This window comes from Dicentrarchus labrax, unplaced genomic scaffold, assembly GCF_905237075.1.
Source record: "Dicentrarchus labrax unplaced genomic scaffold, dlabrax2021, whole genome shotgun sequence".
Lineage (NCBI taxonomy): Eukaryota > Metazoa > Chordata > Actinopteri > Moronidae > Dicentrarchus > Dicentrarchus labrax.
The window spans coordinates 14,592,038-14,734,057 of record NW_026136703.1 but is presented as its reverse complement, the minus strand read 5'-3'; the positions used below and the strand labels follow the sequence as shown (position 1 = coordinate 14,734,057).

The 142,020-nt window shown below is 39.2% G+C and overlaps 9 protein-coding genes, 9 non-coding genes and 1 pseudogene across 24 annotated transcripts; 3 read left to right on the top strand and 16 right to left on the bottom strand.

Annotated features, from left to right (window-relative positions):
• Nucleotides 1-75,460: 75,460 nt before the first annotated feature.
• On the bottom strand, nt 75,461-77,140 carry LOC127357495 (60S ribosomal protein L13a). Its single transcript, XM_051389730.1, has 4 exons — nt 77,020-77,140; nt 76,360-76,445; nt 76,103-76,162; nt 75,461-75,718 (listed from the first exon to the last, which is right to left on the bottom strand). The coding sequence occupies exons 1-4, from the start codon at nt 77,090-77,092 to the stop codon at nt 75,509-75,511; spliced, it is 429 nt and encodes a 142-aa protein (XP_051245690.1). The 5' UTR covers nt 77,093-77,140; the 3' UTR covers nt 75,461-75,508.
• Nucleotides 75,904-75,979, bottom strand: LOC127361673 (small nucleolar RNA SNORD50). The gene has a single exon (XR_007884340.1). It is a non-coding gene; the product is annotated as a small nucleolar RNA SNORD50 (small nucleolar RNA).
• On the bottom strand, nt 76,553-76,623 carry LOC127361671 (small nucleolar RNA SNORD50). The gene has a single exon (XR_007884338.1). It is a non-coding gene; the product is annotated as a small nucleolar RNA SNORD50 (small nucleolar RNA).
• A 66-nt stretch (nt 77,141-77,206) lies between the features above and the next one.
• LOC127361667 (small nucleolar RNA Z195/SNORD33/SNORD32 family) lies at nt 77,207-77,287 on the bottom strand. The gene has a single exon (XR_007884334.1). It is a non-coding gene; the product is annotated as a small nucleolar RNA Z195/SNORD33/SNORD32 family (small nucleolar RNA).
• Nucleotides 77,288-77,472: 185 nt separating this feature from the next.
• LOC127361665 (small nucleolar RNA Z195/SNORD33/SNORD32 family) lies at nt 77,473-77,554 on the bottom strand. The gene has a single exon (XR_007884332.1). It is a non-coding gene; the product is annotated as a small nucleolar RNA Z195/SNORD33/SNORD32 family (small nucleolar RNA).
• Nucleotides 77,555-79,426: 1,872 nt separating this feature from the next.
• LOC127357517 (ATPase inhibitor B, mitochondrial-like) lies at nt 79,427-80,237 on the bottom strand (annotated as a pseudogene).
• On the bottom strand, nt 80,226-82,570 carry LOC127357486 (60S ribosomal protein L13a-like). The gene is made up of 6 exons (XM_051389720.1): nt 82,429-82,570; nt 82,094-82,159; nt 81,781-81,882; nt 81,116-81,201; nt 80,872-80,931; nt 80,226-80,479 (listed from the first exon to the last, which is right to left on the bottom strand). The coding sequence occupies exons 3-6, from the start codon at nt 81,851-81,853 to the stop codon at nt 80,270-80,272; spliced, it is 429 nt and encodes a 142-aa protein (XP_051245680.1). The 5' UTR covers nt 81,854-81,882; nt 82,094-82,159; nt 82,429-82,570; the 3' UTR covers nt 80,226-80,269.
• Nucleotides 80,673-80,748, bottom strand: LOC127361672 (small nucleolar RNA SNORD50). The gene has a single exon (XR_007884339.1). It is a non-coding gene; the product is annotated as a small nucleolar RNA SNORD50 (small nucleolar RNA).
• LOC127361668 (small nucleolar RNA SNORD34) lies at nt 80,995-81,070 on the bottom strand. The gene has a single exon (XR_007884335.1). It is a non-coding gene; the product is annotated as a small nucleolar RNA SNORD34 (small nucleolar RNA).
• On the bottom strand, nt 81,311-81,381 carry LOC127361669 (small nucleolar RNA SNORD50). Its single transcript, XR_007884336.1, has one exon. It is a non-coding gene; the product is annotated as a small nucleolar RNA SNORD50 (small nucleolar RNA).
• LOC127361666 (small nucleolar RNA Z195/SNORD33/SNORD32 family) lies at nt 81,968-82,049 on the bottom strand. The gene has a single exon (XR_007884333.1). It is a non-coding gene; the product is annotated as a small nucleolar RNA Z195/SNORD33/SNORD32 family (small nucleolar RNA).
• Nucleotides 82,235-82,316, bottom strand: LOC127361664 (small nucleolar RNA Z195/SNORD33/SNORD32 family). The gene has a single exon (XR_007884331.1). It is a non-coding gene; the product is annotated as a small nucleolar RNA Z195/SNORD33/SNORD32 family (small nucleolar RNA).
• Nucleotides 82,571-83,873: 1,303 nt separating the features above from the next.
• atp5if1b (ATP synthase inhibitory factor subunit 1b) lies at nt 83,874-85,477 on the bottom strand. The gene is made up of 3 exons (XM_051389739.1): nt 85,315-85,477; nt 84,536-84,648; nt 83,874-84,360 (listed from the first exon to the last, which is right to left on the bottom strand). Exons 1-3 carry the CDS (start codon nt 85,381-85,383, stop codon nt 84,219-84,221), a joined length of 324 nt encoding a protein of 107 aa, XP_051245699.1. The 5' UTR covers nt 85,384-85,477; the 3' UTR covers nt 83,874-84,218.
• Nucleotides 85,478-86,383: 906 nt separating this feature from the next.
• Nucleotides 86,384-91,417, bottom strand: zmpste24 (zinc metallopeptidase, STE24 homolog). Its single transcript, XM_051396319.1, has 9 exons — nt 90,944-91,417; nt 89,815-89,961; nt 89,511-89,714; nt 88,901-89,053; nt 88,621-88,762; nt 88,352-88,524; nt 87,870-87,974; nt 87,606-87,749; nt 86,384-87,528 (listed from the first exon to the last, which is right to left on the bottom strand). The coding sequence occupies exons 1-9, from the start codon at nt 91,049-91,051 to the stop codon at nt 87,304-87,306; spliced, it is 1,401 nt and encodes a 466-aa protein (XP_051252279.1). The 5' UTR covers nt 91,052-91,417; the 3' UTR covers nt 86,384-87,303.
• A 1,027-nt stretch (nt 91,418-92,444) lies between these two features.
• rlf (RLF zinc finger) lies at nt 92,445-108,397 on the bottom strand. The gene is made up of 8 exons (XM_051396314.1): nt 108,177-108,397; nt 105,818-105,972; nt 103,980-104,061; nt 102,776-102,911; nt 102,445-102,647; nt 99,595-99,731; nt 99,277-99,418; nt 92,445-98,068 (listed from the first exon to the last, which is right to left on the bottom strand). Exons 1-8 carry the CDS (start codon nt 108,354-108,356, stop codon nt 93,395-93,397), a joined length of 5,709 nt encoding a protein of 1,902 aa, XP_051252274.1. The 5' UTR covers nt 108,357-108,397; the 3' UTR covers nt 92,445-93,394.
• A 1,413-nt stretch (nt 108,398-109,810) lies between these two features.
• znf593 (zinc finger protein 593) lies at nt 109,811-111,345 on the top strand. 2 transcript variants are annotated; one of them, XM_051396320.1, is made up of 4 exons: nt 109,811-109,882; nt 110,234-110,449; nt 110,724-110,786; nt 110,945-111,345. In XM_051396320.1, the coding sequence occupies exons 2-4, from the start codon at nt 110,250-110,252 to the stop codon at nt 111,069-111,071; spliced, it is 390 nt and encodes a 129-aa protein (XP_051252280.1). In that variant the 5' UTR covers nt 109,811-109,882; nt 110,234-110,249; the 3' UTR covers nt 111,072-111,345. The 2 variants fall into 2 exon arrangements, with proteins under 2 accessions (XP_051252280.1, XP_051252281.1); XM_051396321.1 differs by lacking the exon at nt 109,811-109,882 and adding an exon at nt 109,912-110,076.
• Nucleotides 111,346-112,617: 1,272 nt separating this feature from the next.
• selenon (selenoprotein N) lies at nt 112,618-120,068 on the top strand. The gene is made up of 12 exons (XM_051396318.1): nt 112,618-113,286; nt 114,049-114,166; nt 114,299-114,429; nt 114,853-115,065; nt 115,153-115,277; nt 116,186-116,323; nt 116,408-116,489; nt 116,986-117,174; nt 117,257-117,362; nt 117,906-118,018; nt 118,138-118,239; nt 118,531-120,068. The coding sequence occupies exons 1-12, from the start codon at nt 113,098-113,100 to the stop codon at nt 118,696-118,698; spliced, it is 1,674 nt and encodes a 557-aa protein (XP_051252278.1). The 5' UTR covers nt 112,618-113,097; the 3' UTR covers nt 118,699-120,068.
• Nucleotides 120,069-120,134: 66 nt separating this feature from the next.
• si:ch211-15d5.11 (nuclear receptor coactivator 7) lies at nt 120,135-132,473 on the bottom strand. 3 transcript variants are annotated; one of them, XM_051396317.1, is made up of 16 exons: nt 132,350-132,473; nt 131,382-131,605; nt 129,579-129,775; nt 129,214-129,293; nt 127,425-127,574; nt 126,760-126,933; nt 125,970-126,101; nt 125,693-125,877; nt 125,236-125,606; nt 125,000-125,156; nt 123,444-123,651; nt 123,160-123,276; nt 121,872-122,024; nt 121,664-121,759; nt 121,359-121,432; nt 120,135-121,234 (listed from the first exon to the last, which is right to left on the bottom strand). In XM_051396317.1, exons 2-16 carry the CDS (start codon nt 131,480-131,482, stop codon nt 121,099-121,101), a joined length of 2,331 nt encoding a protein of 776 aa, XP_051252277.1. In that variant the 5' UTR covers nt 131,483-131,605; nt 132,350-132,473; the 3' UTR covers nt 120,135-121,098. The 3 variants fall into 3 exon arrangements, with proteins under 3 accessions (XP_051252277.1, XP_051252275.1, XP_051252276.1); XM_051396315.1 differs by having other exon boundaries at nt 121,363-121,432; XM_051396316.1 differs by having other exon boundaries at nt 121,363-121,432; nt 126,760-126,930.
• Nucleotides 132,474-133,386: 913 nt separating this feature from the next.
• Nucleotides 133,387-139,861, top strand: mtfr1l (mitochondrial fission regulator 1-like). Of its 4 annotated transcripts, XM_051392961.1 has the most exons (8): nt 133,387-133,517; nt 134,380-134,539; nt 134,716-134,823; nt 134,917-135,026; nt 135,425-135,636; nt 136,475-136,868; nt 137,480-137,641; nt 137,813-139,861. In XM_051392961.1, exons 2-7 carry the CDS (start codon nt 134,525-134,527, stop codon nt 137,595-137,597), a joined length of 957 nt encoding a protein of 318 aa, XP_051248921.1. In that variant the 5' UTR covers nt 133,387-133,517; nt 134,380-134,524; the 3' UTR covers nt 137,598-137,641; nt 137,813-139,861. The 4 variants fall into 4 exon arrangements, with proteins under 4 accessions (XP_051248921.1, XP_051248952.1, XP_051248941.1 ...); XM_051392992.1 differs by having other exon boundaries at nt 134,737-134,823; nt 137,480-139,861; XM_051392981.1 differs by having other exon boundaries at nt 133,400-133,517; nt 134,413-134,539; nt 137,480-139,861.
• The last annotated feature ends 2,159 nt before the right edge of the window (nt 139,862-142,020 follow it).

Sequence of the window (142,020 nt, the reverse complement as noted above, 5' to 3'; positions counted from 1 at the left end):
TAATAAATAAGAGTTTCCACTCCCCAGACTGTAGGCTATATTTTATTACTGTTTGTCATTTCAGTGTAAATGACCATACATGAGGATTCGGGACTGCCAAGAGCTAGCTGGCTTTTAACCTCATTATCTTCTAACGTCCTTTTCATTTAATTTAGAGTATTGGAGTATTTAAACAAAATACACCTTGTTATTAAATCCCAGCTTTCCTCATTACCACTTTGTTATTTTAGTGACAAGAAGATGAAGACGGAACTGGCCTGACATATATTGAGTAAGCTTGTATATGACAGTCTCTTCATAAATCATCCTCTGTATAGAGTCCAGTGTTTCACCACTTACTGTAGTTGGAAAAGCCTATAATCTCCCCTCGGGACGTTCTTGCCGCCAAAACGTCTGATTAACTCCGGAAAAAGTACTTATCCTTTACACACAAGATTATATAACAAGGCAAAAATCCTCAATGAGTGAAGAAAATCTGTTGGCTGCAATATAATGTGAAAGATAAAGTTTAATAATGTTGAGAGGCAATATATTTTTTTTTATGTTTGTGCCTTTCATGCTTGTGTTTTTAAGTGTAGCTTTAGTTCAGGTTGTGTTAACAGCCTGACAAAAATGTCCATATCAGCAAAACAAGATTATCCAAATTAAAAAAGTGCCCCCCTCCTGTTTCATTAGCCGACCAACCTCACAACCTCTGACTGAGTGTGAGCTCAACGAATTAATACAATTAATAGTGTTTCTTAATTTTCACTTCACTTCCCTGTGTGATAGAAATGCTTTAATGACTTTGCCGTATTTGTGTAATCCGTGAAAAACAACACCACGCTTTCCTGCTGAGATGTTGTAATTGTTCAGCAGTTGCCATAATATTCACTACAGACTGTTAAAGAGCAGCAGAGACTCTGATGAGGACGTAATTCATTCCCTAGCTCCTAATTCTAGACTTAACAATGTCTTCATTTCACTCCAGTGACCACATCACAAGTCTGTAACCAGTGCACATAGGTTGACCAGAGGTTAAATTTGCTGGCCTACAATATTACATAGGGGTAGTCGGACATGTCACTGAGAGCACTGGGAGAAATTGACCCAGGCCAGCCGCTCTGTGGGCCACTTGGGCCGCTTGAGCAGTCCCATTACACAAAAAGAGCGAGAGAGATATGTCGCTGGCCCACTTGATTATGCATCCTCCTCTTCGAAAAACCAAGTAGACAGTTGTTCTGAGTGTCAAAAAGGCAGGCATGAGTCAGGAAACCAAGCAGACAAACAAAGAAAGGCAAACATAAACAGGCAGGAGGAAGACAAAAAGGCAGAAGTCCGAGATACAGGCAGAAACAGACAGGCCCATGAGGCACACATAAGACAATATGATATAGAAAATGTGGCCAGTATATATATTGCATGGATAATGAGGACCCAGCACCCAGCTAATCCAAAAAATGGGCAAAGATGTGGAGTGTGAGTGGAGCTAAATCAAGCCTGGTTGCTGAAACTAGTCACCTGTGATGACACATACCTGTCTCCTAATTCTGCATAACTTTAAGCCTTCATATAATTTAAACAAGTAAGTTATATAAAGATTCAACCCCCGTGCATTTCATGAATGGGGAAATTGAGACCAAAATCGTTTTTTTTTAACTGGGTCGTAAACAAGTTTAGAGTGGGTATGCTGGGCACTTTAACATGGGGGTTTATAGGGATTGATTCGTTTTTGGAGCCAGTCCCAAGTGGCCATTCAAGGAAAACTATAAGATTTCACTTGCCTTAATACTAAAACCAAATATTGACCCAGAGCCTTTGGAAAAAGTGAAGTGAAGCAAAAATATCCTCACTTCTAAAACTCAAATTGGTTCTCATAAAGATAGATGTATAAGAGCACACACACACACACACACACACACACACACACACACACACACACACACACACACCGACATACATGCTTCACTGCCTGCGGCTTGTGGTATGTAACCTCCTGTCATAGCCAGTTTGGCTCAGAACCGTGGATCCAATTTGAAGAATGTGTCACATGACTTTCACCGTTTAATGTGATCACAAGCACTTTTACGATGATCAGTCGTTTTCTAGTTTTTCCATTAAATCTCATCAAGGAGAAATTACAGAGCCGTCTTAACGTTACTGGCCTGGAACACCTTTCTTTCTCTGATTTTCTCAGTGCTGTTACAGCCTGAGTTTATACTAAGAGCTGAACAGGACACACTGGGCAAATAAAATGAGTATTATTAGTATTATAAAAAAATAAAAGGAGAAGTAGTGCCGCCAATGAAAGGGTTTTTTCTGTACAGTATTGAAGCTGCATCCAGCAACATTGGTTGTTTCTCTTTGCAGCTCACAATTTATTATGATGTGAATTTTAAAGAAAATTATGGAGAGATAAAGGAAACACAACTGTAGTAAAACAACATGTTTTTTGATTTAGAAATCCCAGGAACAATCTCTTCTAGTTGTCAAGTCAATTTTCCAATATTTTAGCTGTGATCTCTTCTGCAGGGTTCAGTCTAAATCCTGTTGCTAATACAGACATGTCTGAGCTAACTACAACCTCTCGACTCTCCATGGACTTGTGGGAAATGGTGTTTGTTAATTTCTGCCAAAAAATGTTAACAACTAAATCAGATTCATTTTCAAAAAAATACCGTCCTAAACATATGAAGTGAGCTACACGACATACTGTCGACATACTGTTTAATTTTAGCTCTCTATACATCTGCAGGAATAACAAGCATGTATTACTTACTTAGTTTCATATACTGTATAGCATGACAGAGGTAAACATACACCGATCAGCCACAGCATTATGACCACCTGGGCTCCCTGGTGGTCAAATTTGTTATGCAGCCCCATAATAGTTACTGACCACAGCAGACAGGGAACATCCAACAAGAGCTGCAGTTTTGGAGACTGGAGATCAATTTGGCCCTTGTCAAAGTCGCTCAGATCCTTACACTGCCCATTTTTCCTGCTTTGAATACATCAACTTTGAGGACAAAATGTTCACTTGCTGCCTTATATATCCCACCAACTGACAGGTGCCATGATAATGTGATAATAAGTGTTATTCACTTCACCAGTCAGTGGTCATAATGTTGTGGCTGATCAGTGTATATTACAGTGTACAATGCCCTAAATGGCTTTGATTGCATTTTAGTGATGGTTGTAAAACCTTCCCCTGCACAGCAATGTTGATCTGAGCCGTGAATTAATTTGCTATAACAACACAGCTGAGATCACTCTCTGCGAATATGTTGTGATTTTCCAAGTCTGGCACAAACAAGTCACAGTTTTCCTCCCCAGTCAGCTGTGAGGACCAGTGACTACGGGAACACCACCAGCCCTGTGCTGCCTTTCTGCTTCTGCTTCCATCGTATTTTCTCTTCCATTTGATTTAGCTTCTTGTCTGCGTACTCTGGTTTGAATAAATACTGTCTGCTAACAAAGTGAAATAGCTTACGATGGTCTTTATATTACACTGGATAACCAGCCATTGGACTTCTTATTCTTATTAGTTCCTTTAAAGACTGTAAATTGACAGCCTCACTAAACAAATCTGTTTGCTTAGACAGCAACTCACTAGAAATAGCTTATTCATGGGGCTAATTTATGTGTATACTTGTGTTTGTATTCAGAGACAAACATTTCAAAGGGTTTATGTATAATGGAGGTTTATTTGTAAAGCTTTAAGAGCCTCAAGCTGCTTGCTTCGTCATACTGTACACTGTTTTGCCTGAGTCATGTTTATTTCTATAACAGAGGCGATGAGTGCAACATTAGCACAACGTACTCAACAGTCAGAATGGCAACAGTTAGGAGAGTAAGACCCAGGTTGAAAAATACCAGAATCTTTGTTGTTGTTGTCTAATCCTAATAAAATAGCATTTTTTAAGAATTTGTTATGAAGTTGGTATAACTCAAATGTTATGTGTGGACTAAGAATAAATATGTATTTATGATAGAGTTTCTATAAATCGATATAGGTTTGTATATATAAGACTGGGGTTTGAAAAATAGCTAAAGTCAATTTTTTGTGTGATCCATTTCCACCACCTCCAGGAAGGATAAATTAGGTTGGGGGAAGTGAAAGGCAGAAGTTGCCCTTCCCTTATTATCACCACTGAGATACCCTTAAGTCAGCACCAAGTGTGAATGTGATCAGGCCTGAAAAAGAGAGCATTGCTCGCTGTCAAACCACCCTGAATAAATAAAAGTTAATGGAGGGGGAAAAGCTGGAATACTTCAGGGATTCAGCGTCTCTCCCAACAGGAAGACCCCACAAGACCTCAGCTGCCATGTTGTGCAGCTTGTGTGCAGATACATGGCAGTTTGATACTTGGCTGTATGGACTTTAAGTTCAAGGGGAGACGTTGCAGCTCCAGAGATGATTGAAGACAGGTGTAATATGCACATTTAAAGGCAGCTGGAGTTTGATGAATGGCGTGAACACAAGACAGACTGTCACAGCAGAGCATTGACCCTCACTCAGACACTGTTCTTGTGTCCTGTTCAATATACGAGAGGCAGTAAAGTTCGCAGTAATTTGTTTTGGTTCAGGGCTAGGTTGTAAGTTTGCAGTTTTATAGTCTACGTTCATGGCTTTATAAATGCAATTAATCATGCTGATCATGAAAGAACCGAAAAAGTTTTTTTTTAACCTATACTATTAATATATACGCTCACAAGCCTGTGTTGCTCTCCTGATACTGGCCGTACATTTTTTGTTTCTGTGCAATGTTAACATAAGTTAGTCAAATTAACTGATTACCTTCTACAGAAGACTCATACTGACTTTTGTTTTCCCCTGACTTTTCCTCCAGTGCCACCAGGTCAAAAAACCTTAATTTATCCCGTGAAATATCTCAACATCTGGATGACATGACACAACATTTGATACAGTTATTCAGGATAAACCTTTCTGACCCTGACTTTTCCTCTAGTATGTTAACATTTAACTATGTTAACATACTAAACTAAGATTTTACTTACATAAGTATGTTAGCATGCTGATGTTAGCATTTAGCTCAAAGCACTACCTGCCTAAGTACAGCCTCAGAGACCAACTAGCACAGCTGTAGACTCTTGTAGAGAGTTGTATTGATCCAACACAGCTGTCAATAAGCTCTTTGTTGTAATTAATTAGCAGATTATGATATTCGATTGATGTCAGTGAGAACAGCATGTCCTGATTGATTCTGACGTGTCAAACTTCTGACAAAGTGTGTAATATTGAAAAGATCTGATTGGTTAAAATTCTGTCATGATGTCTGGTAGTCTGATTAAATTGCCAGACCATTTCATCACACCATGTGCAAGTCTGCCCCTGCAAGTTAGTTCATAAAGGCTTTAACCTCTGGTCAGCTGTGCTTTTCAATTATGTATTCTCTGTTCAGATAAAGACTGCTTGCAATGTTGAAACCATTATTACATATCATTTGTAAGTAAAAAGAAGTAGATTTGGATGTTCAGCTATCTTAGTAAGAAATCCATATCTAATCCGTCATAGATGTAAACTCACAAAGAGGATATTTTTTTAATTTTATGAATGTGAATGTATAATTACCGTATACTGTAATTCCCTGGTAATGTGCTGTTGGCACAGCATGCAGCTAACAGCAGGGGTGGGAGAATAAATCAGCATATGCTTCCCGAGTTTGTTCTATTTGATTTTACAATCACTAGAGAAAGAGAAAGAGAGAGCGAGAATGAATGCATAAAAAGATAAAATGCATGAGTAAGTGATAGATTGATGGATGGATGAGGAAATAGCCAACAGATGTTTTCATCCAGGAGCACTATAGACTTAGACTCAGCATAAAGCCAGATAAATTTTGATTAAACTTTACATAAAAAGAATATTTGGATTAAAAACACAGTGCGGTGCAATTTACCTACTTATTAATTTCACACACCTTTGTCCTGCTCCAAGTTGACAAAGTGAGCCATAAAACCTGGAATCTTACTCGGCACTTTAGAGCTCCTGTTTATACAGGATTAATTTGTGATTTCGGCTGCTCATAAAGTGGCAGACTGTTTACATAGGGAATAGTTTGATATTTTGGGAATATGCTTATTTATTTTCTTGCTGAGAGTTAGATGAGAAAATTGACATGACCTTTTCATCTGCATGGTGAATATGAAGCTACCACCATCTGGCTTAGCTTAGCACAAAGACTGGAAACAGAGGGACACAGCTAGCCTGGCTCTGTCTGAAAGTTTCTAAAATCTGCCCACTAGCACTTCTGCACATATCTCATTTGACCAAGACGTGTAAAAATAATTATGCTTGTGGTTTTGTGGAAAGCTATGTGCCAGACTATATCTTGGCTGGGCTCAGTGACTTCCTGGAGTCACTGCTGGTTACCTGGCAACCTCACGGTGCGACAGGAGTCGAGGAGTAACAACTCTGTAAACTTCACTGCAGTCTGTCTTTGTTATAAATTGTTGCTAGACTGGAAGTATGAAGCTTCTGAAGGTGGTAGAGCTGCTGCCTGTCACAATATACACTGTATAATGTATTCATTCAACAGTACCATCATCTTTTTTTATAGTTAGGTCAAGCAGAACAAAGTAATCTCTATGTACGTACTGATGTACGTCTTGAACAGGACTCGAGTCATCTGTTCATGTGCATGAAAAACAGAACAATAAAAAACTGCAGCGCTACATACAGGGCAGAGGTCTGTTTATATGGAGCTGTATAACTGCTTCTACAGTTATAATTATAAACTGTTCTTAATATATCCCAACACCTGCTGTTAGATTTCACTTATTGAGTTTATGCAAATTATGAATCAGTAAAAGGTGTTAAGCCTCAGCTAGCATCTGTTTAACAGTCTGTCCCTACATCCAAATATTGTTTGTGATTACATTTACGTACTTAACATTCACATTTACAGTTTCCATTCAGATGTTCCATCCTGTTCAACATCTGGGTGGTGTTAATTATTGTTATTAACTTTAAACTTCAATTTTAAATCTGTAAAAAGTGCTACTAACCACAATAGATCAAATAAAACTCTGAGTTGGTGCTTACCACACAGGCTAGCCAAAAGTTATAATGCAGAATTATATTTTTAGAATGCAGATTATATTAGTAACAGAGGCCAAGTTCTACAAAAAGTTTTTGGTGCTTGTCCCAGTCAGGCAAATTGTGTACTGGCATGATGCACTGCAAATTAAGTACTGGTCTCAGTCTGCATAATTTTTTAAGGAGTGTTTTCTCTACTAGTTTCAGTGGACCTAGGTCGATTCTGGTGGATTAAAGAGATCAGGAGTTCACCAAAGCTTGAGCACTGACAGTTGTTAGAGCTGTGGCTGGCATCAGGGTCTTGAACTGAGCCACCACAGTGAGCCACAGGCCAACCCTTCTCCAACCTTCCCCCAGAAGAAGATATGTCTCTGTCTTTATTTTATTTTCCTCAATAACATGATTGAAAGTAAAAAGATAATTTGGTAGAGTTTCTTGACAGTTTCTTGTTTCTAATTGGAAACTTTTGGATCAGATCACATTCAAAGTTCACAATACTGTTTCTCAAAGTGTTATGACTTTTCACTCACCCATGTCATAGTTGACATTTACAGACTGAGGAAAAGTGAAAAGGTCGCAGCTCTAGTTAATCAGGAAGCTTATTTATTCCATCTGTCACACTCATGCTTATAGGTTTTTTTTTTTAATATCTCCATCTTCTCTCTCCTTTTCTACACCCTCCATACATTTCTATGTAATTCACTCTTTTCTGTCTTTCTGCGTCTTTACCTCTCTACCTGCACTGAATTGAGGCTCAATGGATTGTGCTGAAGTTGTCACATCACATCAGTGAGTCAGTTCAGTCATGTGCCTCACGTCGGGGATCTCCATGTTTCTAAGTCTGCCATTACCCGGGCTGTCTTGAAGTTTATAGACTTAGTGCCACAAGAATCACAGCACAATGACAGCTAAATTAGTTCAATTTCACCGTCAAATTGTATCCTTTCGTTTGATTTGGGAAGGTAATAACACGTAATTTGGTGTCATACAACACAGATTACTGGTTTTAGCACACAAGTCTTCAGCCGTTCTAGCAGCTCTGTGAGACTGCACTTTGTGAACGCTTGCATGGCAAAATGCTCACAGTGGCAATGCTAATATCTTAGTTTGTGATAGCATGCTAACATGTCATAATCAGCATTAAGTACTGGTGATTGGTTGTGAATTTTGACATGATCATGGCACAAGGATCACCAAAGTTATTGCAATTCAGGGAGACAGTAATGTTTGTACCACATTTCATGGCAAGCCATCAAATAGTTCACAATAGTCACTTAAAACCAGAAGTATCAGCCTTGTGGTGGCACAAAAGGAAAAGTCATAGGATCACCAAAGTCAGTAGGTGTCACATTTAAAAAAAAAGAAATCAAACAGAACCCAGATGCATGACTCCAGAAGTGAAGTAACAGTTTAAGAATCTTTACTCGAAGATATAACAAGGATTTAAATAGTCCAGCCAGGCAAGCAGGTTCAAAAGGGCTAGACTGAGGCAGAATACACAAGCTTGGTCAAAAACAGGATCAGAAAACTGGCAACATACTGATGCTTAAAGGTGAGTGTGGTGAGCAGGTGAGGACTGGAGAGAGAGGCCGGGTCTGAAATTACAAGAGTTAGAACATGACCAAATGACAAACAAGAATAAATGAATAAATATAATATAATATACAATATACACAATATTAATTATATTTTCTGATAACTAGGGGTGGGTAAAAATATCGATTCATTAATGCATTGCAATATATTTTTTCCCAATTCAATATCGATTCATTAAATCCTCTGAAATTAATCAAGCCCCTGGCCAGTGAGGGCGTGGTGATTAACACCTTTGTGTTATTTGCATTGTACGGATGGAGGCCGCACTCGACCACACAACAACAACATGGCAACTGAAGCAGGTAGCAGCAGTGTTAAACCAGCGCCTTCAACTTTAAAAGCAGACGTTTGGAGTCATTTTGGATTCCAGTGTAAAACCTGGAACACAGGAAATAGACAAAAGTAAGGTAGTGTGTAAGCTGTGCCAGGCAGTACTAAAATACTGCAATAACAAAACAATTTTGCGCAACCACTTAAGCCGACACCATGCAGATGCTCTGCAGCAACCCGCGGCTAAACCTGTGGATTCAAAACAGACGCAACTCGACAGATCCTTCCTTTGCAAACTGCCGCCAAACTTTGAAGAAGATTACACTCAGAAGATCACGGAGTCTGTGGCCATCTTCATATGTAAGGACCTACGACCGTACAGTGTTTTGGAAAATGGGGTTTTAAGAAGATGGTATACACACTCGAACCACGATATGCCATACCAACACGCAAACACATGACGGAGGTCGCCGTCCCGAAGCTTTTAAAATTATCAACAGGTACAACAATTATTTGTGTAATTCTACTTATTACTGAATCGATATCGAAGCATTTAAATCAATATCGATTCGAATCGTGAGGTTCTTAACAATACCCAGCCCTACTGATAACCATGAATGTCTGTATAAAATTTTGTGTCAGTAAATATTGATATTGAAAATAAAAATTTTGACCTGCGTTTGGTACTGTAGAAAAAGTAAGGGGATCACCAAAGTCATTAGCATTCATCCACTGGGGACCATGAATGTAGGTAGAGGATTTCATGGCAATCCATACAGGAGTGAACTATCTGTCTGGACCAACTATCATACCATGGCTGAAAAGCAATGAAGAGATGAATTACTAATTCAAAAGTAGTCCTGATTTTATGCATTTATGCTGACTTATATTCATACCTCGGTCTATGTCACACTCTGCACCTCCCCCAACCTTCTGTTCTCACCCTCTTCCTCTATTCCTCGATGCATCCTGTTATCAGTGAGAGTGGTTGTGGGAGGCAGAGTCCTCCGCTACAGGTAAGAGTGCGCTCGCTCTGTGAGCCTGATCACTAATTCAGTGAGATCAAAGGTTATCCACTTGAGGCCCATTTATAACAATGACACCCTCTGCTTGTCGGCAGCAGTATGTCAGGTCAGCAGGCAGAGCCGGAGAGGACTTGATGCTCGTGCTTGTCTCAGAGTTTCAACCTTTCACCCAAATTCCTGCAACTGTCACTAATTATTGTTGTCATACGCATCAGCTTGTTAGCAGAACAAAGTTTACATAGAGCATGCCGACTTAATACACACCTCCTCTTCCTCTTGTTAGTCATAAATACCCACATTTATTCAAACTGCATATGATAGTTAGAGGCTGCAGTGTGCTTCACATTTTGAATCACCCAAGCTAAATACAGTAAACACTCACTATGACTGCAGGTGTGTTTGCTGGCATCCGTATCAGGTGGAGCAGCTTGTGAATCATGGTGGTGGCAAAGGTTCCTCAGAACACAAAGCAAACACAGAGTTATCCTTATCTGACTCAAACTAAAGCTAAATCACATCATAAAATCAGCAGTTGCCAGTTAATTAGGTACAAGAAGCTAAAATGAATGTAGTCTAATACAGCAGCTCTGCATTATAACCGTCAGAAAACGTGAAAGAAGGTGATGAACACTGCCACTGTCCATCTTCGCAGAATCTTGCAATAAATTTAAATAAAGAGATGTGATTTTAAAGATCATCACTAACAAGCTGGAGCAAACCAAAGGAGCATCAGTGCAACAGGAGAAGGCCTGAGGGAAAATTGAAAAACTCTAATTAGATATCTGCTGAATGTTTGTTTTCCTTTTCAGAAATCATTCATATGCCGCTCTAGATCTAATTTCTAAACCAAATATTAGGGCCTCGCATTACCGATTCGAATCATGACTGGAACATAGCGTATTTTCTCCCACATATTGCTTCCCAAAGGTAGAAGTAGTCAGAACTTGTTAGAGCCACAAAATTTTAAAAAGTTGGGATAGGGAGCCAACACAGGATTTGTTTTCCTTTCATTTTTCTTTTAATTCTATTAATTTATGGAAAGGTATAATCCTCCAGTTCTTTCTTCCTAGTTTCTTTTTCTAATGACTTGTCATTGTAAAATCCTCCTCCTCTCCCCTTCCCTTTGGTCCCCATTTTTCTCTCTCTCTTGAGTGCTTCTGTCCCCTCAGGACAGAGCTGGAGCAGGAGTACGACAGAGCTTCCAGTTGAAAAGTCAGTTTCCTTCAGCTCCAATATATTCAGAGGATGTTGGTGTTACTGCCTGGAAGGTTGCAGCAGAAGGGAGAAAGCTCCCACACTGTGCTCAACATCATCCCTAGAAGTTGACTGAGACCTGGAGCTGTGTTTGATGGCGGTGAAGACGGCTGCCTCCTTCAGTGACAGGAGATGTGACGGGGCTTGATATTACTGCAGGAGGAGGCAGAACAGCTCATAATTCATGTCCTCAGTATCATCACCAGAGTGTGACTGAAGCCCGGAGGTGAAGCTGACAACAGCAAAGAAGGTTATGATAATGAAATTAGATAGAACATTTTCAAAGGGTGATAGATATTTACAGACATTACAGTCTCCTCATCGCTCAACACTGATCTGATCTTTAAGTCTGCTGCCATTTTTCTTCTCTTCAGCCTGGGTTAAGGTCACATGCTTTTAGTATGTCATGATTTATTTTCTAAGCCTGTTTCCATTGCTCTCGCATTTTGCTTTTATTAATAACTTCTCGAATCCAATCGTTTTTTGCTCATTTTCTGTGTTTCGCACATGAAACCCCACTGATTGTTTCACTCTCAACCCACTTGTCCTTTATCTTTTCCATCCTATCTTTTCCTTTTTAATTGGCTTTTCAATTTTGAAAGTTGGAGCACCACTCGCTCCAAAATGCTACTTCATCCCTTCAGCTCATAAGGCAGGCGAACATTGGTTCTCAGCACATTGTTAAACATGCTTTTAATGTTGCAGTGAGAATAAAATATTCAACCGCTGTGGATTTTCTCTCAGTGTAAATGCAGATAAAAGTGAGGAGTGGCGAATATAAAGGGAAAGGGATGTGGTGATGAATCAACTTTTTCTGCTTTTTGTTTGTACAGTTTGTCTTTTTTTGTCTCTCCAGCAAACAAGCAGTGTCTTACTCTCCTGACCCAATCACATGATAGAAAACACACTTGTGTTGTTGTTGCTGACAGCTGTTCATTTTGACACGCTGCCTTGGGAGCGGCTCGTGTGTGAACAGCACAAGATCTAAATTCATGATACTAGTGTTAGTGATGTGAAGTTGTAGCGGTAAGCGCGGTATGCTTCACCACCCTTCTACAACTTATCATATGAGCTGTTTAATATACCCACTCGAATATCTTTGAAAATCAGAGTAATCCATGCTTTTTGTATAACAGGAATTACAGGAACAAACAAGGTTGCACCGACATGGCTGATGTCTAAAGACAAAATCACTCAAAGGTGGGGCACACAGCCTACTGTCATATCCGCCTAGCTGTCTCCTTCTGTTCAAGAATTATCTTCTTTTGCATATCTATGAAGTCTAGATGCAATAAATAATACAAATGGGAATAACAGCACACTTTGTGACAGTTTCTCCTCAAAGGCATTTGTTTTTTTTTGTACACAAGTGGCCTGGGGTTATTGGGTGAAGAGTGAACCAAAAAAAAGCATTTAATTAAGGTAGCTTTCACACCTACAGTTGGGTTCATTTGGTCCAGACAAAGGAGGATAATCGATTTTCCACTGACCTTTCACAAACAAAGCAAGAGGATTAAACATGAAGACATGGACTGACTGATTGATTGGATATTTCTGGCGACTGTCGTTGTCCATCATCATCCCCATGAACCCACATGGGGGAAAACCATTTCTGGTGACTGAAAAAATAATAATAATGCAGCAACTACTGAACCTGATTTGTTCTTTTGTCTTCCCTGTCTTCAGTTGTTTAGTCCGCAGCAGAGTTTGATTGACAGCTTTCAAACCAGCCAAACATCATAGTGTGTTTGAACTGCTCCCAACAGACTACATAAGAAAGCCTCCTGAGAGACAACTTGCTTTCCTACCGCCACACAACTGGCCAATTACTTGGAAAGTGAGTGTTGATTACTTGTGTCAGACAAAGCCCGTCACGCCCGATTTTGACATTAGAAAGTGTGTTTCTGCTGCTGTTAGACCAGGGTTAGGCAACCAGCCGCTCTGGAGCCACATGCAGCTCTTTAGCCCCTGTGGCTTTGTCAAAAAATATATAGAAATGAGTAACGGTTACACTTTCATTTATCATTGTTATAGGTCTAAAGGTTTTGTCAACTAAAATGTGCGAGCTACATAATGTTCAGACCTGGCGCCTTTTCCTCTGTACAATATTATATATTGATAATAGATTGGCTTCTAGTTCTGAGTTGTGGATTCCAAATCAGAAACAAAACAAAAGTCTCTAAGGAAAATAGAGAATTTAATTGTGCGTGGACAACTTTGCCAAAGCTGCTGGCTAATTCTTGATCTGTGTCAAGAAATTAGCATTATACGGCTCAAATATGTTTTTTGGCTCCAGCAGTTTGTTTTGGTTTTCTTTTTAGGTTGCTGACCTTTGTGTTGACGATCCAACAAACACTTTGTGGGAAGCATGCTATTCCCTTTAAGATTATTAATCACAAGTTCTCAAAACTAGACAGCAAAGTTGTTTGTCATTGCTTGTCACATCATGCTCCAAAAACAACTCATAAAATGTGAATGACTGAGTATGAGAGTTCATTCCTGACCTTGGAAACAAACAATCTCACTACACTGCTGTTCTGGAGCTTTTCATCCTCAGCAGATGGGAGTTTGCCCAGAAACTCCATTTAAAGCTTCAGAACATCTACTAAATGCACCTTGTGGTGACATTGTTTTGTCGGTTACTGTTTCCAAGATGAATAATGAACTTTACATCTTAACTTTTAAACCAGTGAGAACAAGAAGTCCTCAAAATACTCAGCAAAATGGAAATTTAAACATCTACAATTCAAGGACAACTTGGCAAACTGTGTGATCAGTGGTTTTCAAACTTTTTCCATCAGTGTATCTTTTCAGCATAGTACAACCTGACCAGCACAAAACATTTTTGTTAGAAAAAAATGCCTATAAAAAGAGGTACAATACAAATACAACACAATATTGTACTAGTACCCCCACTTTGAGAAACACTGTGCTAGATGGTCTGATACGACTGGACAAAGCAGGAAGAACTACTGCTACAAAGACCTTGTGGCATGACTGTTTTGTCATAATATGAGAGTTTTTCTGATCTAGGAAAGTTAAACTACTTGATCAAGATTGACTTTACAGGATGTAAAGTGCAGTCTTCTGTGTGTAAGATGATTTTCATATCAACAGAGAGAAATTTATCAGATAGACTAGTATTAGCAGGGTTTTTATGAAGCCACATTGGTCCTCAGCCTCATTTTGTTTTGGACAATTGCAGGAAATACCATTATCTTCATATTTATTCCTTACCAGCCTCCGACACACAGTAGATACATTATCTATTGTAGAAAACCTAGGCTCTCGCTCCTTTTAAGTCATCTTTCAGAAAATCTGCCAGCTTTCAACAGAATTCACACAAGTGTACAGTAACCCTCTGACCTTGCTCCAGCCTTTATCTGTCTTATGAAGAGGTCGATATGGTCTCTGCTGTCTCTGTCCCTGCTGGGAGCCACTGAGAAATGTCAATAGTAAGCCGTATTGGAGAGTCACTTCAGGATCAAAAGACTGACCCTGAACCATATACGAGCCTGTCCATCGGCTGTCAGGGACTTGAGCTGTGTGATTTAATGAATACAAAACATTTCGTCTTTCACTGTGTAGTTCTCGACTGAGGTCCACTCTTTATTGGGATGCAATGTACATTTAGTTGATTGGAAGTGTTCGTTGGCTCATGTGCATGTTCTTAGTTTTGCAAATTACTGATCGGTCTGTGGGGCTCTTTCAGCGATGATAGGGGAGAAACTGAGAAAATCTTAATCAGTAATTGAATGTTAACAGTTGACTGAGCAGCAATTACAGTAAGCTTCTAATAATGATCAAGGAGAGGTCTGGAAAAATATTGGAAGTGAGCTAAACAGTAGGTCTGCCAGAAGCTATTAGGTAACCTCTAATTAGATTTCACTGTAATTACAGGCACTTGATTTAGGGACCATCCTATAAATTATGTTTCTGGTAAAATTACCCTGTGTGCTGTTTCAGCCCACCCAAAAAACATTTATTTAATAATATTTTATTTCCTTTCATTTTATTAATCACACAAGCATCCAGCCTGTGCAGTGCAGTTTGTGCAGTGCAGCGGAGATAGTTTGCACATACAGTATGTTTGTTGTTCAGTTGTTCAAAATAAAAGTGCTGTTATCCCACTTACTTTTATACAAATCAAAATGATGATGCACAAAAACCATTGAAAATAGCTTTGTACAAGCAAATAGCCTCTTTCATCACCATGTTCAAGTGTAAATTACTGTAGGTGCTTCATCTGTGATGTAATCCAGTAAGGCTGGAAACCGCACCCCTGAAGAGTCCTTTTTAATTTCAGTGTCCTCTGATCTGATTCTAGATTACAGGAATCGAAAAACCATCTTCTTTGCTTGCTCGCCTCACTTGCAGGTAACAATACCTCCATTACAGTGATGACAGCAGCCTTTGTGGCACCTTTCAGAACGTACCACAGTCATTTGGGGGAAATTTCTTCAAGTATTTTTTATTTGGGTGCAGTCTTTACCTTTGAAACAAGGTTTTGTGAAAAAATAGAAAAATATAAGACTTATATGGCCTTTTAAAGTGCTTAGAGGGTTTTATTAATACACACTTCAGGACATGTAAGTGATATACAGCAATGAGGGGAAAGAAAGTAGATGAAAACTCACTCAGTTGGTTCTTCTGATGCTGCTCTGAAATATAAATAAATCACAACCTTGACCTTTGAAATCGCAGCTGACAAAGTCTCAACTCAAGTCCAATCAGGAGAAACTTTATTTTGAATGAACTATATTTAATTGGCATGTAAGAACAATAGAGATGAGTAATTTTTAACTCATTTGGGGCTGATCAGCCGTAACACCAGCTCACTAAACAACATGGCTTTGGCTATGTACTGGCACCTTCCATAGATCTGGATCTGCAACTACAATGCAGGTATAACCACAAAGCAACTCTCTCAAAGGGACATAAACGTGCTTCTAGTGAGTGTAAAGCCAGACACCTTGTCTTACCAGCAGAGCCTGACTTTTGCTGCTCATGGCTGGTGGTTCGCTCCCAAACACACCTCCTTCTCTGTTTGGATTTTTTAGATATGCTTGAAGGGACGGTTGTAGCAGAATTTCAGGGGGTACTTAACTCTTTAACAATTGAACTGGTGCTCACATACAAAGCACCACTGTCTCTGCACGGTCCAAAGGTGCTAAGTGTATTGCTGAGCTTTTTTTCACTAAGGAAACTGTTTGCTGAGAACAACGCGGTGGCAAGAGTAAACCGAACCATAAAGATGTAGTGCTTAAAAGCAAAACTAAGCTGAAAATCCCTGATGGGAGGGCTGATGGGAACTGCAGAACTATATGATAATGATCTCACTATGAACAGCTCATTTTACATTTGAAGTGGTAATTTGCCATTGTCAATATACAAATGTTGATTTATTTAATTATTTTTACCTTACTACGTCAGAGAACCAGGTCCCCATTGTCTGGATGCCTCCCATAAATCACAAGGAAATGAATCTGCAACCTCCAGTGTGTCTTTTTTCTCTTCCAGCAGAAAATGTCCATCATTATGTTTGTAGATTCACAGGTACTGTAGGACAATTTACGTTTGCTTTGGGGTATTTCTTCTCTGGGTACCTCAGACTGCTGACACTACACAATGGTCATAAATCAATACAGGAAGGTAAGGAGATTAATCCTCAAGAGCTCAGTACCCCAGACCCCTCAGTGTGCCTTGAATAGCACCATGACACTGCTTCAAAGTTGTTTCCAAGTTGTAAAAGATAAGGATGGCTACAAATGCATGTCTACAAACACTGTGTCCAGATCCAAACCAAGTGGCAAATAAATAATTAAACATGTCAATACTGTTTAATGATAGAACGACATATTTGCATCCCTTGAGAGAGAAAGATGCAATGTGACGTCTCAGAAACCTGTCACAGCTGTTACGACACTTAATCAGTTCTCCCTCTGTTGCAGCATCATTACAGGAATCTATCTATCTATCAGCATGAGAAATAATAACAACACATTTAGGAATTTATCAGAAATATTTTATTCTTTAGTTGTGGTTTAGTCTGTGTTGGTCAAACATCCAGTAGTCTTGTTAATGTAAAACACCAAGAAGACCTAACAGGAAAGATAACTGGAACAATGCCAGTACCCCTGATAATTATCAATTAATAAATAGAAGTTGAGTGTTAAAAGACTTAAAATTAACAAAAACAATAAAAACTTCAATGAAACACATAGTTCTTTGTGTAGTTCTGCATGTCCCGGAGCTTCTTAGTGGTCAGGGAGTGGGTATAACGCACTTATATAAATTAATTATTAATCTACGATCATTTCAGTGAGTTAGTTAAAAAAACTGCATTTTTGGGGAACCCCTTTTAAGCTTAGAAAGATTGCAAAGATTGTACATTCATCCTAGGACCTGGGACTGCTTTCTGCTTTAGATTCACATCATACATTTTACATCCTGTAGAAATAGATGTAGCATATAATTATTGTAGAAAGCCCACAAAGCCAGATCACTTTGCTATAGAGCAGAGAAACATCACAGCACCCCCTCTCTGATTCCTTTAACCAAATTATGTCCATGTGATGTAAATGGTGATTTACTGCCCTGAGCCAAATGAGGAGCACAGTTGATATAAATTCTTATATCATCTAATATCTCCTTTTAAATTGCACCCTTGCCAACAGCTGAAAATCCAACCCTCAACTCATTGTTTGGAGCCATCACCATATTAATTATCCTGCGCTGCAGTACATCACAGAGATGCTTTTCTTAGCCTTCTAATTAAATAGAAGTCAGATGTGAGGATGACCTTGTAGATGATTGTCCTATGTGTTGGAGACCAAGGTCATTCTTCAGTTTCTACGTTACACAATCTAGCCCTCCTTACAGATACGATCATAGTGTTATGCTTTATCTTGTGCCTAAATCTATTTAATGAACAACTGCTGTCACCCCAGCTGCTACTACAGTTAAGGTAGGTGTTAAGATAAGAGCTTTCACATTCTGCTACTCAACCCCATTTTTAGCAGTGCTAGGAGAAAAAAAGTGTCTCCTCCTGTCTGTTTATTTCATTTCTTCCACAGTTGGAGAATAAGATACAAAATTGGCTAGCCCATTCGGCATTTGCGGTTGTGGTGTTGTAATAACTACGTAAATCAAATTTAAACAAGAGTCTGCAGCTATACAATCAGCTCTGTGAGACTAGACTTGAGCTAAAAGTGAGAATGCTAATATGCTCACAATGGCAATACTAACATGCTGGAAATGTTGACCATCTTAGCTTAGGATAGGATGAGGATAATGAAAATATCATGATGGCACAAAGTGAAAAGTCAGATGATTACCAAAGTACATCCTGAGAGGGAAATATATGTGTGTACCAAATTTCATGACAACCTATCCAATAGTTGTCAAGACAATCCACTCAAATACACAAATGTCAACCACATCCATATTGCTAGAGGAAAGGTCAGGGAATCACTGAAGTCTGTAGGATTCATCCTCTGCATCACATTTCATGGCAAATCATCAAATAGCTGTTGAGATAATTCAGTCTGGACCAAGTGGACCAACTCACTGACAGACTCCACAGAGCTACACAGCTAGTGTGGCAAAAAAAGAGTCAAATTAATTAGAGATAATTTCTTTGGTTATGTGGGTTAACCATGTTGTACATACAGCATATTACACATTCCCAATCTCAACATATATTTAAATCTTATGACTTGACAGCTCCAAGGTGTAGGCAGGGTGGGAAAAGCGTATGTATAATTAAGATGTAAAGGCTGAGAGGGTACAGACACTACATGAATTATACAATATGTTATTTGAGTTGCAGTCTTCCCATGCTCTTGAATGGTGCTGCCTAAAGGCTAAACTTGCCCTGCCTAATTCTGCACACATCACTATAGTTCGATATAAAGCTCAAAACAAGAGCTTGAACTGAAGGATACAAGATTCTGCCAGTTGTGTTTATCTTAGAAATACTATTAAAGATCGGTGGCGGGTATGATTGTGAATATTCTTTATCCTTGTAGTCTTTTCACTTTTTTGAAGCCATAAGTACGTTTTTTACAAACGTGTTCAATCTTCAAACAGACCCTGCTGGCTTCTGAGTGCGGGCAGTCAATACTACTCTGACTATCGACTGCTGTTGGCTCTTTCAGAAATCTGCATCAGGTAGCTTTTAAATCTCTTCAAAGTTACCCACACTTAGATGTGGATTAAATGGTAACTACTTGATTTAAATAGGAATAGGAAGAAGCAAGACTGTGCTGAAAGCTAATCAATATATATATATATATATATATATATATATATGTAGTGGTTCTTTTGAAGCACAATCTCAGCAATAGTTACACTCATCTCAGTGAAAGAGCAAATGTGCCATCTTGACAGTAACCATTGCAATATGAAAACGTCCTACCAACCAGTGTTTTTCAAGCTCAGTAATGATCTCCTAAGTGGTGACCATCTTGCCTTAGTAAAAAACCTCTCACAAAGATTGCCTTATTAAGGACAACGCTTTCAACACTAAATTGAATGCAATATGCCATAACACCCAGATTTATAAGTCTTCTTCTGGCATTTCAAAGTGTAGTCAAAGTAGTTGAGTAGTGCATACAAATTCTGGATTTAGACATGAAACAGCTTCTTAATTCATCAGAATTACTATTTTTATTATATTGATATATTTATATTGTACCACTATTTCAGTGGTTTCATACATAGATTCTTTAAATTGTGGTTGAATGAATTGTGTAGTTTTGTAGGTATTTGGTCATAAATACATTTTGATTTCTGATGATGGTACTAGATGAAAATTCAGAGGATCAACAAAGTTATTAGGATTCATTCTTTGAGAGCATAATGGATGTTTGTACCAAATTATATGGCAATCCATCTAATGGTCGCAGTGCTGTAGTACTCAAGTCCAGTCAGAGACATTTTTTCTGTATTCTCGGGTGTGTCTTGTCTCTCAGACTTGGCCATATATTCTTGATAGAGTTCAGCAATATATGGGTTTTTTCTGCAGTAACTTCCTCCCTCAAAACAAAACCAATGATATCCAGAGAATGGGTATTGGTTTAATTCAATATCCATCTACAACAACCAATCAATGTCACTTGATATTGTATGACTGGCTACTAAAACACATCTCTCTATAAAAGCAAGAAATCTCTGGCTGTCTGTCTGTCTGTCTGTCTGTGTGTGTGCCTCAGATATCTCTGCAGATCAGGATCAGACTGACATGAGAGTTTCAACATGGCTGCTGTGTGGTTTAAGGGTGTGCAACGTCGGCTTTGTTTGGACTACAAAGATACCGATAATAAATTATTTCATAAATGATTTAAGAATTTCGCTAGCATTGTCAACCAGCCACCATAGCCACGTGTGCACCAGAGCCAATCACTGCAGAGCCCACCCCCACGACACACCTTAAGAAACACGCTGATCTATACCTGCAGCTGCGCGAGCAGCTTTATACCTGCAGCGGATTTTGCCGGCTGTTCGGTCCCGTTCTGTGCATCTTAACTGACTGTTGTGGATTACTGAGACTGAACGAGTCTGTTCCAGTCTGAGGAGATCCGGATACGCGAGGGCAACAAACTGGAATAGGAATCTGTGGATGTTCATCTGTAGCTAGCTGCTACACCTTCAAACACAACCTCATTTGGCCATCCATGAAAAAGCTACTGAACCTCCCACTTTTCTATAGCGATACATACTTCCTACGGGCACTGCACTCGTCTAACTAATAATGGCAAAAGCATTATTTTTTTCTGTCTTGGTCTTGACTCTGCCTCTCTCATTTGGACTCAGACTTCACTTGGACTCCAAACTCTTTGAACTTGATCTTGACTCGGTCTTGACTAGTCCTGATCTTGGACTCAACAAAGGTGGTCTTGACTATAGCACTAAATGGTTAAGATATTTCAGTCTGGCAGTCTCTGTGCTCATTACACATCTGAATTTGAGGGTTGGGACATCTTGTGTCCAGTAGGAAAACTTGATAAGGTGGAAGGAGTAGATGCCTTTTTAAGGATTCTAGTGTGGAAATTATAGTATAGACACACATTATTGTTCCAGACTACTTGTATATGTGTGTTAATACATGTCTGGAGGGGATCTTTAATTTCCACTCCAGAATGGCAGAGAATTAGATACAGCACATTACCCAGGACAATACAATCCATTTGGGCCAATCATGAAACACAGTGATATTATGCCAGAAAGCCATTAGCATGCATTCAGTGTAACAACTGTCATATGTTTTATTGATACTGGTGAATGTGTAGTAAGAGCTGCTGAGAAACAGGAGTCGTGGTGAACTTGGTGGCTGTCCCCGTCTCATTCTCCTGACAGGCCTGGGGCTTGGGGATAGGTGAAGATAGGAAGCTGCCTTCATTTCCACCCCCACAAATACCAGAACATGATGTCTGGAGATTTGGGAAAAGGGGGAACAAATGGCTTTATACAGCTGCACAGACTTCACATAATACAGCCTCATTCCAGTTTATGTACCTATATATGACAGCAAGTGTGGTGAGGAGACGAGTGGTGAGCTCAGAGCAAACTCCTCCACATATTCCTCATTTCCTTATGCATGCAGTATAATGAATCAGAAACTGCAGATATGAGGTGTATAGGTTCACCCACTATATGTCCACTCCTCCACATACAGCGCTCTGCATATTTCCGGAGAGGACAAAATGTATCTTTTTCTGTTCTTGTTTCATCTTTTGTCAGTGCAGGATATTAATATATTAATGATTAAAACCTTAATGCATTCTTATATATACGTGAAGAGAAGAGGTGTTCTTATTTCTGGTCTTTAGAAAATCCTCCTTCAGGTGAACCAGCAGAGGTTTTAACAGGCCTCAGCTTGTGTCCAGGTGGCTAACTGTTCTTCCGGCTGTGCTTCTCTTAACGCCTCAGTTGGTTTTTCTGTTCCACCCCCCCCCCCACAGTACTGAAGACTGCTCAAGGCTGCAGAGATAGAGTGGACTGCAAAGCCCCTACATCTAACCCCAAATGGTATGAATCCACGTCTGGAACTGCAACATCACTGAAAAGAAGCTCACACTGTGTGAACTTCTTCTCAAAAGCTTCCCTCAGATGCTCTGCCTCAGGGACTTTCTGTTCCAGCAGGACAATTTGCTTTAATACATCAGAACCATGTTGGGTGTAAGGATGTTGACTGACATGTCTTTGAGCCAATTCCTCTGGCTTATAAATACTTATCAGACTTGTGCAAAAGCCAAGATTTGGTTTGTGCATCTCAGCATTCACAGTGTGTTAACTTCATTCAGGGTGGCAAAGAGCTTCTTTTTTTTTTTATTTCATTTTCTATTTCATATAACAAAAAATAAAATCAAGATGCTAACAGAATCAGAAAAGGACTTTCATGTTCTGAGACCGGACAATGTTGTCTTTAATACACGAACCATGTTGGGTGTAAGAATTAATTGGCTTATTCCCCCCCGGCCCCCCTTCCCTCCTTTATATTCACCCCAAAATTTTATTTTTAATTTTAAATTTTTTTTTAATTTTTATTTAAAGGGGAAAAAAATTTTTTTTTTTTTTTTTTTTTTAAATTTTTTTTTTTTTAATATATTATTTTATTTTTATTTTTTTTTTTTTAATTTTTTTTCTTCCCCCCCATAAAAAAAAAAAAACTTTATATTAAGTATCTTTACTGCACCAGTGTGGAGAAATGCCGAAAAAAAAACCTCATATTTCCTCAGGGATTGCATATTTGCCGTATTTGAGGTACTGTAAAAACATATTGCTCAGTGTTTCCTGGCTATGGGTGAAGCATTTTCATTATACTTCAATAATGCTGCAGTAATCATGACAAAATTTCACACAAATGTTTAATAACATCTTGATAATATAAACACTAAACACAAAATCCTACACAATTCTAATTTGTTTACTTTTCGCACAAAATGCAATGCCAGTCCACATTCTTCTTATTTTGCAGCTCTGCTGTGTCCATTTGTAGGTAAAAGGAAAAATAATTAGTTTTAACTTCAAAACACCATTGTACCTACTGTCTCTTCCTCACATATTATTTTTTATATTATTCAGTGTGACAGCTGTTGCAGGTGGTTCCACATACAGTTTACATTTTTACAGTAGCTCAAATATAAGTAAATATGGAATCTGGAAGTATAAATATGGGACTTTTATTCTTCAATTTCTCCACATTGGTACAGTAAAAATGCTTGATATTAAGTATAGTTGTAGTCTTAGATGTGTAGAAGTCAAATATATCATCCATAGCCAGGAATTATTGAGCAAAGTGTTTTTACAGTAGCTCAAATATATGAAAATACCACTTGGAGGTACAAATATGGACTTTTATTGTTGAATTTCTCCAAATTGGTAAGTAAAAATGCTTGATATTAAGTATGTTTGTAGTCTCATATGTGTGTAAAAGTCAAATATACCATCAGTAGCCAGGAAACACTGAGCAATTTTTTTTTACAGTACCTCAAATATGGTCAAATGTGCAATCTCTGGAGGCATAAATATGAGACTTTTATTTTGGCATTTCTCCACACTGGTGCAGTAAAGATACTTGATATAAAGTGTTTTTTTATTCATCAGGGGCGCATGAAACACTTTAATGTAACATAGCCTATTTTAATTATAGCGTACTGTTCTAAATACCTTTATTTTGAAAACCGGAAGTAAATACGCTGTTTCTCCGCATTTACCATAATGCTGAGATTACTTGTACACTCTAAATTTAAGTGCGGCTGATTTGTCCACGGAGATCGGACTCACGGCTGGATTGACCGCAGTCTACTAGCCTACTGTTTCTTCTACACAGCACCGTCCTGTAAATGACAACATCCGGTCTCAGAATATGAAAAACAGGCCTTTTTCTGTTTCTGTTTTCTAGTGATTTTATTTTTTGTTATATGAAATAGAAAATGAAAATCGAATCATTTTTTTAATTTCGCTCATCCCTTTTTGACCATGAAAAAGAAAAACGCCTTGTATTTCAATTTTCATTTTTGTATTTTAAAACAAAAAAAAAAAACTCTTTTTTTTTTTTTATATTCTTTTTTTAAAAGAAAATTCAAAGAACAAAACATACACGGTCCCAAAGATCAACCAACTGACTCTTCAGTGCCATCCAGTAGGAAACCTATAGTTTGCTAACTTAATAATAATGGTATACTAACATCATCTCATTGCCTCTTGTCATCAGAGAATGTGGCATTGGACATGATCAAATATGGTCCAGTAAGGCTAGTTCGAGTAACAGATCCATGAGACTGAAGGCTTATTAGACACCAAAACACTACACAATAGTTTAAAATACTATGAGACAAGATTTCTTTGCTCTGTCATGATGATTGACAGTAAAGAGTAACATCACACCCTTCATGTTACAAAGTAATCTACCATGAATGTGCACTAACACATTGCCAGATGATTGCCAGATTGTATCGCAGCAAAGGTTAAACCAGGTTAAGCTTTTTTTAATTTTCAGGAATCCTCTGCCAGATCGGTAATGCTGATGTTTGTCAACATCTGCCTGTTGAATTGTTGAAGAAGTTCAAGGCACTCAAGAGGGTTGTGATTAATAAAAAAGTGTTTTTTTAAATCATATTGTGAACTTTGGTCAACTTGTACAGTACATTTGGAGGAAGTAAAACCTCAAACCAACCCAGTACAATACTTTTTCTGTTAGCAACCTGCCGCAGTCAGCACCTCACCAATGCTGATGTGTGTGTTCCCGTTTCACCATTTTTTTTTCTCTTAAAAACTTACAGTCTGACAGAAAGCCATTTCCTGATTGATTGCTATGTGTTTTGGATTGTATATCTGAAAGGGATCTACGTTTTTTTTTGTCTTTTCTCTCTTCTTTTCCACCTTTTATGCCTGTCAGGAAGCAGTTGATTGTGTTTCCCATGTCTTTCTTTAATCTCCCAGCGATAAGATGGAAGACATGGAAAGTGTATTTTCTTGCTTGCTGTCTAAGACTGGAGGATAAACTGTCAACTCAATCCCCTCCAACCTGTGTGTGTGTGTGTGTGCGCGCGTGTGTGTGTGTGTGTGTGTGTGTGTGTGTGTACACACATTTGTTCATGTGCGTGCTCCTCCTATTCACTACGCCTGTCACCATTCAAGTGTGTGAGGACACCCATGGTGGTCTCCATCTCTTTTCACGGCGCTGTGGGTTTCTCTGCCTATGAGGTGGCTTTTCTTCCTGCAACAATCAGTGGGGTACCACTGATAAAAACTGCTACATGAGGTTACAGCTAATATTAACTGTGGTTGACAGACCAGGGTTGGCACTGGGGAAGATCATTGCACAACTCTACAGAGACGGATGACATGGAAGCATCATTAATGGAATCCCAGCCAAGACTTAAAGTTAAAAAGAGGTTTAATAAAAAATATATGGTCTTGTCAAGATGTGTAGCCCCAAGTACATCGACTCCTGAAGTACTGAACCATGAAAGTGAGTGAAAAGCTTGTATTGAACGTGATATTGTTGATTCAGCAAATATTTCACCTTGAGGCAAAGAAAACTCCAGCGATGTGGTGTTAGCAGTAGACGGACCGACACATACAATAATGTCGAGTTTGGTTTTCAAAGCAAGTAGTGAAGACCATCATTATGTTGTTTCTTTTGTAGGTGGTGACATACTGCAAGACCATGATTAAAAATCATCATGCTGTATGGAAGAAGACTTGAAACTATAGGGATTGAGACCATAAACTAATTAGGAGACTGTTTACTGAGCTAATGAATCAAGTGAGAAGTAGGATCATATTTTCATAAGACCAAATACTATCAGGCTTTTTATTTGCAGCCCATGGAGCCTGTTGGCCATTAGAATGCAGGGCTAACATTAACACAATGTCAGACAAATGACAGTTTTAAAGTTGTCATTTAAGTTTTAAAAAACGGCAATTCGGTCTAATCAGGCTAGAGTGCCACAGGTTTATCAAAAATTTATTAAGAGCATTACTATTAATTATTTAGTTGTTGACATTTATCAAGGTCAGTTTGCAGCATTTTTCTTCAAATAGACAAAACAAGCAATAACAATTTAGACTTTGGGTAAATGTTTTCCACTATTTTGTGACATTTTATAGACTAAAACTTCAGTCAGATTACTCGAAAAGAATAATAAACAAAGATCAATAATCAAAATTATTTTGCCGTTGTATGCCAAAAAGGTTGAGGTACAGGAGGCACACATCAGAGAGAGCATTTTGGTGTTTTTTTAAAAGGTAACGTATGCATTGATAAAAACTAAGCAGAGTTAATTAAACATACAAATGCTTCACACCATAAGCAAAATAGTGATTAACACATCCCAGGGTATTTGCCTCATGTTAAACCAGTGATTGAGTCAATTAGGTGGAAATGCGGACGTTTTTAATCCCCACAGTAATCATCTTTATGTTATTGGTATATTTTTACGTCTGTTCTGTTGACATTTACTGACAGCGTGCTCAACAAATCAGCTACTATTATCTCCTGTGAATGTGCTGCTGCCAGGCAACCTGCCAATGTGATTCAGTTCTATTTATTTACGCGGTAATGCCTCATTACTGAGCAGTGCGTGTGGATTATTTGATATTTTTACCCCTTTGAGGATCTAAAATGATATATATATATACACATATATATCATAAATTGTCTCCTCTTTTAGTATTCACCATGAGGCCCTTCAATCCAATTATATAATCCCCCACCATGGTAAATAAACTCCCTGGTTGAGCAGCACTCAAATACAATTGAATTGTTCACATCAAGCAGTCATATGAAGGTTAGCTGCCCCCCTCCTGTTCACCTGTCACTCTCTCGGTTAAACGCTCGTTGAATGATGCAGAGCTTCTGTCGTGTATCTGCCCCCCCTTCTGATTCGAGTGTGTACGGTACGTCTTTTTTATTGCATAGCAGATTTAAGATGCAAAACCTCTTCTTTTTTTATTACAGCTGATTTAACAGAGTTAGTCATTTATCTTCCGCTCCAAACAGACTTATACATGACAGAGTTCCAGGAATCTGTTATCTCCTCTTCAGGAATTACTACCCTTTGTGCAAATCTCAGTGTGTTTGAGAGCTTTATAGATGTGAGGCTTGTAAAAGACTCTAGAGAAAGCTATAATTCTTCAAAGTATGACTGACAGCTCAAACACTGTGCTCTATGCCTGCATAATGACAAGCCAGATTGCATCAAAATCAATGCAAATAAACGTCCCCTTAACAATCAGTCTTAATACTTGACATGCTTGCTGTTGTCACTGTAAATAAACATGAATTTATTTTCTGTTTTACTTCCCTGGTTACAGCGCTTTTAAATTCACCTCAGTAGTTGTGCTTTAGGTTCAGGTGTCGAAAGGATCTGGGTCCATTTTACCTTAAATATCTTTTATAATTCGGAAAACCATATCTGTGCCATTATTGCAATCATGTTTGGAGATTTGGAGTTACTTTATTTAACATATTTAGCTGGCCCAACAATGCAGCTGCCAGGGCTAGAGGTTGTAATAAGAAAAGACTAAGAAAGGCTTAAATTTCAACATTTAATTTAATTCTAATACTACAAATTTTCTAGCATGTAGTCGCTTCATCATGTTTTCTCCACTGGAAGGGACTTTCAGCACTTTATCATGTTTTATCTACCACAGGGGCTGAACATGGGGGCACCAGAGGGGGATGAGCTCATTATTTCCCCAAATGAACATCATGACATGCATTGCTTTGGTGCTGGTGGAGCTGGTAGCCTGCTGTTACTCAGTGACTGTAGCTGATAGCAGAAACCATTTTTAAAATGACATTAAGGAAGAAAACATATGTAATGTGGATCTGTCACCCGGCCAATCCCAGATCCACTTAATAAAGTGGGACCAATATCGATCGGACAGATCAGATTGGTTTCCCTAGTTCTGTTCTGATCTTCTACAGAAAACTACAGAGTGAAACATATTCTTCAATGTGCTCTACGCTTTTAAGTGCCCCATGGCTTATTTTAAGATTACAGTTTTACATCTTCTAACATTAAATTGTTTCTGATTTATGTTCTTGATTTTTAGAAAAGATGCTGCACCATGTCATATAATGTATGTTATATAAGATGGTTTGTTTGCAGTTGAAAGAAAATTTATAGTCTGAACACACAACACACATCATTTCTGTCACTGTAGGTGCAGGTGGATTAGGGAGGGAGGACGAGGCAACATTGTAATCATACCCTGATCAATAACCCTAACATATAAATATCTGAGGTCATGACAGCTACAAATTGTATTGATCTTGAAGCTCTCAGTGAAGTGAATGACGTGTCTTAAACACATAAACATATGTACCTGACAGCTACCTACAGCTCCTGTTTGTAGGGCAGGAGTCATACTTTGTGTAATGTTTGGCAGAGGAGTGTGTGTGTGTGTGTGTGTGTGTGTGTGTGTGTGTGTGTGTGTGTGTGTGTGTGTGTGTGTGTGTGTGTGTGTGTGTGGAGCGCGTGTATTCAAGGATTACTGGGGTCAGACCTTATGCACATGTCAAGAGATTCTGCCTAAAGGGCTGTGACCTTTGACCGTGACCCCAAACATCTCTCCAGCCAACTCATTTTCACATCTCTCCAACTCACTTTCAGTAAACTTTGCCTGATGTTTAACTGCAGATTTCTGGAACAATACTTTTTTTTTTTTAAACAACTGACATACTTCCAATACTTAATTCTTGTATGGATCACCAAAGCTTGTAAACAAAAGTGTTATTAATATTAGTTCTTCTTTTTTGTCCCCTCCAAAAGCAAGAAGCAAAAAGTAATTGTATTCTGTTATCTATTGTTCATGAAGCAGAGGAAAAAAAAGGAATTATTTGCTTGCTAGCCAAGATACAAGAACAGTAACGAGAGAGACAGTTTGACCTCTCGGCTGATAGGTCAACGCAAAGCCAGCTAAGGGGATGGGAAGACAAGTAGCCTGTGGCGTGTGATTTAGGGCTCAAAGGATCCTTTGAGCTTCTGTGCAAAATAAGTTTTGTACAAGGAGAGCACACACAACTTGAAATGTCACGTCCTGTTACTGATATTTAACTTATTTTGCTCCAGAGAACAGTCTGTTTTCTTTTTGGTCTCTCCTTATGTATTTGAGGGCAGACAGCTACAATGTCATGAAACGGGAGCAAAAAAGAAAAGGTTAATCGCCCCTGACTTCTCATTTCACACCCTCTGTTACACATAAAGTAATGCTGCACGCCTGATATTCCTTCGGGTTTGTAACTCAGGCAACATCTTGTCTAACTTGACCTATTAACAATGCCACAAGTGAAAGAGCTGGAGGCCTTTCAGCTCAGTCTGAGGGTTACTCTGTCCACTGCTGCTGAACTCCTTGAATTCAGCTGGGTTTATCTCTCAGGAGGCTGAAGTTCAAGCAGCTTGTATTTGGTCTAAACTGAGTCACACATGATTTAGCACGGATATCTGTGTGTGTTTGTGTGGAACACCAGCATCCTTTTATTTACTTACAGTGAAAAGTCAGAGACAGCATTTAAGTCACAGCAGCCACAACAGTATCTGGTACAAATGCCTTTAGGCTCAACCGTCAGGTCCCGCTGGTCCAGTGGAAGTGTCTCAGAAGTGGAGCAGTCTGTTCTTCAGAAACCACATTGTTTAAAGTTGTTAAGCCGATTTTTTTTTGTTTTTTACAAGCATATTAATGCATGTTTGCTGTCATAACAGATACGGAACACAGCACGCTACTTTATCTTTATTTTGTATCTGTATTTTCTGAATAGTGTGTAGAAGTGAACATTCTCTCTCCTTCTGATTAGGAGAAGTGAGATAAGTGACACACAGTTTTGTTTTGCTGTTTGCAAAAAATATTTTTAATAACTGATGGAGGCTTCAAGAAATATGAATTCATGTCAGTTTTCACATTTAGGCATTTTTATACATTCAAAAGTGAATTTTTACACTCCAACAAGTTTATGTTCCTACTCAGGAACAATGCATCTTATTTCACTGTAAGCACTTTGAATTGACTCTGTGTTTGCTACTATACAAATAAACTTACCTTGCCTTGCTCAAGAATAGTGAATAAAATGTATCTGCCTCTCTGTTTGGTTTAAAGTTGAAAGTAGAGATTTATCCTGAAAGGCTGAATAAAAACAGTATCATCCTTTTAAAATGAAATATCTTTCTAGGGCTGAACATTTCTTCTCAAAAAATGATTTGCTGCAGATGAATGAAACTCCAAAAATGACTCATTTGGCTCATACAAAGACCTGTGGCATTTGTAAAAAATTAAATAAATCCCTGCACCCCAAGTAGATGAGTTTGAAATTTGTCTTACTTTATGAAAGAAAACCCAAACAATAATAAATCTGCATCAGCAGAAATATTCCCCTTTCACTTCTGTCTATCTTATAATCAGGGCAATTTCATGCATAACTAAACAGATACTGTACGTCACAGTCAACTAGCCCTGCGTTATTGAATACAGATTAAATAGACATCATTATCACCTCACTGGGCATGAGCCATGAGTTTGTTGTCAGTGTGTTGGCTCTCCAACCAACAATTGCTTCTGTCTGATTGATTAAACTAGCGTAGCTAAATGAAAGCAAATGAATCACACAAAGGAAAACCACTTTACTGGGATTCTCTGAAACTTAATGGTCCTGTAAACAACATGTAAATTACACTGATTTGGTTGCTCTCCTGTTAGAACCATCACTTCAAACCAAAAATACCCGCTAACAGTAATAATAGGTAATTAAGTGTATAAATAATATTTTGTGCATTACAGTGTATCATTCATCATCTAACAGATATAAAGGACCTCCCAGTTTATAATGAATCTACTCAAAGTGAGTAAGCCATGATAAAATCTTTTAATTAAGTTTAAAAACTCACCCATAAACCCAGATTTGCATGCTGATCATAGTGTGTTTACTGCATATTTTTCATTATTGTCATAAAGCTCATTAAGCCATCTGAAAATCAACACAGACAGACCTTAGAGAAACCTCTCTATCAATGAAGTTCGTCTAATTGTCCCCATTAAAATGACTGCCCCCCTTCTGATTCAAAGCTATTTTCTAGGTAAGTATCCACTGAGTGCATTTACATGCAAATTATACATTCAAGCATTCTGTTTATGATTTGGCACATAATAACAGTGTATTCTGTTTACTATAACCAGGATGAGCCATATGCCAAATATGACAATCAACAAACCAAAAAGCTAGCTTGGACATGCCAGTATCAGCAGTTACCAGTGTATTGTTGAGTTTACAATTGATTTATGGTTGGAGCCATTGCAGCCTGTGAACATCTAAATAATAAGACACTCAGTCTACAGCAATGCTAGCACATCTGTGAGGGCATTATTATGGATCTCACTGCTTTTAATGGCAAGACACACCCTGCTTAGCATTCAAGTGCTGGGATTGGTCAGGTGCTCATGCTCACGCAACACTGCTGCCAGAAAACATTTCTAACCTGTAGTTAACATTGTGAAAGTGTCTATTTTAACCCAAATCATGATATTTTCCTAAACTTAACAAAGTGTTTTTGGTGCCTAAGCCTAACAATACTGCGACAGAAAACTGAAGATAATTTAAAAAAAGATAATAATAGGTCAACTTAGTAAGTTTATAAGATTACCTCACAGGGGAGTCAAACCCCTGTTTTCCAGCTCTTGTACTTAACCCATTCATCCACCACTACTTTCATGATAGAATTGGACTTTGGTGCTATATATAAGTGCAAAGCTTTTTTAATAAGCTTTCTTGATGTCACCTGATGAGCATGTGAGCCTGGCCAATCCTAACCCTTGAATTGATGAACCAAGATTGATCATCCCGAGAGCCACAGAAAATTTGCATATATACACAAATAGGGATGTTCATGTAAATACGGTTTCACTAAAAACTGTCCAACCTGACATTAACATTGTGTCTGTAAAAGATCCACATTAGTAGCCAGACAACAAGGTCAAAGAGTGTCAAGTGTTTGAGTTTTTGTCCAAACATAATAATGATAGCAGAGAGTTTTCATCAGTGAGGATCTCATGTATATCATTAGATTATATAAAACTAACTCACATACATACTTAACATTTTAATACAGTGGGAAATTGAGGTTGTACATTTTGGCCACCTACTCAGCAAGTCTTCGCTCTCATGACGATCTGAGAAAATGTACAAATTAGGTGGCGAGAAGGAAAATGTACGTTTTACTAATTCCCATTTCAAATTACTCCATTTGATTGCTTTCACAAAGTGGAACAACATCTTGTAATACATCCAGAGCCCTACACTGCTTTTCTATCCATTTGCATGGATTACACGTCTATCTGTTGTCATTAATCTTGCCTCAAAAGAGTCCTGATCCTGCCGAGGTAATATTTCATCTCTCTGCCTCTGTTATTCTGAGATGGGTGGACACAAAGTTCACTTGGTGCTGAAGACCTAATAACTCTGTACTCTGCCTCATGCATCTATGTAGGTGGAGGCAGAAACAGCAAAGTGGGCCTAATGAGATAAACATAACCCCTCTGTCAGAGAAAGCGTTGTTCGGATTAGTAAATACAGGGAGGTTTAGGATAGAAAACACTTTTTTTACACTGTTTTAATGGCAGCAGCAGGCAGAGATCAGAGGACTTATGGACGCTGTGTTCTGGTGGTTTTCAAGAGTTCAGATAATAAATGTTTGGACTAATTAAAGATCAGAGCAGGACAGAGGCAGGCGGGCAATCTACAGCCAGCAACGGTGGCAAGAGATAATATATTGTACGGCTGATCAGTAGGATATACTCCTCTGGGAGACCTCACTCAACTCCTTGGCAACCAAGGATCCTGATATACAGAAATATGGAGGGTTGTAAATCTGCTGACTGGAATCTGAGAGAAGGAAGGAGTGCAGAAGAAGTTATTTGCCTAACTTCTGGTTTTCTCCTGCACTCCTGCAAATTATTTTCATACATATGCCCAGATTAGGATTGATCATTGCTTATGATGTGGCTCTACGGATGGTAACGTCAGGCATTCCAACACATTGGTTCAGATTGAAATATCTCCAGACAGAATTAATATTACAGAGGGAGGTAGGGAATTAAATATGCAGCTGTTCTTTTCTGTAATTTAACTTCTCGTTCCGCACGACATTTAACCATCCTGAAATTACAGCATATGGTCTGTAATAAACATTGCACAGGACAAATCCAAAAGAGAAGAGAGAGAGACAAAAGTCTCCCCAGTGGCCCGTAGGACAGCATTTAGGAGGATCTATCGGCAGAAAGGAATATCCTATTCATAGGTATGTTTTCATTAGTGTGTAATCACCTGAAAATAAGATTTAATGTGTTTTCGTTACCTTAGAATGAGCTGTATCTGTCTATAGAGGGAGTGGGTCTACGAAGATTGCCATCTTGAACCACCATGTTTCTACAGTAGCCTAGAACGGACAAACCAAACACTGGCTCTCTAGACGGGGTAATTTTTCACAACCACCATAGTTTCTCCTACACACTTGGAAGGCGAGCGGTATAGTATGTTACTTATCTATTTTTCTTTCCATTTTTTGTGGCCGCTTGGAAGCAAGCTTTACACACTGTATTATCAGTTATAACGTATCAGTTATGGCGAACATTCAAGCAAACAGCAGATTGTTTACTCACCCAGCAACACTGGCATTCATTCGGAATAGAAACACCAAAACAGTAAGTGAAAACATGGTAAAACCCTGTAGTGCTGAGGGGACGGCCAGGTTGAGTTCACCATATTGTAAGTACGTCACACACTGAAAACAAAACAAAACAGAAAAAAACATGTGCCTCAAAAACCTATGGTGGATTTAATAGCTTTTTTGCAGAGCTTTCAACCACATCTTGTAGTCTTCTTCAGTAAACGGAGTTTACTTAGTTGTCATGAGGATACCTCAGTTGTTATTGAATGTAATCCAGGCAGCAATTGTGTTTGCTCCAGGAAGGATTGTCCCATGTGTATAAGAAAGTTTGTATTGTGCATGCAGAGGCTGTGGGCATGTGAATATGGTAGTTGTATAAAAACATTGATCAGGAGGAGATTATTATTGAGTGAGTGACTCCTGAGAACCGTATTACCATGAGCAATTGATGCTGTGGATTAAATAATCACCGTGTCAGCGTCACCACGCTGGATAAATGGCATAGCAATGGCAGTGAATAAACTGGGGGCTTTCTCTGCAGCACAGGACATACTTCATCAAGGGCAACATTATGTCAACATTGTCCTTTACAATCATTACAATGAGAAAAGTCAGTCTGACCTTCTTCTCGTGTCTTGAATGAAAGACTCTTAAGAGCCACAAAGTGATTTTTCCATAGATTTTCAAGAAAGGTGCTTTCTAAAACAGCTGAGTTAACACTTTTGACACATCTCAGCAGTGGTCAAGGATTTATTATTTTAAAGTTGGTAGATTTGGGGTTAGCTAACCCGGTGGAGCCTGTGCATCTATCGTAACTACTATCGAGTCCTTACCGCAGCGGCCCCAGCCCTGTGCTGCATGTCAGCCATGTTTGGTTTAGCAATGCAATGTTTCTATGTGACTGCTGTCCTGTATATAAAGCAATGTAAAGCATGAAGACTATGTATTATAAGATTAGACAGAAACAAAATGACCACAAAGATGCAAACAACTACAGACAGATGCATTGCCACATTTGGTGTAATTTTGTATCTCTTTCAATCTGTGGCTCATGCTCATATGTAAGGTGGGGAGTCTGTTCCCCTGCAGCCCATTGTCTCATAAGTCCATACAGTAACATTACCCCAAATAACCGACTGCAGGGAACATTTAAACTGCTTTTCAAACTTTTCAAACTATTGCTCAACCTTTTCGTCTTTGGTCTGTGTCAAGACTTGAAATGCAAGCTGTGGGTTTGACAGGTGGAGCAGGAGGGAGTTTCCATTTGGCTTCCTAGATTTCCATATTCCCTTTGCAGTTTTGCACAAAGTCAGAATTTTAATGTCTCTGCAGGGTTGACCCCCTTTTGTTGGCGGGCTTGTCCCACTAATAGAGTTCTACTTCTGGGACAGCCCTGGGACCCTGCTTTTGTTCTGAATCAAGATCCTTCCTGTCACTCCCCCCAAAACACCTGCACATTACACAAAGGAGAGAGAAAGAGATGGAGAGGAGGAGGAGTGGCGGAGGGTTTGTGTTCCTGAATGACTTGTTGACGAAATAGAAAACACTTCTTGTGGCAGGTGCATTGAGTAAAAAACAGTGCAGCTTTTATTGAGTGACAGGGAGCCTTTAATTCGGCGAAAGGAGAGGAGCCGGGAAGAGAGAAAATCATTGTCAGGAACAAAGCAGCATCCCCAAAATAATGAAAAAGAATGGATGCAGAAGCAGATCTACTCAGGATGATGAATGCACTGAAAGGAGGTCGCTCAATCTCTCTCTTTACTCACAAACACAAACACTTTCTCCTTACCTTTCAGTTTTTCTGCTCCAGTAAGACCATAAGTAAATGACAAGTACAGTAAACATATGGTGTAGTGTCTTTCTCTGACAGCAGCGGGACATACTGAATGTGAATATTCATCTTGTGCCAATATTTTTCCTTCTCTAGAAATAGATGCACTTGATTCTGACAGTTTACCTATGTAGCACGTATGTCAGTCTGTCTGTCTGACAGTCTCCTTGCCTGCTTGTCTGTCTGTCTATCTCTTTGAGCCCATGTGCTTGTGAGCTTGTGCATGTGTGTCATCTTATAAATGCCAACAGGCACTTGCAGATTAAGGAAATTGTATTGGAACAATACTCCATAATAGACTTTAGCTGTATGCTGCCAGTGGGGTGACACCCCTATTATACAGACAAGTGGAGCAAGTCGTTGGGCTGCGTCAGCACGATAAAACCGCTTAGAGGTATAGACCTGCCACAAAAAACAGAAATAGAGGTGCCATGTGGAGAGATATGCCATGCAAATGTGTTTTCTCGGGTGCAGTGAGAGTCCAGAAGGCGTAAAAGAGGAAGATTTTCTTTCTGAGGAAGGTGAACAATTTAGTGGAAATGTATTTTCTCTTTTTTTTTTCGTCCAATGTCATCCATCAATCTTTTAAATGTAATTAGAAGCTATTATCATTTTTGTTGCACTAAATGAAAATAATTATCACTTAAATAATTTAAAGTGATGAGTGTTACCTCGGAGGTTGGAACATTTATCTTGTTATTTTAGATATTTTTACTTAGTTACAGCTTTAATTCCTTAATTACATCTTAATTATACCCCTGCTTTAATGAGAGAAGCCTCAGTCCTCCGTGACCTTGAACAATATTAACACTTCAGAAAATTAATGAAGAGATGGATGTTCTCACCTTCTTTCTCGCTAAACTCCTACCTCCACACACAAATCACGATATTCTCCCAAATCCATATTTTCATTCAACTTTATAGAAAAAAAGTTGTAGTGCTTTCGATAATAGCATAGCAGGTGTCATTGATTCTGATATCAATATGCATGCATTTCATAAATAATTTTCATGGAGAGAGAAAATGACAATACAATTTGGTGTAAACACTTGAGAAAACAATATCAAGCTCCACTGATTCCACCACAAAATTCAATGACATCATGCTGATGAAGATCGTTTGATATGACTGAAAGCTCCAGAACAGTTACTAAATGTGGTGAAATTGTTTTCTCAACGGCTGCTTTCAAGGTCTAGAATGAAAGCTGAATGTCATAAGGAGAGTCATCACAAGAGGACCCTTAAAGTCTGTTTTATGGTGTCAAACAAAGTAAGAGAAGGCAACAAAATTCGGATATTCTCGTCTTTATGTCATGATGTTGTGAGGCATCATTGTGCTGTGTTGGTTGTCTTAGACTATGACATACTACACAAGATCAAACAAGCAAATGTTGTGCCCGGCCTTATTCTGCTTCTGTAAGGTCAGGTCATTATTAGGATGACATCTGATCTGGGTGGAAAACCTGACATAATTTTATCTAAACAATGAGAGTCTGCTTGTGATGAATGGACATAAATAAAGATATTTGTTTTTATTTTGTATGAGGAGTGGCATCAAAGCTGAAGACTGAATTCCTATATTTTGCATTTCAGGCAACACTGACTCAAACCTTCAGTCTGTAGCATTAATTCATATTGGCGACGTTGACACTAGATGTTCCCCTTCAGACAAAGGAGAACTTATACAACACCAGACGTCCTCATGAAAGATGTAGGAAGAGAAGGAGCTTTATTGTGAAGGCAAACGCTCACCACTTTCAGTGCAGCTGAGCCAAGTTGGAAACGTGGAGGAGATTTAAGCCGATTCCTTTAAGAAAAAGGCTTTTACATCCCTCTGTTCCAGTAGGAATGTGTGAACTGTTTTCCAAGAGCAGCGGAGTCCAAATAAAATTTGTAGGAGGAAAATATCTGCATGAACGACAGGCCTGAAATAGATCAGTGCTCGATTCCTGCCAGGACAAATAATGGGAAGAGAAACAAAGGCTATAAGCTTCAGATTTATCACATACCAAAACCATGTTTGTCTACTGCATGTGTTGTAATAGGACGTGTGTGCCTGTGCATACATTCGCTCAGGCATGTAAGCGTGTATTTGTGAGTGTTTGTGTTTAGGCGTTTGTTGTTTGCTGGCCACCCAACACATTTATACTGTCCCTCACAGGCGTCTTGGCACCGCTTCACCTCAAATGCTATTAACTCCCTCTGAGCTCAGCTATTCATCATTTGTAGGATTTCCACAGGGTGTTTTCTTTTTACTTTTTAATCAAGGTTTGGATCCCATGCTGAGAGGCTTATTCAGCTGTGAAACAAGGCCCTGTCGTCCCCGGCTAACGACACGCATCCTTAACAGGGTCAGCTGCTCGCTGACAAATGAGCTCTGCTTGCACACCAACGGGACAGGCTACTGAAAAATGAACACAGGGACAGAAATGAGAAGGAGAAACAATGTTTGATAGTCAAATACCATCACAGTCTAAATGGACTAGCTTTACCATTTATCACACAGCATTTGTATATACTTTTCAGTGTTTGTTTGTGTAAGAAGTTGTGTTGCAGCAATGTAGTAGGTATGCACATTACTCTTTCCCTCTGCTCTATCCCAGTGGAGCATTGTAATTAGGGCTGCAACTAATGATTATTTTCATTATTGATTAAGCTCTCCATTATTTTTTTAAATAAATTGCTTAGTCTATGAAAAGTCAGAAACTAGAGGAAAATGCTGATTTAAAATGGATTTTCTTTAACATCCAACAGGCCCAAAGGAAACCAGAGAAAAACGAATGCTCAAATTTAGAGGCTGAAAATGTGGAATTTGTTGGCACAATAGCAACATGACGAATCTGTCGGTTGAACACTTTGGTCCAGACTGAAATATATCGACATATATCGGATGGATTGTCATGAGATCTGGTACAGAAATATTTGGTTCACTTAAAATGTATCCTGACCTTTCCTCTAGCGCCACCATCAGGTCATCTATTTCCATCAATCTCTACTGTGCTTTGTGTTTAGTCCTTCTTTGCACATTAGGCAATGTTAATATGGTGACATGCCTAAATACTGACAGAATACATGAACAATTAATTTCTCATGTAATAACTGGAATAATGACTGAGACTAATTTAAGAGTAGAAATATATGACCTGAATTATTTCTATTGTCAGCAGAAAAATGGGCCATTATTTGCAAATTATTTATGTGGCCCCTTTTTTTATTCTGACACACTCCCAATTATTACATTTATCACACAAAAATAAATTTTGGACCTTAATTTTTATCTATCTAACACTTCGGATTTCTTTAGAATGAGTGTAACAGCCTAAGACAACCTGTGTGGTTGTAGACTATTTTTGTTTCTTGATAAATTACTTAATGAATTGATTCATTAAAATTATGCTATTTTTACACTCATCAAAACATTACACAAATTTCTGTAGGACTTTAATATGGAGTGGATCAGCTACAGCACTCCATATCTATTGGCTGCCCTGAGGTTAATACAGAGGTGTGCAATTATTAGCTTTGAAATGAGAAATATTTTTCCATCATGTGTTGCATGTGAATACATTTATAGACTACAGTGTATTTTACATTCTCATTTCTGCAACATTTATTTATTTATTATGATATAAATAGTCAATAAGTAAATGGAGTCAACCAATAAAGTACAACAGTGATTATTAGTATAATAAGAAAATAGTTTCCTACTTTTGAAAAGGATATTTTTAGATTATCATCAGCTTGTATTTATGATTATTCAGTTGTTATGTGGAGTTATTTGTAATTATTAAGTCTAGAGATATTTAGCATATGCTTTTTATGTACATGATGTTCATAAAATGTTAGCAGTGTCTCATTTAACCCCCAATAAATTGAAGTTCAAAGGTTTAATCCTCTCATCAGCCAGTTTAATCCCTTTTAAAAATGTGCCCATTTTTTTAGAGTGTCAATAGGCATAGGATTGTTCTTGTGTCGCTTAATCCTGCGTTTCCCTGGTGACATTTGGAGATGTATAACTTTCGATCGAGCAGTACCAGATCCTATAAATCCTGAAATCTTTTGGCTTCAAAAGATATTACATCAGCTTCAAGTAATCATTAGAAAACCCAAGATGGTCAGACGAGCTATCTGAAGTTGAGTCTGAGGAATGAAGACAGAGTCCAGGCTTCCGGTGAGCATTGGGCATAAGTCATTTTCTCTCTGCAAGACAGAATATCTGAACGTCTTGTAAGACAGTGTGACTGACTGACTGAATGATTATGCCTCAATATATCAGGAGCCCAGCAGAGCAATCAGCAGTGGCTTGAAATTTATGACATTTGAGAGAAGAAGAGATGAAGGTCTCCACCATTCCTCACTGACTGACTGACTGAATGAATGTAAGTTATCTCTCTAACATTTTTCATGTTATTCAGTGACTCAAATCATGAGAAAAACATGACAATAAACTATGAATGAACTAAAAATAACACATCCGTCTATTATCCTTTAGCCTTCTATGAAGACTGCAAATAGAATTGGTGCTGACTATACAGTAATTGAGGACATTTTTGAGTTTGAGGATTCTGAGTACAGTTTTAAAGTATTTGTACTTTCCTAAACAAGTTTCTCTGGCACTGTTAGACAGACAAAGGACGTCCCGGAGAGCCTTCCAGCCGAGCTGCTGCGAACGTTCGTTCAGCTTTTTTCTCTTAAGATTCAGACCTCCTATAACTAAAATCCTCCATCCAGTTCAAATATAGAGTTAGAAACAATCAAAATCTAAAAAGTGTTTAGTGAAAATGTAGCTAAAAATTGGATAAAATGTCAGTTCAGTACTTCTATACTTTAACTTATGTTTAATGCAGGACTTGTGTAATCTCTATAATGTTTCCTGTTTATACATCCAGTAGACAAAGCAACATTATTATTCATTTGGAGATCACCCGATCAATATTCACTCAGCTCAGTTTTTGGTCTCCACCAACTCCAGAGAGAAATATCTGTCAATTTAGCTATGTCCACAAGCTATTCATTAACATGTGAGCAGGTAGTGTACAGTGGGTTTATTATTGCCTGCTGTGGCCTGCAGCGGTGAGTCTGAACCCAAACAGTAAAGTTGCTGCCAGAAAACCAAAACAATAATCTGAAAGCTGCTAAAATGATTCGTAGAGCTGAGGAGGACCGCAGAGTTTGTGATAGTTCTCTGTGGATTGATCAAACCCTTAAACACACCAGTCAAAGTCCTGTGATCCATTGTTAATAAAAATATACTGATTATAGCCGCTTTACATAAGTAAAGGATGTCAATACCTCTTCCACCAGTGGCTGATTAAAGCAGACAAAGCATCAATACTAGCATAGTGATATTAGACTACAAGCTTCTAGATATTCAGATTCTCTATTTTCTAAAAGCACCTCTGTAGACTAGAATAGTAAAACGAAAGGTGGTGTAATGGACAGGTCACCGCTGCAGTAAAGGCTGTGCTCCAGAGGTATTCTTTGTCTTTTCCTTTTTTCCACTTCACTTCATGAAATATTTATTAAGTTTGAAACAACAAGCAAACGCCACACTTGATAGAAGCCCATTCTAAATGGCAAAGTTAAGGAACGAGAATGAGTGCACTGTATATACTGTACCAGATGTCTGCATGCAACATTTAGTAAGCCTTGAAGAAAATGAAAAGTCATTATAGTAGCTGAAGTTATAGTTGGAACTGCACTTTGACAACACTGCACTATATCAAATACCTAAGGCCACAAATTCCACTGTAAGACCTAAATGCATGACAGCTGTATTAATGTAAAAACTCATTTATAGATGTAAATCATATTCATTGTCAGATCTCTACCCCATACAGTAATGGACAGAGACTTCACAGAGTAGGATCCAGTCAATAATAACATCTTTATTACTTTAAGCCAAGAATAAAACCTCACTGGTCCATTTCCTGTCTGAACTATATTTTATTTAACAACCGAACGCGTAAGGCCTCCTACGGTGATGAAAACATGCTTGCCCTCAGGCAACCGAAAACTACCTCTAGAATAAGGGTCAACTCGAAAGAAACATTTTATTAGTTTTAAAATCTTTGGTTTTGCAGAGGCATTCCTGGTCTGCAATATGTATGTCCATATGTTTGTATCCATGTGGACAGAATTATACCATATTATATGTATACAGTATATAGCAGTGGTTTCCAGCCTTTTTCATCTGGCATACCCCCACTGCCCAATGAGAGGAGCCCAAGAACCCCTTCATCATCGACATCACCTGTCATGTTCCAAATGTGTTCATTTAAATTGTAAATAGGATGCTATTCAACACTGTTAATTATTTATTATTATATACAACAATCGTTTCATTCAAAACATAGTGATCCTTGAAATGTTGATATTTCACTTGTAGTAGCAAAAGCTGGATTTTCCGACTATTTATGAATTATATAATAAATAAATGTTCACACACAGCAGGATGTTTGGTGTGGTTGGTGAAATATTGTGACAAATAGAAGCAGATTATGATTTGAATTAATGTTTCCACATGTTGGAATGGTAAAATGGTAAATGGACTGCTTCTAACACATCAGCTTTGAGGATAAAATGTTCACTTGCTGACTTGCTGACCCCCCACTGACAGGTGTCGTGATAAGCAGATAATCAGTGTTATTCACTTCTCCTGTCAGTGCTCATAATGTTATGGCTTACATACCGTGTATGTAAATTACAGTGTAAAAAATACACAACTAACTAAACTCGTAAAGAACTGGATCACAACAACCATGTTGCTAGATAATAGTACATTGCAGTTCCTTTCAGCACATTCAGGTTGTTAAAGCATGATGCAGGTAGGTGATATCAGGTATTTTTGTATTCTCTGTTCTTTGAGGGGACACTTTTTTTAAAACTCACAATTTTGCATTTGGACTTTGTCATTGTGTTGACACTGCTGACTCAGACTGAGTCTGTTGCTATGGATGAGAGATTCAGACAGATGCCTAAATATTTATGAGCTATAGGGATGACTATCAACAAGTTTACAGCCTTTCTCACATTGATTTACAAATATTAGCATAGCTGGCTGTCATACGGTACCCTACACTCACATTTTGACACCTCAAGTCAACACAGAAATTCTCCGCACAGTGTGTAAGAAAATCTAAACTACAGTGATACTGTGGCTATTGTGCACATGTTTCCATTATTCAAAAGAGGATATACTGTAACTATTTTCTGGAAATATCATTGGAAAGGGCGTCAAAGCTTCGAGGCTCTGTGGGAGTGTCAGTGATCTGACACTGAGACTGGCTGGAGTCTAGTAGAAGATGTGCATGGTGTGCTGCAAACTCAGCCATATCTCTGTATAGTCTATGAACGTTAATACAAGTTTTCCCCCTTTTTCAACAAGCTTTTATAGCTTAGCACTACTGCTAACTACCTTGGAATAATGTATGAACATAAGGGGTGTTTTTTCCTGTTCTTGCCTCTCTGCACACATTGTGTGGCTGTAGTATTAAGGTACAGTAGTTAGCCAGATGTGGTGATAGCAAATAGCAGGAATGTAGGGGGTAGTACTGTAGCCTCAGGCCTCCATATATTAAAACATAATTTGACACAGACTAATACTGGCAGAATATTTTAAGACCGAGCTGTATAATAATCTATAATATGTCATTTTGTAATGGAATTAAATGTTTGATCACTGCAACTGTATTGCTGGTGTCTTGTAAACGCATGAGGGTGGGGCATTTCGTGTGCATGACACAAAAATCGAATCAAAATCAAATCAATCATACATTTTTTATAAATATATGTTTTACTACATAAGTACACAATTCAAAAGAAACACCAAGGACATGATACAGATCTCTTAGCAAAAATACATTTTAATGTCAGTGCAGCATGAGACTGCTAGTGCACTGAGAGGAGATTTGGGTCAGGTTTTCAGGTGATATGCCTATATAACCTTCTCACACTTCTACCACAGATAGTTGGAGAAAGGATGTGCGTGATTAAACTGAAGGGACCCTGTGCTGAAGTCCATTTCTGGAGCTGTAAGTGAAGTCAGCTGTAAACCTAGAGGATGCAGAATGTGAGGTTGTCTGGGAATGGAAAGATGCAGTGAAAAATTGATGCAGGCATACATACTGTATTAGCAGGCATCTTCAATAATCCTTCAATATAACGGTTAAAAACAGCCTTTATGTATTTTAGTGGATATGCACCAGAATTCGGCTCTGCACATAAAAATTACATGACTAAAATCTCTACTTTGTAATCGCTGTGCTTTGATGTTGTCGCTGAAAGCCTTTTGCTGGACTCATTTCCAGTGTTTATGTTCCTGTGTGTGTGTGTGTGTGTGTGTGTGTGTGTGTGTGTGTGTGTGTGTGTGTGTGTGTGTGTGTGTGTGTGTGTGTATACAGGTGTGTACATGGATGTGTGTACATTAGTGTGAGCTCTGTTTACTCCACACCCAACAGGAAATTAACCGACTGCTGATCAGTGGACATCCAGGAAAGGCAGAGATGACTGTCTTATTAAAAATGTGTCAGATGCTGCAGGTGGTGGATTCAGAAACATGTCAGTCTGAACTGAACCGAGAGCACAGTTTATGTCTTTGCCATCATCACTTTTTGGTTTCGGCATTTGTAATAATAGACACATTTTTGATCCTTTCCTTTCTTGCATGTGAACGTGTTTGTGTATGAAACTGATGTGATCTCCTGTGATCTGATTACCTACCAGAGCAGGAATGATAATGCTATTCAGGGAGAAATGAGCTCTGCTGCCTCACTTAAATCCCCCTCTCTGTCAAATCGGACAGTTGGCTTCTGATGGCTTAAAATGGTAAACTTACTTTTGCTTTAACTCAGCAGCTCCTGAATTACTTTATACTTATGTTAATATTTTTGTTGCACACAGCAGCATTAAGAAATATCCTCTTGAAACGATACAGCCGAAGTTAATGCAACCTCTGATACTTTTTATTGTCAATGAAAGCAGCTTTGCAGCAAATACAGTTCTATCTATAATAACTATCTCACTAGACTCAAACACTCCTCCTGCACTTCATTTTTATCTAACTCTATTACAGAGAGTTGGTGCCTTGCACAGTACATGTTATAAATTAGCCCAGTGGGAGACAGTCCCAGATAGTTCCCATAGAAATGTTCAGTGAAGCAGTTTTGTGGTGGGGAAGTTCACCAGATGTACACTCGCAAAACCAACCACTTGAGTGTTCATCATTTAAGTCTTTTGTTTTGTAAAAGTAAAATATTCAGTTTGAATCTTCTTCGCCTCATTATGATCGCAATGAGCTCATTACTGCCTCCCGACGCTGGAACCGAAAACACCCACCGGTACTTGATGACTGGTGAGAACAGCAGTTGTTTTTGTTCTCTCAATGGCCACAAGGGGCAACAATGAGTCCGTTCCACACTCAAAAACTAAACTTCGTCCAGCGACACAAAAATGAGATTGATGAGAACTGCAGTATACATCCATGAGATAAGACATAAAGGATGAAGACTTAACTGGTTTATTTGGCGAATGTACGTCAAATGCATGTTTATATTTTATATAAATAGTTTCTGTAGACAGATATCCGCATATGAATGCAGAATGCTTCTGTTTCTGTTTGTAGTAGTAGTATTAGCTTCTTTTAAATGTATCTGCATTTATATGCCAATATCTGTCGGGATTTTGTTTTTCATGGAGGTCTTGGCCTGGATATCCATTATCCGTATATCCACTGGCTACACTGGAAGCCCCAAAACATTGTCCGTTGTCCACAGAGACTAAACTGTCATCAGACGATCGTCAATGGGTTCTGAGATTGGTAAATAATTCAAGGAAAGAAAACTAATTGACAAACAAGATACCAAATATTCCCTATATAACAGCACAGTAGATAACAATGCAACACAGCAGAAAGATTTTTATTTTTCAACAGGTTGGCAACTGATGCCACTACATCAGCAGTGAAGTTTGCGATGTACCACTCGGTCGTTGTGAGGCTGGGTGAAGAAGCAGTTCTAGATTTACCAGTTTCTGCTTCACCTACAGTGATGAAGTCTGAAATAATGCGATCATGAATTCAAGAGGCTTAAATGTGTTTTCTTCTCACGGAGCCACCCTTAGGAAGGAGATGAATCGAGATTCAAAGAAGCCTGGAGGTGGTTTGGGTACCTGATGCTTCCCTGTTGAGGTATTCCAAGCATGTGGGATGAATACCTAAGGGAAGACCTGGCACACACTGGAGGGATTACATATACCATCTGACTTGGGAATTCCACAGGATCCACCCCGGAGCAGCTGGAGGACGTGACTGGAGTGAAGGTCATTTGGTCTACCTTGCTTAGTATGCAGCCACTGCCACCTGGGTAAGTGGCAGAAAATGGAAAGATGTAGAAGTGACAGGAAAAAGATTGATAAGCATGGTGTGTTAAATATATTGATTACCATTATCTATTAGAAGGAATGTCTTCCTGCATTGGTCCCACTATTATTATTTACTTTGTTTTGTCTTTTAAGAAATCACAAAAACAAATATTAAGCAGTGATCTGACATACTTTCACACAAGACTATCCCATCAAAGCCAAAATGCAGTACCTACATTTTGTTACAATGTTTACCCATCACTCTCCTTTTCTGCTGCTGAAACGCTCATCCACACTTTCATCACATCCAGAATTGACTACTGCAACAGCATCTTCATCCAAAGTCCTTAATAAGCTACAATATATTTCCAGACCTCTGCTGCTCGCCTGCTCAGCCCTATCTTCCAGAGCCTCCACTGGCTCCCTGTCCCACAATGGATCCAATTTAAAGTCCTTTTCATCGCTCACAAAACCCTCCACCGGCACACTCCTTCCCAAAGCCTTCGCTCTTCTAATGCCAACCTCCCGTCTCCACCACTCAGGACCAAACATCGTACCTGGAGTGACAGAGCATTCTCCATAGCTGCCTGCTCCCTCTGTAACTCTCTCCCCTAACACATCCGAGACTGTACTGATCCATCAAGGTTCAAATCTCTAAACTAAACCAACTTCAGAACTGATTTGTGATTGTAAATGAATGTAATTGTTGTGTTTTATTGTTTATTTATACATATATATGTGTGTGTTTTAAGTACCATGAAAAGCACTGTATCTGACTATATTACATGTTTCATGACATAAACAAATATTATGCCATAGAAAACGTGTAAAAACAGATTTTGCAGGAAATACAACACTATAGTGACTAGACTTCACTATGCTGGTCTTCTGTTTCTTGTATTTGAAAAATCATCTTCAGCAGCTGAGTTTGTTATACCACATACATACTGTAGATGAATGATGATGTAGAAGGAAACACCTAAATCAGATCACTAGATCACTAGTCCTGCTAAACGCTAACTAGCCTAGTTGATACCTTTTAGATTTTTCAAACACAGAGCACAGTCTTTTAATTTTTTAATTGCCAGTTTCAACTGGCAATTATTTTTTTATTCTTTATTTCTTTCCTATAAAGGCATAAAATTAACATTTTGTTACACACTTTGAAATTGGCCTTTTAACTCTTCAACCCTTTTCTCAGCTCACTGATCGTGTGTTTTTAGAGATAAAGGTATATACTTTCTTGCAGAGAAAGACGTAGTGAATACGTCTAAGATTCAGTACACAGCTGTTATAGCAATAGAAGATTTATATTGTATGTCTGCACTTTTCCTCTTACCCCTTCCCAAACCTCAAAGCTGCCCCTGGCCTGAACCTCTGAGCATGTGCCTTTGATATGTGGATAATACTCAGTGTAGTTAACCTTGTGCACTACAGACAGTTCAACCCCCTCGACTGGTATGAAAAATAAATCTCATTGCCCGAACCGTTTGCCCTGAAAAAAATGGAATAAGTAAAAGTGGAGAATAACTCTGCACAATGCTGCTTCTCTTTTATCACTTCCAGTTGGCCTTTCACAGCAGAAAATTCTCCAAGGCACGTTGTTTATTTTGTTTTGTGAGGATGTGACGCCTCAAACAAGAGCAACAATGACAACTTCAGTCCCCAGTTTCTGCATTGCTCTAATTAATTGCTTAATAAACAAGCCAGAAGATTCTGAATAGATCGATGCCCGGAGGAGTTTTGGTGTGTCGACTATAAATTACAAAGTGAGTTCACTACGTGATCACTTATATCAAACACAAACACGCTGTTTAATAACATTTAATGGAACAGCCCACTTCATCCACCTGGTTACTGTTAAACCCAAAGTCCTGCCAATCAGTTCCTACTCTGGAATCAGCAAGACGTTTCAGTGGGTGCAAAAGACGGTTATGTAACAGCTGGTTATGGTCACCGCAAAGGTGAACGTAGGCTGTTTCTGCTTCCCACACTTCTCATCCACCTGATTATTCGGCCATCATGATGACTCAAAGCTTGTTGTATGGCGACTTGGCATGCTGTCACACCCACGCTGCTGTCAGATGAAAGCTTTGTCCTATTATCAAACTGTAAACTTCTAAGGGAATTCAGAAAAACTAAAACACAACCTTATTTCAGTCAGATCGCCTACAACAGTGATTAGCATTTTGAAGCCAGACCTCGACACTTTGAAGGCCAGCGCGAGAGTGATGCAATCTGTGAAACGCAAGTGTTCGCTACTCTGCTCCCTTCACACGTACAATCAAGATGCCTTATTACATTCACCTTAATAATGTGTTTGAAAAAGCAGGTTCCGCAACATGCGGCTGATACGGATGATGGCGGACTTATCCCTTAAGACTCGGAGCTTAAGAAAAAGATATGGCACCATAAACCTTTCACACTGATCAATTCATATAAATCAGGCAAAAGATTACCAGAAGATCAGATCTAGAAATGGCACTTTCCTTTCTTCGTCATTGAAGATCAGGAGGCATTTTGTTTCATGGCGTCTTTAGGTAAGACGGAGGAAAGACAGAAAAATCTAGATCTAGAAGTGCACTCTTTCTGCTATAGGTTTATGTAACTGTTTGTTTCTCAATATTTGTCTGTATCTGGTGCAGCAAGAGCAAAAATTACACCTGCTCCATTTACTTTTTTTTTATTTTATCAAGAGCAGAGTGAACAGTTGAAATTACTGGCACTAGTAGAGATGTAGGTGCCAATTTTGCTGTGCTTTGAAAGAACCTGCAGAGGCAGCTGTTGTGTAAAACAGTTTGAAACTGCAGAGCTTGTAATAAAGATTGACTATATTCTGGTAAACATGAGATGAGGCAATTACATCTTCTGATTTTGGGAAAACATAGATCCCCTGACCTCTGGGCCTTATTAACGTATAAGGTTCTGAACATTTTCTGTTTTGTGAATGAACATTTTTGTTCGGTGTGTGATTAGAAAAACATCACACCTGAAGAGGTGAGTCTCAGCTCACTCCCAAGCACATTTTGGTGGCGTTTGTTGAGCTTGTTTATTGATTCATGTTGTGATTATGAAAACAAAATAAAGCTTTTATGGTTAAAGCAGGAAGATAGTTATGCAATGGATAGGTTTTCTTGTCAACCAATGCATGGCTGTAGCTAGAATTTTAGAAATACTTAAGGCACATTTTTTTGCAAATTTCTTGCATCCAGAAAGTCTGAAAGAATAGTTTGTTGGATCAAAATTATTTAAAATATTATTTTCCAGATGGGGCGTCTGGGGACTAGGATGTCATGGATGAAGTGAGTGCAGGCTCCTTTGATTATTTCACAGAAATCTAATTCTCTTCATCCTACCTAAGGTTGACTGCATATGAATTCTCCACTGCCAGAAATATAATGCTGGTGGAGAAACGCCAAAACTATATTCCTGTAAGAGATTTCCTTTCATTTTATTTCAATTCAAGCAAAACTTTTCTTCTCTCTTTTAAAAATACTGACTTGAAAAATATAAGCTATTAAAAATCCAATTGAAATAGGTAGAATCGATAGAATTTGTACAATGTAAACTCTTCCACAGATTTCCAAATTCCTGAAAACAACCTTACTTGTTGTGTCTCATTGTAGTCTATGCCACATCGTCCCGTGGGAATCTCCAAATAGCTGCCATTTATAGGGTTTGATCCCAATAAATCTATAGTAGTTGGGGTCAACAGTCTTTTACATTTTTGTTAACTTGTCTTTCATGATTGAACTTTCCTTCACATCATGTTCCAATCATCCTCGGTTTCTTCCTTGCTTTTTTATTTATGATGGATGCCATCCATTTGAGTCGAGACTTATGCTCTTATCCTGGTATTTCTCCTTTAGCTCTTTGCTGGTCAGATGAATACATCAAGACATATCTTCCTAGCACAGATAAAAGTCTTATGAGTTGTTGTCAGTCAAACTTTGCTTTGATTGTCCCCCGTGGGTTTGTGCAGCACGAAACAACAGGTCACCAAATTAATGAGTTATCTCTCTGACTGTGTGACTTTAACAGCTCTTTGTTTGTTTGTAGATGGTCTGAATCGTAAACACGCTGACACTAAAATGTATTTGTTGTGCTACCTGTATTTGAGTTTGTTGCAATTTTTTACTTGTTTTAAGTGGAGATGTGTTCTGTATGTATTTTTGGATGTCTGTAGCTTAAAAAAACAAAAGAAAAAGGAAACAATAATCCTTTCTCCTGTGGTCTGAACCAAGGTGTTAACACAGCCCGCTATGTGTGAAAGAATTTGTCTGTATTTGTACGTTGTTTTGTGTGTAGTTCCAGTTTTCAAGGAAAACATTGCAGTGACAACAGCCATTTAGCATCATCCAAAGGGCTGCCAGACCTTGAGAATTTCTAGAAACAAAATAACAAAAGCAAACAAGAAAACAGTATGTACATCTTGGAGTCATCTGGTAATGTGCATCAAAGCACAGAAAGAGCAATACAGGTATAGATGCCCGTGGTACACCTGTGTGCTTCAGTGATGCCGCTCAAAATGTATTTAACACCCAAATAAAGACATCATTTAAAATTCAAAGGGCTGGAAAAAGCAACGTGCACAAGAGGTGCTGACATGAAAACAAACTAAATCCTAGATTGATTTGTCTCGCACAGACAAAAATGGGAATTACAAAATACACAGTGGAAAATCAATGAAACTGCGGTCATAATTAAAGAATAAAGGTTCCAAAAATGGTTCAAAATGGGTTTAAACATTCATAACACGGCTGGATAGACTGTTGGAGCCTTCGTGGAATTTGGTCTCTTATTGCTTGTACTGGCATTGGAAAATGTCCTGAGGGTGTTGGAAAGCTCCGTTAAACATTCTCAAGTGTATCAGGTATTTTGCATGTCAAACCAGGAGTTGGCTCTGTCTTTATACCCCCTGCTGTGTGGTCAAAAAAGTCACGCAGATGCAGTGCACAGCAATACCCCTATTCCTCCATAACACCAGGGTGGTCATAATGTACTTATGTATTATTTATATGTAGCCTATTGTATTGTATGCCAATCAGTGCCAATATGTGGATGCCTTTCGCTGATTATGTTAATGTTGTATCTTCTTCTTCTCTTCCTGTGTGTTCAGTATGTGAGATTCACTGAATCATGTATGAGCTTATAAAACATAGTCACTTTCACTCACGCTGCAGATCTGATTGGCATCGGTCCTCCTAATTGCTCTCACAATTACACAGCTCCAGCAAGACTGGCACTGCTGCTGTGAAAATACCTGAAGGCCGAGACAAGCTGGAAGACTGATTTAACCTATCACATGACAAACATGATACCAAGTGTCATTAAGGCCTCCATTCATTCATTTCCCATACACACTGATTATGAAATGTCTTCACTGGAATAATTGTCTGGCGGTCTGGGTGGAAAGCTGGGGAAAGACTGGCTGGTCACTGGTGAATGTAAAAACATCGCTATATTCCAACGTCAGTCTGCTGCCAATCGTGTCTCCTCTTTTGTGGTGCAGGAACACATTTTCCTTCCTTTCATGTGCGGAGAACATCATTTGCATTTTAAGACATGCTCATTTCATGATATTTCATGAACCTGCAGGCTGTCAGGAGCTCAGCAAAGAGGAAGACTCTGTAAGCTAATTGGGTAGAGAGGAAGTCATTTCTGAAAATTCCCATCAAGCTCATACATTTTCTCTTTTTTTAAAATGTCTCCCTTAAAGTTTAGTAAAGTTGCAACTGGTTGCCATGCTTACTAATGTGCTGGATAGATGGCGAGTCAGAATTTATTTTCTCTCTTATGTGTGTTATGTGTGAAGCAGGAATAGTGTGATCTTTACATTTTCAGTAACTCAGCAGTCCTGTTGGGTAATATAGCTTGGACATCTACTTTTCATATTGTTACATGCTTATCTTTTCACTATATATTATTAGATTTCTGAGTTCTGACTGGTTACATTTCAAGAAGAGAGGGAATGTATAGGGATGGGAGGTAGATGCGGGTGAAATTCAACCTCAGTGGCGATACTTAAAGCTGAAGCACTTTTTTAAATTCTTTTCAGTCCTCCCTCTTTTGCTGCATCCATTATTTGAATTGTCAGATATCATGTGAGAACACATTTCATGCAAATGTGCTCCTTGTAAGACAAGCTGCTGTGAAGGAGTTTAAATGTAAAAGTAAAGTGATTCACAGTGGGTGTCCATGTTTGTCAGGCATGCTCCAGTATAAACTACGAGCTGTCCTGTATATCATTTGTATTATAAAATAATGGTGGTACTTTCACAGTTTGTGCATCAGGTTTCTCCGTTACAGGTGCATTAAAGTTTGGTAATTCTTAACTTTTTGCTTATCGCTTTTGTAGTGACTCCAACTACATTTCCTCTAGAAAATTGTAATCATAATCATACATAGTAATCATATTTTGTGTCATGTCTACGGTATCTATGTGAATACTACAGGGAGTACACAGTCTTGTAAGTGTTCAGACTAGTTTTCCACAATATTTATTGTATGCTTGTAAACATGGGGAGATTTGACGAATTGAATGGCAACTTTTGTTAAGTTTACTTAAATTTTCTATTATTGTTTAAGTTAACAATTTTTTGTTAACCTACAGTAATTGCATCATCTTCTTAATAGCTGGTGGGTCTTCCCCATTGGTCTTGGAAAACTGACTGTATTTGTTGTATTCACATTTTTATTAGTGCATATTTAAACTCTGTAACTCCTTTAGTTGTCGCCTCAGAGGCTGTTTCACCACATTTGCAATAACCAAGCTGCCATGCAAGAGCCCTGAAGGACTTGTGCAGGACAATCATTGCTGAACCATGTTGCTGCCACTATTTGCGATCTGTGTGTAAGCAGCACTCTCAAATCCCTTCTGTGAAACGGGTCCCTTGCAGCCCATTAAACTGTCTGAGGCTTGTGATGAGAGGAGCTAATGTGATTTGTCATTATTCAAGGTCACTCACATGTTGATACTCGATTCCTCCAGCATATAATGCATTTAGCCTCTATTCCATTTTGCGCTGTCCTGCGTCCAAATTGCACTTGCGCCTCTGGTCACCGATTGCAGAATGTGTTTGGTCACGCGTACATGCATTCGCTGGCCCTGCGTGGCTGCACTGGCTTCTGTCTACTAATCCTCCCTCAGAGTCAATATTTTTCCATAAAAAAAAATGATGAGATTTGTTTCAATAAAATGAAATCATTTGCGCATTTTCTGTGTGCATTATGTGCTCTCAAGCCTTGATGTTACCCTTCTTTGTACATTACTGTGTTTAATCTCACAACCAGCCTTGTCTTGCTCCGGGGTATGCTGTGTGTGGTTCAAAACTACCAATGCTTTTCCTTGTTAACACCAACTGTAGTTTCAGTACTCGAGTGTCTATCATTGTGCGTCAATGTAAATGACATCCAAAGGCCTGCCAGGCGAGTGCAATTACTTTTTAACTACTGCATTATTGACAGTGATTTATTGCATTTTGGGGTAAGTAGTTTTTCTACTGGTAGAAACAGATAACCTAGCTCACTGTCACTGCTGCTTTCCAAAGTCAAGTCACATACAGAAGTAAGAGGGAAAGAGAAAGACAGTGAGAGACAGAGAGAGAAAGACGGACAGGAGAGAGAGTGATGCTAATGAGAATGTCAGAGACAGGAAAGCAATTTGAGAATTTGGCATTGCAGACCACAATCAGCTGTCATGATTAATAGTCTGAATTTGTTTTTTTTCCTCACCTCATCACGTCTCTCTTATGTCGTCTTTTTTACAGCTCAAATAAATACGTTTCATCACAAGAGCACTACAACATAATAGCTCGTCCACCCTGCCAACAAAGCAAAGAGGAAAAACTCGACAACTTGGCAAAACACAGAGAGACTCACTCAGATTATCTTTACAATATTAAATTAAAAAAATTCTATACAGTATATCGTCTGTGGCAAACCAGCATGCTGTCACCCACCTACCCACTCATGCCATAGTATACACATAATGTATATACAAATACACACAAAATGCATGCAGTAGCCTATGTGTGCCAAAGTCGATACCTTTCAAAACCAAGGGGTTTCCCATAAGCCGAGTTTCAAAATGGGGGTAAGATTATGCATTTCTACAAATACAGTTTTGATTTTCAGCATTCTTTTAAATAGATCAACAAACCTTTACAGTAACTAAAGCAGTGCAATTAAAAGTTGAGGGGTCCGTTCATCCAAAATATAAAAAAGATTTTTCCTCTCCGAGGTGTTATTGTTTTATTTGCTCAGGTTTAGCGATGTCTGAGCTTTCTGCCACCACCTACTGTAAATACAGTGTCAACATAATTCACAATTTTAAAAAAAGTGTTTCCGGTAAAAAGTTTCCATCATTCATTAAAAGAATATGGAAATTAAGGCACATCTCCATTCACTATTATTATGTGGATGTTAGGAGTTGGACGCATCTAGATAAGCATTAGGTGGTTTGTGATGATCTAATTAAAAGAGCGGCGGTCAAACGATGTGGAAAATTTGGTCTATGTTTGTTTCATGTATTAGTTTGAAGAAAGTTCCTCATCGCTGCACACAGATTGGTTTGTTTTGTCTGAGGTTGTTTTTGTCTCTTCTGTGGATGTTTAAGTCACATGCTTCATGCAAAGTACGTCTCCACTGCACTTTGTCACATTTTCATTTTATTGATACACCAACTTTTCCATCTCAGCCAAGCAAAATATTGCTGTTGCATTTTCTAAATGTCATCTTTTTTCTAATACTGTGAGCACAAATACATTTTTATCCACTTCAATTACACTGGAGTGGAGGCAGAATCTCAGAAACTCATAACATAGCCAAATAAAACCAAAACTATCTGCATGGCTAGAAAATAAATACTCCAATAAAAATAGTTGGTTGAATCACTCCTTTAAAGGATACTGCTCTGAAATATTGTAAATATATCTGTATTCTTCAACATGGGCGAAGTCTCCGAAACAAGCAAAACAATCGCTTTAATGTGAATGTTTTTCCTAACTTTGGTAGCTTGGATTTATGAAAGCCAGTAAAGACGCATTCCTGCGGCATAAACAAACTCCGAATTAATCTCTGCACTATACTAAAACTCTTTGAAGCAACCATAAATGTATCACCCTCAGCAACAGCCTAAAAACAATGAGATGTCTGAACCATCCAGTCTTTACTTCTACCTCACTTGTGTCTCTCCAGGCCAGGAGTGAAAGCAAATTCAACAAAGCCAGACTTCGAAACGCTACATCAGTTTTCTCCCTCTCTTCCCTCACTACAGTTTTTCAGACCATTGTTATTTTTCTCACCATGAGGGATTTTTCCACTTTTAAATTGACAATGGATTACAGCTTTAAATTGAGCTTGTCTTCTCCAAGTACTGTCAAGTTAGTTACAGCACCGAGGGAGAGGATACACTCAAGTACCAAACTGGATGCATAGTATATTTTAGGATCTGTTCAAAAGCAATTGATAGAGATGTCAGGAGGAATGTGCCTTAACAAGTCAGGGGGAGGCTGACCGCTCAGCGCTGTGTAGGAATAAACAAAATATGTCATTTTTTCTGCAGCAGAGGTTCACTTATCGGGCAATGTGTCAGGTTTGAAGCAGTCATCAGTGCTCTTGTGCATGCACAGTAAGTTGTTTTCAGAAGGCTGGTTTCAGAGGGAGAGAGGTAGAGGCAAAGAGTGAAAGAAAACCATAAAAGACAGCGTGATTACCTGCACCTGTCGTCATCTTCTTGTTTGTTTATGCCCAGACCCACCAGAGACGAACAATAGATCTATTCAAGGCCCTCAATGCATTCCTCACCGCACAGATGATTAAAGTCTCCTATGATGCCCAGAGCACCCTGCCTTCTCCCTTCACCTCTCCCCTCCTTCGCACACACATACACAATATCACCTAAAATTTCTTCTTTCACTTGAACATTTGATGTCTCCAGGGGCCTTTGACACAGAACTGAAGAAAAAGGAAAGATAAACATCAATAGTTCCTGTGGATGAAGCGAGGAAGGCGGCGACCTGAAGTTCAGTTTGAAGTTACAGTAACAGCAAAGGGGCCGATTCGATACTGTGCCTCTAAAACTCACCCTGACTCGCAGAGAGAGAGAGAGAGAGAGAAAAAAAAGTTTCAGGCTGCTGCTGCTGCTTCGTAGAAAGCTTTTTCAAGTTGAGTTGACTTGCAAGTAACTCTTATCACTGAACTCAAAAGGGTTGTGTCTAGTTCTCAGTGTGTATGTAGCTGGTGCTTGTCAGCATTTTCTGCCCTGCAGAGCAATTAAAGCTTAAGTGAGTGTAATTAGCAAAAATATAAAGCATAATAATAGCATAAAAAAACTCACTTCTCTGCCATATAACTGTGAGTTGCCCTCCGTGTCCCCCATCTCTGGAGAAGCCTTTAGTTATTGTTGTCAGTACAATGCAGTTTACACTGACAGTGGCAGATTTACCAGTAGAAATGCTTACAGTATTAACTTGTTTGGCTGCTTAGCTTGCCATAAAAAAAACATAGGCTACTTGGACAAGCAACAGGTATTTTTAGGTGTATTGTTCATATTGTTTGCGTTTACAAGAAGAAGAAAAAAGCTTTGAGGATAAGGACAAACCAATGTGTTTAGGAAACATAATGATATTTCAGTACCTTACTAGTTGCTAATCAATGATTTAGACAACTGCTGCACCTGATTTACATGTTGGGGAAAAAATCTGTGCGTTTAAGTTTGTTTGCTTGCATGTGCGTCCCATCTATGACATAATATTTGATGACTCAGACATGTCAACTTGTATGTATTGTGCTCCTGTTTGTCATTTTCAAGGCTACATAAACCGTGAACTGTGTTCTCTTTGTTTGTGACCCCAGGCGCTGTTGGCCTACAGGGAGCGTTAGGCTGGCATACTGTTCCTGCCTTTCGAGTCTCAGAGGTTATCCATATAGAAAAGACTGACAGCACAGAAGGAGAAACTCGCTGATATAGTGATATAATGCATGAGAAAGAAGTGAAGAAGGAGAAGTGGAATGGACATAAAATGCCGATCTAAATAGTAAGAGTTGGAAAAAATATATTTAATTGTGCTTTTCGATGAGTAAATAGGCTGCGTATGCCTGTGACAGTGAGAAAGACATCGAAGGGGTTTGTGAGCATGTATTTCCACCATATGTAATAAAAATGCATTCTTGTGGGCTCACAGATGCAAGCTCATCTTCCATATCTCACTCTCTCCTGGGCTTCCACTTTCTTGTGGGTGTTCCCAGGTTGTAAAGATCTATGTTTCATGTCATTAGACTCACATAGATTCTACTCACATACTACTCACACAGTGAGTGGCATTTAAAGGAAGGTCGGTACAGCGAGCAGAGCGGATTTGAGACATGGAAATGGAAAAGACACTAGGAATTTTAAGTATCAGACAAGTAACAAGTCACACATTGACACACATCTGATTATCTGCTGCTACCACTACCTTGAAAACCAGCGCTATCACTTCCTCTCTGTCTGTCTGTCTGTCACCTACAATCTGTGTTACATGACCACCAAACTCCTTGTCTGGTAATTGGATCCAACGTTGGCCAGGACACCCAAATGGCTTCTCAGAGACTTAATGATGCATTTCTGATACCTTATAATTGGCTATTGGAGCTATATACAGGACACCAATGGGTCGAGGAGAGTGGGCTTAGTCAGAGTCAACCAGACACCCTCTGAAAATATATGGCCCCAACCATGGCTCTGAAATATTAGTAGCCCTACTGTGTATTGATAAATCCATGGCACTGTCCGTGGTTTTTAAGTAGTAGATGGATTTGTAATTGTGCCTTTTTCTTGCAGTCCCACCCTTCTTTCAGTTTGGTCTTGGAGCTCTAAACTATATAGCTTATACATATCACTTGGGCACTCCCACTGGGCCATCAACCCTGTTAAAAATGAACAAATCACCTACTGCCTAATCCATTTTTCTCTACTTTATATTTTTACACCACAGTAAATTTTTTATTTTGTTACATTTATTTATCAGCTATAGTTACTTTACAAGTTAACATTTTACATATTGAATAGTTAGATAAGCTCCCTCTTGATGGACTGCAACAGTAAAATGCTGCAGTACTTACACATTAATAATGAATCAGAACTAATACTCCAATAATATAAGATATAATCGTCAGGGCCACAGCCTCAGTTTTCTTACTGAGAGTTAGATGAGAAGCTCAATACGGTGGTTATGGTTATCATAAAGACTGAAAACAGCAGGACTGGCTTTTAATACGTACAAACAACTAAGTGTAAAAACTACAGTTTGGCGGTGGAGCTGCAGCAAGGACTCTGCCTTGGTACATGGAGCGCCAAGAGACTCCAAGAAACAGTCTGGCATATGAACCCCTGTAAAACAGCAAATTGTAGGTGGACCTTGTTACCTTTGGAAAGAGCCAGTGTTATACATTAGCTAGGGTTAGCCGTACAAAGAGTGTTCTTCTCATCTACCTCTTGGCAAGAGAGCACATTCCCCAAAATGTTGAACTATATTTATAATTAAAGATTTCAATGCATGACATTTACTTGTAAAATAATATTTTTACAATGTGGTATTATTTGACTTGACTCATAGATGTGAATATTTTCTCTCTTTCAGTAATGACCGTCCCCTTACAATTACTATTATTACATCAGTAACTACTATCACTATTTGCTCTATTTTATCTTACCATAATGTTCTACATCTATGTCCCTAACTCAAAGAGAAGTTACCCAGTATATACCCGCTAATGCACCACCAAGCAATACTGTCTTGAGTGTGATAACTAATTCCTCCTCCAGGGCAATTACTTCTTTTTTTTCCTGCCCTTTTTCTCTCTCTCTCTCTCTCTTTCTCTGTGAGCTGCTACTGCTCTGAGGGAAAACTCCAGAGAAATGAAGTGGGGGGCAGGGGCCAGAGGTTTCTCAGAAAGAAGTGATTTATTCCCAAGCATTTCTAGGGGGACATCATGAATAAATTCAGAGTTAGGTAAGCATTCATACATGGCTCTCTGATTATTTCGTCTTGTCCCCGTGGAGAAAAGATAGGAGGTGTGGTACTTTTTACGATGTGTGCATGTTTTATTCTGGAAGCTTCTGAGGGAGATAATTCAGCTTGTATTTTGCAGTATATGTGCCACAAAAAGAAAGTTGATCATTACTGTCTTTTTTTTTTATTATTTTAATTGCTGAATTACATTGATACAGAGGGTTGGCAGCAATGTTCCAAATCTGTCCGACCTTATACTTTATGTAGCAGAGGGGTTCAATTCAATTTAATAAAGAAGTCAAGGGATCAAGGGACCACTATGTCAAGATACCTGCAAGGAAATTCTGAATATGACTTCTTTTGGGCAGCTGGATTTGCAGGATATAAACAGCTTTTCTGGCACTCATTTCATTTTCAGGTTTAGCCAAAATGAATGAATTGAAGATATGGGAACAAGAGAAAGTCATCTGCATACAGCGCTACCTTGTACAATGAATTCCCTCGAGTTACAGCTTCAAATGTACAGCTCTGTTGCAATGAAATAACAAGTGGCTCAATTACCAGACCAAAAGGGTAATGGGGAAAGAGGCTAGCCCTGTCTTGGCCCTCTCTAAAGAGGAGAATACCTGGACTGTACAGTATACCATTTGTGCAAATACATGCCAAGGGAGCTGTGTACAACAGTTTAACGCAAACAAATTAGGCCAAAGCCAAAACTTTAAAAGGGAGGAAGAATATTAAAATTTTTAGAGTATTGGGTTGAAAGTTTGTGTAAATGTGAAAAGACTGAAGAATTAAAGAATAAGTGCCATTTTTGCACTTTGCTTACAAATTGTATACTGGTTCTTGAATTGGTGTTGCATTGTTTCACCTTTAAAACAATTCAGGAAATGTGAAAATGTCAGGACCAGTGACCAGAACTCACGCAGACCAGAGTTGAAGTTGAAATAAAGGTGAATTTATTGAAATTGCACAAACAGAACGTGGTTTGAGTGGCTGGAGATTCAGATGAGTCAGAGAGTGGGAATGGGGTCCAGGCTCCAGTGCTCTAGGTCTTGCAGTGCTGGCAGGCAGAACAGGGCCCAGGCTCAGGGCGAGATGGTCTTAGGTGAAACAGGGAAAAAGCAAGTTAGCAACAGGTAATTCACAAGAGTGCAAGTTCAGGTTGGCTGGCGTGTTCTCATACAAGCTGATTCAACGATCCAGCGGGGACTGGAAGGTCGGCCTGGCTTATAAAGGTGAGTCGAGTTGGATGAGGAACAGGTGTGCTGAGTGGTGTGATGAGCCACAGGTGTGAAGGCAGGAGCTCCAGAGACCACGCCCACCAGTGGCTTCCAGAACATGTGGGAGAGAGCAAAACACAGAGACGGACGCCAAACCAAAACACACCAAGCACACAGCAGGCACACCAAAAGGGAGAAAAAGAACACAAAAACTACATTCACACACATACCATGAAGGAGGCCAGGGTCACGGCTGATGGGCTGTGACAGAAAATGAGAATGCATTTTAGGTGTGAAAACACAAACAGCATACATTTGTCCACTAAAAGGTTCAGCTCATTAACAGATAAATGGTCAAGAATTTAGCATTGTGATAATGGAACAGGAGAGTTTTGTTTTTCACTTCACAGTCACTTTACAAGATCCTGAGGACAAACCACACAGCAAAATAACGGCATGGTCCATTTTAATTGTGTTTCATAATACAGATGTTTCAAGCAAAAACATGGTCAGCAGATGCTTCTTTGACCATTATCATTACAACCTGCAAGCTGGATAGAGAAACCCTTTTCACTTTGTTTTTTGTTGAAATGAACTTCACTAACCTCAACTCAAATGAAATTCTTTAACTATTTTTGCCAAACAAGAAGACGACGAACCAATGCGCTCTCACCATTCACAGTGAAAGGGGTTACCTGAGGTCATAGCAATAACTCAAGGTTTTCCTAACAACTTTTAATTTCAACAATATTTCTTCTAAAGCCTCTAAAACTTTCAATAGAACACAAGCATTAATATTGTGGTTGCGTTAAAAGAGGAGATTCTTGTTGACATCGGAAGCTGACTTTCTTGAGAAATATTCTTTGTTTTATTAGTATTTGTTCAGTTCAGTTAAATTCAATCTGGAACTCTTTCAATAACTGTCAATATGGACATGATCTTCTTCTTCTTCTCTACTTCTATTCTGCAAAGATGGTGCAGCTTTTTTCAGTTTTGAGCTTCAGTGGTTTCACTGTTGCGCTAAACTTCCTTTGACCTTTCTGAGGTTCATGGAACCCTGAGAGTAAAAAAAACTACCACTTAACTAAAGTAAATGAAAACATCTTTGACAATTTAGCAACACATTTGAAGTATAATGAAACTCCCTACAAACAAAGACAACACAAACCAAATGCATAAACGTGCCAGAACATTACAAGTTACAGAAGTTTTCCTTCAGTGTTTTTTAAAAATGAGCTTATTTCAGTTTAATTGTCTGATTGCATGATTGGTGCAAATATTTGCTATATACCAGTATTCGCCTAATAATCAACTGTCCATTTAGCTGTTTCAGTTCTGTATTTGCAGCACATTTCTTCTATTTGTCTTCATGTTGCAAAAAATATGCGTTGTCAGCATTCTTATTATTGTTATTGACCTGGTTCTATCTATCCACATGTGTTGAGATCTCAGGGTATAGGTTCTGGATATGAACATGCGCTGGTTATTTAGAGCAGACTGAAAATGAAAACAAATGAATAGAGTATATAGTATGCCACAGGACGATTAGGAAAAATGCAGAGGTGACTTGTGTGTAAAATATTTACATTAAATGCACGTACATTGCACCATATTGTCTGGAAAAACCTGGATCAGCACAGACAGAGTCCAGAGAACATCCTATTTCTCACAAACTCCACTGAACATTTTCTCTTAATGATAAAAGTGAATTTCAGTGAATTTCCCTGTATTTCAACTCAGAGAAAAGGCAAATACCGTGAAACAGTTTCATATGGGGAGGTAATTGGCTTCCTTAATAATTCACTCAATTTTTCTCACTAAAGTAGACCCAATTACTTTAGGATGTGTTTGCCTCTTGCTCACACTCTGTATGTGTATCCTCATGGTAAGAGAAAGGACAATGTTGCTGCTCTGTAAATATAGAATACTAGGTTTTTAATGAGGTTAGAAGCAACCAGTAAAACAATCTACATCCCCATCAAAGAATAATGGAGAAAAGAAAATAATAAAATTTAAAAAAAACTCTGAATCAACACTTGGTCAAAGCAGCGTCTGCTGCACCACAGAGATGTGCCATGGCCTAATATAAAAACTTACAGAAAGTTTCAAAATTACCATATAAAGTTTAAAAGTCCAGTGTGACTTAGTGGCATCTTGTAGTGTAATGGAAGATCCATTGCTTCAACCCCCCTAAGGGGGGAAAAACCCCCCCCCAAAAGGTTTTTTTTTTTTTTTTTTTTTTTGGGTTTTTGTAAAAAAGGGGGTTTTATATGGGGGTCTCCCTGGAAGCCCCCCCCCTGTGTTTATAAAAAAAAATCCTTTTTCGAAGGTAACAAAACATAACAATTCTTATTTTCAGGTGATTATACATTAAAGAAAACAACCAATTAATAATTGCCAATAGTCCTCCAAATGTTACAGGAGCTAAGTTTAAAATGTATTTCGTCTCCAGATATCGCTTAGCTGCACTCACTGCCCGCACATGAGTACAGTGGTTTGGAATTTTGCTCCCTTTCTGCAGATGTAATCCTCACCAAAGTAGACCAATAAATTATTCATTTTTTCAAATAAAGCAACAAATGATCATTCAAAAACCGAAGCTTCCAATTTACATGGCAATCCATCCAAAACTGTAGAACTAGCCCAAAAAAAAAAAAAGGAAAAACCATCAGACAACACTGTCATCCCTAAGGCCACGCCAATGTTCTGTAACATCATCATCATCATCTTGCTACTGAATTTATAGCCTACCCCTTTGTAATAAGAAACTCTTTGTTGTAAGTTGTAACAATTATATAGTTATAGTATAATTTATAGTTAATTAATCAATACCTAATGTTTTATAGGTCAGTAATACAACATAATAAGCACTTTTGTGTTGAAAATTATACATTTTTTTTTTTTTATTTTTTTTACCACCACTAATTAACTTAATTGAGTATTAGAAAATGAAAAACTCATCTGTATTTATTGATAGATTACAAACAAGTATAACTGCATCATTACTAAATAGAGGATAAACTAAAAATAAATATAAATTAAAAATAAATTGGGAAACCCAAATGTTGTTTTCATTAATTTAAAGTATGATGAGAGAATAATTTATTAAAGGACAGCCTGCAGTGCTTTTTGTGTGAACCCACCTATAGTATAAACACACGGAAAGCATTTCAGTAGTGGATCTTCCTCAGTTCAATGTAAATGCCCACACTCTCCTTGCTCTAACTGTAAATGAAGTTGTACAGCGAACACAGAAATTACACCCCAGCGTCAAACGGTACAAGGCTATACCATATATATAACTTTTCTCTCAAGGTTTAATCACTAAAAAGAAGTAAAAGTGAGGAAAACAACATTATAAAAGAAGAATAAAACCAAAAGAGGATCAAAGCAACAACAAGAACTGAACTGAGGGAAAGTGTAGTAGGTCTTGAAGGCCGTTGAGAGATGATCCCTGTACTTATTGGAGAATTGATTAATGGAGCTACTATGGCGAGAACATAGAAGAAGCAGAGGGTCCCCTGTGACTGTACTGCAGTGTACACTGGCAATAGAGACACTTCTTATTTGCTCATACAATCATCAATTATTGTTAAGGAGAGGTTTAAATATGACCGAGGACAACTCCATACACCATGTTACAGGAGAGAAAATCAATACAGAATGTTACTCAGTGTGTTTCATTACTACTTATCATGATTTACGAATTTACGATTCTGGGAGCACACCCTCTTTCTGCCTTATCTGATATCATGTCCTTACTTGTTATAAATGAAAAATATACTGGAAAATGTACTTTCAAACTATTTTTTCCAGCTTGCTTGTGTGGGAGTACTTGCAAGGATACACCATTGCTCTCAAATACACCAGCTTGAAAGCCCCATTAGAGATGTTCATCACTGTGTGGGTTTCTGTGTGCAAACGTCACGTAAGATTCCCTGACAAGCTTTATCCACTGAACAGAAATAAAACCCAGCAGCTTGAAATCGGTTAAAATTTCCTTGTTAAACTGAAAAGGCCCAGCGAAAAGCTCTTGCTGCTTTATTTCCTTTGTTAATGAAATGTGCTTCTTCTCCTCCGGTGCATCAGCATGTAATCTAATTAAAACCCCATACAGGTTTGGAATACAGATACATTTCACTGTCATTTTTTAAAAACTTAAAGTCACAGGGCACATGGGCAAAACTACAGCTCACAGAAATAAAACTACAAACACAGGTATGGGTTAAGGTTTAAATGAATGAATTAAACCTCAATCACTTCATCATCCTTAGAAAGGTAAACAAAGCCTTTTACTTTGATATTGCTCTGCTAGCTACCCACACTAGCTAATGGTCAAGTGCAGTTTTATATTTGTATGATGGGCGGGCTTAGCTTTCACCCCAAGTCCCCTTTCATTGGATACATTTATGCATTGAAAAGTATTTTTATACCTGACAGGAAGATTAAATCATTTTTTACACATTTAGCATGCAAGAGATAAATGAACAATAGCTTGTATGTAATCATGTGATTCTGATGAGGGCAGGAAGTGAAAAGCAGAATGGAGAAGATGGAGGACAGTCCATGCTGTGTTAGTTTAAACGACATTATGAGAGAAAATCTGAAAATCACAACATCTGTAGATTGTTATGTTATGAAGAGGAGCAACTTTTCAACTGAATTGAAATACTTATGGTACCGTTTCAGAAGGGGGGCTGGAGTTGTTTTATGTCTCTTTTCAATGCCACAAGACTTCTTTGATAAAAACAGTAATTTTACCTTACAGAACATGAGAGATACTGGTCTACTGCTGCCCCGCTCCATCAGTTATTTGTATGTGTTATTGTGTGATTTGATGATCCAAAATAACATTTAATGGTTAAAACACCATAGTCAGTCTAATGGTTCTGAAGAAAGCATAGATGGATATAACTTCCCTGTTTGAAAGGGCTGTCTGACAGCAAGGGAACATGGTAAAGATATTCTAAATATAGTGTACAATTAAACTGATATAGATTTTTTTTTTAAACAGGCTTTGTCTACAGAAGTACTCAAGCCATTTTTTTCAATTTCCTGTATTTTTCACCAACAACAAACAACAACTTTTGGGACTTGATAAAAGCCTTGTGGTTTATGATAGTGCTTCCAGTGTAGAATATGACTTCCTGCCCTCCATCTGCAGTTCGTGTCGCAGGAACACAGTGATGTGACGACACATGCAGACAAGGTTATTAAAACAAGGACACAGGATTAACTTGGAAAATGCATTTTTTATTTCACACTTTCTTTAAATAATCCGTCTTCTTGTTACATTTCTGTCTGCAATGTTTAATCGTCTGGGTCCCAAAATATGCTATTCAAAATGTATAGTATACATACAGTGTATTCATCATCAATACCTGCACTGTTAGCAAATAACGTAGCAACAATCTGCTGCTAGAATCCATCGCACACTTGGGATGTTATGCAAATGACATGCTTCAAATGGTGTTAAGCTTTATAGGGACTGAGATTCTTTCAACTCCAGGTTTCAAAAGAAGTTTCACGTTTAATACACAGACGATATATAGACTGATCAACACAGAAACCTCTGAGGCTGCTCATCTCAACCAGTGGACACAGATATGAGCGGCTTGAACAGAAAACAGATGGCTGGAAGTTATGAAGAAGATCATTATATTTTCTGTGGCTTATTATGACCTCAGTGCATTGAAAGAGCTGGCGCAGGGATTGTCTACACTCCAGCATGCTCTAGCACTGGTGTATAACCAGCACACTCTGGGGGATTCTTGCATTGACAGATTTCTTTAGAGCGATTCCAAATCTTGCTCATATAGCATTTTATTCCCAGGTGTGTGCATGTATGTTGAGTAGCTGGGGAGTAGGAGGGGATCAATGCAGATTTTGCTCGTTGTTTATCCTGCAAATCTCTCAAGACTGTTCATATGTGGTCCACATACAGCACATATGGCCTGAAAGTACTGTATGCGCAGGAATTTTACTTGTGTTTCTGGCTTTCCTTTAACTTGTCCACACATGAGTTAATCTGAACAGTGGTGGTTTTTGAGTTAGTGAGGATATATAGGATTTAAATTTGTCCTGACAATCAACAGCCTTGCCTGAATATCACTTCACACACAAAACAGCCTCTGCGGCAACAGTAAAATAATTTATAATTTTACAGTTCACATTTCAGGGTTTAGATTGATTCATTAGAGTAATTTGTTCTGGATGAGCTCCATCAGTCAGAGTGGTTTGTGCGTGTATGTGTGTATGCTCTGACGTGGATGCCTGCATCTGAAGCCTTAATGGCTTACGTGCTGTGCTGCTGAGAGGTCTACTGTGCAGTAGGACAGACACATACCTAAGTACTTGTTCAAATGCCAGTTTTAAAGCCCCGTTCATGCTGATAGAGACTTAAAAAGGCAGCATGAAAGCCTTCCAGATGCCTCTGGCAAAAGCATTAACTCCATGTGAAATGCTTTTGTTTCACATTGCTTCGAAGTAAATGCATTCTCATTTGAAGACCAAACATTTAAGGTGCTGTTTTACAGCATATACTAGGATATTTATTTGAGGAAACCCAATGGATGTGTCAGTTCTATTAGATGTAATATTGCATGTATTGCCTCTGTGATTGTAGTTATAGTACCCAGCCAAGAATCAATATGCAGGAATTGTTCATTGTTCAATATGATACCAATACTGAAAATAGCTTCTGTCTATCAATTCTGATAATCCCGCACACTAACTGCTCTTTACCCTCCTGTGCAAAATCAGCTTGCATAATCAGTGAAGCTGCAGAGCAACTCGTAAGCACAAAAAGAAAAGAAAATAAATCAATGATGCCAAATGATGAGGGAAGAATGCAGAAACAATTTAGACCTCTTTCTCTTTTTTGCTTTTAACGGTACTGCTGAGCTGACAAAGGCATTCCTCTCGTTTATATTCCTCTCATTAATGATCCTGTCTTGCCTCTCCTCTCTTCTTCTGTCCTCGCCGCACTTCACCATCCAGAAATAGAGCTATATTGCTGAGAGTTTTGTCTTTGTTCTTGCCACTGTATGCGACTCGATATGGTCTGATATGATCACATGTTCGCTGAAGCTTTTGGTCACTCAGCAGCCTTTTCTGTTCTTCCTTCTAAAGCAGATTTATTTCCCCTTTCTTTGCCACATATTTAAATAATATTGATTTGCATTTATTTCTGTTGCAGCCATTTATTTGTAAAAATATTAAAGCTTCCCTTTGAGTCTGATATGTAGGTGATATATATTCTGTTCTGGGTTATAACACCCATTGACTATGAATATAAGGGCTAGATCTATTCAAGTATCCATTAGTCATCATGTTTCCCAAAGGTCAAATCTCTCAAAAAAGAGACCTCATAGTCATGTAATGACTTCATATATTCAGTTCTTATTATTTTAATTTTAACTTTAATTCAACTAAGTAAATTAAAAATTAAATATTTATCTGTTTTATTCCAGGATGTTTACAAAAATGAAAGTTAGCTGAAAGTAAAAACCTAACCCTAAAAAGCTGACATTTAGAAAATACCTCCACTTAACAGAGACAGTTAAAAATATTTGTGAAGTAATGTGTACAAAAGCTACAATCCACAAGACAGTTACACAATTTCAGTATCAGAAAGCCACATGTGTCAGCAGCAAAATATCTGTAATTTTTACAATAACAGGTAATAAAAATAATACATTTGTACAGCACAAGGTACAATTTAAGCTGCTAAATTGCCTTAAAAAGGGTTTATTTAATGGTGAAAAGAAGAGTGGGTTCAAGCTCACTGATAAACACAAATAATCAGTCACTAAATAAATAGCACTGAATTGAATTAATGTCTCAACAAAAACAATCACAAAGCTGCTATTTATTGGAGTGAGGTGCACAGTGGCACTACCTGGAGTAAGCGGCATAAACCCTAGAGCCCTGAGCAAAGGAAAAGGAAATATTGTGTAATAAGTTATATTTCCACATTTTCCACAGTCATGTGTTTACATTCAAAGGAAGTCAAAGGATGCTTTCAAGATGTTGGAGGAAGCAATCTCATGGGAAAAAATATATGAGGCTATTTTGCAGGACAAGTGCAGTCGGACTGTTATGTAAACACTGTTTCTATCATGATGTTCTGCCCAAGCTTATACACAACCGTGTGTGTGACTGTTTCAATGACTGAATGATAGCAGCATTCACTAAATATATGGTTAAATAGTTCAAGCAAATTGTAAGCAATATATGAAGACATATGGCCCCAACAGTGCCAGCTTGGACTGGTTGGTATTTGCACTCAGACTTGTCTTACCAAATATTCTAGTAACTCTCAACCGAGTCCAGCAAGATATCAATTTTTCCTTCAAAACAAAACCACAGATGAAGCATGCTTGTCCAGTATGTTTAAAGTATAGGTTAAATTCAAAATCCATCTAGAATGGCCTAAAATGGTTACTCAGCACCTTCTAGACCTTAAGTAGCTAAGGGCAAATACTCAAATCTAAGGTTGTTCCATTATAACATCCTAAAGAAATCCTTTTCCACAACTCATTTTATTTAAAGTCATCCTTAGATGAAAACTGAAGGGCAACCTTGTAGCCCAATGGATTTCATGCAACTGGGCACAGATATTGAATTCAGCATTTGTTACTGATCAGTTGTTACAAATGCTTACAACTGGTACACTGCCACAAGACTATGGCATTGGTAGAGGGAGATGCTAATTGTGTTGTCCTACACATAGTGTAATTAGGGATTTGTTTTCTTCAGCCTTTCCCATGAGACATTTGTGCATGTCTGTTTTAGTGGGTCAACCATCAGCTACTGACGGGTTTTATAGGACACTTTGGTATGTACGCACATTGGCTGTCACAGAGAAGAGGAATGCAACCTTTCACCAACTCATGACTTCTATGTTATGCGCTATATGTCTTGTGTGTGTGCTTGTGTTGCATCAGAGGTGCTTAATCACAATGAAGTCAATAAAGGTTTCTGTGATTGGTTGTTCTGTCTTCTCGGATCTCAATTTCTGAATCCAATTTCCGACTCTCCACGCCCAATAGCAATCTCCCACTGCCGCAGTCTCTGTTGTCTGAATTTTACAGCTGCTCTTGTCTGTAAATGGATATAATGACTTCAGCATGACTGAATGAATTGAGTTACACTACTGTCACTCTAAATCATTTCAATTACACACAGAGGTCAGTGAATATAAACAAGGCATACGTGTGTGCCCTCCTCCATCTCATGTTTATAAAAATGCATCACCATGCTGCCCACTCGGTGCATATATATGTAAAAAAGGTTTTTTGAAAGGTGCCTATGACCTGACATCAATGGCTTTGTGTGGGTTGAAAAATGTGTTTGTGCATATTGCACTGATAAGCAACCTAGGTCTTCACATACTTCTGTGTACATATATTCATATATTCATATATTCATTATACTCTCTGACTGTCCCTTCATTTACCTGTCGTTTCCTTTAAGTCTGTGGACCAACAATGGGGGGAAATTGGATTTAGAGCTGAAAATTCTACTTACAGCAATAAAAAGCAAGCAGACTGAGAAACCAAACTAAGTCACATGTTCTGTCTGTCTGTCTGTATGTCAATCTCCTCTGCTCCGTTTCACTATGGAGAGTGTCACACAGGTGGCTGGTGCCACCAGAATAGGTGAAAAGCGATTTACAAGTACTCCACAGCCGCCTCTCAGTGAGTGAGTACACTGGTTACTTGTCTATGGCATTTTGTAGTAGCCTACAGCACAAATATAGGTATGCACCCTGACTGTGCACCCTAATATCCACCTGGTGGGTGGTTTTTGACTGACTGTGGGAAGCTGATCTGGGCCAAAAACACCAGGGCTTCATTTTTTTGTCACAGCCCAGTCCTGGCGACATCACAACAAGGAAATATAATAGACACTTTAGTCATCTGCATGTCTTGTTTTTGCCTGTAAGATGATTCTTCATCAGTTTAGATAGAGGATTGTGGCTGAGTGACCCATTAGAACAATTCTGTCTCTTTCTGTGTGGGGAAGCAGAACCGGGTATTCACTGTACATCAATAGCAGGAATGCATTTTTATAGATTTTCAGAAAACAATTCTGAGGAGAGGAAGGAAAACTATAAATCTGAGTATAGCAAGCAGTCTATCTGTGGACAAATAATATGACTTACATTAAATTCTTGTAGCAGTTTTTGCCTGCACTTTGATTCTCTGTCAGGTCTTTTTTTTCAGATTTTTCTCTTTGGTATTATATGTTTGACCGAACTCCAACTCTATTGTTTTCTCTCGCTCTTTATCTTTTTTCTTTTACTTTCTCAGATCCAGCCTTTGAGACGTACAATAAATTTGTTTCCATTCAAGGATGACATCTGCAGAGACTGTCAAAACTTGAACTGTTCAAAGAGGGCGTCCACTCTTCTGTGATGTCTGTGTAGACCAACACACCAAAATTTAGGAACTTTTCATCAGGATTAAATTAGATATGTTATTCAAACTGTACACTCTGATCTGCTCCTCTTTGCTAATCAGATTTTAAAGCTATCTTTGGTTCATTAATGACTCAACAGCATAAGCTTGAGTCAGTAGAAATGAGACATTACTGAAACATCAAATAAAAGCTTAAAAACTAATCAGCTCATGCTGGCATATAGGAAAGCCTTTTTATCATTCTCATTACTCACACGCTGTGTGTAATGAATGCACGCTGTGGTAAGACATCGGATTGACTGTGGTATAATCTTTCAGGTGTGTCACTCGGTGCAAGACCAGTCTAATCAAGGTTAGTGTGGTTACTATAAAAAGAAGTTAGACATCACAGTCAAACTCGACCAGAGGGCTGGGAGAACTGGGAAAACTGCTAGCAGTCTAACATTTTTGGTGTTTGTTTTGTTGTGCACTTACTTGATCAAACTAGTGGTTACAAAAAAAGTCTGTCAGTATCAATGTCTGTGATGGTAGGCACTAAAAATGGTTCATAATATCACTTCAGGTCCAATGAACATACAGGCAGTTACCAACTTGGGGCAGACGTTGTTTGGTACCATCTGTGATCTGAGCACTCTTTGTTGTGATTCAAATGACTGAGTAATGAGGAGCTGTCGTTACAAAGGTACCCATTGGCCCCAACCAGGGTTAAATATTTGGGGTGAGGGGGCAAGAAATCCTAATGTTGTGAGGAGACCCTCTGTTTTAAAATCATTTCAAATTATTCACTCCACCAATGCAGCCAATACAACAGTTAGTTTAGGCAAAGCTCTCACCTGAGCACTACGGCCGTACAGGAGGAATTCACATAGAGACAGAACACTAGAATTTATTACACTATGGCAATTTTACCACCACATTTTTCCCTGCTTTGAATGATCATTTGAATAACACCCCAATCGTTTACTTTGCGGGGGTATAAACCCCGATGCGGCCCCTATAGATGGTGCCAGTGTTCTTACCTCTTATTGTAGGTGTTTTGGCAGCAAAACTGAACCCATCAAAGAAAGACCGCAAATGCTAGCTAAACACCTTTTTATGGGTAAAACACTGTGTGGGTGCTGCTAGTGACTCAGCAGGGGTTTAAATGAATGAAATCTGCTGGAATCAGTGCTAATCTTCAGAAGCTAGTCTATCTAGCTTCCACTCTCATGAATGAGTAAATCAAAGACTGCACAGTCTGTATAATATCTAATACTGAATGCTGTAAAAAGACAGATGTCTTAAATTTCTGACAGTACATGCTGTAATGGGAAAAGGAAAAAAAACGGTCAATGTTCGTAGGCAACACAGAGTTATGACATGCCCCAGACAGTCAGTGGGACACCACAGAAGTTGGCACGCCGGCTCTCAATGCCCATCCAGAGGCCTGAAGCGTAGATCTCGTTCCTATTATAATATCTTTTTTCCTTTTGAGAAATGGATGAAAATATGCACAGTAGCTGCACCATCATTATAGTTTCACAAAAAGTGAAGAGAATTTAAATTTCAGTTTGACTTTAAATCTCATCCATTTACAAGACTCTGCGTTATGGCTCCCACACAGATGAGCACTCCCATTCTGAAACCGAACATCAAACATCAGTCAGCCGCAGGAGGCAGAAGAGGAGGAGGAGGATGACTATAATTGTTGGTGCCCATAATAGGCTGGGCCTGCAGGAGCAGTTTCAGACAATCATGGTCTTTTCAATCGGTCTCAGATGGTATGATTAGAGAGCGATCTACTGCAGGCAGCATCATCCAAAAATCTCATTTTGAGAGCCGTCACAGTGATTTCTCCGTCTGTTTGCTGGAGACACAACGTCCCTCCTTAACGCAGGTAGACAGGCGTCAGATTGGCCTCCTGCCTGATCCTTGGTGGGCCTGCTTGTAGGGAGGGCATGTGTGTTTATAGCATATATATATATATATATATATATATATATATATAGGAGACACAGAGAGAAAGTGAAAGTATGCCAGCTTGCCAGCTTTTGGTAATACTGGAAATCCTCCATACACCACCACGTTTCGCCTCCATTGGAGTCACTCACATTAGAAAATGCCATATGACACAAACACAATGCCCGCATACACGCAACTAATCTCTTTAAGATATCGCAAGATGCTTGGAGGGAGCGCTGAGGCAGACTCGTGGAGATGTTTTTGTTGAATGTTACCCTTCAGCATTCGTCTCAGTATCAGAATCCAAGTTCAGCGAATAGACAGGAGCCACGTGGTCGGTCTGAAGCAGGCATTTTTTGGTATTTATATATTTAAAAAATCTTCTTCACTCATGTTCTATTATGCTTAAATGAGATTAAAAGGAAAGAGTGAAAAGGGGAAGAGAGGAGGAGAACTCAGAATACAGATTATCAAAGAATTCAGAGCTAATTGGGACAACATACTGTGAGAAGGGTTTGTAAGATTTAGCAGATATGCAGATTAAGTCAATAATCAAATGATTTTAAGTGGGATTTAACGAAAAGAAACAGATTAAGTTCTTTGAATTATATTTTGTTTAATAATTTAGCAGCACAAAGCAACAATAAACCCTTAAAATTAAGTAGTACTTGCGACCCTTTGCAATAGGTTGCACAACAGAGTTTCCTCTCTAAACTTCTCAAATTGTTTAATTTGAATAATTGTTAGAGATCAGAATTTCATGATAACATGCTCATAATGACAAAGGTAAAATGCTGATGTTTAGCACATATCATGTCCACCCTGTTCACCATCTTAGTTTAATGAGTTACCAGGCTAACATCTGCTAATTAGCAATAAAAAAAAGTACAGCTAAGGCGCTAACAGGTATTAAACACATTTGGCCTGATGATGGTAAAATTGGCGACCAAAATTGTGGACTGACCGATAAACCAATATTGCCATTGGCAGGTCTAAAACAACAAAAATGAGAAAAAGGTCACCACTTTTTCCCGCTTTTTTGCTTATATCTGGTGAAACACTGAATTATTTGACATCCTTCAAATAAAACAAGGTGAGAAAGAAGAATCTCTTCATATACTGACCGGTGTACTTAAATTATTTAAACATCTGTTTAGTGAATGCTGTCATGTACAGGGGAAATTGCAGGTGTTATTTAAGTGGATCCATACAGAACAACCAATGCTCGGTATCGTTCCTCAGAGGCTTTGACAAGAGCAGTTTATTTTGTCTCACCCACCAAATGACAAAAGTAAGACTCCTTTTCTAGGCTGAGTTTAAAAAGAGGGAATGACTTGGTCTGCAATAACCTCAGTCTGTCCTATTTTAAGCAGAGGAGGTACAGAAAACTGGACAAAAGGGCACTGAGGGGCCATCCACTCTTTCCCAGGAGAGACTCAACTGTCTCACACTAAAGTGCAGCTAAATTGCTGTGATTATTTTGAGTTGTGAATAAATTGTTCTTCGAAATAACGTGTACAGAGATTACTTACTAATTAAAATTAGCTCAAATCAACTGCATTTTCTGGAGGGTAATCCTTTTAAACCATATTATTGTACATGTAATCAGACACTTGAGAAACTTACACAGTTTACTTCAACAGGATTGGTTTGTATTATTTTACTGGTATTCCATTAACTTCAACTTGAATCTTTGAACATTAATTATGTGGGACTGTCCAGAATAATTCTCAGGACTTTTTCTTGTAAGTACACACTTTTTGATAAGGGTAAATCAGCAGAAAGGAAGTACTCCTCAGTGCTTCTTGTATTATTATTATATTTTCTTGTTTTCTTTAGTTATCAAACACTCAATACAGTTTTTTTTCCTACTATACTGAAGTATAACACTGCTCTCTGCTGGTAGAAAGGTTCAACTGCAGTAGGAACTATAATTTCAGGTCAACACTACACCTGATTTTACTAAAGTTACCCAGCAAATAATTAGATTCATGAATACCACAATGGTGTCATTATAATCTTATAACATGTCTCGTCATCTGTGATCAGTCAAATAAAACAAAAACTGCAGCAACTGTTAAATGACTACAGTAGGAGACAGTTACAAACATCTCCCATAATCCTTTTCTCATTTCTGTACAGCTGCCTGCAGCAGATGGTGAAACAGATGTGAAATATTAAGAGAAAAGGATGAAAAGAGCTTGTAGCCTTTAGAATTCAACATAATGTGTATAATAGTTTCATTTCTTATGAACATGTATTACATTAATTCATGTCTGAGACAATTATGTGCTTTATACTCATTTTCTCTGTCCCCACCTCACATGACGTAACGTTTCAGTCAGTCATTCTTCCATGGGAGAACTGCCTCTGGCTCATACAATATAAACCATTTTCAGTTTGCCAGGAGAGCAGAAATAAGATTCCACTCAGCAGTTTCACATTTGGACTACACCCACAGTTGTATGCAGTTTTTCCAATTACATGCAAGACAATATAGAAAAAGTAGTGACCAAAATGCTGCAGGGTTTTAAGAGAAAAGCCATGTCTGTGATATATGTGGTTGTCATAAATGTTGCACTAATACTGAATAACTCCATCAGGAGATGTGTTGTTTCTTAAATGTAAGTTCAGTCTGCAACCAAATTTTCAAAACCAGGCCAAGGTCGTGTATGAATTTCAGCTGCTTATATTGAAGTGCCTCTACTCCTTATGTTAGGATCCGATTCATAGATTCAACATAACTACCAGCATTACATACCAATGAAAATAATTCACTTTATTTAAAACATAAGTGCTGTTTTCAGTCATGAGGAATGAAAAAGTCGATACACTTTCTATAAACATTTATTTATCTTTATTAGCCAGAGGTAACCAGCTTAGACAAGGACTCCATATTGTTTCAGAACGTCTGTGTATTTTGCAATCTTGGCCTCAACGTTCTTTTCTGCCAGCTTGGTCAGCTTGTTCACTGTCTTTTTCTTGACGTAGCGGAGCTTGGCCTTCTCTTTTCTCTTCTCCTCCAGGGTGGCTGTGATTGCCTGGTACTTCCAGCCGACCTCATGTGCCAGACGCCCGAGGAGGGCGAACTGAGAGGGAGAGAAAAATCAAAGTCAGCATGTGTATCACTGGCATACTGAACCTAAAAATTAGGTCTAAAATTTAGAGCAGTTTTCACACAAAAGACCTTATTTTTAATGTCTAATATTGCCTTTAAAACATAAAAAAACTTGTGTTTAAAGCTTCAACTTGAGGCACAACTTGTCCCCGACTCAACTCAGCAATCAGATCCGAAAAGTTTGTCTCATCAATAAATGATCAGTTTCGGGATAAAGAGCTCATCACTGTCAAGTAAGAACGGTTGTGGCAGGTAAATTGAAGCATTTGTATTTGATGTCTGAACATTTTACAGCCAAGAAAGCTCTGCAATCAATATCACTGCGACCCTCAAATCTCAAATATTTAAGTCTCACCTTGCGAGTGGGCTTCAGACGCACAATCTTGAGAGCAGCTGGAACAACCATGCGCTTCCTCTGTGGAACAAAAGCCAAAATCAGACAAAGAAGAAAAGGGCACATCTAAACATTCATAGGATAGCATGTCTCAGATATTTTTTGTTTTCAAAGCAATTCAAACAAGGTAGGTACGATAAAAAGTGACATCACAGACAGCAGAGTTAAGCCACACGTAAGGGCCAAACAGAATATGGATGTTAGTTGAGATTCATCACCTTGTCATAAGGTGGGGGGATACCGTCGAACACCTTCAGCCTCTCCAGAGCAGCCTGGCCTCTCTTGGTTTTGTGGGGAAGCATGCCTGGATAGCAGAGAGAATACATGCAAGTTTAATACATTTCCAAATAACTAAAATTGGAGCTGCATCAAAGGCTTTTTTTGTCCAAGCACAAGTTGTACTCCTTACTCAACTCAGCAATCAGATCCGTTAAGTTTGTCTCATCAAAAGATCAGTTTCGGGATAGTGTTCATCACTGTCAAGCAAGGATAACTTGTGCCGGGTCAAACAAACTTTAAAATCACCTTCTAAACTTCAATAAAACCTGCTTGAGACTCACAGTACTCATTACAATCTGATATTTAATCTTTGCTAAATTCTTGATTCATAATTTAAGGACCCCTAACTTGATCAATATCACTGCCACATTTATGCAAACCACTTTGTTACTGAAGAAATAAACACTGCATGTCTCAGTGAAGTTCAATTCTGAAACACTTTGATTGCAATCTACCAATTTCTCAATCTCATTTGAATTAGATATCCATTTCTATCACAGTAAATGTGTCCATTGTCCTACAGATATTCTGGATACATTAAAAAAATTTCATGTTTTGATGAAGAAGTTTCCATTTCTGGTGTAGTGCCACATTCTCACCCCTGACAGTCCTCCAGAAGATCCTGCTAGGAGCTCTGAAGTGGTAAGGTCCACGAGAGGGGTTGGTGTTCATCCTCTTGCGCAGGAAAGCCAGGTACTTCACTGTAGAGGCACATTATAGACATTTGAACTGAGTTACAAATACTTAAACTAACCACAGGCAACCATTACTTCAGTATATAATGCTTATGTCTCAGATGGTAGTGCATGTAAGTGTTATCATGGTCATTGAAACTCGAACAATAAAAAGTAAAACATCATTGACAACAAGCATTTTAATCAAACAATTTAACAGACGTATACTTTACTTACGCTTGTTGCGATAGAAGTTGCCGGAGATGTTGATGCCTTCGCATCTCACCACCACCACTTTGTGTCCTACAAGAAAAACCAAATGGAGTTTAGTGTTTGAGCACCCAAATAAAATCCAGTTGTGTTAATGGTCATTTACATCCCGTCTCAGATGGTAGTGCATGTGAGTTATATCATGGTCGTTAAACTCAAACAAGGCAGATAGTTGATCATCATCGACAGACTGAAGCAACAATGGCTTCTCAATGGGCTGTTCAGTATGTGAATACATAGTTCATGTGACTGTAACACAAACAATATCTACATATTACTCCTCAAAATGTAAAATATAACTTACCCAGCAGAACCTGTTTAGCCACCAGGGCAGCAAGGCGGCCCAGTAGATGGCCCCTGCCATCAAGCAGCAGAACCTGCAGGTTGAGAAAGAAATTAATATTTCTATTTCAACTTTGAACTAAAAAAATAAAAGTGGCGTTAACGTTACTATGCAAGTTAATAGGAAAGCTAACTAAAATCAGACGGGCGTTTCACATTTCAGTCAATAACTGACTATTGCTAACCACGTTTCATATAGACTATAATCACTACAAACCTGAAATAGAAATGATTGCACATTTAAAAGCAATCACTACAACAGAGAAACACATTGACTGCTCCATGAGCCTTGTAGAAACTGGCACATGGACGCTGATAACTTGCCGATCAAGACACAGCGTTAGCTTAGCATTAACGTCAACGCATATTGACACATAACCTGTAATTTAGACTTCGATTAACGTCGTTCACCACAATAATATAATACTAGTGTAAAAAAGCACAATTATCTATTAAATTATACATCTGCGCTTTACCCAGTTTTACACAATCTTGACACAAGTCAAAGCTAGCAGGCTAACAGCATTGACTGTTAGGGAAGCTGCCATGATGAAGGCATGTCCACTCACTTACGGCTAGCGGTCTCAAACAAAAGCTCTAAAATTAAGCCTTTAAATGATCGCCTAATAAAACAACATTTACACCTAGTTGTCCTATAGTTTTCGCCCGCAGTTTAACTGCAAAACACGACATCTAACTACCACTAAAAAGCCAAAAGAAGAGATTATGAGTCCGCAGCAGTTACCCACCTTATTGAACCGGTCCGCCATGATGTGCGAAAAGAAAGACACACGGGGTTGCTCGTGGTAAAAGGCAGGGGCAGACGGAAGTGACGAGTTATATTTCTTTTTCGTGGGAAGTTTGTAGATTTGTAGAAATGTTACACCGCCGCCCTTGTTTGGAGGGAGAAGTGTCGTCCACTGATGATTGACGTTATAGGTTGTACCTGATTTCTGTTTAAGTTGATGCTCTTTTTGAATCGCAGTTGGAAATATATATTTACGACTCTACAGATTTAATCCTGGTCCTTTAATAAAAACACAGTCTCCTGCTTGTGCTGATCTCAAGAGTGTAACTTACATGTCAAACGCAATGCACCATCATGTGGTATAATGATTTTAATCACTTCTTTTAAGATTCTTATGGGGCTTATGGTGAACTGAACGTTTAATGTAATTCCCATGCTCATGTTGTTTTATGCATTAAGAGATAATGCACTTTGGAACTGTAATTTTCAGTCTGTGTGCTTCAATGTGAGATTACCAATCAGGGGAAGTGACTGTCTACCCCAGGGCTCCAGAGCCTCAGTGGCCTCATATTCATTGAATCTAATTTGCTTTATGGTCATTTGATTAACTGGAAATGTGTTTGGGGATGTGCATGACTAAAGCAGAATATTAACTGAAATGATGAGGGCCTTTAAGTCACGTTCACAAACTGCATTTAAACCCATGGCTGTGTGTCAAAATGTACATGGTGTGTATTCCTAAATATTCTCAATGTCAGTGATTATATTTGGGGTTTTGTTTTGTTTAGTTTACAATAATTCATGTCACTTTAATGAACAAGTACCTTCTCAGGTAATATTTTCATCTTTTCATATTAAAAATATAAGGGCTGCAAATAATGATTATTCACTTTATAAGTTAATATGTCAGTTGTTCTTATGATGTACCAATTGTTTATAAAATGAGAAAAATTACATAAGAGATGCTAACAATGCTATGAACAGCAAATTTATTTATACATCACACAAGAAAATGTTGATTTTGCCATATATTGAAGTTTTTCCACTTTGGCCTTTTGCCTGCAACATACAGCACACTGATCTACTACAAAAAAGGGGAAAGGGTTGAAAAAGTTGCACAACTTGTGTCACAGCATGCCAGGGAAACAGTCATTTTATGGACGGGTTTTAATAACTTTCAAGCATTTACAGAACAATCACCCACACATTCATGACTGACCCGTTGATACAGTGCATGCAGAAATCTAAGTTATGAGTAAAGCTGTCTGGTTGGGTCTGTGAGAAAATTAGAACTTTTTCTTTTTACGAAGGTTTGACTCAGTCGTCGTGCTTTAGCTTTCTGATCTTTCCCTTGTGGCGGTCAATCTCGCGCTGCATACGCTCAATCTCCTTTTTGTGGTGGTCAATTTCCTCCTGATGGTGCTGCCTCAGAGCAGCGAGCTGCTCCTGCTCCTTACGCCTTATGTGCAGGTAGACAGATAAGGTGGTGGGTGATAGCAGAGGAGAGAATGGATGAACAGGGAGAAAAGACAGGGGAGGGACAAGGAGAAACAAACAGAAACAGATTAGAGAAGATCATAATTAAAGAAAAATATGGTGACTTATAAGTTCCATGATTAATAAAGAGACACGTACTTTAAGTACATCGCCTCCTCGGCGGCCTGCTTCTTCCCCATGGATCCACCTGCCTCTCTGACCCTCCGCCGCCATCACCACCTCTTCCCAGCTCACCCAGCTGAGGCAGGGCGGGTGAGCAGGTAAAATTGAAATGTTTAGTAAACATTTATTTATCTTTATTAGCCAGAGGTAACCAGCTTAGACAAGGACTCCATATTGTTTCAGAACGTCTGTGTATTTTGCAATCTTGGCCTCAAAGTTCTTTTCTGCCAGCTTGGTCAGCTTGTTCACTGTCTTTTTCTTGGCGTAGCGGAGCTTGGCCTTCTCTTTTCTCTTCTCCTCCAGGGTGGCTGTGATTGCCTGGTACTTCCAGCCGACCTCATGTGCCAGACGCCCGAGGAGGGCGAACTGAGAGGGAAAGAAAAATCAAAGTCAGCATGTGTATCACTGGCAAACTGAACCAGCAGCTAAAAATTAGGTCTAAAATTTAGAGCAGTTTTCACACAAAAGACCTTATTTTTAATGTCTAATATTGCCTTTAAAACATAAAAAAACTTTGATGTTTAAAGCTTCAACTTGAGACACAACTTGTCCCCGACTCAACTCAGCAATCAGATCCGAAAAGTTTGTCTCATCAATAAATGATCAGTTTCGGGATAAAGAGCTCATCACTGTCAAGTAAGAACGGTTGTGGCAGGTAAATTGAAGCATTTGTATTTGATGTCTGAACATTTTACAGCCAAGAAAGCTTTGCAATCAATATCACTGCGACCCTCAAATCTCAAATATTTAAGTCTCACCTTGCGAGTGGGCTTCAGACGCACAATCTTGAGAGCAGCTGGAACAACCATGCGCTTCCTCTGTGGAACAAAAGCCAAAATCAGACAAAGAAGAAAAGGGCACATCTAAACATTCATAGGATAGCATGTCTCAGATATTTTTTGTTTTCAAAGCAATTCAAACAAGGTAGGTACGATAATAAGTGACATCACAGACAGCAGAGTTAAGCCACACAGAATATGGATGTTAGTTGAGATTCATCACCTTGTCATAAGGTGGGGGGATACCGTCGAACACCTTCAGCCTCTCCAGAGCAGCCTGGCCTCTCTTGGTTTTGTGGGGAAGCATGCCTGGATAGCAGAGAGAATACACGCAAGTTTAATACATTTCCAAATAACTAAAATTGCAGCTGTATCAAAGGCTTTTTTTTGGTCCAAGCACAAGTCGTACTCCTTACTCAACTCAGCAATCAGATCCGTTAAGTTTGTCTCATCAAAAGATCAGTTTCGGGATAGTGTTCATCACTGTCAAGCAAGGATAACTTGTGCCGGGTCAAACAAACTTTAAAATCACCTTCTAAACTTCAATAAAACCTGCTTGAGACTCACAGTACTCATTATTACAATCTGATATTTAATCTTTGCTAAATTCTTGATTCATAATTTAAGGACCCCTAACTTGATCAATATCACTGCCACATTTATGCAAACCACTTTGTTACTGAAGAAATAAACACTGCATGTCTCAGTTAAGTTCAATTCTGAAACACTTTGATTGCAATCTACCAATTTCTCAATCTCATTTGAATTATATATCCATTTCTATCACAGTAAATGTGTCCATTGTCCTACAGATATTCTGGATGCATTAAAGAAATTTCATGTTTTGATGAAGAAGTTTCCATTTCTGGTGTAGTGCCACATTCTCACCCCTGACAGTCCTCCAGAAGATCCTGCTAGGAGCTCTGAAGTGGTAAGGTCCACGAGAGGGGTTGGTGTTCATCCTCTTGCGCAGGAAAGCCAGGTACTTCACTGTAGAGGCACATTGTAGACATTTGAACTGAGTTACAAATACTTAAACTAACCACAGGCAACCATTACTTCAGTATATAATGCTTATGTCTCAGATGGTAGTGCATGTAAGTGTTATCATGGTCATTGAAACTCGAACAATAAAAAGGTAAATCATCATTGACAACAAGCATTTTAATCAAACAATTTAACAGACGTATACTTTACTTACGCTTGTTGCGATAGAAGTTGCCGGAGATGTTGATGCCTTCGCATCTCACCACCACCACTTTGTGTCCTACAAGAAAAACCAAATGGAGTTTAGTGTTTGAGCACCCAAATAAAATCCAGTTGTGTTAATGGTCATTTACATCCCGTCTCAGATGGTAGTGCATGTGAGTTATATCATGGTCGTTAAACTCAAACAAGGCAGATAGTTGATCATCATCGACAGACTGAAGCAACAATGGCTTCTCAATGGGCTGTTCAGTATGTGAATACATAGTTCATGTGACTAACACAAATAATATCTACAGATTACTCCTCAAAATGTAAAATATAACTTACCCAGCAGAACCTGTTTAGCCACCAGGGCAGCAAGGCGGCCCAGTAGATGGCCCCTGCCATCAAGCAGCAGAACCTGCAGGTTGAGAAAGAAATTAATATTTCCATTTCAACTTTGAACCAAAAAAATAAAAGTGGCGTTAGCTTTCCTATTAACTTACATAGTAACGGTAACTAAAATCAGACGTGCGTTTCACATTTCAGTCAATAACTGACTATTGCTAACCACGTTTCATATAGACTATAATCACTACAAACCTGAAATAGAAATGATTGCACATTTAAAAGCAATCACTACAACAGAGAAACACATTGACTGCTCCATGATCCCGGTAATAACAGGCACATGGACGCTCGGCTCGTGGTTAAAGGCAGGGGCAGACGGAAGTGACGACTTTATATTTCTTTCTCGGGGGAAGTTTGTAGATTTGTAGAAATGTTACATCGCCGCCCTTGTGTGGAGGGAGAAGTGTCGTCCACTGATGATTCACGTTACAGGCTCGCTATGGGGAAAGCCTGATCCCTGCAGCCATTGCTGCCTTAAACAAAGGCGCCCTGTGTGTGTAAGCTGTCATGTATTATTTATTTGATTGTTTGTTTTTTTTTGTTCTGTATATTTGTTAATTGTGGATAGCGTGTTTCTTTGTTGAGTGTATGGTGTTGCCTGCAGGTGCAGTGATGTGAACATCAATTTCCCCCTTGGAGGACAATAAATTGAATTGATAGATTGATTGATTGATTGACTCTACAGATTTAAACCTGGCCCTTTAATAAAAACACAGTCTCCTGCTTGTGTACATGTCAAACTCGATGCAGCAGCCTGCATACTGATTTTAATCACTTTTCATTTTAAAGTGATTTTAACTAAGATTCTTATGGGGCTTATGGTGAATTGAACGTTTAATGTAATTCCCATGCTTATGTTGTTTTATGCATTAAGAGATAATGCACTTTGGAACTGTAATTTTCAGTCTGTGTGCTTCAATGTGAGATTACCAATCAGGGAAAGTGACTGTCTACCCCAGGGCTCCAGAGCCTCAGTGGCCTCATATTCATTGAATCTAATTTGCTTTATGGTCATTTGATTAACTGGAAATGTGTTTGGGGATGTGCATGACTAAAGCAGAATATTAACTGAAATGATGAGGGCCTTTAAGTCACGTTCACAAACTGCATTTAAACCCATGGCTGTGTGTCAAAATGTACATGGTGCGTATTCCTAAATATTCTCAATGTCAGTGATTATATTTGGGGTTTTGTTTTGTTTACAATAATTCATGTCATTTTAATGAACAAGTACCTTCTCAGGTAATATTTTCATCTTTTCATATTAAAAATATAAGGGCTGCAAGTAATGATTATTCACTTTATAAGTTAATATGTCAGTTGTTCTTATGATGTACCAATTGTTTATAAAATGAGAAAAATTACATAAGAGATGCTAACAATGCTATGAACAGCAAATTTATTTATACATCACACAAGAAAATGTTGATTTTGCCATATATTGAAGTTTTTCCACTTTGGCCTTTTGCCTGCAACATACAGCACACTGATCTACTACAAAAAAGGGGAAAGGGTTGAAAAAGTTGCACAACTTGTGTCACAGCATGCCACGGAAACAGTCATTTTATGGACGGGTTTTAATAACTTTCAAGCATTTACAGAACAATCACCCACACATTCATGACTGACCCGTTGATACAGTGCATGCAGAAATCTAAGTTATGAGTAAAGCTGTCTGGTTGGGTCTGTGAGAAAACTAGAACTTTTTCTTTTTAGGAAGGTTTGACTCAGTCGTCGTGCTTTAGCTTTCTGATCTTTCCCTTGTGGCGGTCAATCTCGCGCTGCATACGCTCAATCTCCTTTTTGTGGTGGTCAATTTCCTCCTGATGGTGCTGCCTCAGAGCAGCGAGCTGCTCCTGCTCCTTACGCCTTATGTGCAGGTAGACAGATAAGGTGGTGGGTGACAGCAGAGGAGAGAATGGATGAACAGTGAGAAAAGACAGGGAAGGGACAAGGAGAAACAAACAGAACCAGATTAGAGAAGATCGTAATAAAAAGAATATGGTGACTTATAAGTTCCATGATTAATAAAAGAGACACATACTTGAAGTACATCTCCTCCTCTGCGGCCTGCTTCTTCCCCATGGATCCACCTGCCTCTCTGATTGACCCTCCACCGCCACCACCTTTTCCTGCTCCTTTACCCAGCTCACCCAGCTGAGGCAGGGCGGGGGAGCAGGCAAAAGGGAAATGTTTAGTACCATATATACATTTAGACAAATTAGTGTTGCAGACATTTCCTAAAGAGACAGAGGCTTAAAACGACTCAAAGTTAATTTCCTTCTCTGGTTTTTTAAATAGAGTTGTCAATGTGATATTAAAGGTTAGACCCTTTGAAAATAACACTGTTCTGAAGGTCAAGATTCAGCTTATTTAACAAAAGTTGGGCAAAGGGCCTCTTTGTTTGCCAGGTGATAATGGAGCTATTTAGAACAGACTAGAAACTGTTTTTGTGACAACAACGCAACAAAAACTGCAAACAGGACAAACTAATTCATAGAACTGAATTATTTTCTAAACAACCTGGTTTGACAGGCAACTACTAATTCAGACAAAACGTGCTATGATTAAAATGAACCCCTTGCTAATTCATCCTCGACATTGTTGTAAAATGGTTCCCACTAATCAATGCCCTAAAACAGTTAAGTTAGTACAAAATGAGTTTGACCTATAAACATGTCACAAACAGTTGTCCTGTCACGAAGGCTTCCAGTTGTTAAAATCATGAAGCTAATTCATTTATCATTATTCACACACAACGATATAACGGTTACAAAAAAGCAGTGTTTTAACCAAGTAATGTGTTTTCAGGACATATGTTACCTGGTCGGACGACATTCTCAGCTGTGAGGTGACAAAACTCCTGATGTTTGGCCTTAGAAACCTCGCCATGTTTGTTTCTCACATGTGAAAACAACACTGACAGGGGGAACTTGCCCTTGTCCTCAAAAAATACGCCACAGGACGGCGCCATTATTATTCGTCCGGGGGTGACGACACAAAAATCACGTTGGTCTAATGAGAAACCGAGTTGAATAATAATTAATATATTGATATATCATTACGGTGAGTCACCAACTTTGTTTTTTTATATAAGTAACAAGGAATTAAATATAGTGTATGGAAAAATACCGTGTTCGTTTTTCCTAATGGTTTGGTCTAAAAAACGGACAGCATGACATCACACGTTTTTTTTCCGTCGCTGCTGTTCACACGTTGATATCGGACCGTTTATTTAATTTTTATTTATTAATAGAAAGACATTTTGCCTTGTAATACAGTATGCATTGATGCACATTTTCTTTTTCTTAAAGGATTTAAAAATATAATGTATATTAAAACTTTTAAATCTAATGTTAAAAAAATAGGATGTAACCATTCACAGTATGGATGTAACACATATAATTAGTTTTTTTTTTTTATGTCAACAATGCACTTGTTGCTTCTTTTTGTCTTAATTACTGTTTAAATAACTGTCATAGACTATTTAGTTTTTTACTATTTCTTTCTATTTTTTCTCCAAGTCAATGAATTTACCAATAAGTTCCAAGTTTTGGAAAGAAGAGAGAAAACCCTTGTTTTTTGGGGTTTTTTAAAAAATATTTTAAACAATAAAAGTTGCAATAAAAGTTTCATATCAAAAAGCTAAAAATGTATAAATTAAAGTTATTAAAGTTAATCTGTGGTTGTAAATGAATCCTAAAGAAACCCCTACAACATGCACGCACACACACACACAAAACGTATGAGTTATCTGTCAAATAAAAAATATCCAATATTACAGATTAATGCTGGAAATAAAGACTAATCTATTACTGAAAATTGTGACAGCAAAATGTAAGGATGTAGCCATAATCTGTCAATTCTTAAAAACCATACATACCACAAGGAATGCTTTTAAGGATTTTATTCAGTGCTGCAAATAAAGTACACAGTTCCCTTATTGAACAAACCAAGCACTGGCTTATATAGTGAAAGGAACCTCGCAGACTCCCTGCCCCAAGACCCCTATAAATACGCTGCTTGCCAGGCAACTCTGGGCTCACTATGGCCCAGAAACTAAGAAACACAGTATCAACTTAAAATTTCAAACCACATTAAACATTTTTCACATGATACACCAATACTATAGATACTAATACTACCAATATTATAGGCATTACAGTTACATATGTACAGGTATGGTTGGAACCTTGTTGGCAAGCAAGTGCTTTAGAAAAAAGTAAAACAAGATCCTGCCAATGCATGTAAAAAATGAAAATCACAAGTCTAACCTAAATTCTAATGACATTTTCCCCCATGCTCTGTTCATAATGCGTCCATTCGCAGAACATTCACAGAGATAATTAAGAGGCCCTCACTTTTTTATCGCTGTGACAAAGCATTTACATAGTTCCTTTTGCAAAACCGATTTTGAGTTGATGGCTACATACATTTTTACTCTTGAGTTTGCCTGGAGATATTTCTAGAGAAGCAACTGTTGCACTTGAGGGACAAATCAAATTCTAGCCTGAGTATCTGCAAAAAGTACTGTAATGGGTACATATGAAGTGTCTGTCTGTCTTTTGTTGTTTTATAAATCCACAATAAAAAAAAAAACCTCAGTATACTGTAGGGTTAACCACTTTATAAGCTTAAAGAAATGGAACAAAATAAGAAAAGGAATGGCAAATGGACAAATGAGTAAAACAAGTTAAAACAAGATGTGGCGGTGGGAGGGGGTGCGGAGGGGGTCTTGCGTCACACTGGTAGAAGTGGTTTGCGGAGGCCCTTTGGAGGAGGCAGCGACCACTGCTCCCCCTTCCATTCCCGTCAGTCCTGCTTGATGTTGCCCAGTGCTCTGAGGCGCTCCAGCAGAGGAGGGTGGGAATAGTGCCACATGGAGAACAACCAGTCAGCCACGGGGAAGCCCAGGTTGTCCTTGTTAAGCCTGATGAGGGCAGAGTAGAGCTCGGAGGCTTTGCCCATGGCGCGTGCAAAGGCGTCTGCCTGGAACTCAAACCTGCGACTCAGGACTGTCAGACAGAAGGACAGGAGCTGCAAAGACAAAATATAAAACTCGTCTGAACAGCTCAAAAACCGACTGAAACAACATTTATCAATCCCACACTCACCTCATTGTATGGGGAGAAGATGAACTGGAAGATAATCATCAAGCCTATTAAAGTGGGTTGGCTGTCATCGAAGCCAAAAGCTACAAACAGCTCTTTACGCCCAATCAGAACAGCAAACAAGGAGAAGCACAGGAAGGAGTTCATCTGCAGAAAAAACAAACAGTGTAACATGTTGCTTTTGTCTTTGTGCAGACATTGAAGAGGAAAAAGAATTAGCTCAAGAGTCAGAAAAATAATTCTTAATGACATGAGACAACTCATCACCTGACTGATGACAATATTCTTGACAGTGTGGCCAAGTTTCCAGTGGCCAAGTTCATGACCGAGGACTGCAAGGATCTCTGGGTTAGTGCATCCTTGTTTCTTGTGCTGTAAAATTATCAAGTCAACAACATTGTTGGGATTAAACAGAAACACAACACAATAGCAATCATAAACAGCCAGGTCACAGGTAAGCATACAACAGCCAGACTGAACATTAACAGTTACGTGTGCTGTTAAAAGGAAGAAACTGCAGCCTTCTTCGCTCTCTTGATTCAAAGAGATAATGCATGTTTATGAATATGGGTGCTGTTTTACGAAATTATCAAGTGCTGTTGAGGAAAACTATAGTTCCTAAAAGTCAAAGTGTTTATTTTTTATGGCCACAAACATTGAAACCTCTTAAAACGGACTGTAAAACAAAAACCTGGTTTGTGTGTTTCAGTGCAATAATAACTTCTGAATAAAGTTTATGAGCATGGAACCTTGGCCTTGACTTTTGATTCGCTGCCATCGTCGCTCTCTGGAATATCTGTTTGTGGATCTGTAGACTTGTTGAGAGGCGAGTACTCTTCCAGCAGAGTGTCAAACAGCACAATGCGTTTGTTCTTGAAGAACCCATAGAAATATGCGTTGCTGTGTGACGAACGCTTGGAACCTGAAAATATTGAACACATTTAACAAACAATTAAAGAGCAGCGCATCAACAAACAACCTGTAGTGATGCACCCTGGATTTAGTAGTATTACTTTACCTTCAACTACATAAATCTTAGTCAGGGGGAAGCTTATACTCTTGGCCATATCCTCAATATCTGTCTTCAGCTCTCCTTCTGGCAAAGGAGTGAACTTGTCAAACAGGGGAGCAATGTAGTCAGCATAGATTGTCACAAGTACCTGAGGACACAAGAGAAGAGGAGAACAATCAGACAAGTGTAACAACAGAGTGACCTTTGATTTACTTTCTTCTTTTATTACACAGATGCCTTTTCTACAAGTTCACTCATTGTTTAACAAGGTGAACGCAGCACTAACCAGAGAAACAGCCAGGGTAAACAGCCAGGCATAGATGAAAAAGTAGTCTCCACCGATCTTGATGATGTACAGGAGCAGTGAGGTGACCGGCAGCAAGATACACTGGGTCACAACAAACTTCTTTATAGCATCCCTGATGAAGAACGCAATGGTCTGAGAGGAAGACAAGACATTAATATTAAAAAAACAACAGCAAAACAAGTAGTGGTCTGTCAGAGTGTGTGTGTGCATGTGTGACTAAACTGGTGATCTTTTATCAAGTAATCTTGGTAGACTTCTGTGGCGGTAACAGATTTGAATGCTGACAAGCTTTCACAGTGAAAAATATTATTGATAGTATCTGAAATAATCTTAGCTGTCCATCGTGCTTATGTTTAAAGTAGTCATGTTTTGCTAAAAACATAGCTAAACACACCACATCCACTGAAGACTGTAAAAAGGATGATTGTGTGATAATTGAATTCATGTTGCATCCATGTTGGCTGCAATCCATAACAACCATTATAACACAAGATAATCACAGCTGTTGTTCTTCCTGAGGAAGGAAACTACAAACATTTAGTGGTAACATTGCAGGCCCCCGGAGGCAACTGCTGTTCTGTCGGCGTACCTGCTGATTGAAGCCGTGCTTCTCCTCAATGACAAATGTGCTGTACAAACTCCATGGAAGTCCAGTCAAAGCACTGAAGAGCGTGGCGAGCGTCAGAAACACGAGTGACTGGGTGATCTCGTACTCTGAACCATATCCAAAGCGAGCTGTCGCAGCACCAGCGACGCTCCACAAAAATGGGATTCCACCCAGGACCAGGATCAACTAAAACATTTGGAGCATGACACGAGCCTTTTTTTTAATCATACATATCAAATTAAAAACATGTGGCAAAAAACATAAATACATATTCTGGTTGTCTTACCGTCCCTTCAGTCTCAGAATAGAGTCCAGACCAAAAGCTAAAGTTGCTTTTATCCAGCTGATAACGACGTGACTTCTCAAAGGTTTCAGGATCCATGATCTTACCTAGCTCCTGTGGCACATGTGTTGTTAATCTGTATACCCTCCTCTGTGGAGGGGAAAGAGATCAGCACCAGCGTTATATCTCAGTTCCTTCATACTGTTAGCCCTTGCTATAATTAGTTTGTTCAAACAGTGTCAAATATCAAACAACATGAGAGAGACAATTGTTACAGTATTACATTAGAAATATAGTTAACTTATATTCTTCCGTGGTTTATTTTGTCCAGATTTCCACAAACCACATATTTAATCCATTTGTCTAGCTTTTTTCCCCAAGATCTTGCTCCTAATCCTAACTTTGAAAAACAATCACATTTCGAGTTTCCTAGTTTCTATGATTGTTTCATTTGTTCTGGGGTTCATTTCTCTCTAACTCATTAAGAAAGTAGCAACTTTGGAAATCCAAAGAACTAAAAAAGGATTTTATGTAATAAATCTACAGTGTTATCACATTTCTTTGCATTTTTAATTCAGCCCACATTATGTTCTGCCACAATATCCTGTTTCTGGAGGAAGTAAACCACACTCAGCACACCATTTTCACATTTCATTTTAGGAAACGTGCAAAGAAAAGACGCCATTTAGACAATTCAGACAGTATAGGGCTTTTATATTTGTTTCAACATTCATGCAAGAAGACATACACTGTCTGCCAACATGTATCCAGTGCAGCCCAACGCAATACACACTGAGGGGGAGAAGAACTAAACATATTTGTCAAGAACTTATCGTTTTACCAAGTGAGAAGTCACAATATATAACTTACATACATATTGTGCAACATAACAACGGTTATATAGAAAGAGTTATATAGAAATGTGTATTTGCATTATGCTGTGAAACATTAAATGAACTTCCCTTTGTAAGAAACGTAAATTACTTCAAATTCAACATTTTTAAAATTTATTTCTAAGCTTCTTTAATGAATGAATAGGATTTCGGCTCTTTTAATTTCACCCTCTGAACACATGAAGCTACAAGGCAGAAACGTCGGTCTGACTCTGACAAATGATTGAACTTCACGTTACCTGTCTGGAAGAAATGTAAGCCTCCCAGAGATACACCGTCCACGAAAATGCCAACACAGCATAAAATATCTGCTTCTCCACCGGGAGGTCAAACAGAGAGTCAACCATCTTTGCTCCGTTTTCCAGTCTATGCTATCGGAGGAAGAATTACCAGCTACCTATATACCGTCAACGCTAGCTAGCAGGCTAACGGCGACGTTAACGTTACCCAGCTTGACTGTGTCGATTCAGGCTAGCAGCTAGCAGCTAACTAACTTAGCTTGAGCTGCAGACAGGCAGACAGACAGACAGGCGGACGGACAGACAGCGAGGTTGTGTCTCGCGTTCAGCCCACAGACACAGACTCAAAATGGTCAACTCGGGAAATGTTAGCATCCAGTTTCCATTCCTGAGTCGAGGCCTTTTTACACCTGATACATTTCCATTCATACGAGATGTGACCCTGTCGCTGAGGTGTGGCGACAATTTCTATCCCATCGGAAACCGGTTACTGTAACTTTAGTTCCGCGCTTTTATTTAATTTAACGTTAGTTGCGAGGAACAAAAGGCTGTGAAATGTATATATATGCTAAATATATAGAAAGTGGTGTTTATTTTTTTTAAAGTAATGTCTTTAAAATATGTAGGATCCTCAATTATTATTTTTCATGATCAGTGAATTAAGGGAACTTTGGTTCCTAGTAGCATTTTGTATCTTAACAATACAAGACAATAAGTGTTTGCCATTATTATGTTTCATTTATAGCCCCCTTGGTCTGTAAATTGGTATTTAATCAGCAGAAACACTACAGATGATGTGACATCAGTAATATAGAGCCGCTATGGCCACAGACATAAGCTGCTCCTGTTGCCTCCCTGCGCAGACAGTCTGCGCAGTGTGCACAGTATTCATATTCTGCAGTATTGCATGGCTCCAGGTTACATGTGGTACTTTAATTGAAACATTTGTTAAATAATGTGCGCCACGTAGTCATAATATACCTATATTTTTCAAACAGCGATCCCACTGAAGGCCGTTATCAGTCAGCCACTGTTATTCTTTTGGTTGTTCATTTTCCTAAACAACGTTATGATTTAGATGCATAACAAACTAATAGCCAAACACTTTATGGGTCATGGATCCCGAGGGAGTTACCAGCTATGCCCGGTTGGTAATCCAGCCCAGTCTATAAAATTAAGACTTCAATCTGAGACAATAAAATAAAACACTAAATTAATCATATTAATGATCAGCTGAAAAGATGTTACGTCACACAGAAACAAATTAACTTTTTTTGACACTTTGCAAATTCCAATTTTTTGAGAAAAGCACCTCATTGTGTACCAAATGAGCATAAATACCATATTCCAGTTTAATTACATAAACTCAACACATTTTTGGTACAATTAGCTTGGGGCCACTACTTGTATTATCATCTCATAGGAAGGCAACTTCATTGTTCAAATACTACAAGACGATTCCCATTAGTCACATCATACTTAACAAAAGAAATGCAAACAGCAGTGTCTATACATTTTAATATCATCTCAGCCAAACCACAAATAAAGCCCCCAAACAAACCAGCTCTCTTCTTATCAACCATTTGCACATATTTGCATCTTTGACATGATTTTTAAAAATAGAATTGTTTTTTAATTTTATTTTAATTGTACATGAAGGGGTAGTTTAACTTAATATGAAACAACAACAATAAAATATATACATGTAATAAACTTTAAGGCTGGACAGAGGGGGGTGGAGGGCTGGAAATGGCCCCCAGGCCAGCACTTTAAGATTCCTGACACAGATGATTCTAAGATATTGAGTTAGGTGTATTTTTAATTTAGCAAACAGCTCCTACTTCACTGTGACTTAGCAAACATGGTATAGATAAATAAGTCACTTACACAGCTGTGAAAGTAAAAGGGCTTTATATTCGTTTCCACATTTATTTTATTAGAAAGTGTTACATACAAGTCTGCCATCATCTGTCCACTGCATCCCAACACTGTTTTAATATAAAGTGAGGTGAAAAATAACCAAACATATTCCTCAAGAACTTCTTAGTAAGGAAATGTTTTTCAGTCACATTTTCACACAAATGAAAAGGCCTTGTCATACGCTACTGACCATTTCTAACAATCTGAAAATCTGTACATTTATCTTTGAGAACTACAGTATATACACTTCATGACTTAACATAACAGGTGTTATATGAATGATTTCATAACAGATGTCTAAAAAAAAAAAAAAACAGCCCACTGTTGTAGCTCATGTGCACTGTTTAAGCTTGTTTTTTTTTTTATCTTAATGCTAATTTCTTTAACTCCTTAGTTTGGCAACTTACAAAACAAACCCCAAAAAAACAAACATAATATGATCACTTGGGGAGAAAGAAAAAATACTGGTACACATCTTGTGAAAATACAAAGTCATCTGTCATAGCTATGTTAAAAAGGTGCTCAGTTAAACTAACTTCCAAGAAGCAGTTTGCTGTTGTTGGTGTCTGATGGGAAGAGGTCAGGCGGGGTGGTGGCGCACACAGGTCTCCCCAGGACCACCACAGGTCTGAGGTACTGAAGCTGCTTAATGGCCAGGTCCCCACACCCAGCCAGGGCTTTGTCCAAGATGGACTTCAAGTTTTGGACTGATGTGAAGTCTCCAGTCATAGCGTGGGGCTTCAGCAGTGGGGAATGAGTACGTCTGCTGCGGGTATGAGAGATGCCCAGCTGGTTGTTCTCCTTCACGGAACAACTGCGTCTGAAAGAGTCTCGCCGTTTCACCGGCACCGTGTTTTTGTCATTTGGGGTTGTCTCTTGTATGAACCTCAGGAATGAGGACTCAAAGCCAATGGGCTTGTAGGCGGTGATGTCAAACGCGCGCGGAGAAGGGGTACAAGGCTGAGTGTCTTTCAAGTTTTGCGGCTGTTCGGACAGTTCATTTTTCCGTTTTAGTGGCTGGCGAACAGGAGGAATAGGCAATGCAGCTGACCCGTTCAACATTTTACCACCATCCTTGGTGCTCGACATGTCTTGGAAGCCCTCCTCACTAGTAAAGCGAAGTGAGCATGGTGGCGAGAGGTCAACAGTGACTGGACGAAGAAGCGGTTTGATTTTATCCAAGCTTAATCTCTCCTCCTGTTTCTGACTGTTCTGTGTTGCTGCAGCAGAGTCTTCAGTGTGCCCACCGGGGCTTGGTTCACCGTAAAGCACCTCGTCTGCACCAACAAGGACGCCATTTCTCTCAACAGGTGGTGGCTCCTCCTCTTCTTCCTCTGGGAATCCTAGTGAATCATGATTATCCTTATCCTGTGTGTCTGCCTTGATTGAGTGTAAGCTCATGGGGGCAGGCTGCCCCCCTGTGTTTTCTGCCTCTGCCTGATACTCCATTATGCGAACCCCATTAGGGGCACACGCTCCTGTAACTGTTGGCCTGGCCGACTTCCTCTGAATCAGTTCTTCAAGCTGCTCAGCAGTATAAACAAGCTTATCTTCGTTCTTAACGAGATCTTCTCGACGCATGCGATGAACCTGAAGGTAGTGGCGCTGCAAACTTCCCGTATATGTGACGACAGAATCACAGTCCTGAACCATGCATGGATAGGCCACCCGCAAACAGCGGTCTTGGCACATCTGTAGTGCTTCTTCATGAGACCTGAAGACAAAGCAGCTGTAAGAATTTTTTTTTGATTTTTTTCCTGACGGTTTCTTCTCCACAACACCCTCCTTATCCATTTCCTCTGACTGGGCGGTCACTTCAGGCCCTGGACTCGATCTCTCGGCCTGTGTGGTGGTTGAACCAGGTTCTTCCTTCTCAGGACTCGGTGGTGCAACAATAAGCTTCTTTTGGCATCCAGTAATTGACTTTTTGTGAGTGCTCTGTAGACGTACCACCAGTGAATCGTAGTACTCAAAGTGACTATATAGCGTATGTTTTTTAAGTGCATCATCATGGCTAAACACCCTTGTACAGCCTTCATATTTGCACCTTATTAGCTCTGGTGGTTGTGAGTGGTAATCACGAGTGTGACGCACTAGGCTGCTTTTAAGGTGGTAGGAAGCATTACAGTTGGCAAAGTGGCATTTGTATTGGGGCTGAGGTTCATCTGAGTTTGGGAGAGGCCTTTTCTTGGCAGGCTCTTTTCTGACTTCTGGAGTGTGATGGGCATCAAACTCTTTCTCCAACAAGAGCTGAGAGCGATTGTAATGATGTACCAACTGTAGGTGACGCACAAGGCCTCCCTGGGTGGAAAAGGCTGCAACACAGTTTTTTGCAACACAATGAAAGGGTTTACTGAATTTATCCAATATATAGCAGAGATTACCTTTGGCTACCAAACGTCTTGTCGTTCTGACCTGTTGTGTGGTCCTATCCTCACTTTCTACCTTCTGCTCACCGTCTTCCTCTCTACTCTCTGGTTCATCCTCTACTTCCTCTTCAGATGCAGACTGATTGTCAAAGTTTTGTGCATTTTCGGGACTCATGGTGGAGTTTTTTTTCTTATCTTGGTGTTGCAACATAGGGATTTCTTTCTTCCTCACGTTCAGTCCCTGGTTCGCCAAGTGCTGAGACGTATGCATTATAGTGTCTTTGCTTCCCTCATACCGTCTAGATGCACAGCTTACTTTGCCCACCAGAGTCTCACTCAGGTTATGTGCGTGAAGATAGTGAGCCCTCAACACGTGTTTTTCTCTGTGACTCTTGGAACAAAGATGGCACACGTAAGGCTTAAAAGATGTAGTTTTCAAAGAAGTCAGCCTTTTGGCTTGTTCAACAGTACGACCATGTCTGGTGTTATAGTGTCGCAGTAAGCTGTAACTCTGAGCAGTCCTAAAGTCACAACCTTCCATCTCACAAATGTATGGCTTAGCAGTGGCTAATGATTCAACTCCGCCTTCGTCGTCAGTCGCTGATGCTTCTTCCGTTTTGACTTTAACCCTCTCCTCAGGCAGATTTGGGGGTCTCTTCTGAAGCAATACAACAGGAGGCGTGGCCATGATAGCCTGATGAAGAGATACCTGTGATGCATTGGACTCTGCGTCGGACTGTGGGGGTTCACTTGGCACACTGTGAGGCGAGGAAGAATTCAGGTCCAGTTTACTGAGCCCAATAAGAATTTCCTTCAGAGCATCGTTTTTTGTTTGCAGTCTTGAAGAGTTTGTTTCATTGTTTTTGGGCTGAGTGGATGCTTTTCTTTCTTTGCCAGACTCAACGGGTTGTTGCTGTTGCTGTTGTTGCTGTTGTTGTTGTTGTTGTTGTTGTGGAGGAGTTGAGAGCTCATTTTTTCCCTTTTCCTCATTGTCTGGCTCAGTCTTTATCCCTCTGGACTTTGAGCCGCGTTCTTTGTCATGCTTGTGTTCTTTGTTCTCCAGTTTAAGGTGTTCTGGGTGGGCACATTTCAGATGTCTCTGGACATCTCTGGCTCTGGAGAAAGTCATGCCACACTTCTCAAAACCACAGGTGAACTTACTTCCATCAAAACACACAGCCACCAGGGTCATTGTTGCTTTGGGCTCCTTGCTCTCGGATGCTTGCAAAGAGGAGGCACAACTTACTGAGGAAGAGTTCAGCACATCTTCATTTACAATCTCCTCTGTCTGCACTGTCGGATGGGCTGTTGTTTCAGTAACAGTCTTCAGAAGTTTCCGCTTTGCCTTCCTCTGAGCCTCAAAGTCATCTTCAGAGAAAGTGATTTTGTGTGTGGATAAATGCTTTATGAATTCCTTTTTGGATAAATAGTATTTTCTACATTCAGCGCTAGAGCAGGTAAATGCTGCATCTCTGAAATGCTGTGCTTCGTGGTGATAGATTTGTCCCAAGTCTGAGTAGGTGACATAACAGCCTTTGAGCTCACACTGGTAGTTGAGCTGATAGCCATGGGTCTGTTTGTGTGTGACAAGTTCGTTGGAAGTACTAAACTTAGCGCCACAGCCTATAACCACACACGCATAAGGCCGATCACCATAGTGAATTCTTCTATGTTTGCGGTGATGGTAAGCGGAGACAAAATGGCGTCTACAAAAAACACACTTCTCCCGCTTGTCTCTCATCTGATGAAAATGTTTCACATTCTCATCCCCTCTGTGCTCCGACTTTAAATGGACATACAAGTACTTGGAATGTTTAAAAATCCGAGTACACCCGGTTCCTGGACACTGATACTCATCTCGGTTCTGCAGCTTGAAGTGTTGGTCAATGTATTCGAATGTTACATGCTCGTCATCGTCTACGTGCTTGTCTTTCACAGTTTTGGCTTGTTGTACAATGTGGTGCAGCACGTCTGGATCGTGTGTGGAATTGTAATACAGCATTAAGGAAGGGTCAATGGTGATCTCCCCTGGTTCAATATCGTCTTCCTCGTCCACCTGTTTCTGTGTGTCTTCTTTCTTTATGTTTTTATTAAGATTTGTTTCATTCTGAATGTGTTGTTTCATGTGAGGAACAAGTTCCTTTCTGCTCTTAAACTTTTCCAAGCACACCGGGCAGGGGTTGCGGTTGTCCTCTGCATGTCTTTTTGAGTGGTGAACGATTTGGGTGTCGGTGACCAACCTCTTACAAATCTGACAGCAGAACTTGTGTTTCTTTGTCTCGGAATCTCCTTGGCTTTCTTGTAAGTTAGAAGACTGCGTTTTATTCTGCTGCTCATGACCATCAAGGTTTCCATTTATCCTCTTCTGATGTTCAGATTCTACTTTCACTGTGATTCCTTGTGGCTCAGGTTGTTTACCCTTCTCTTGTTTGTCGACTGCCTCCTCCTCTTCCCCTTCTGACTCCGGCATCAACCCTAGAAGGGAGATGCAGTGATACTTGAGAGTTTTCCAGTCCCAGAATTCGGGGTCAAAAGGCCAGTATGCTTTCAGTGCTAGTAGCAATTCGCAGCGTAGCGAGTTGGGAATAACCTCGTTTTCCTGGTCATATTTTTGGTCTGGACGTAAGTAAAGCTCCTCAAGGCACCCAAAGACCTCCTGGCAGGGGCCAAGCAGGAACTCTGTGAGTAGGCAGGCACGCAATACTTCAAGGTCGTCTGGAAGAAGGCAAGACACTGTCTTACAGACAGAGATCCTTGTTTCAGAGTCATCCTGCTTTGGAAGCTGAAGGGCTTTGACACACAGTTCTACTGAAGCAGGTATGCCAATTTCCTCCGCCTGAAAAGAGAGTGATAAATTATTAGCATTAACAATCACTTTTCTTTTAAATCACACACTGTTTTATATTCAGCCTATTCTGAAACGATGAAGATATAATGTCAACACAATTCAATATGCTAAATTAATTAAGCAGGGATAATTATATTTTTTCAACTTGGAATCAAATTTGCCCCATTAAAGAGTAACTCCGTAACGATTTTGGAAGGAGAAAAAGTAGCTTTACTATAGCACATTTGGGTCAAAAGGTACAGTAAAAGTCTTCACACATACCAAACACCTTAGCTCTGTGTGGGTGGTCAGGTGTGGTCTTTTGACAGCTGTGATGTAGCGTCGTACTTGGGTGTCAAGCTACATCAGAGCTGTCAACAGACCACACCTGACCACATAGAGCTAAGGTGTTTGGTATGTGTGAGGTCATGGAAAAAGCATCTTGTCACCCTAGATGACATGAGGGCATGGCAAATTAACAGACTGCACGCAGTTACTCTTTGAATCCCAGCATAAAAAGAAATCACATATAGCTTTATTTTGAGCAGAAAATGCCCTGTAACAAACAAGAAAGGGCTCCCACTTGGAATTAAAGGACCTTTGAAAGACTTTGAAGATCTGGGTCACTCGAATGCGTGTGTAAGACATGACATTGGTCATTTCAGCTCTCTCATGAAACAACTAGACTGCATGCTGGTGGTTGTCTGACAATTTGTGGGCATGTCAGCAATTTTGCAGTTTGAGTAATTACATTTATTATAAACTTGTTTTAATATAACTGGAGTAGCATTTTACATAATACTGTAGTCTGCTGTGATATAAAGCTGAACTTCACTGCCATCTGCTGCTACATATTAATATCTTTGTCTTCTTACTTTCCATTCACAGTAGAACCAAGTAATGCTACCTTCTTCTTCTATTCTGCCAATACTTTTAATATATATATATAAATATATAACTTTATTGGAATTGTGAATAGACAAAACTGCCAACAGGTTCGCTGTTTTACATTCAGTGTGTGCAGTTATCTGACTTTGACTAATTTTCATGGCTCTTCAGATGTTGAGGAAGTGCCAACAGGAAGCCCTTGCGAAGAAGGTTTTTAGTTCCTGGGGCTCCTTAGTACCTGGAACTGACTGGTTTATGAGTAGTCTCATATAATCAATGCACCAACTCAAATCCAGTATAAAAGCGAACAGTAGGACGGCTGGGCTCACCTCTGTCTGAATAACACGGACCAGGTAAAGCAAATGGTAGACGGTTTTGGCAATGGCTCCTAGCTGAAGGCATCGTTCCAGAAGAGACATCAACGAGGGGTCGATCCTCCTCTGGAGCTTACTCCACAACAGAGTCAACTCCCTTTGGATAAAAAAAAAAAAAAGAAGAATTAAGAAATATTCTAATTTTGACTGACTCTCTGATCATCACGTCAATACCAAAGAAAACCAACTTGTTTGATAATTTAAATATCCAGACTCATTTTCAATATACATTTGACTGTTGTCATACATTATATATGTACAATGGCTACTCACCAGGAGCAGTAAAGGCTCTGCTGCTGAAGCTGCTGTGTCAGGAAAGTTGTACACAAGATGAAGGCTGTGTTCTCCTCTCCCTCTGTCTCTAAGTTGCATGTGATCTCCAGTACATCCTTACAGTCAAGTCTGGATATCTGTTCAAGGAGTAAATATAATGTTTTAGCAATTATGTTAACATGTCAGTTAGGGATGAGCCAATATGATATCCTGGATAGTTATTGGTCCTGATACTGACATTATTTGGATCAGGTATATATTGTGATGTGAACGATCCTCATTAAACGTAGTTACATTCGTTCAGAGCTACCTACTTAAGTGTTTAGTGCCACAGCAATCCCTCATCAAACCTCACATTAACATGATTCTAATTAGTTCTGCACAGTGCGGTGCGCAGATTTTAAATTTGGAAAAGAGAGAGCACCGGTATCGGATCAGAATTGGGAGAGACAAAGGTGTATCAGTCCACCGCTACAATCAATCCATTGAATGTAGGGATGGAAGCTGTTTCGAGTTGCTCCAAAAAAAAAATTAGGGATATATAAAAAAAGGCCCAAAACAAACCAACACACATATGACAAAATCCACTATCATGTCTCAAGTTTGATTACAGTCAGAAAGCTCTTATCACATTTCACACTCCTAGTCTCTTGTGACTGTAAAGTGGGCAGAACTGCCAGAAAAAATAATTTAAACAACCAAAAGACCCAAAGATTTTGATATAAATTGTGTGAACAGATAAAACATAAAACCAAAAAGTCACATTTTGCTTATCTAGAAGCAAGGGTTAGTCATACACCACTGCCAGGATAATGTGGCAAAACACAGTGCAGATTATTCAGGGCAGCATTCAGACAAGAACCACCCATCAGTTGTGTGCTCTACTAGCCGAGCTCAGCAAAGTAAGTCAACAAAAAAAAAAACAACAATAATGTAGTAATACATGTTAAATTAAAACACAGTGACGCAACACAAATTAGAAATTTAACATAGATTATTTAACTCTTTGGAATTAAATATAATAGTCCATTATATAGATCACATACAGAATCAATTTCACTACTCGCACGTGAAAGCAAAAGGCTTTAAATGTTCAATTTGAACCTGCATGTATGCCTGAGACGTCAGCCCCCTTTATCTGCATTCATCACTTTGACCTCTTGAACTGGGGGTGGGCTGTACAATCAGCACACACCAGTTGTCAGCAATTATTTGGCCATAACAAACATCAGTGCAATAACTGCATTCAAACTAATGTGAATTTATTCTGTTAAAAAAACAACTTGATTTCAGCTAGATAAGGCCATGTTCAGATGAAATCAGGCAATGCAGCGATTAGCCGCAAGGTCATGCAGCTGTGTGTGTGTGTGTGTGTGTGTGTTTGTGTGGGATGGCTGGGGGTCTGGGTGTAGTTGTGCTTAGGACTTAACTGCTGTGAAACAATCAGTAAACGTTTTATTTCTCTGTTTGACCGGTTTTCTCACCACCGGCACTCTCTCTCAGTCATTCACTGTCTATGTAGCTCAACCACAGCTTAGACTGGGTACACAAAATAAACACAACTGGGAGAGTAGAATAGGCGCTATCCAGATGGAATCCATGTTCCAAACTATTGTTCAGTGATATTTCAGGCTGACTGTGGAGCAGTTTGACTGGTCTTATTGCATTTGGTCACTGTGGCATGACATCAGGTTGCTGCAGCAGCTGATTTAATCTGAATCTGTCTTAACAATTTATTTCACAAAATTTACATACGTTTGGAGAAAGTATGGAAAGAGGTTAGAAAATGGTGTTACCAGTATAGACCTATAAAAGGGGTGTGTTATCTTTCAACAGCTCTGAAAGTGTGATCATTTCAAACTGGATGTACAAGGTTTTCAACTAAACAGCATACCAATAAAAGGTTGGGGAAAGGAGACAAACATCAATACATAGGCAGGACTTAATGAGGTAAGAAGAGAAATAAGATGCACATATCATTGCCGGAGTCACTGAGAACTCCCTGTCCATCAGAATAAACAGTTGGAACGTTACAGATATGCTACTCTGGGCCTCAACCGAAAGAAATGGCACCTTCTCAAATGGTTGAAAAAGAGATAATTCGCAGTATGTTTTACTGAATCCCCGAAGATTTAAGGTCTTCTGAGTCTCAATTTGGATGTGAATTTGGGGCTCTATTTTTGGAGACGTGCAGAGAAACTTTATAAATAGACACCTTTTCATATTCATTCTAAAAACGGTTTGACTTGCAAATATGTCCACATTTTTATTTTTCACTATGATATTAATTTTATATGAGGGAAAGAATTATGTGTGTAATGCTGATAATAGCTGCTGTGACCCTTCAGCACATCCTGCCACAACCATATGTCTCTTAATATAGCGGGTTGAGCAGAAGCTCGACGTTTCGACCACGTACATTTGATTACTTTTAGAGAACAATTCACCTTAAGCAATACTTTTTTAGCTAAACTACTCTACAACCTACAAGTTCACTACATTGGAAATCACTGATATGTATATACACTTTTTGTAGAAGAATCCCTAAACATCATGACTGTCTCAGTGACTGAGATACACAGACTTTAGCGCTTTGCACTTTACTATTAAAATATACTACAGGTTGGTTTGGTAATTTGTTACTTATACTTTAACACATTGTTGTTGATGCTAAGTTATAAATAGTGCCAACAGAAATACCTTTATTATTATTATTATTATTATATTACAGTTCCAGCTGACAAAAGCAGGCACAAATGTATGACTGGACTAAAAGACTATTATGCCAACAACCAAAAGTCTACTGCAAGCGTTCCTACCCCTCTTCAGAAAAACAAAGTGTTGTAATACCTCCATGATGGCTTCTTCATTGGGAAGCAGATGACAAAGCAGGGAGACATAAGTCTGACGAAAGGTAGCTTGGTTGGAGATGAAGCTGCATTCAGTGCAAGCTTTGGCCAGCACCACCGCCTTTGCCACTTCGCCCATCTTCTCCAGGTGCTTCACCCGCATTTCCATGAAGCCCTCGCCCTCCAAGCTGATGTATGCGTCAACTAGCAACAGAATGCAAAGAAAATCAGGTAAGCATACTGCAGAAACAATGTGACAAAAAGCACTAAAAGAAAAGGTCTGTGCTGTCAGGTCCAAATGAAATAACTTGATAGGTTGACTAGAGTCCAACCTTCTTCTGTGTTGGTGGGCTGGCCGGTGAGGAGAGAAGTAAGGACGGGGTTGCTCCATGCGCCTCCCTCTCCTGTGATCTGGAGTAATGCTTGAAGGTCTGTGCTGCCATACTGTAACAAGGTATCATGGGCAATCTGCAATAAACACATAAAAAATGTTAAAACTAAATACAATAAAAAAATGTTTGGGCACTTTGTTGAAAACTAGATTAAAAATAAAATAAATTAAGCCATATTTTTTCCTACACAGAAGCTGCAGTGGCGCTCTTCCACTGCTGTCATGTGATAATGGGATTATGAGTTTCACAGATGAAAGGCCATTTGTTCACATTACTACATCACTGACTTTTATTTATTGGCTCAATTTAATACTATAAACAAAGTAAAAATAATAGTTTTTTTGAACACCACGGTTCATATCTGGATATAAGCTTTAAGAATTCCTCTTTTGTTGTCAAAGCATCTCTGCTGACAAAAATATATTATTACTATATACTATTCTTTTTTTAAATTAAATTCAACTGTGTAATTCATTTGAAGAATACAAGCAATTATAACACACTGTGCTTTATTTTGTACAGTGACTTAGCAGGGAACAATCTGACAGCAAAGAGAATTATAGTGCATTTTTAAACCTATATTAGAGTGTATGTCAGTGTGGTAATGAGTTCCCAAGACTCTTCATGGTAAATCAGTTTGTTCAGCTTGGACATATTGAACCTGGGTTACACAGTGTAGTGAAAACCCTAGAGACTTGAAGTACAATAGCTGAAAACAAAATTGTTGGATGGATGAATAGAATTTAAAGACCACTTTGCAAATCCTGGATCCTTAAATCCTTTGAGATAAACACTATTAGAAGCATATATTCACATATTTGTGTCATTGTGAGGCACACAACTGACAACCAGTGATGAATAAGAAGTTATTAACAACGGTGGTTGTACACTCAACAAGGGGCAAACACAAATTAAACAGTGCCACCTACACCAGCTTGGGGCATTTGTTCTCATGCTGTACTATGCTCCTATCAGAGGGCTTTTGATAAGACCCACTGAGGCACAAATAATTAAGCTCCTAAATTCTTTCTCACACACATGCAACAGAATGGCATTTTTTTACTGAAGTAAATGTTGACTTGAGTGATCCCCATTTTTCTCTGCAAGCCATTAGCAAATAATGTTGAGAAACAAGATTTTCTACCTGAACTGAGTGGTGGAATTGAACCCAGGCTTCATACGGGATTTCATTCTCAGGCACTGACAGCAACAGTTCAAAACAGCTCCTGCAACAACGAAAAACAAGATTACAATGATTTCTGTAAATTATGATAATTCTTGACAGTTCTATTCTTGACAAAAAAAAAAAAAAAGGGAAAAACTACAAAACACAAGCACTGCAAGTATGGCATCTGGACACATTAATCTCAACCACACACAATATTTTTACAGTCTGTGAAACTACCTACATTTCTGACGGCAGAACAAAGTATTCTGTAGCTCTGTACTAATGTTTAAGAAGAGTCCGCTTTACATATTCATACATTAAACATATCAAAAAGGCTCAGTTGAAAATACAATGAACAATGGTGACATGTTTTTGAGGCTGTACTTTTCACATCTGCCAGAAGTTAAATTTAACTATTACAAGGTAACTATTAAAAGATCCTTTTTATTCAGCTAAAAAATGCTGAAACAAACCCCGTCCTTCATGTAAGAACATCTGCCGATGGAAGGAATGGGATTTGAGCCTTGGTGTGTGGGCTTGGCAATTAATCACAAGACATTATGAATCTCTAACCGACCTAATTTAAGTCGTGTCAGTAAACGTTCACTTAATTCCTTGAGACAGGCTGTCATTTTCAGCATGAACCCTTTAATGCATCCTAAAGTACAACAAGAATCACATCTAATCCAAAGTAACAGCCAATCACTGTCAGTCAGTGTGTGCTTGTGTCCTTTGTGTGGGTTCATTCATAACATAGTTAGTTGGGCTGGATTTGTTACTGCAGATAAAAAACATTTAAGGATTTTTTTCCCATGACCTGTAAAATATCAATGTCATATATGACATGGGTGTATGCACAAGGGAAAAAGAGGACAGAAAATCAAACACTTGTCTTGATGAAACCAGCATTTGCATTTAGGTTTTACTTGCTGGGTCACTACATACCCCAAAGTTAAGCCACAGTTGTGTTATTATCTATTTATAATATGACTAATTTATAATATGACTTATTTTGCAAGAGAAATGAAACAGAGACTATTTTACTTGGACTTTCTATTTTAGCAAACAAATGCCTTAAAGTGTTCTTGACTATTAATTAATTAAAGAAGTCGTAATCCAAGATTTTCTATTTATCGTTAAAAGTAGTTTTATGTTGAATGGAGTTTTTAAACTGGTTATTATGAAACAGTCAACCTACATAAACAAACAAGACCATCAGCAAGAAGTGGTCTAAATGGTCATTCCTAATGCCTGCCACCAGGTCTGTCAGACACAGAAAAAAAACTTTTAATGTGAAATGCAATACGATACCTTTGTGGGATTAACGTCCACACTGAAGCAAGTGAACAAATCTGATACTTGTTGACCAAAGTACCAGCAAATTACAGGTGGGGGTTTATAGGACAATGTCGCTCATCATCTGTTGACTCTCAAAACCATTTCCACCACAATAAACACAAGGAATGATTTTACAAAGTGTAATTTCCCCTAAAATTTATTTAGAATTGAACTGAATTTGGTGGAGAGTTAAACCTTTGACATTTCAAACCGGAAATTTGAATATTGGTGTCTGAGTGAAGAACAGAACGGTCTCTCATCTACAGTGCAGTAAGTAAGTAGAAGTAAATGTTCTAAGCAAACTACATTAAGCAAACTAGAAATTGTAGGCTTGTGTTGTCAGGCAATTAAGGACTTCATAAATAATTAAAGAGGCTGACCTTTTCACCTTAAATCCATATAGTGACCAACAAATGGACTCCACAAACCAAACTGCCAAGTGTGCGCAGCACAACAAGTCCGAACTTAGTACTTACAAAGCTAGTCTCTTCAAAACAAGGGCCACTCTGTCGGAGTCTGCAGTGAGGTGGGATCGGGCCGCAGCAAAACAGCTTATGGACAGACAGTAGACCTCCAAAAGGGGCAGACCATGCTCCATGGAGTTCCTGCTCCCAGCATAGTGCATCAGTGCCTAGAAACACACAAAACATAGCAAGAGGTAAACAATAAAAGAAAACAGTGATGGAAGGAGATTGTTGATACTTAAAACAGTGGTCAGAAGGGGGGGAGGGGGCATCAGAGGAGAGACATTCACCTGGGTGAACAGGGGTTTTCCACCTGAGGGAGATACCAGTCTATACCTGATTGATCCCAGCTGACACTCTGTCAGGTGTGAGATGCTCCTGATTGGGTCTGAAGGGACTTGACTGTACAGCATATGACAACCCTGAACCTTCAAAAGTGAGCCAACAGGCACTTAAAAAAACATCAGTCAAAAATCAGTCTTTTCACTTTTCCCTACTTCTACTTTTCTACTAAGATGACGCGTTCACAGAAATGGGATTTTTAAATGAATGCAAGCTTAATTCCCTTTCTTCATTCAACGAAATGTCAAACATAAAATAGAATGTATCTGAATTATACCAACATGAAATTGAAAAAAAAATGCTACTGATGACAGGAGAAAAAAAAATCAGTCCTGTCACTTATCCATTCTATATCAGTGTTGTTTGTGGTAAATATTATCTTTTCTGTCAACTGTCCCCAGGCACAGAGGAGTCAAGACGAATGTGTATATGCCAGTGTGACGCCTGCATGTAGCCTCACACATTAAATCATGATCACTATCAACATCCCAGGAGTCCCATTTGCCAGACATGCATGAACCGTGCTGGTTGGTACTCGTGTCCACAGAGGCACCGAATTAATTCCCCTCAGTCTAAATATACGGTACCCTCTCAAAGGAAGACAAGAATAAGGTCTCAACCCTGGAGACTCATATCAGTGCACTAATTACATCCAGACTACTTCCGAATTGAACAGAAAATAAATACAACACAAAACTTTCTTTTAATATCAATCCAAAAGCAAACAAAAAAAATTAAATAAACTATTATTTTTTTAAGTCAGGAAATTACAAGCCACAAAAGACTAATTTTGGATTAGTGTGGAAAGGGGAACAATTACAGACATCAATAACGCTCTAAACTCTAAACGTACAAGTGGGCATGTGAGTATTACGTGAAGACAAAGTTTTAAAAAACAACGTATCCTTTAACAGCAGCCGCCATCCAAACACAGAGTGAGCTGGCTAATGAATTACTCTTCTCTACTATAAACTTTGGCTGCTAATCAAGTTTGGAGATTTATCTCTCTCTCTCTTTTTTTATTATAATATTTTTATTGATTTTAGCCTCAAGATATAAAAGATATCAGTAATCATTAGACATGGCAGTGTAATAGCATAATATTATACACCTGGACTCCATAATATCATACACCTGGACTCCATAATATTATACACCTGGACTCCTATCTGTACTAAGCATTGAAAATGAAAGTGACAACTGGTTATAAATCTGATACTACAGAAGGTGGAGATCATGGTAGTTCCCCAAATTTGCTTCTCTAGTACAAGTTCTCATATTTATTTTTAAATTGTGCTCCAGACTATATGATATTGGGAATTAGGGTAATCCAGTAAGAGTGCATCTCCATTGTTGATGATAAGTACAACATGGCAGATGTACATAACATTGCCGGTCCATTTGAACATACGACCTAAAGTGCTTGGCTGCACGGGTTTCTACAACAAAAGATTTAAAATATATATATATATATATACAACATAGGCGAAACTTCTTTAAAAAGGACCATTTTACAGTCGCTATACGCCCCAAATAGAAAATAAATTTGGATAAACATACCGCGATCCCGCCCCGCCCCACACACATGCAATTATGCATGATGTGCAAACTATGGCAATGTCATGTGCATGCAAACATTTGCTAGGTTTCCTGTTTTGCCATTATGACTCAAAATAAGACGCAGCAAGCGCAAACGACTTTTATCAATGACAGTAAAGGCGAGCTTACAGTGACAACTTCAACACATCTGCCAATGTACATTTACAATTAGCCTAAATGGTAGTAACTTGCAGTGTTTTGGCATGAGATTATGTGCATATGTGAATGTGAGCAACAACAAAAAATAAATAAAAAATACACGCTGTGCAAACGCTCCCCTGAATACACACCGACCCTAAACTTGAACCAGGTAGCTAGCGGGCCAACCAAGCCGTCGCAGATTAGCTAGCTTGCGGGGCTGCGAGAAAAACAATCCCGGGTGAGCTAACGGTAGGCTAACGGTAGCTTCGATGTTGCATGTACACATTACCTGACAGAAGTTGTCGCAGTACTCCGTGGAGGATGATATGGATATCTCTTGTTGCCTGAGCACGTCTTCAAAGGCTCTCAGTGTGGCCAGCAGGGTTTCCATTGCCACCAGAGTGTCCTCGGCCGTGTCCAGGGCCCGGTCGCTCCATTCGTGCTCTGGTTCGACATTATTCTCCGCCATCTTCGCTCTCCGCCACGGCGCGTATGCAGTGCAGTCTGACGCCGCCTTCAAGTGCTGTCGGAATATTTAAATGTGTCAGATACAGAACAGGAAAGGGGCTGGAACTGGGAAACAAATAGGGGTATGTATTTTTTCCCAGAATGTTCCCCCCCTCCCCACAAGAAAGTAAAGGAGTACAAACTATACAGCACAGTCCAGGAGTTATCAGTTGTACTATTTGACCATGAGTATTTCCCCAATCCAAAATTAATTTACCGTATTAGGAAAGAGAGTGGTCAGCCTGGGATTTTTTTAACATTGGGAATTTGGCTAAAGAATATTTGGTTTAATGTATTATAGCTATCTAAATATATTTACACACGGGTCTAAACACGCAATTAATGATCATGTAGGTGTGGAAATTGAGTTCATTAGTATGCAGAGCAACCATCAATCTGCAGTGGGTGGAGGAGGTCAAAGCAAAGTATTCATATGTAATGTCTTAAGTATTCAGTCAGGGATTATCTGCTATTAGAAATATATATGATTTTATTAAACCTTCTGCAGCTCTGTATAGATGTTCAGTTCTGTTGGATACATGTTGAAATAGAAGGACATGAGGATGCAGACAAACTGGCTACAACAGTAATAATATATATTGATATTTTATAAATATGTTTTGGAAAGTCAGAGGCAAAATCATTAATTCATCAGGTAATAGTGATAACTTGGTAGGAAATATGGAATAATGACATCAAGGGTAGAGACTATTATAAAATCCAAAAGTCTGACAGTTTGAATTAGAAAAAGTAAAAGTAGGAAAGAAATTATAATTATATCAAGGTTGAGATTAGTATAAACAGGATTAAACGCCACATTATGAAAAAAGAAACAACAAATGTGAAGTGTGTAATTATAAAGAGACTGATGGTTTGTAGAAGGTTTAGTGTGGAAAGTAAAAGACTGCAGGACAGGGTGGTGGATGTGGGGAGGTAATAGAGAGGAGAGGGGGTCTGTTGGAGATGAGAGATTAACTAAACCAGGTTCCTGTAATGATGTTACACACAGTAGGTGGCTGCATGTAATATTGGTCTGAAAGTAGAAGTGAGGCGAAAAAAAAGAACAAGAAGAAAAAGAAGAAGGAAAGAGGCTGGCTTGTAGAAATGTGAGGTTAAGTTTGTTGGTGTATTTGTAGATAATTAATAAATTATCATTAATTGTCATGATAATTAATACATTTAGCCTCCAGTATTTTATTGTCACATGCTTTTCTTTCTTTTGTTACATGTACTTATTAAATATATAAATTAGTGTTTGGCTCAGCAGAGAAGCATAAAAACTGTATGCTTAGGCAAACGTTACTTGTTGTGTTTTGCGTTTATTTTCATTATCAATGCCGTTTACTAGTCATATTACCATTGTTATAGCGTGACATTATTGAGTGGTAAATAGTGATATTTTGGCGCCCCCTGTAGGTGAGCAGCTGTAACTGTAACGTTTGTTGACCCGGACGTAAAAGTCATCCCTTTTGGCCACACGTGTAAAAGGTAAGCAAAGCTAAAACTGGTATTGACGAGTTTCTAAAACATATCTGCTGTGTGCTACTGTTTGTCTTGAGCTGGTTATTTAATTTGGGCACAAGTGTTATTCCACCAAAACTGATTTAGAAAAAAAATATCAAACCGGTTTAAAAACGTCTACTTTGGCTGGATTGTCTGTTTCTACTTAACTCGACAGTCAAGTAAGAAAGTATTCAGCAGCTTTTACCGATGCGTGTCGCCAGATTGTTGTATACTGATTAACCCGTAGCTTTAGTTTTCTCCTAATATTCCTCTACCGACGACTTCACCAACTATCTGTGTCGATCCTAGCAGTCTAACCGGTCTCTTTGCATCCAGTCCCGCAGGATCCACCATGGGGAAGTCCAAACAAGTAGGGAACCACAAGAGTGACAAGAAGAAGCACATTGCAAAGACATGGAAGACAAAGCGCAGGACCAAAGACCTGGACCAGATCCACTCAGACATGAAGCCTGAAACCGCTTCCAAGCTGCTCCATCAGGAGGTGGACTACGATGTGACAGGATGCGCACAACACTACTGCTTACACTGCGCGTACGTTTACCCCTGTTTAATGTCAATGGACCGCATTAACAAATATGGCTGCTTCCTAACCGAAAATTAAGCTTTCCATTGGATATTTGCAAATCCAACAATTGCATTAACTAATAATGATTTTGTGTGACTGGGTGTGTTTTGTCTTATCTCTGTTCTTGTGTGTTATACTGAAATCACCTGGTTAAATAATAATAATAATAATAATAATAATAATAATAATGATAATAAAATGCTATATTGCAGTTAGAGTGTAACACTTACTGTCTTGCAGAAGATATTTCGTGGACATGAGATCACTGAAAGAGCACTTCAAAACTAAAGTGCACAAAAGACGGTAAGGCAGCATATTCAGTTCACATATTGAATCACATAAACGTGCATTTCTTGGCTGGAAATGAACATTCAGATGAGCTATTTGTCCTCTATAACGCATCTTCCTGCTAGTTTCACTCAGCTCTTCTCCTTCTTCTTCCTTCTTCTTCCTCCATCCAGGTTGAAACAGCTCAGAGAGGAGCCCTACACCCAGGCAGAGGCGGAGAGAGCAGCAGGTATGGGCTCCTACATCCCTCCAAAAATAGTTGAAGTGAAGACGCAGCCTGTGGAAGAGGACATGAACTGAGAGCGGCCCACTTTTAAACCCATGGACTGATGAACTCAATATCAGAAGCGTTAACAACACGGATGATGCTTCTATTATCTCTTGCGGTCACAGATGTTGAGTGCGTTGTTAAAATGCTTTTTTTTGTGACACGCTTCCAGCCTGACTTTTAGACGTCTGGCTATCACCGGATTCAGGAAAGCCTTACCTTGTACGGGGTAATGTAATGCAACATGTACTTAATATTGAGTATGTGTGGAACTGTGCGAATAAACTATAACATGGAGTGGATTAAGCCAGATTGCATTCATATGGGACTACAGAGCGTGGTTAAAGGATTACATTCTATTTATTTAGTGGACCTTTTTAATCCAGAGTGACTTAAAATAAGTACATTCAGCCATGAAGATACAACCTTAAAATGTCTTAAACAGTGTTTCCCAACTTGAGGATTAGGACCCCATAAAGAGTCCCAAGATAAACTTTGGGACCAGATGTTTAAAGTAATGAAAAATTCTGTTACATGCTTTTTCCCCCTCATTCTTCCTCAGTGTTGTGAAATACTGTATACTGATGATTAGACTTAATTGTCGTTTCCTTTTCACTTCATTATTTATTTAAACTGAGGTAATGACGTCAGCGACGGTGATTGCCAGATTTGTAAACGGGACTAATATTTTACATCTGGCCTCTAAAAAAAATCTTTGAAGAAACACATTTAACTGCACACAACTCCTGTCCATAAACTATGGTCATAACCTGAAAGGAGATTTGGCTTGGATTTAAGGAGTTAAATAATAAATCAAAGAGTTAGAGAGAGACTGTGCTTTAGTTGGAGGCCTTGGGTCCATGTCCCGGTGTAGGCAACATCAAATTTATGGAGACTGAGTGATTTCTCTGGCACAATAATGACCTGACACACATACCAGACTGTGTCCCGGTCTGAATCAGCCCCTTTGTTTCTGTCCATATTCGCTCTACATGCAGAATAAAAAAAAAAACCTTTTAAAAACTATTCATAACGTGAAGTTATTATTATAATATATTATAACACAGGCATGTTAAAATCCCAAAGTGTTGTCCAAACCCTTCACTACTACTGGCAGACATGAAGTTACAAAAACAATGTAATGACACACTTCCCTGGCAGAGAAAGCATATAATTGAAGCTTGTTGGTTACATTCCTGGGATGAACAAGGCAACTCTGCTCCTTTAAATGTGGCTGCTGTGCCAACAGCCAGCTAACGCCAAGGTAGAGAGAATGTAAACACACTTCCGGTCACCGCTTTCAAAATAAAGCTCACAAGGTCGCACTAGCTAGTAAAAAGCATTCCCTGAGTAAAAGGGAACTATCTTGTGGGTTGTGTCTTAAAAGGTATTTTCGCGACCCCCACACGTGTCTGTTATAACTCTGGGAAGATAAAGAGTGTACCCGGCTCTATTATTATTATTATTATTAGTATTTTCATAAAGCTGAGCGGAGGGGCACAGTGTGTGGAAAATGGGAATTTAACCGTTGGTTTCACATCCGGACAAACAATTGTATCACTCCGCGAAGAAAGTAGACACCTGTAACGGCATAAAAATAACATTTACAGATGCAACCAAGGTAAGAAACAACGTCGACGTTTCCCCTTGACATTTCTGCAGATACAACTATTACAGGGAGTAACGTTAGTTCACAAATGGAGCTAGCGAACGATAGACGTCGACATACTGGTGCTTTTATTTTGAGTCCACAAACGCCTTACATCCGTGTTACTCCTGGCTGTCGCTCGCTCGCCTGACGCATCTGAACCGCATCCATATGGATCTAGATTAGATGTGGGAAATAAGAAATCTGTGCGGCTAGCTAACGTCTCACAGCGGCTGCCAGCGAGTGCAACGGCCGGAAAAGACGCGCGGTCCCCGGCTTACGAGACAACCGAACTGTCGGAAGAATCCAGACACTTTAAGGAAGAAAGTTTTACACTGCTCGTAGCCCCCTTTTTGGACGTTACCCGACGACAATGTCCTCGCCGGAATAGCTGTCGTGAAGGGTCGAGGATGGCTGCAGACGTGGATAAAACAACCCCCGAGGATGGGAGCAAAATTTCGCCGCAGAACGCGCATCGGGGTCCCGTCTCTGGATCCTGGATCTCCAAAGGGCTGTGGACTCTGCTTCTAGTCGGTGCCGTCCCTCTTCTCGCCTTTGGGATCAAGTATTACCAAGATGCCCAGTTCCTCAAACGTCATGTGAGACCCACATCTTTAATAATGTTATATATGTCTCATAAATTAGCAGTGATCTTAACTTATTGTGTTTTTTTTTTTTTTTTTTTTTAATCTTAAATACAATTTAAGGGAATAAACATGTATTGGGCTCATATCATACTAAAATGCCATTTTACTGTAAGGTGTGTAAAATAAAGTTTGCATTGACCTTCTGGTAGCTGTTATGACCTGTAATTACTGCAGGGACATTTTCTTGTTATATTTCAATGCTGCTCTCCCACAAAGGTGCGTTGAGCATATGCCAGTAGCCTCAAAACACCACATCTGCAGTTTTTTTTCCCACCCCATGGTGTTTTATTAGAGGGTGGATCTGTGCCACAGCTGGTAAAACTCCCCCCTCTTGTTTTAATCCATGCTTGTTTGGCTAAAGAGGGTCTCCAAGTTGTTCTTGGTGCCTCCCTCCCCCTCTCCCTCCATTGTACAGGCGCTACTAGGCACGCATCTGTCTGACTGAAACACATGCTAGGAATCTGTGGCCTCTGGGTTGATTTTTATCCAGACAGGACTGCTGAAGTTGAATGAATGCTCTGACACAAAGGGGCAAACCACTAAAGCAGCTTGAATTTACATCAGATTGTGTGTCTACAACAGTGTTTTTAGCACCCCAGTTTGATTATGTTGTGTTTGATGTGATGAGATGCCTTCGCTGTCCTAGTTTTGATGCTGCATTGAAAATCCTTGAAGCGTGTGAGAATGACACTAACGCTGTTGCCCCTCCAATAGGAAGAGAGCGTTCGAACTCTGGGTGCAGAGGGGCTTTTTCTCTTCTCCTCCTTGGACACCGACCATGACCTTTATCTCAGTCCGGAGGAGTTTAAACCCATCGCAGAGAAACTCACAGGTACATCACCCCAGGTCTTTCTTGCTGAGTGTCCCATTCAATCAATACCGCCTCCTCTCTCACTAACAAAACCTCAGTCTGAGTCTCAGATATAACCTCACACTGACTGTGATCCCTGCGGCCTCCTCACAGGAATTACACCCCCGGTGGATTTTGAGGAGGAAGTGACCCATGACCCCAATGGAGAGACTTTAACCCTGGAGGCTAAAATGCAGCCTCTGCTGCTTGACTCCATGACAAAAAGCAAGGACGGTTTCCTCGGGGTAAGACAAAAGCAATCTATAGTAGGCTTATTGTTCTCTTTCTGTCAAGTACTGTTTAAGCTCTGTAGAGCACTGCTTTAAAGATCCTGCATCAAGGGTTTTTAATATAGTCTCACATTCAGTGGGATTTCTGAGAGGTTGCACTAACCTTTTTTAAAATAGCTATCACAGCAACATATTTAAAATTATTGAAATTAATGCAATTAGTATTAAGTCAGCTCTCTTTCAACATTTGCAAAGCGAACCCTAACCAAGAACTGAGTCAACAATGAACTACCAGAGAATTAACTTGTAATCATCTTTGACTGGTTAAATTGTAAAAAATGTTTTGAAGAATTTCCTCTTATTTTCTTTTGAAGGAGCACAACTTCTAGTTTTTCAAGACCTGACTTACAATAAGTGGATTTGATCCGGCTCTTGCAGGTGTCTCACAGCTCTCTGAGCGGGCTACGCTCATGGAAGAGCCCAGCAGTGCCTTCTTCTTCCTTCTCCGCCAGCCAGTTCAGGGCGTTCTTGCCCCCGAAGAACAAGGTCGAGGTGGGAGACACGTGGTGGGTGATACCCAGCGAGCTCAACATCTTCACCGGTTACCTGCCCAACAACCGCTACCACCCTCCCTCACCAAAGGGCAAAGAGGTATCTTAAATCTCATTTAGTGTTAGATTGGGTTGAGACTTGCGATGATCGTACTGTATATTAATAGCTGTTCTTCTCCCGCTGCAGGTTCTCATCCACTCCTTGTTGAGTATGTTCCACCCTCGTCCCTTCATCAAATCACGTTTCGCTCCTCAGGGCACAGTCGCCTGCATCCGTGCCAGCAACGACTTTTATTATGACATCGTCTTCAGGTGAGGATCAGTTCAGGAGGAGACATAAATAACCGTAGTGGTGCTTTTTCTTCTATTAGCTCATTAACTACGTAATTCTGTATACTTTTACATTAGTGCTGACTAATATCCAGAACATACTCTGAATTTGAATGGTAATGTCCTCGCTGGCAGGAAGCCATTTGTTTCAGTTTACAATCAGCATGCAGAGAGAGACTGATCCAGTGAATCCACTTTACTGTTTTCTTACATTATCATGGTGAAAAGCAACATTCAAACACATTCTTGGCATTTCATATTTTTTTCCTTTCACACATTTCACATGATTTAGAGGCTGTCACACAGTAAATTGATGTGTAGTTTATTTCTGCCTTCCTGCTGCACGTGGGGAATGATTGATTGCAGACTTACAGTCAATCCCTATTTATGATGGCTTCTCATTGTCAGAAACCATTTTCCTGATGAAGGTTTAGCACGAAAACATTGCAAAGAAATGTATCATCGCTAGTTAGAGGGTGTGCGGGAGTTTATTTGCAACTTCAGCCATCTTGTTCTGATATCTTGCAGTACTTTCTAGCAGCAGTCTTCATACAGTCTTCACTCACAAGTGCATTGCCATGTGACACTAATGTAACTTAACTTAAAGTATAAAGCTATTTATTTATAAAACTGTGATGAAAAGCTCAAAGCTCAAAGCTTTAAGTCTCCCGTAGTGAAATAAAGCCTCTGGCTGTCTGGGAGGTTTGGAATCCATCAGTGGTCAGCAGTAATGTTAAGTATACACAATTCGTGTTACAGAGGCTAGAAACGCACTTTAAAAAAAAAAAAAAAAAAGGGCTACAACAAGCCTTTCGTGTCACATAATGACAGTAAGATACATTTTGGACACATCTTGCAGTACAAACTATTCATTCTGTTCACCTCTTCAGGATTCATGCAGAATTCCAGCTCAACGATGTTCCAGACTTTCCCTTCTGGTTCACCCCGGGACAGTTCGCTGGCAACATTATTCTGTCTAAAGATGCATCTCATGTCCGCCACTTTCACCTCTACGTCCCCAATGACCGGTAAATCCTTTATACACACTCCCCACTCAGTGTGATGTTGTCTGCTACTGCAGTTCTAGTGTGAAACATCCTGTTGTGTCTCAGGTCTCTGAATGTGGACATGGAGTGGCTGTACGGCGCCAGTGAGAGCAGCAACATGGAGGTAGACATCGGATACCTGCCACAGGTAAAGCTGCAGTGACAGTATCTCTATTACTTTAGTTCTGGGATGTTCCAGCATATTTATTTCTAAGTAGTTAAAGCAGTTTAAGCCATATAAATCTCATTTAGTACAATTAGTCTCCAACTGTGTGTTTTGTTTCAGGATTTTAGTCTTTTTAAATGTTTCCTTTTACTGTTCTTATCACAGTGTGTCCTAATGTATTTATTTATTTTCTTTTTTTGTTTTAAGTTCTATGTTAAGTTAAATCTTAAGGACAATAAGCTTTGGTCCCATTCCCTTTTAACTGGGTATTTTTGTGTGTGCTTCAATTAGTCTATTATATATTTAAAAGTATTTTGAGCCACATTGAGTCATTTTCACTCTAAGCTTTTTTCGATGTTCAAAGCCTAAAACAGATTTAATTTCCCTAGAAGTATGTTAAAGATCACAAAACATTTGTTCACAGGTCACAGCTTAAAATATATCATGTTTTTATTTATTTCTATTAATGCGCCTACAGTTAGAGCTGCAGTCCACAGGCCCGTCCACTCCCTCAATCATCATGGACGAGGAGGGCAACATCATCGACAGTCGAGACGGCGGCAGCGAGCCGATCCAGTTCGTCTTCGAGGACATCCACTGGATCTCGGAGCTCAGCCGGCAAGAAGCCGCTCGACGCCTGGATGTCACCTTCTACCCCTTCAAGAGGGTAAACATCCACCAAGCGTTTATTCAACACACTGTTGGCTTTTGCACAACTGTTTCATTGTTCTCATTGTGCTCCTTCCCAGGTGTCCTACCTGCCTTTTTCAGAGGCCTTTGAGCGCGCTGAAGCAGAAAATAAACTGGTGCATTCCATTCTGCTTTGGGGAGCATTAGACGACCAGTCCTGCTGAGGTGAGATCATTAACATGTAGTTGGTTTCACAGCATTGCACACTGTTGGAATCTGAGAGAAGATAAGAGAGAGGCTGCAAAAGCTCCGTTTTTCAGGCAGGGTCCTCTACCGTCTGGAAGCCTGTTGTTAGTTTAGTCAGTAGAAACATCTCACCGTTACCACGTACCTCAAATAAATTCTATATCCATTTATTATGAGTGAAGATATGCTAAATTCTGGAATATTATGTTTTGTGTACTGCCCTTTCCTTCAAAAGTGGAACCATTATCAGTAAATTACAGTTACAGTAATGTAATATTAGCTAATGTTAGCAAACTTTAGGTAAATATGTTGCATGCGTAAAAATATAGAAAATTCAGAAATTAGCTATACAGTTAAATATTGCTGTATAGCACTTCTTACATTAGCTTAGCATTTTGGCTAAACTGCACTTTCTCATTTAGCATTATTCCATTACTGTCATTGCATGTCTCAATTCAAAAGCAAAACCATTCAGTCCTTGAAATAATTGTGTTTTTCAACATCCCTGTCTCCCCTCTGCAGGTTCGGGGCGAACTCTCCGGGAGACAGTCCTGGAAAGTTCGCCCGTCCTGGCCCTGCTCAACCAGAGCTTCATAAGCAGCTGGTCTCTGGTCAGAGAGCTGGAGAACATGCAGGTGAGCCACCAGGACAGTGCGACACCCCCAGGAAAGCCAACCACTAATCAGATGACTGAAAAAAAACAACTTTATACTCTATTTTCAGTTGTGTCCTTTTCCTATCTTGTCTGAAACAGGCTGATGAGCAGAACAATGCGTTGAGCGAAAAGGCCCGGTTACACCTGGAGAAGTACAACTTCCCTGTGGAGATGATGGTTGCACTCCCCAATGGAACTATTGTAAATATTTTCTTCTTTTATCAGCCTACAATTTATGTAACATCCACAAACAAATCATGTTTAGAAACACTCCCGTTGATATGAGTATTAACTCAATTAATATTAATTAAAAAAGCACAAGGAAACAGTTTGGGTTAAACCTTTAACGTTTTGCCTCGGCTTACCTTGGCTTACATACTGTTCCTGTAGTTGTTGTAGTCCCACTCTCATGACTTGATATTTATTGATGTTCCTTTTATTTCACTTTTATTGGGAAAAAGTCTTTCATCCACTTCCTCTGTTTGGCTTTAGGTCCACCACATCAATGCCAACTTCTTCCTGGACCAGACAGCTATGAAACCAGAGGAGGAAGGAGCGGCTTTCAGTTTCTCTGGGGGATTTGAGGACCCCTCCACATCCACTTATATCAGCTTCCTGAAGGAGGGGTTGGAGAAAGCCAAGGAGTACCAGGCACAGTAATTTGTTTGTGGATGAAATGATAATCATTCCTCTGGATAATGAAACAAGATAAGGAAAACCCTCCCAACAATTATGTGGAGAAGCTTTCTCACCAGTGTTGGCAGCTGAAAAATGTTTTTTGCCTTCTTTGTTACTATTTATTTGGGGCGTCTCTCTTGGTCAGAAAGTTTTATATACAGCGTTTGTATTGTGTCCAATCCATATAAATGAACTACAGGGAAATACTGCTTCTCAAAACTAATGTTACTGTCAGTACAGTATATTTTAATGAGATACAAATGCTTTGCACACTGATCAGTAACAGATAAACACATTTAATCCGCTCTCTCTCTCTTCCTTGAAGCTGCTGGTTAATGCTGATATCAAACGTAGACAGAGGGCAATCCTAAGACAAATCATAAATTCACCATAACGCACCGAAACATGCTACATTTCTTCCTTTATATTCTGGTTTTGCATGTGCAATATTTAATGACCGAGTGAGTTTTCCTGCCGCTGGGTGTACCCCCTGAGACGGAGCTGGTGCAGTTGTTGCCTTTTATTTGTGTTTCAGCAGTTTGTGACGGCTTCGCCTCAAAGCTCTCTCTGGGCTGGGCAACGCCCGATGTTATTGCTGAAGCTGCTGGAGGGAACACCCTTCTCTGACTCAGGGGACCAAAAGCAGCAGGAAACACTTAACTGAACTGCGGCACATAAAAAGGATTAATTCAGTTGTTTTCTTGAATTTCTGGTTTGAAAACCAAAATGTTGAATATTTTGCAGATTTTCTGTTTTAAGGACGATGTGACCACACCAAAGAACATTGTTTTTCATATTTACAGGAGAAATAAATCCAATAGGTTGCTTGCCACTTGGTTCATATTTATATGTATGTAACCAAATGGTCATATGTTTAAAAAAATAGTTTGATTGTTGAACTGAGTGGCACATGATACCGTGTACTGTTGTTATCCTCTTTTAGGCTCAAGTCAAAATAATGTATTTGCTTAGACGAGAGGAATGTTTTAAGAAAAAAAAGATGACAATCTGGACCTTCCACTAGTTTTTTTTTTTACATGTCTTATCTTCACCTTTTCCAGTCATTCAAAAAAGAAAAGTTTCCTCTTCAGGTCCAGGTCTCTTTGTTTTTTGAAACGGAAAAATACAGGGATCAAGGACACACATTTTAAATAGTAACTGTGAAATTTGTTAAATGAGAATAACATTAAGTTGGAACGTGACTTTGTAAACGTTTCATGGTCAAACAAAGTCCTCTTCATGAGAAACATCGGACTGTTTGGAGTCTTTAGGGGGAAAACACTGCAGTTCTGTAACCTACGAGTGCCATGTTTTTCACATAGTTAAAAAATAAAACTTTTTTTTTTTACAAATTGACTTGTTTCTTTTTTGTAACATCCAGCACACACTGTACAGTTTAATAATCAATCACATGAAAGTTTTTTTTAAATATTCACTTTGTGCTGATTTTTATTAACTAATCTACAATATTGTACAACGTAAGTAGATCAGGCTTTTGGACTGAGAGCATGTTACGGATACAGTTGACTGAGAAAAACTGCATTAATTCAAAGTACTTCTTGAGCTTATACTTTTTATGATCAGAAACCACAGTGGTGTATGAGTCAGCACTTGAAATGAAATGAGAATAGTCATGAATGAGACTCTTAAGAGTCATTGCCAGTACAGATGTTCTTCAATTGAGAAGCTTTTGTAGCCTCAAGTGTTCTTACATGGTTATTTTCAGCATCAATTTCTGCTGTCTATGTCACTAGTTGATAAAAATGATTGGTATCAGAGAAAGGGAGCTTGTATTTGAGGGATTGGGGGCTGTGCATGTGCAGTTTTCAAAAGAGAAATCTATTCATAAGAAGACAACGTGTTTCAAACTTCCAGCGTTAAATAAACATATAAAAGTGGGGGCATGCATTACCTATGAAGACAGGTGTACTATCATGTCCACATGATAAACGATGAGATATCATGAAGTTACTGATTCACATCAAAAGCAAAGTGCAGTCTCTGAGACTTGTAACCTACTCCATTCAAAAAATGAGGACTCAAAGAATCCAGTTTCATAACAGTTCAGCTCCACTCGGTTAAGCAGAACTCTGGCCTGGTTGCCAAACCCACAGGAATGAGTCAACCATGAAGCAGTCCACCATTAAAAGCCCACTCTGGGACATCGAGCTGCTCAAGATCAGCCTTGTCCGGTTCATTTCAGTTCACTAAAATCCACAGCACTTAATCACACAGACAAATCTCGAAGTTTGTGGTTGATATTGACATGAAATGAATGAGCGGCTGTATTTGTTTTTTCGCTCTGTGATGAATGCCGTTTCGATAAAGCTGATCAGCAGGGACGAGGCAATCAAAGAGAAACACCGCGGTCTCTCGGTTTCTTCAGCTGAATGTCCACACCTCCAGCTCCATGACCCGGAAGTCGTCGGTTTCAGAGAGGCAACAGTTATTGAAGGTGTAGCAGGGGCTGCTGCGACCCAGGTACAGATTCTCATCCACCCACAGACCAAAGTGACCACTGCAGGAAAAAGAGACAAATTAGAAATATCTTTTTTTTGGTCTGTTTTTATAGATTCCAGACAGAACAGAGTCAATAAAATTGAATGCAAGAGAGGAAGTGGTAAAAAAAAAAAAAGCATTACCTGCCTCCACCAATGGCAAAGGAGTCCAAGTCTCCTTTGATAAAAAAGGAGTTCTCTCCTGTCCATCTGAAGGACTGCAGAGAAAATCAGCACAATTCTCAAACAGAGGATCTACTCCCGTTTTAGTACCATCAATTCAGCTATCAATACCCTTGCCCCAAGTGAATTCATTAGAGTAATTTATTAATGACTTTCTGACCTTCCACAAAATGCTAAATCTGTGATGTTTAGCAGATTTTTTCCACAAATTGGCTGAACTAACAGAACTACAGTATCACTCTGGGGAGTGTTGTTAGGTGGCTTACCTTGAAGCGAGGATGCAACATGAAAAGGAAAGTTTCTCCTGTGCCGTAGAACGTCTCACTGAGCTTCAGAGGGTGAGACAGGAAGGCCCCAAATATCTGATGAAGGAAAGTCACAAGAGAGACAGCAACAATAACAAAACTATTCCAAATAAAAGACACTGCAACATCTATAACTGATATTAGAGATAGCATATTTTACGTGTTTTACCTCATCGAGTGCATCCTTAATGACAAGAAGCACAGGGGAGTCTGTGGCACTGAGTTTTCTGTAGAGGGACTTGAGGCTGGCGCCGTGACGGGATGTACTGTAAGCCAGCTGCCAGGTGTGGCCAACTGTTCTGGGGGGAAGCTCCTTACACAGCTGAGAGAAGATGAAAGTAGACATTTTTTTTAATTAACATCGGTAAGGAAGGAAGGAACATACATATGAACAGAGATTTTATGGGGATTATCTATAAATCAGAAACAGGCTGCACCACACTAATTCGTTGCTAAACATTTACATATCCTAACTGCCAGGTGTAGCTAACTGTTTAATAGTTGACTGAACTGACAAAGCTAGTTTGTTAATATATACACTGTATCGAGTGAAAGAGTATAACAGGTAATATAGATTTATTTAGCCCAACCTTACATATCATAAAATTCCCTTCTCATATAACACTTTCCCTCTCCTTAACAGGGAATAAAGGAAGAAACCTTATAAATGGTAGACATATCTGATTGACTTGATTTGATTAAAATGCTGTTTAATAATGATAATGATATGTTAAATTATAAAACAAACAGTAGCAGGCTTCACTTTCAATCTGTAACCAAATAAGAGCCAGATGATATGGGATTTTTGAGACTGATACTGATTTCAGAGGGTAAAAATTCACAGATTACTGATATAGTGGCCGATATACTGAATTTTTGACTTGGAATCAAAATAGACCTTTTCTATGTGGATTGTGCACAGATTTTGCACTGATATGACTATGCAAAGGTGGGAAGGCTACTTTCATACAAACATGACTTTATTAAAGAATATATAAGTTAGATTTCATGAATACAACCATTTCTGAAACGCACATATTTCCTCATGTATGCACGCATAAATAAGTCATAACTGCATTCACAAACAATTAGCAGAAGGTTAATATATGGCTCTCCCCCCCACAAAACTGTTGATTTTGATTGGGCAGCACTACAGACGTATCCTAGCAACCGATTTATATTCATTCGTCCAACTGAAATCACAATTAACCCTTTTTGCAGTAAGAAATATGGGATTTTTAAATTTATTATTCATAGTTTTTTATTGTTACAAGTAAGAAAATAAGGGTACTTAGGAGAAATATTAGTTGCTAATTTGAATGGTGCAACAAGATCTAGAAAATCACTATTTAGAAACTAGCTAGTGGTTACTAGGAACTTTATAGAAAGGACTTCCAGTTCTATCAGCACAGACTGGAGGTGTGTGTAGTTACATACACTACATGTGTGTCACTTACCTCTCTGACATGTGAAGCTTCTAAAATGTGGCTGCTCTCCACAATATTATTGAGTCCGTCAGGCTCCCTGTCGATGACCAGGGTCGGCTTGTCCACGCTCTCTTCCATCAACACCATCTGCAAAAAAAACATTGATGCATTCAAAACAAAATAAAACACACAAAGCCAGTTTGTTATAGAACATCGTGAGGCACCAAAACTCATTGTCATCTTCATTAAGAATCAAATATTGCACTCTGTTCTTGTCGTCTATTCTCCTGTGTGAATAAAATGAACTCACTCACCTCCCAGTCGTCCCCTGAGCTGCGGTGCCTCTGGAACACTTCTTCCCCCTCGTCATCTTCATCCTCCTCCTCCTCCTCCTCCTCACCTTTGTCCTCAATGAGTACAAACTCCTCTTCGTCACGGTCCACCTCCCTCTCCTCCTCCCCTCCCTCAAGTATACACAGGTCTGGCCGACAGTGTGTAAGGTAGGCATACAGCTCGTCGGAGCTGCGAGAGAAAAGAAAAGCCGTGGCTCAGATGTGTTTAAATCACAAACAAACCCAACAGCTGCGTCAACATGGCGAGAATAGACTTTACCAGGAGACCTCTGAATGGGACTCATACTTTTAATGTGCTTTTATGAATAGATCCTCAAATCAGCTGTTCATCAACTGTTTTTGATGAAGCTTTTGTAAAGGTTAAGAATTGCAGAAAAGCGCTTCGTTATTCCCCCATTAGTGAGAAATTCTGTCTATGTTTCTTCAACCTCTCCAACCTCTTTCAAAACCACTTTAGAGAGATAATATTTGCATAGCTGAAATGGATGATTTAAGTAAAAGCAGCAATACCAAACTATAAAAACACTTCATTAGAAGATTACTTCTGTTTGGTAGTTTAATCCATAAAAATGCATTACTTTTTTTGTATTTATATTTAAATAATACCTCAAATTTATACTTAAAGCCCCTACAAGGAACTTTCATTTTGTTGTGACGGCCCCTCTGGACAAAAGCAGTAATTTTCCGACCAAATCTGAGCCAGTGGCAGGCATTAAGAATATCATACTCGCCCTTTCACAGTAACTAACTGTTGACAGATTTATTTCTAAAACAGAAACCTTTGGACTTTTACTCTAGTAAAGGTAATGTTAATGTTTTTATAATGTTCACTGAGTGACAAGAGAAAGTAAATATTCAACTGAAGTGACAAGTTTGAGCATCTCAAGTAGATGGAATATGTTAATTTTAGGCTCAAGTGGAGACCCAACCCTTACCTTGTCAGCACTGGATGTGTAGAAACATGTTATAAATTAGGAAATTCAGCCAATAAACACTAGACCTGAACACTGAACACCACTGTAAACACTGTAAACCATTGACAAAAACAAACAAACAAACAAAAAGAGTGCTGAAACTTGTCTGGTCCAACATAGGCAAAGAACATGGCCAGCTATGGTCATACAGTTGGCTGAGGTATGGCTTTGTCGTGGACCATATGTGGCCAGATCTGGACTGTAAGTAGTTGAGTTCATTGAGCACATACATTAAACTTCCAGTTTAAATTAGCCTTCTTCCTGCTTTTGGCTCAGCAAGCCGCTACAAAACTGTAGTTTAACAAAAAGTATGAATACACATTGAATTTAAATCAGAAATAAAAATTATAATTATGTTTCATTCATTTATTATTTATAATCCTAATGATTTATTAATAATTAATTAATTTATACTCAAAAAGCCAAGAACCTACCACCTTTTGACTCTGGTCAGGGCACCTCTTGACATTTTTTTAAATCTGTCTCTTGCGTTCCCTGTCTGCGTCCCTTTAAACCTCCGACCTCCGCCATTAATTACTGTACCTCTCTTGTGAAAGGGCAAGCCAGGAATCCCTTCTGGGTAAAGTTTTTACTGAGCCCAGCTGAAGGCCTCCTACACCCTTTTTCTTTCCTGCAGACGGCTGAACCCGCAGCCGCACAAACATCAGACTCCCAGGACTGCCTGTTGATGACCTCCGCTCTACAAGTACAGAGTTAATGAAAATGAAAACATGAAAATAAACCATCTCTCAGACTTATAATTATATTCACATTGGTACCTGCACTTTCACTCCTCACAGAGGTCTTCTGTGTTTCCTCAGAATGCAGCAGCTTACTCGCCGCCTCTTGACCTCCACAGCAGAAGGTGGCAGCACTGCTCAGGACAGCCACTCCAAGAACGCCTACAGACGCCTCTGACAGCACCTCCAGCGGGCTGCTGTCAAGCTCCCCCTCAGCCTCCGCCATGTCTCTGCTCTCTGCCTCCTCTTCCTCCCCAGAAACCTCTTTGGTTAGGCTCAGAGCCTGACTGGACAACTCTGATGGAGCCACAAGCTCCACAGCTGGCGCTGATTCCCCCTTTCGGTTTGGAAAGCCGCCTGCTCGCCTTTGGGCGCTTTTCAACTTCTGGAAGATTTTCTTTCCTTTTTTCCTAATAAGAAAAAAAAATCCCTTTTCAAGTGATCTGTAGCCTGTGTGTGAGTTTGCATTGTTTAGGCGCTTTGAATCATTGCTGACCTCTGCTGGGATGTGTTGAAGTGAACATGGGAGATGTCAGAGAAGAAGGAGACAGATGCCAGACTGTCAACAGAGCATGACAGGAGGTATTCCTCACAGCCATGTTCCTTCACCAGAGGATGTGTCTTACACGGGTCAAAGAAGATCTTATTAGAAGTCACCAACAGGATACCTGAAACCACACCCTAACACATAGAGAGAGAGGAGATGTTGATGTCAGCCTGCATATGTCTACGGGTGCAGAGAAGATGAGGCGTTGAGCAGAGTTCACACCCACCTTACGGTCTGTGATATACCGACAGAACAGTTTGAGGTACTGCATGGCCTCTGGTCCCTCCCCCTGACAGCACTCTGGTGGCAGAGCCAATAGGCAGAGCTGTCCATCAGGCATCGGCACCGCCTCCACATCCTATCAGCATCACATATTGTATACACAACATGATAAATAAGAGCAGAATGATTAGTCCACAGCAGTTTGGCAAATTAATTAACCATTTAAGTTCATTTTAAAAGCGAAAATTCCAAAAATGTTCTGGTTTTAGCTTCATAAATGTAAATATTTGCTGATTTTCTTAGTATAGATTCTGGGATGTCTAATGATGTAATATGACTAGATGTTTTTTTTATGATTTAAATGTGGAAAATGTACTTTTTAGACACATTATTGTTCCAAGCATATTATTTGTATATATGTAATATATATACATGTCCGGAGGGGACCTTTAAATTAAACACAGTGAGAAGTTTGGAGGGAAACTTATCTGGGACAACAAGACACTGCTTCTTTTTTAGCTTATGTTTCACATGTCTTTCAAAATCTTATATCAAACAAATGTAGGGAAGTAAAAAATAACAATATTTCCCTCTGGAATGTAGTGGAGTTGAAGTATATTGTAGCATATAATGAAAATACATGTATTAAGTATAGTACAAGTACCTCAAAACTGTACTTGAATACAGTTTCTACCGCTGCTTATCACTTTAATAACAAGTTTTTCAAATAATGCAAAGTCAGTGCTTTGTAAATTTCAGAACGTGCAGTAAGGGCCGTTATTTTTTCTACTCACCAGTAGTTTGTCATATTCTGCCTCTGGTGAAGGGGACTGTGGTTGAGCAGCAGGTATATCCACAGAGTCTGAATCTGCCTCCACCTCTCGCTTCAGTTTGGGATCAGAGTCCCAGTCCAGTTCTGGTTGAGACGATCCTTGACCGGTGTTTTTCCCCTTTGGGACGATCAGCTGCTTCAGAATGGAAGCCATGATAAGAATAGCTCTGACATTGAAACAGATACAACCTAGTGACAGGAGTGACTACTTCCTCTTTCCACAGCCCTGCATGTTATGGGTTCTCTGTGTTTGTTGTCACATCTAAGCTCCATGTGACACGAGGGTTGTGAATGAGGGGCTGAAAGTTATATTTTTTACAGCTACAATATATTGCATCAAAATGACAGTGAGTAGAGAAGAGTGCCTATTATCAGTCTGAGATTGCTCACAAAGATAGGTTCGTGTTGCGGTATTGATGGCCTGAATGGAGCAACGCACTTCCTGCCTAGGGCTACACTAAACACGGAAGTCAAGAGACCGACAGGGGAAAAGGCCTTATTTTGCATTTCAAATCCAGTCAACGACAGCTGGCAAAAAAAACAAAAAACTGGGTAATTTCCATCGTTTGTAATATACACACCACATGTTACATGTGACCTAATGTGCTAGTTACAGTTGACTCTTACGTCTCTGGGGATGAGGGTAGCAGCAGACGATGAGGGTAAATTCGCAGAGAATTGGGAGGGACGGTGGCCCATTTTGCCTTCTTCTGCTGAGGATGTACCGATACTGTTGAACTGAGATGAGACGCTGAACACCGTGTCCCCGGGGAGACCCTAAAACACAAGAAAGTCTTCAGTAGATTGAGTCTGTTTTGCATCCATCTTCCAAACCTGCGATTTGTCTGGCACTCTACCAGCACCCTATGGAAGAAATCTTATTGTTGTGCAGGAGTGAATAAACTCTACTGTTCTTTTTTAGTGCAGGCAAAGACATTAAATGCAATATTGAAGAGCTCTACTAGCCACTAGTTACAATTATAATTAATATTTAATACAATTATGTAGTCAAATCCATGCAATTTATTGTGCAGATCTCACTGCGTGCTTCTACTTTTAATCAGTTCAAACATTTGTGAATCAGATCAGATTGGATGTGAGAACTGTGAATAAAATATATTATTGTTTAAAGAGTTGAAACGGTGGGAGTGAAGCATCAGTCATTATCCTCTGCATCCATTAACCTAAATTAGATTACTGACGCCTGAGCATGTGTCTGGACCTGTATGTGTGCGTGCTTGTCTAAGCACAATGTGCTATGCGTGTCTGTACGTATACCGTCTGTATGGATGTACATCAACTTTTGTATTTTAAACATGCTGTCCTGAGACTACACACACAGCTGCTCAAGAGGAAACAAAAGAGGATGTGCAGCTACTTTGAATCAGAGCATACACTCTCACTGAGAGTTCAAAGGTCCAGTGTGTAGGATTAAGTGACATCTAGCGAAAATGCAGAAAAATGCAGGCACCCCTATCTAGAGCCAGTTTTTCGTTTGTCCCTTCTGGGCTACTGTAGAAACCATCATTCTCAAATCATTCTAAGGTAACCAAAACAGAATGATTCCTATATTCAGGTGATTGTACACTAGTTAAAATATACCTATGAATATTATATTCCATTTCTGCCAATGGATCCTCCTAAATGTTACACACTGGACTTTTAATCTGCCCTCAAAATATTAGAAAAACCTCTCATTATAACGCAGTACAATTCAACAGAAACAAAATACATGAAGTTGAACTAGCTCAAACAAAAACGGAACTTTATTGCAGGGCTGCTGTATTAGAGTGCATTAGTTTCAACCCAGTCTAATACCGAATATACCTAATTAACTGGCAACTGAATATGAAATATAATGTTACTAAAATGGTACAAATCCATCCAATTTCTAAGAGTCATCTAAAAAGTTGATGACTCGAAGGGAAGAAAAGATGATGATGAATAAGGATGATGTGGTAAGTTTCCAATCAAAGGTCAAACAAAGAGAGCACTTTTCATATTCATGAAAATACAGAAACCATCGCAAGCAGACAGCTAATAAAACCCCAGCTGACAAATACCTTTGAATAAACGTTGGAATATGCATTCCTCCGGCTGTATTTGTTGTAGAGATTCTGAAACAAACTCTGCTTTCCCATGGTGTTCAAGAACGAAACTCTGACAGCTCTGACACACAACTCATCTCTGAACCTTGGACGCTCCTTATCAAACTCATTCACGACCATAAATTTTGAAACTAATTACCAAACTCTAAACGCTCGCTCTAGCGAACCTGAGCAGATGATGTATAAAGATGCGGCAACAAATCTATCACCTGCCCATCCAACTTCCCAGTTTTTCTCTTACCTATTCTCACAGCTGAGTTCCTCTGGGCATTCAAGAAGTGCAACGGAGTCAAAAACATGTGACTCACCCTGCTGCTTGTGCTGTCATCTGACGGTCCACCCATATGCTCTTGCTTCACTGCAGCATTGTTTAGATCCCATGAAGTCCCTGTGAGCAAAAAAAAAAAACCACCAATATCTGTCCACCCTTCTCTGACAAAACATCCTGCGCACTGCAGACTTATAAGGAAGCGGAGACTCATCACCACTTCCTAACATGATTAACACCCCACAGCTCATGCTGTCATTCCTCTCTGTATGAAAATAACTTTATGCAAAGACATTACAACAGGCTCAATGTGAGAATTGTAATATGTAAATTCAAGCTGATCATCCCACAGCCACTTGATGCAACAGCCTGCTCCCTGCCCAGCGAAATTAAACAATGCAGCACCTTGTAGGTAGTACTGCCGCAGTTTGGGATTTCTGATGTGGGGGATGTGGTTGAGAGGCCGGCCCACAGCCGGCTGGTGCTGTCGCTGGCTGCTGGCTACAGGATTCTGCATCACTCTGGCCTGAGGTTGAGTCTCCCAGGGCCGCTTAGCGAACTGTGGAGGCTGAGAGACACCAGGAGGGAGCTTGGAACCCAGCCTGAGAGGGAAAGTAGAGAAAACAGATAAAATGCAGATTTCTTTACCATTAGGCTATATATAAACTAATATTTCATAATCAAAGCAGTTGCATATACATTTTCTGTAGATCGACTAATCATTAATGCACTGATTCAGATTGTGTTATTTTGGACACCAACACAGCCATGGAGGGAAATCAGAAAATCAATACATATATTTAAAAGAGATATATAATTGAGTATCACTCCTATGCAGATGATACTCTAGATGATGATATTTCTTTTAAACATGACATTGTTTTCTATTTTGCATGACTGGCTCCTCGTCTGTTAAGTCCACACTCATAAATGTAGGTGGACCAGGTGTACTGAAAAGCATGTGAATCTGTAATTCCCTCTTCACCTGGTTTACTATATGTTGGCAAGACATCCCTGGATCATTTAAATGTGGTCTGAAATGCTGCTGCAAATCTCGTGACTGACTGGAGTCCAATCTGGATTTCTTTACACAGGAGCTAAACAAATAAACTTTACTTGCTTTATGTACTTAACTGTAAGTTAAATATGTAATCAGGTGACATTTTCTAATTATAGTTCACTGACACTGAATTAGTGACCAAATCAAAGAACTTTATAGGCAGTAGGTTTTATCTTAACGCAGCACTCATCTTCCATTTCACTGTCTATAAAGCTGCTAGTCTCTGCTACAGGTTCAAACTACAAACGACCATACTGCTACTGTAAAATACTACCAAAAAAACTTAAGTGAATGATTATTTTCTCCATTCATTCATTGTTGTTTGGTTTATAGGATAAAATAGTCAGAAGATAGTGAAAAATGGCCATCACAGTATCACAGAAACCCAAGCAGACATCTAAAAATGTCTTGTTTTGTCCAACAAACTATCAGAAACCCAAAGATATTCAGTTCAGTTTCACATAAGACAGTGAAAAGCATTTCTGTTTGAAAAATGACTTTATTATGATTGTTCTACTATTAAAATAGATGCAAATACTAAAAAATTATTCTCTTATAACAAAATTATAATAACAAAATAATCTGAGTCCAAAGGTCCACGTACTTATAGTAGCTTTCAACCGCATTTTATGGAATTAGATTATTTCTGTACAAATACTTATGCTCAAGGTCGAGAATGAATGCCAACGCTCAAATATAAATTGTATTTTCGGGTGGCTTTTCCCCTTTAATTGCAGGGACTCGAGGATTCATTGTTTAGAGTATTTAAAGTGTGAGTAACTGTATAGAGCAGCATTCACAGTCTGATCAGAGTTATTTATAGGGGAGTGGGAGTTGTCTGCGATGGCCAGGGAAGTGAGTTACTGGCAACATGCTGTAACTCTCACCCACATGATGCTGTTTTTCTTTCAGTGACAGTGGATGCAAACAGCGAACTGGGAATCATTCCTTTTTGTATTGCAGTCTGACATAATACATGCTTAGCGGTAATCTGGACCCCTTTTTTATTTAATAAATAGAATAATGAAAGACTGAATTGTAGCATGCTTAAATCTGAGAAGTAAATACCAGCCAAACTTGTCACATGTCTGCTTATAGCTTTCCTCTTTGTTTTTCTTTCCAGTAATCCGTGTATTTAGAGGCCTGACCTGGTCTTGACGTTGCCAAAGTAGCTGGTCCTGGTCTTGTCCCTCTGGGGCTCGTGGTCCATGGCTCCTAAAGTCTCGGGTCTCCTCACAGACTGAGCCATTTTATGTGTTTCTTTAGAGTGACACTGGCAGTGGGAGCATTTGCAGACGGATGAGAGGCTCAGCTGGCATCCTTCCTCCTCCTTTTATTCCCCATGCCTTCCTTTTTGCCCCAGTTACAGCACCTACACGAGGCAGTAAATCAAGAGCTGACTTTACTAACATCTACACAGAGGGAGGGGAAAGGGTTGGTAAAAGTTCTACCAGCAGTCTCATGACTCCATAAGGAAGTGAGCTAGACATTTAACAGAGTAATGGAGCAAGGTTCCCAATTCAATAAAAGTGTCAATCAATCCGTGTGATGGAAGTGTGCATGAGTGCTCGCAATCAATGTGTCTGCGCCTGTGGCCCAAGGTTGCTGACCAAGTGGGACAAATGAGGTACAGTTTGCACTTATGAATAACTTAAGATAAGAGAATATTATTACATATCATTACAATGCTTCTAAAAATCTGATGTTTCTGAAATCTGTATTTCCTGGCTCATACAGCTGTATCTAAACACTAGAGCATGTTCATATCATAATATAGGAATGCATCTGGCTACATCCTGATTCTGGCAACTCATGACACATCCCTTTGGGTGGTGATATGTCTGTCATCTTTGAATCAACAGCAATGACTGTATCAGCTTATCTTTGTCCTGCATCCTTCAAGAGCTCAGTCACCTGGTTTAAAAAAATGATCAGAATTTGCTTCCTGTAAATGCTGGGAGTGAAACAATCACCGTGGAGGAAGTAAGCATTTTTGACGACATTACAGAATGATCGAGACTGCTGCTATGGCAGAAACAGAATATTACACCAGCAGCTGAGCAGAGATGAAGAACTCATAGGAGCATCAGGTAAACTGAGCCGTATCTTTACTGACCTGTGTCTTGGCCAGGGATGGAGACGGGTTGCGGTCATATGAGCGCGTCTTCATATTGCAGTGTTATGATGATATCACTGCAGACAACAGTATTCAAGCTCCGCCCAGAGCTTACAGCGCCGCCGCGCCGGTTGTCAAGATAGTTCCTCTCCGGCCGGCAGACAGCGGCGAAGGCGGAAGTAGACGGGAGGGAAGGATCTCGCGTTTTTAATCATCTCACTGCTCTGAGACTGAACAAAGCCCATTAAGAACTGAAAAATGTCTTTTATTCATTTATTCTAGTTATTATTTTTTTTTAAATATTATTTTGTATATTGTTTATTTCTTTCTCATTCAATGCGCCCTTTTTAGATTTATATTTTTGCATTTATAAAAGGAAAAAAGTATTTCTCTTACATAAAAAAACATCAGAAAGAAATCTTTCCCTGCACACTAATGTCTAAGCTTAGTTAGTTTAAGATACCATAATAATTACACATAATTAGAATTATCATTGTGATATTTTAACACGCAAGCAAATTATAGTAAATTATAGTTTTCTCTGTGTTTCTAAACCAGCTGTAATCATTCTTATAATATTTTTTTTAAATCATGTCTTTGTTTTTTAAATGTACAGCAAGCAACCGACAATATTACTTGTGGAAGGACACCTTGTGAAGATTACAGGTGTTATATGTTTGATGACCTATACATGAAAATGTTTTTATTATTATTATTATTATTATTATTATCATTAATTATTAATAGAAATATTTTCTGACATGATTAATAAGCTCAGAAAAGTTTGGCTTCGTGATGGTAAAAGTTGATTTATGAATATAAAATTGAGTAAAAATATCAAAGAATAAGAAAACAGATAGCAAGAATGTATATATAATATATAATATATTATATTATATATTATATTCGGTGGGTCCAGATAAGTGAAGCGTCAGTTTACTCGTTTGTATTTAGCTGCACTGTTCACCTCCGCCTCTAGAGGGCGCTGTCGTATAGGTCCTGATAGCGGAAGCTGATGCGGCTCCAGCCAATCAAATCGCAGGAAAAGGAGGCACAGGTTTCCGGCCTAATGAGCGACAACACAAGTCTGAAAGACGAAGAGGAGAAAGCTTCCTCTACAGCTAAACAGTGAACGGGTTAGCTCTACATTATCCAGCCACAACCTGCCGTAAGTGTCGCTCTTGCTGCCGTCGATTGCACTTCGTGAAGATAAGCGACCCCCACTGAGAAACGTTGGTGTTGGTGTAACAGTTGAGGGTCAACCAGGGGGTCGTTGTCGGTGTTGCTAAAGCTAACTGACGGTCTCTGTGTGTGTTTTTAATAACCGTAGCTACCGGCTAAGGAGGAGCCTCAGCTAAGCAAAGCAAAGCTATTAACAAAACCTCTGCCCCGTTAAAGCTTTCTGGTGTTCGTCGTGTGGGTTCATCGACGGTATACGCATATATAACACAACATAACATGAGCTGTTTTAGATTTAAAGCGCACTAAAGCTAAGGTTAGCTGTGTTAGCGTTTATTGTTGTTGCCCTGCTCCTTCGTTGATCTAATCACGGTGAGATGATTAAGTTGTACAGCCCATCAGACCTTTCAGGGTTTGTTTTTAATTGTTATTGTTTCATTATTAAATATGGCTTCTAAAGTCAAGAATGCTGCGTGCTGATTACTATTTTATGTGTTGTGTTTTTTTTTTTTTTTTTACATTTTGACCTTTTTATAGCGATATCTGATCTCTCTCTTCCTATAAATATCTTGATATCAGTGACATTAAATAATACATAACGGTAACTTTACAAATTGCTGCGCCCGAATAATAACCTAACGATACAGTTGGTATGTTCCAAGGCGACAAATGACCTAAAACTAAACATATTTAACAAATTCAGCTGCACATTTCACTAAGTTAATAAATAGTTACACAGCTTATCAGAATTATCCTCTGCCACTCAGCTGATCACTTCTAAACTATTAGTTTTATGTTATCAGTGGGTAAAATAATGATGTGCTTCTCCTCCTGCTTGTTTCTCTCAACAGATGCTCTAACTAATCACTAATTTATATCTCAAGAGTTGGCAGTTGTACTGGCATGGCATCTGTTTACTGAACTGCTCCATCTTGTCTGCTAGCACCAAACATTGGTGTGCAACTTCCCAGTGAATGAGACTGACCCACCGTCACCATGGAAACAGAAACAGTAAGTTTGCTTCCTAGATGTTGATGTCCGAACGATGTCTTTACTTAACACTGTTTAACTTAACGCTGCCTTTTTTTCCCTACGTGATATTTGCTGGAATTTAAAGTATAGACGTAGACGCTTTAAAAGTACTGTAGTTTGTGTAGAGACAGTGTTTTTTTAATATAATCTTGCAGGAAGTTATTCCTATCTGGCAGAATAAGCCTCATGGATCCACCCGCAGTGTCGTGAGAAGAATAGGTTCCACTCTTCCGCTCAAACCTCCACAAAGGGCATGTTTCCAGGTAAATATCAGATCCCATAAGTCATTGTATTTCCCTATTACTGCGATATAAATGCGTGTTTATACAACATTAACTTGTGTCCTTTTGCATTAGGAACTACCCGGCCTGCCCGCTCTTCGGCCTATGGACGGCCCTATTGTTCCTACCTTGGCAGACATAGCATGGATTGTTGCAGATGAAGAAGAGACATATGCCAGGGTGCGGTAAGTATCCAGGAAAAGCCCTAAGAGTCAACCACTAAGGTTATTATCACAGACCCTCTGAGCTTCCAACTTATTAGGTGCACAGCCTAAAGAAATGCAGTACAAGGTTATAATGTCCTGGTTTTGTTGATACTGTGTCAGAGAGGCGCTGATTCAGCTCTGTGCTGTTTTCTGCAGCTGTAGGTGGTGGTGAAAACTAAACATTATAAACTCAATAAATATAGGCTTTACCAGCAGTTTATTACAGGTACAGCCAAATCTAATAGCATTGCAATAAATATAAAGTATTTTCTGAGGAGTGGGTAGAGGGGGAAAAAAGGCATCAGGTGACCTGACCCTCCGAGGTTTAATATAATAAAGGATACTGTTCAGCTGATCATCCTCTCTTCTATTTTCAGGAGCGACAGTCGCCCTCTGAAACACGAATGGCGGCCCACGCCTCTCCTGGTGCTCCACAGAAACTCATCTGTGCCCAACTTCCGCCGTGAGGGTAAAAGGATGGAGGGGCTCAGGAAGCCCGGGTTGACGGCGCTGAACCGCACTACCGCCCTGCAGGACGAGCTCAGCAGACTTCGTGCACAGATCGCCAAGATTGTGGCAAGTGATTCTGGTAGGTAACCAAAGCAAGAATCGCAGCGTTAACAATGTAAACAATGTCAACTGTAGATTTGAATAGTGATTAAAACACGGGGCAAACATCAGATGAGAACTGGTAACACATTTAACTTGGCACTCTCCTTATTGATACTGATAAGCTGCTTGGTGTGGATTTAAAATTGCTTTATTCAGCCAATGTTTCACCACTGAGCTACTGTCTTCAAGTGACTGTGATCCTTTTTTTTTACCAAGTCAGCTGCCCTGATTCTCCTAAAGCTCTTTGATACTTAGATGTCTTGGCATCAGTTTCTGGGTCAGAGACAAAACATAATCTCTGCGGTTCAGTGCCGGTTGGGTGTCACTCGTTGAAAATCTCAACAAGGATGTCATGAGAAAGTATCATGTATTCACATGTATTGTATTCCCACCGTCTTTAAAGAGGCACAAAGGGAATTTCAGTATTATAACACCTTAAATTCTGTAAAGTTTGTGCCATGAGTCTGTAAACAGGGGAAGGACCTCATATAGACCAGACCTTCATGCTAAGTAAAGCCAGTGTTATGTGTTCTCTATGCAATGATACATTAATGATACATTGTGAGGATGGAAATGTGATCCTAGAATAACTTGGGCTATTACGAGTGGTATACAATAATTAATGGTTGTCTCCACTCAAGGTATGATGGTGCTTTTGAGGACAGCTACTGAATACAACCATAGCATACTTATATGGAAGCTCCAAATTCACGATAGAAATGACGGATACAAATAGAAATACTATTCAGACTCACCCTGAAGAGCTCTGTTTTTTTCTCTCAACACCAACTCAAACTTCTCCTTCTTCCGTTCAGGCTCCAACCCCCTGACCCCTGACCTCCTCTCCCCTGACGACACAAGTATGAGCTTCTCCATGGCGCCTTTCGAGACGGCGCCCTACCAGCCGGCCGCCACAGCTGCCGCTTCCTTTGTCATCAGCGACGTCACGGAGGAAGAAGAAGAAGAGGAGGAGGAGGAGGAGGAGGAAGAGGACGATGAGAAAGATGTGGTCTCAGTGCTGTCAGAGCTTGTCCCTGACCCTCTGCCGCCTGTTTCCATGACGGCATCTGCGACCTTTGACCTGGACAGACCCAGCATGGACTTCCGCGAGGCAGAGGAGGATACGGTGTCGTTATCAAAGTCCACCAGCTTTGCTGACGTCATGGACATCCTGAAGGACATGAACCGCATGAAGATGAGCAAAGACAGGTAAGAGTTGTCGGCGGGGCTGGACACTGTTGTTGTTTTTGCTGAGTTTGAGTTTGTTTTAGAGGAATACTTCTAAAAACCTCTACAGCTCATTAATGAACTCACTGTATGTCCTGTTTCCTGGAGTCTTGTTGTCAGCGTGAGCAGGAACTCCAGGAAGTCACAGTGTCTGGCCAAGAAGCGGTTCAACACAGAACCCCGTGTAAACTTTGTTGTTTTGTACGAGTTGAATAATGTGTTAATTAGCCAATTTTGACAGGTACTAGTAGGTGAATCTTTTTAACATTTGGACAGAGCCAGGCTGGCTGTTTCCCACTGTTTCCAGTCTGTATGGTAAGCTAAGCTAACCATCTGCTGGCTACAGTGTCATATTTACCATACAGATGTAAGAGTTGTATCTTCTCATCTAACTTTTGGCAAGAAAGGAATGAAGCACATTTCCTTAAAGGCCAAATTGCTCCTTTTAAAGACAATTCCTTATTAATATGCTAACATTTCTATATGAACTTTAAAATGGCATTGTATTTCCTCGCATACATAATTTGATTATTGTAGTATTTCAAGCACCCTGAACAATTGTGACATTATTTGTTTTGTATTTCTTCATGCAGGTACAACAGAGGCTGTACGTCCCTCAGAGAGGAGGACTCAGCCTCTCTGATTTCAGAAGCTCTGAGGAAAAAGTTTGTCCTGAAGGAAGAAGACACTGCTGCTATGAAACGGAAATAGCCTCGTCACGTGTTTATCATCAGTACCCAATCCTGCTGCTCCATGTAAGTCAGGACAGGGTAGTAGAAAGTAGTTTTTTTTTTTATATTTTGTATAATGAACCTTTTGAAGGCATGTGGGTGGTTATCATTGGTAATGTATTCAGTGGCAGATTATTTTAGGTCACTTGTGGATTCTTAGTTGTTGTTGTTTTTTCTCTCCCTCATTATTTTTAGGCCTTTGCCTGTGGAATATGTACCCATGGATCCACAACCTTGCTCCTCAGACCCGAGGCAATAGCTGTCTGCCAGAGTTAGAACAAAAAAACACTTTGTCCCAGACATCTAAAACCAAATGTGAACTTCACAGCGCTGGTGCAGTGCGAGGAGGAACAGCCAAGTATCCATAACTATAATCAGTTTCAGCACTGCATCGCATCCTGCAAACAGTTTATTTAGTCTAAAATGGCTTTTATGTTTAAATTTATTTTGAATGAGGACTCAGCAGACTGGTTCCATTGCTGTTCAGAAAGTTGATCTCTGTTCAGGATGTTTTAGATGCATGTTTTGATTATGTTATAGCACATTGTGCAGCGACTGACACCCAAACAATACGTTTTTTTTTTTTTTTACTTAAATTGAGGAATGTCCCTTTAAAAAAAAAAAAAAGCCTTTTATCCATCCTGCTAGCAAGTCCTTCTGCTTTTGAAGTTTCCACAGAAGAGATGCAAATACACATTTTATTTTTGATTTGTTTTTGCAGTTATGTAAAGAAGTCTTCTAACATACTTGAAAATATTTTATGTACAAATGAAACAGATCTAGTGTACATGCAGAGACGTACTGTAGCTTATTACAGTGTGGACGGGGACAAATAACGTTGCTGTTTAATATTTGCATTACAGTACTGAGTTTGTATGTTGCTTGCTCCACTGCACCTCTTATGCCTCTCCTCCTGTTTGTGATTAACATATAGATTGGTAGTCACTGAACCAAAGGACGCTGAAATTAAAACCCGAACTGAAAGGAGCAAGAGTATGCTGATGATATAGTTTGAAGTTTGAGGTGTATAAATCAAAAGAATACTTTATGAAGTGTGTGAGTTTGTATTTCCAGTAAAAGCAACAGATACAATCCTGTAGAGATCTTTTTTTGACACACATTTCCTGGTATGTAGAATGTGCTGATGGGTAGCTGAAACCACATTTATGATGTTTCTTAACGACATTAAAGAGGCAATTTAAGTTTGGGCTGGGATAACTGAGCTTTGTGAAGAGTTTGGGTAAAATGCTTGCGTGAGTCATGTTGATAACAATCAATATTCTTGTTGATGCCTTACCACAGATGTTTTTGCCTGTTTCCAATGCCTGATTTTTATTCTCACACTGGTTCAAGTGCCATGGGTTTATTTTAACCAACCCCACCCCTCATTGCCTGCCCTTTTCCCGAATGTGCCCTCCATCCTCATCTTTACAAAGCTTCCCATGTTTTAATCTCACAAAACTTACATACATACACACATATATATATATATATATATATACGTGTGTGTTTGTGTGTGTGTGTGTGTGTGTGTGTGTATATATAGTGATCGGTGATGTTAAGGACCAGTTGTGTGTGTGTGTGTGTGTGTGTGCACTGCACTGCACTGCACTGCACTGCACTGCATTGTGTATTGCTGGATGTTTGTTAAAAATAACCCCTCAAAAGAGAAGACTTGCTGTTATGTCCCCACACGTCACTCCCACTCATTTTTTTAATTATCTCTCACATTTAAGCCTGCGGGACTGGGAATCCTTTAGTGTAGTTTTGCAGTGTGCAAAGTTGATGCTAAGTTATCTGTTTGGATTGAACAAGAATGTGCTCATCTGTGTGTCGCTGTATGCAGTGGAGTTAAAAAGTGTGTTTTCTAGAATTGGCCATCACCTTGTCTTTCGGTGATTTTTCTCAATTTTTTGGTCAATCGAATACGAATTGATTAGCTGAGAAAACGACTATATGCAAATTTAAATATATATATACGTATTCACTGTATGTCTGTACTTGAGATGTTGAACCTTATAAAGCATATTCTGCCAACTGCATCACCAGTCCTGACAATAAGTTGAGAGGAGAATTTAGTTGATGAGGATTTTCCAGACTTCGTTTTGTTTTTCTTTAGTTTGAGGGTTTCTCACCATTGTACCCTTTGTGTAGGATTGAGCCCACCACCACCACCAAACCATTTGTGTGTTTGTTTTTTGTTATGTGAGGACTTGTAAATAAAGATTGGCTGATGTTTTGAAACTGTCTTTGTTTTTGTCTGTGGAAACAGTTTATTTATTTTTGGCCTCACCGTGCAGTGCCAATCAGCACCACACGGGGGCAGTGCAGGCGAACAAAATTAATGATTTGATTCATTTATTTATAATGTATGGAGGGTTGAGCCACTTCACTTCCACCCTAACTCACTGAAATGTATCACTAGTTTAACACAATTACTATACAGATACACACTGACTATACTGGCAGTTGCTGGGATTATTAGGAGTTATAAAATATTTGAACTTTTATCACATTTTCTGGAAGTTGGGACAATAGGTAGACATAGGGTTGGCCATTTTAATTGATTATAATATATAGTGATCCTAATTTGATAATTGATTGACTATGAAGACGTTATAAACTTGAAACCTAAAAATAAAAGAATCCCTTTCAGATTAGGGGTCCGTGGTCTAATGTGCATCTATTGTGGGGGTCCTTGACATAAAAGAGTTTGGGAACCTCTGATTTAATCTATAAGAATATGTAATCATTTATAAATTGATCATGTATTTCATCTGTAAAATCCTTACCTGCAAAGTAACAGAAAGGTAAAAAAGAAATATGATATTATACTCTGAAATGTAGTGGGCTAAAAGAAGTAGCATAAAATGGAAATACATTCAACAACACAACAACACATTACATTCCACCACTGACACAAACACTCAACATTTGACCATTTAGACCTAATGTAGATGTTTCGATATAAAGTTTATGTGCCTGGAATAATCAAATCCCACTTTTTCAACTGTATAAAACCTGACAAACTGTCATAACAGTATGTAGTACCTCCTCACTTCATCACACCCCGGGGGGCCTGTACTCGAACGCCTGTAATTTCGAGGATTATTGTTAACCCACATTCTTTCCCATTTCCTGTTCTTTCCCAAGATGATCTGGCCCCTCAGTGAGTCATAGTCTATTTTCTGTGAGAGTCCTTGGCCTACTTTGTCCCTCTTCACCTCCACGATGGACTTCCTACCTATTTTAGATACAGGGAGATGTCTGTGGAGAGCTCAATTAATAGGGCTCAGTGTCAAAATTAGGCTTCGTTAAACCTATAAATACAGGCCTTTAGTTCAAAGTGACATTGACACATTTTCATCACTACGAGACTTGTGAAAAGAATTTCAAAACGGGTTAATACACATTTGAACGGGCAGTTGGAGGTCCCCTGGAGCTGCTGAAAGGCTTCTTACAACAAGGTTACGATTGCTGTTCTGTGAAATGTGAGTAATATTTAAAGTGAAATGAAGTGAAGACTATTGCGATGAAGCAGAGTGATGTGCATGGCTGTGAGTCAGACTGGAGTCATATAGTGAGAGTTTAGAATCAAAACAGCTGAAAATTAGCTGATATATTGTTTATTGTAGTAGTTTTGCATGGTAGAATGCTAGCATTTGCACACAAGTACAGCTGAGGCAGATGGGAATAATAATTATTCAGGTATATGGTCATAAACCTGAGTATTAGATCCAATGAATAGTTGGTCTTATGATGTTAGCTGATAACTTAACATCATCAATAAAGTTATTATGGAGTGAATGCCGAGATGAACGTACACAGTCCTTCTTATTGGCTAAGACAGTGATGTTCAAAAGTTCAAAGATGAACCTGTGTGCCCTTTCAGTGCATCATGGTGGCGACATGAATGTCTGTACCAAATTCCATGGCAATCCATCCAATATTTGTTGAGACATTTCACTCAAAGCCAAAAATGTGATCCTCATGATGAGGGTTAGGGGAAATGCCAGTGGATCACCAATGTGACCAGTCAGTAGGAAAATATTCTTGGCAATCCATCCAGTACTTGTTGAGATTTCTCAGACTGGACTATTGCCATCCATAGGGCCATGTCGGTAGCCTTGTTTAAATGGGTCATAAAGTATTAATTCTTTCTGTAAATATACTATAAATCCAGCTGTGTTGGAACATTTGAAGGGTGTATAGTGTTGTTTAGGATCCGAAACACAGACTTGTTGGTCTTGACTTACTTTGTGACTTGCAAGACTTTATCACACCTCCAATCCCACCACATGGGGCAGTTATCTCCAGCCAAGTTTCTGCTCTGTGATAAGTGGCAGTGAAGCAGCAAACACGCCAACAGGTAGAGTATCCGTCATCCTGACTGGTCAGCATGG

Bases quoted from the DNA above. Each gene is read 5' to 3' on its own strand.
- LOC127357495 (XM_051389730.1), bottom strand. From the start codon at position 77,092: ATGAACACCAACCCCTCTCGTGGACCTTACCACTTCAGAGCTCCTAGC. The intron at 76,163-76,359 runs GTGATGAATCTC...TTTGTTCCACAG, and splicing joins TCCCCCCACCTTATGACAAG to AGGAAGCGCATGGTTGTTCC. The intron at 75,719-76,102 runs GTGAGACTTAAA...TCTCCCTCTCAG, and splicing joins GTCTGAAGCCCACTCGCAAG to TTCGCCCTCCTCGGGCGTCT.
- LOC127357486 (XM_051389720.1), bottom strand. From the start codon at position 81,853: ATGAACACCAACCCCTCTCGTGGACCTTACCACTTCAGAGCTCCTAGC. The intron at 80,932-81,115 runs GTGATGAATCTC...TTTGTTCCACAG, and splicing joins TCCCCCCACCTTATGACAAG to AGGAAGCGCATGGTTGTTCC. The intron at 80,480-80,871 runs GTGAGACTTAAA...TTTCCCTCTCAG, and splicing joins GTCTGAAGCCCACTCGCAAG to TTCGCCCTCCTCGGGCGTCT.
- atp5if1b (XM_051389739.1), bottom strand. From the start codon at position 85,383: ATGGCGAGGTTTCTAAGGCCAAACATCAGGAGTTTTGTCACCTCACAG. The intron at 84,649-85,314 runs GTAACATATGTC...GCCCTGCCTCAG, and splicing joins TGAGAATGTCGTCCGACCAG to CTGGGTGAGCTGGGTAAAGG. The intron at 84,361-84,535 runs GTATGTGTCTCT...CCTGCACATAAG, and splicing joins GAGGAGGAGATGTACTTCAA to GCGTAAGGAGCAGGAGCAGC.
- zmpste24 (XM_051396319.1), bottom strand. From the start codon at position 91,051: ATGGTTGACTCTCTGTTTGACCTCCCGGTGGAGAAGCAGATATTTTAT. The intron at 88,763-88,900 runs GTTAGTGCTGCG...TTGTGTCCTCAG, and splicing joins TTACCCTGGCTGTTTCTCTG to GTACTTGTGACAATCTATGC. The intron at 88,525-88,620 runs GTAAAGTAATAC...CAATATTTTCAG, and splicing joins TAAGATTTATGTAGTTGAAG to GTTCCAAGCGTTCGTCACAC.
- rlf (XM_051396314.1), bottom strand. From the start codon at position 108,356: ATGGCGGAGAATAATGTCGAACCAGAGCACGAATGGAGCGACCGGGCC. The intron at 99,732-102,444 runs GTATTACAACAC...CTCCTTGAACAG, and splicing joins ATGAAGAAGCCATCATGGAG to ATATCCAGACTTGACTGTAA. The intron at 98,069-99,276 runs GTGAGCCCAGCC...CTCTCTTTTCAG, and splicing joins TCCGTGTTATTCAGACAGAG to GCGGAGGAAATTGGCATACC.
- znf593 (XM_051396320.1), top strand. From the start codon at position 110,250: ATGGGGAAGTCCAAACAAGTAGGGAACCACAAGAGTGACAAGAAGAAG. The intron at 110,450-110,723 runs GTACGTTTACCC...ACTGTCTTGCAG, and splicing joins CACTACTGCTTACACTGCGC to AAGATATTTCGTGGACATGA. The intron at 110,787-110,944 runs GTAAGGCAGCAT...TCCTCCATCCAG, and splicing joins ACTAAAGTGCACAAAAGACG to GTTGAAACAGCTCAGAGAGG.
- si:ch211-15d5.11 (XM_051396315.1), bottom strand. From the start codon at position 131,482: ATGGCTCAGTCTGTGAGGAGACCCGAGACTTTAGGAGCCATGGACCAC. The intron at 125,607-125,692 runs GTCAGCAATGAT...TTTTCTTATTAG, and splicing joins TTCAACACATCCCAGCAGAG to GAAAAAAGGAAAGAAAATCT. The intron at 121,235-121,362 runs GCAGGTAATGCT...TTTTTCCTGCAG, and splicing joins CTCCTTTGCCATTGGTGGAG to TGGTCACTTTGGTCTGTGGG.
- mtfr1l (XM_051392961.1), top strand. The intron at 134,824-134,916 runs GTAAATATCAGA...CTTTTGCATTAG, and splicing joins CACAAAGGGCATGTTTCCAG to GAACTACCCGGCCTGCCCGC. The intron at 136,869-137,479 runs GTAAGAGTTGTC...TTCTTCATGCAG, and splicing joins ATGAAGATGAGCAAAGACAG to GTACAACAGAGGCTGTACGT.